General features: G+C 47.0%; 4 protein-coding genes across 9 annotated transcripts in view; 1 reads left to right on the top strand and 3 right to left on the bottom strand.

Moving 5' to 3' along the window:
* LOC125447420 (adenylate kinase isoenzyme 5-like) overlaps positions 1-16738 on the bottom strand; it is a 47999-nt gene extending 31261 nt beyond the window's left edge. The window contains exons 1-7 of one of the 3 annotated variants that reach the window (XM_059639915.1): positions 16462-16738; positions 9089-9275; positions 6884-7051; positions 4610-4782; positions 4002-4115; positions 1553-1741; positions 1-54 (exon numbers count right to left, since the gene is read on the bottom strand). The exon at positions 1-54 is cut by the window's left edge and continues 37 nt beyond it. In XM_059639915.1, coding sequence (XP_059495898.1) covers positions 1-54; positions 1553-1741; positions 4002-4115; positions 4610-4782; positions 6884-7051; positions 9089-9275; positions 16462-16515 — 939 coding nt within the window. In that variant the 5' untranslated portion in view covers positions 16516-16738. Of the gene's footprint in view, positions 55-1552; positions 1742-4001; positions 4116-4609; positions 4783-6883; positions 7052-9088; positions 9276-15936; positions 16432-16461 lie in introns of those variants that run through there. The other 2 variants (XM_059639916.1, XM_059639914.1) reach the window with 2 other exon arrangements.
* A 41479-nt stretch (positions 16739-58217) lies between these two features.
* LOC125447419 (alpha-N-acetylgalactosaminide alpha-2,6-sialyltransferase 3-like) lies at positions 58218-77870 on the bottom strand. Of its 4 annotated transcripts, none has more exons than XM_059640062.1 (5): positions 77763-77870; positions 68417-68617; positions 66265-66671; positions 65729-65836; positions 58218-58543 (listed from the first exon to the last, which is right to left on the bottom strand). In XM_059640062.1, the coding sequence occupies exons 3-5, from the start codon at positions 66618-66620 to the stop codon at positions 58354-58356; spliced, it is 654 nt and encodes a 217-aa protein (XP_059496045.1). In that variant the 5' UTR covers positions 66621-66671; positions 68417-68617; positions 77763-77870; the 3' UTR covers positions 58218-58353. The 4 variants fall into 4 exon arrangements, with proteins under 4 accessions (XP_059496045.1, XP_059496043.1, XP_059496042.1 ...); XM_059640060.1 differs by lacking the exon at positions 77763-77870 and adding an exon at positions 73935-74255 and having other exon boundaries at positions 65729-65812; XM_059640059.1 differs by lacking the exon at positions 77763-77870 and adding an exon at positions 73935-74252.
* A 3534-nt stretch (positions 77871-81404) lies between these two features.
* On the top strand, positions 81405-141895 carry LOC125447477 (ras-specific guanine nucleotide-releasing factor RalGPS2-like). Its single transcript, XM_048521862.2, has 21 exons — positions 81405-81482; positions 81896-81991; positions 82599-82657; positions 82826-82883; positions 84313-84363; positions 90423-90506; positions 91139-91228; positions 91475-91567; positions 93160-93286; positions 117977-118114; positions 119257-119347; positions 120059-120123; positions 126515-126620; positions 127366-127484; positions 128678-128735; positions 130052-130123; positions 131077-131164; positions 132452-132544; positions 134354-134456; positions 137749-137840; positions 139569-141895. The coding sequence occupies exons 1-21, from the start codon at positions 81405-81407 to the stop codon at positions 139596-139598; spliced, it is 1791 nt and encodes a 596-aa protein (XP_048377819.2). The 3' UTR covers positions 139599-141895.
* angptl6 (angiopoietin-like 6) lies at positions 93817-113437 on the bottom strand. The gene is made up of 6 exons (XM_048521861.2): positions 113138-113437; positions 102457-103130; positions 102009-102198; positions 98511-98704; positions 97715-97985; positions 93817-97625 (listed from the first exon to the last, which is right to left on the bottom strand). The coding sequence occupies exons 2-6, from the start codon at positions 103093-103095 to the stop codon at positions 97429-97431; spliced, it is 1491 nt and encodes a 496-aa protein (XP_048377818.1). The 5' UTR covers positions 103096-103130; positions 113138-113437; the 3' UTR covers positions 93817-97428.
* Positions 141896-144179: the final 2284 nt, after the last annotated feature.

Below are 144179 nucleotides of genomic sequence, written 5' to 3'. Positions count from 1 at the left end.
AACAGTCGCTCGGATTTCATCAAACACCTCACCCTCAGGCCTGTCACCATCGAACTACGAGAGAGAAAGAGAGAGAGAGACACACACACACACACACACACACAGTCACAGAGAGAGAGAGAGAGAGAGACACACACACACACAGACACACACACACACACACACAGTCACAGAGAGAGAGAGAGAGAGAGAGAGACACACACACACACACACACACACAGACACACAGACACACACAGTCACAGAGAGAGAGACACACACACAGACACACAGAGAGAGAGAGAGACACACACACACAGACACACACGCACACACACACACACATTCACACACACACACACGCGCGCGCACAGAGAGAGACACACACACACACACACACATATTCACACACACACACACACACGCACAGAGAGAGAGAGACACACACACACACACACACGCATTCACACACACACACACACACACGCACAGAGAGAGAGAGAGAGACACACACACACACACACACGCATTCACACACACACACACACACACACACACGCGCGCACAGAGAGAGAGAGACACACACACACACACACACACACACACACACACACACACAGAACAATCCCTCAGTAACTTCACTGACTGCGAACACAGATGCAGAAAACAAACCGAGATGTAAAACACAGCTCAGAAAACATGAGATTGGGAGTGTGGTAAAATATCTCGGATCTCCCATCAAGCACTCCCAGAGCAGGAAAAGCACGGGGTTAGATGCAGAGTAAAGCTCCCTCTACACTGTTTCCCATCAAGCAGTCTGGATTATTGACATCGCAGTCCCGTAATGCCCCTCGATGGCGACCCCACTCTGAACAGTGGAGTGAGGCTAGCCACTCATTTTGTATCAAGCACAGACTCGACGGGCTGAATGAGTTCCTGCACTGTACAATTTTTCCTGCGTTTTCTAAGTATTTTAAACATCTGGAGAGGAGGGAGGTGCATGATACAGGGAAGCCATAAGATACAGAGCAGAATTATGCCATTCGGCCCGTCAGGTCTGCAAGGGCAAGTGTAGTTCTGTACGCAAACGGCTCCCTCCGGAGGGTTAGCACAGGCACAATGTGTCGAAGGGCGGCCCTTCCAGCTTGGATGCAGAAGCTGGTATCATGTTCCCTGGACCATGGAGGGTTGAGGGGAGATTGAGCTGGAACAGTTCTGAAAGACAGGGGGTTGTGAAGGAAGGAGATTCGTTTCTGGTGACAGGGGAGAGGGTGAAAATAACCGGAGAGTGAAAGTAAACCCAGGAGGGCTGGGACGATACAGTTCCAGCCTCTTACAACATGAGGTGGAAGCAGCGTAGAAGGCTGAGATTTGAAAGGGGAAGTGGGTCCACACTGAAAGGTCAGCGAGAGACAGCACAGTGCAGTGGGGGGTTGGGGGTGGGGGGTGGTGTAGCAAGGGCTGGCTGGATGAGACAGAGAGTCTCCAGATGGTGTCACGCTGATGGACGGGATGTCCATCCCCCCTGTGCAGTTGGGTAGTGAGGCTTCCCAAGGAGCTGTACCCCGCTCACCGTCACAATGAGGTTCCTCTCCTGGTAATACTGCACAAGAGGCACGGTGTTTTGTTTGAAGGTGACCAGGCGACGCTGTATGGCTTTCGGGTTGTTATCAGGTCTGCCCTCCTCTGCCCGTTTCTCTAGGCGCTCCTTCAGGTGGCAGGTGGCACACGACAGATAGATCACCAGGTCTGGAACACAGATCTCAGGAGCACACACCACCAAAACATTAGAATCCACACTCTTACTCAGCATGAATAAAACACTCACTTCACACTCCAGTTCCACACGGTACTATTTCTCTCAGTTTACTGCCAGCTACACTTTGCAGTTTCACTGCAACCCCAACCAGCTACAGCCAACCTCCTGCTGTTACTCAGGGTCAGGTAGATCAGCATCAGGCTCCCACATTTTTACCTAAAATCAGTAAACTTCAGTTTAAAGGTCAATACTGAGTCAGAGCACAGCACTGAGGGAGTGGGCACTGTCGGAGGGTCAGTGCTGAGGGAGTGGGCACTGTCGGAGGGTCAGTGCTGAGAGAGTGGGCACTGTCGGAGGGTCAGTGCTGAGGGAGCGCTGCACTGTCGGAGGGTCAGTGCTGAGGGAGTGGGCACTGTCGGATGGTCAGTGCTGAGGGAGTGGGCACTGTCGGAGGGTCAGTGCTGAGAGAGTGGGCACTGTCGGAGGGTCAGTGCTGAGGGAGCGCTGCACTGTCGGAGGGTCAGTGCTGAGGGAGTGGGCACTGTTGGATGGTCAGTGCTGAGGGAGTGGGTACTGTCGGAGGGTCAATGCTGAGGGAGAGGTCACTGTGGGAGGGTCAGTGCTGACAGAGTGCCGCACTGTCGGAGGATCAGCGCTGATGGAGTGCTGCACTGTCAGAGGGTCAGCACTGAGGGAGTGGGCACTGTGGGATGGTCAGCGCTAAGGGAGTCGGCACTGTGGGAGGGTCAGTGCTGAGGGAGTCGGCACTGTGGGAGGGTCAGTGCGGAGGGAGTGGGCACTGTTTGGTGTGCTGTGTTTTTCCATGATATTAAACAGAGGTTCTCTGTGCCCCCAGATGCTGGTAACTCTCCCGAGATATTATTGATGAATTTGATGAAGATGACTCAGTCAAGCCACGCCATTCGACAGTTGATGATTTTAAATCTAATTGGAGCGCTGTCTGTGGGATCTTGCTGTGTGCCTATTAGTTGTCCCTTAACCACATCACACAGTGATTACATTGGACCAGTTTTCGATTGTCTGGGATAGGGTTCAAGATTGTCTGGGAATGGGCTTGGGATTGTCGGAAACGGGGTTGGGATTGTTAGGAATAGGGTTTGGGAACATTAGGGAATGGATTTTGGATTGTGGGGTCATTGTTTGGGAATGTCAAGGATGTGGTTTGGGATTTTCTGGGAAAGGGTTTGGGATTGTCGGGACCGGGTTTAGGATTCTCAGGGACGGGGTTTTGTTTTTCGGGGAATGCATTTGGAATTGCTGGGGAATGGGTTTGGGTATGTTAGGGAATGGATTTTGGATTGTGGGGACCAAGTTCGGGAATGTTGGGGACAGTATTTGGGATTATCAGGGACAGGGTTTGGGATTGTCGGGGAATGGGTTTGGGATTGTCAGGGACGGGGTTTGGGATTGTTGGGGAATGAGTTTGGGATTGCCAGGGACGGGGTTTGGGATTGTCAGGGACGGGGTTTGGGATTGCCAGGGATGGGGTTTGGGATTGTCGGGGAATGGTATTGGGATTGTTGGGGAATGGGTTTGGGAATGTTAGGGAATGGATTTTGGATTGTGGGGGCCAAGTTCGGGAATGTTGGGGATGGTATTTGGGATTATCAGGGACAGGGTTTGGGATTGCCAGGGACAGGGTTTGGGATTGTCGGGGAATGGGATTGGGATTGTCAGGGACGGGGTTTGGGATTGTTGGGGAATGAGTTTGGGATTGTCAGAGACAAGGTTTGGGATTGTCGGGGAATGGGTTTGGGATTGCCAGGGATGGGGTTTGGGATTGTCGGGGACGGGGTTTGGGATTGTCAGGGACGGGGTTTGGGATTGTCAGGGAATGGGTTTGGGATTGTCGGGGAATGTGTTTGGGAATGTTAGGGAATGGATTTTGGATTGTGGGGGCCATGTTCGGGAATGTCGGGGACGGTATTTGGGATTATCAGGGACGGGGTTTGGGATTGTTGGGGAATGGGTTGGGGATTGTCAGAGACAGGGTTTGGGATTGTTGGGGAATGGGTTTGGGATTGCCAGGGACGGGGTTTGGGATTGTCGGGGACGGGGTTTGGGATTGTCGGGGAATGGGTTTGGGATTGTCAGGGATGGGGTTTGGGATTGTCAGGGACGGGGTTTGGGATTGTCGGGGAATGGGTTTGGGATTGTCAGGGATGGGGTTTGGGATTGCTAGGGACGGGGTTTGGGATTGTCAGTAAGGACTTTGATCTGACTGACTGGGTAATGTGATCACCTGATCATCGAAGCAGATAGCCTGGGAGACCTCACGGGGGAATCCATCGATTACAAATCCCGGGGAATCCGGCTGCTGCATCAGCTTCTGCTTAATCTCCGTTATTGTAGTCTCCTGCCGGGGAACCAAAACAAACAGTGCTGACCGTGATAAATCTGGAAAGATTTCACCTGCAGAACCTGAGGTCTCTGAAGCACCGGTGAGTATTATCCTGATACTTGAGGCTGATGAGCCCCTAGTCCCTGGAAAACACGGACTGACAGACTCAGGGTTAATCTCTTCATGCACTGCTCACACCAACACAGCTTCAGATTCTCATAAATCCATGGGATCTAGGTGTCACTGGGCAAGACTGGCAGTCCCTAATTACCCTTGGTGCCTCTCTTGGCCATTTCAGAGGGTAGTCACATTGCTGTGTGTCTGGAGTCACATGGAGGCCAGATGGGCTAATGGTAATGGATTTCCTTCCCTAAAGGACAGGAGTGAACCAGGTTGGGGTTTAGAAGCCACACCAAGCCCACTCCTTACAGCCCTACCCCTCTCCCCCACCCACCCCACTCCCACCTTGTTTCCAGTGGGAGAACATGAGCTCTCCACCTCTCCATTACCTGAGGAGCTAGCTCTCCATTCATGATGATTTTCGCGATCAAGCCCCATTTCCGGTTGTTGCTGGCGTTATGAAGCATCTTGTCCCGCAGCAGCTCCCCCACAGAGATGTGGACAAACCCGTAACGCTCAGCTACTTTCATGCTCTGGGTTCCCTTGCCGCTAGCTGGCCCACCTTCAGATGGAGGGAATGAAACAGAGAGAGGGAGGGAGGGAGGGAGGAAAGGAGGAATCACTGATATCACAGACAGGGCTACACAGAGATCAATCTGTCCATCAGAAAAAACTGGGTTCTTGACATATCCCCCACGCCCCACTAAATCCAATGAACTCCCCATGTTGTACAGATTGTGAACATCCAGAACAACAGCCCCATTAGATCAACGCCCCATTCATTAAACCCACAAACGTCCATTCCCTCAGTGGCAGCAGTGTATAGTATCCGCAAGATACGCTGTAGAAAGGCATCAAAGATCCTCAGACAGCACCTTCCAAACCCACAAACACTTCCAGCTCAAAAAACGAGAGGCAGCGGATACATGGGAAAGCCACCCCCTGCAAGCTCCCCTCCATGCTGCACACCATCCTGATTTGGAAATATATCGCCCTTCCTTCTGGGTTGCTGGGTCAGAATCCTGGAATTCTCTCCCTTAGGGAATTGTGGGTCAGCCCACAGCAGGAGGAGTGCGGTGGGTGTTCCTCATCACCAGCTTCTCCGTGGGCAGTAGGTGCACACCCAGACAGCAATTAACTTGTCATTGCTGGTGGATCGGACAGTGGGGGGAGATTCAACCATGGTCCATCCAGACGTGGGTTCCCCCAGGGTCACTGGTCACTGAAAAAACTGTGCCAGTACCTCTCTCCATCCAGACCTAAGGCCTCGTTAAAATATATTCATCCAAAGAAAAAATGCTTGTTTCAGTTTGTCAGTCTGTGCATACACTAAGCATGGGAGAGTGTTCTCACTGCTTACAGAATTGTCTATATCTGTAATTATCCTTTCACACCTAGTGTAGCTTCATCATCATTGACACGTATTAACATCACAACTGGGCAATGAATCATGGAATCACAGCATGGTTACAGCACAGGGTGAGGACATTCAGCCTGTCGAGTCTGTTCTTGCTAAGTCCCAGTCTGCTTTCATCTACACACAGGAGTGGGAATTATGGAGCACTCTGTGCTCCCCATTCTGGAGAATCCTGATCAATTTCAACTGTCCTCAGGCAGATGCAGTTTCTGTGTAGTGTCCAAGCATATGTTATTGGAGTGAATGTGCTCCTTCTCTCGGTGATTAACAACAGGGGGAAATGCCAGGAGTTTTCCTGAAGCCTCTAGAAATGGTCATCAGGGAATGTCAATCCGATGAGAGCAGCGGCATCACTTGGAATAAGATGACAAGGAATGACTTGGTTCTGGGACCCCAAGCTGCCCTGGTGTGGATAGGTTGAGGGTTATGACAGGGATAAGGAGCTGGTGATGTTTTATCGAAGTGCAGTCACTGTCACAGCAGACAATTCGAACACAGCAAGATCCAACAGGCAGCGATGTGATTCTGGACAATCAGTGACAATGATTAAGGGATATGTTTTAGCCAGAAAACCAGGGAGAAATGCCTGGCCCTGGGATCTTCTCTATCCCAGCTGAAGGGACAGAGGCAGCTGAGGTTCAAATCCCATCTCCAACTAGGCAGCAGCCCCATGGCCCTGCTCCCTCCTTCTCAGTAACAAAGCCCAAACCCTGGAATCCCACATGAACCTCCGACTTGAAGGAGATGCTGTTACCCAGGGTCAGGAACACTCACCCTGTTGGGGGCTTTCCCTGGATATCAGCCCAGAAAGGGATTGGTGGGCTCAGTCATCTGACCTGCCCTGGGTGGCTAACCTGAGGAGGGAATGGAGGGAAGGATGATGATGGGTAGCCCCTTCCCCCCAACTTCAGTGACCTTACCGTGATCTCCCAGTGATCTCACTGATGACCCCCGGTGACCTTGCTGATAACCCCCGGTGACCTTACTGATAACACCTGCCCCAGTGACCTTGCTGATAACCCCCTGGTGACTTTAGTGATAACACCCCACCGGTGACCTTACCGATGACCCCCTTGTGACCTATCCAATAACCCTTTGGTGACCTTACCGATAACCCTTCGGTGACCTTACCAATAACCGCCCCTCCGTGACCCCCTCCCAGTGACCGTAACGATAACCCCCTAGTGACCTTACCAATAAAGCCCTGGTGACCGCGCCCCCCCACCCCCCACTCCAGTGTCCTTACCGATGACCAGGATGATCCTTGGCCGGGGTTTCGATGGGTCAAACACCATGTATTCCTCGATGAGCTCATCTGTCTCTGAGAGGTCGGTGTCGCTCTCAATGGAGAACTGGTGAATTGGAGGGAGGCGATCATATCGATAGTGACTGATGCTGCGGCTCTCTGAGAAAGCTGAGGGGGCAGGTGGGGAACCACCACAGGGAGATCAAACAGTGAAACACTGAGAAACTATCAAAACCCGTTTTAATCCCCTGGCTTTCCCCACCAGGGTCCCCATTCAAATCAAAGCAGCAGTCCTGTGCCAACCGTTACTGTGCTGCTCTGTACGCTCGCCGTAAGTGCACTGCTTTGCATCGATTTACAATGTGTTCTACTCCCACATGCCATCTCGAAGTTGCAATTTAAAACCACAGAATCACTTAAACCCCAAGCCTTTGTTTTCAATGCCATAGAATCACAGAGCACAGAATCCAGCATTACTTAGCTTGGCTTCATTTTAATAATGCAACCAAGATAATGTGTTGTAATGTTACCACTCTGTCCTCATCTATTGTAATGATTCAGAATCTCTCCCTAATGCACCTCTCTGTGTTCACGCAAGGTCACTGTTTCCAAATGCCTCTCTGCATTTACAGCACAAGCTTTGCAATATAACATATGCTGTGAATGGGACTATGACAGCTGTACCTGAGATCTAACTAGATCCCTTTCATTAAACCTTAGCACCAGATTTCAAATGATCCCCTGTTCAGGCAGAACAGCAAATCTGATTCATTTTAAGTAAAACAGATTTATATTGGAGCAAAATAGATAAATAGCTAACAGAAATACTGCACATAACTTGCAAATTCTAAATAATATGCTGCTCGTTTTTTAAATACCTTTCATAGTGTTTGGATCATTCTCAGTTGTAAGCAATCTCATTTGACAAGATTGTGTTTTACATATTCCTCGGCTGGCTATTCACCACAACTGGGGTCAACTCTTTCTCAATCCAACAGTCACAGAGTCATACAGCACAGAAATAGACCCTTTGGTCCAGCCAGTCCATGCAGACCATGTTCCCAAACTAAACTGGTCCCACCCGCCTGTGTTTAGCCCATATCCCTCCAAACCTTTTCCTTTCCTGTACTTATCCAAATGTCTTTTAAATGTTGTAACTGCACCTGCCTCCCCCACTTCCTCTGGCAGTTCATTCCACACACAGACCACGCTCTGTGTAGAAAAGTTGCCCCTCATGTTCTTTTAAAATCTTTCCCCCTCCCACCTTAAAAATATGCCCCCTACTTTTGAACTCCCCCACCCTAGGGAAATGACCCTTGCCATTCACCTTATTTACGTCACTCATGATTTTACAAACCTCTATAAGCTCCCCCCTCAGCCTCCCATGGTCCAGTGAAAAAAGTCCCAACCTATCCAGCCTATTTTTCCATCTCAAACCCCTCCATTCCCAGCAACATCTTGGGAAATCTTAATAATATCCATTCTATAGCAGAGAGACCAAAACTGTATACAGTGGTCATAGGCTCATCTCACACAGAGCCGAGCAGGAGTAGATTCAGTCTTTGAGAAAAAGAACTGAAACACCATGATATTTCAAATTTATAAGTTGTGTGGATTTTTTTTGTAAATTTCTTTGTGCAATTCGTCTCAGTATAAACCTAATTCTTGTAATAAATTGGATTTGCTGTTCTTCCTGTGCCATATGTTCAGACAGCGTCATGTCTTCCCCTCTATCTAAGAGGTTGCGATGGGTGTGTAGTGAGATGGGGTTAAGTAAGGTGCAAATTGTAACTCTCTTCTCCTTTATTTCCGGTCACTGTGACACTAATATGGCCTGGACTGCAGATGGAAACTGGGAACATCCCTAGTCCATACTTTGTGACCTTCCCCGACACCATCCCCGAGGTGCACTTTCTGCATTTCCAGGGGAGCGCCTCAGCTGGGCATTTTTGTTGAGATGGGTCGGTCAAATGCTGGTGGTGAGGCGAAACCAGCTTTCTCACAATCAGGAAATTCTCCTCAGCATCATAGGGTAGAGTAATGCAGAATATCTGTCAAACCCCTCCCACTAAGTGCCAAGGTTGTCCTGTGGAGAAACCTGCAGGCTATCTGACTGAATAACATGTGAGAATAGGCAGAGAGTTTTGTAAACTGTATCAGTATAGACAATGTAATACGTGTAAAGATTTGAGGGCAGCTCATTACCACTTCGATAAATCGTTCTCTTCCCCTGGCTCCCACCGACAGCTGGCAGTGCCCTCTTCTCCTGAACGATGAACATGTCCCACCGAACTTTCTCCAAGCCCCCAATCTCTCGGACTTTCTTTAGGCAGTTCTCCAGATACTCCAGGGGCTCCTCGGGCCGATGGTACATGAGGCCTGTCAACATACTCTGAGAAAAAAGTATGGGCTCACACTGACTCAATATGGAACCAATATCCAACAATAATCATAAGAACACCTACAGTGTGCAAAGATGTTACATAGCCCATCAAGTCTGCACTGACCCTCCGAATAGCATTCCACCTAGACCCACTCCCCCAGCCCTGCATTTCCTGTTGCTAACCCCCCCAGCCTGCACATCCCTGGGTACGACGAGGCAATCTAGCATAGCCAACCTACCCTAGCCTGTGGACTGTGGGAGCAAACAGGAGTACCCAGAGGAAACCCACGCAGACACGGGGAGAATGTGCAAACTCCACACAGACAGTCACCCGAGGCTGGAATCGAACTTGGGTCCCTGGTGCTATGAGGCAGCAGTGCTGACCACTGAGGCACCATGACATGTGATAAAGTCACATTTTAAATGCTTTTTTAAAAAAAGGCAATGTCATATTTTTAACACGTTGTTAATTCTTCAGTGATCAGATGACACAGCAATGAATCATTATCCACGATAGCCAGCTCCCTCTGGGTAGATACCAATCACATTGTTTTATACATACGCCTTGCGAACCTCTTACAGCACCTAGGAAACTCTTCACCTTTTGACTTCGCAGGAATCTGGCCCATCTTAACAACATATCCCATTAAAAATTCCTACACCTACAATGGGAACGGTCTATGTAAACATGTCATGCTGTAATTACATGCTCCTGCTGGCTGGTGGTGCTGTTGCACCTGGGTTTTGACTTCTTTCGCGAGAGTGTGCTGCAACCCAAATGTTTCGCTGCTATCTCGCTGCAGGCTTGGTGGCCAGGCTGTGAGTGGGATGTAGACACAGTGAGTGGGTGATGTTCAGGCCAGGCTGAGATACACAGATACTGCTGGATCCACTTAGGCCGAACCCATCAGCCCACTCCACATGGAGAGTACACTTCAGCCCACTGCAGCTCACCACCTCTTTCTGTTCCAAATTACGGTTAATGGAATATTTTGAAGAGAATGTTCAGTGAGCTCTAAGTAAATTCGATAATGAGTTGTTTGGAGGGTTGTTGACGTGCTGTAAGAATTCAAGATATCCAGGACTCTGCCTGAAGAGGAATATTGACCTCTCTCAATGGGACCGGAGCAGTAGCCCATGAAAGGCGAAGGGGAATGTTAACCCATCAGTTTGAAGCCTCACCTTGTGGACCTGCGCAACGTTGAAGAGTGTGTACATTGTCAGCTCCGGCCGGTTTCACTTTCCGACCTCCTTTACTGCACAGTGCTTCCGCTTTTGAGGATCATGCCCCGCGCGCTTTAATCTAGGCAGGAGGCTATTTAGCCACAAGGTTCATCACATCCACATGCATCCCTGCCCCATATCCGGGTGCTGACTTTCACAAGGGGGTGTTGCTGGATTCAATTGGAATAAGTTTCCCTTCACCTGCCCTGGAAATCAGCCAGGGGCTTCTTCCCATCTTCTACATGGCCCAGGTGCCGCCTTCCCTGGTTGAATAGTCAGCAGTACAGGCTGGAAGTGAATCTCACCCAGAGTGACAGCGCACAGTCAGAAACTCCACACTTCCAGATCATTTTCCAAACTTCCCAACAGGTTGCCACAGCCTGGTCATATTCCCGGACCCTCCCAACCTGCCACCCGTCATTAAACAAGAGCTCAGAGGCTCGGGGTGGGGTGGTAATGTCCCTATCTCTGGAGAAGAAGCTCTAGGATGAGGTATACCTTGGTAACGTTCATCCAGCCGAGTGTGGGCCCTGTGCAATGCAGCTTGTGCGCCTCCAAAGTCCTTTTAATCAGCCCTTTGGTTGCTGTGACCTGCCAGTACTGCTCATAAACAAAACTTTCCATTGTCTTTTGGCACACGTAACGATAAAGCGGGGGAGTGTACCGGTGGGTGTTACTGGTCACAGGGAGTGTACCTGTGGGTTCTTACTGGTCACGGGGAGTGTACCTGTGGGTTCTTAATGGTCATGGGGAGTGTACCTAAGCATTCTTACTGGTCATGGGGTGTGTACCGGTGGGTTCCTACTGGTCAGGAGAGTGTGTACTGGTGGGTTCCTACTGGTCACGGGGAGTGTACCTGTGGGTCTTACTGGTTACAGGGAGTGTACCTGTGGGTTCTTAATGGTCATGGGGAGTGTACCGGTCAGTCTTACTGGTCATGGGCAGTGTACCTGTGCATTCTTACTGGTCAGGAGAGTGTACCGGTGGGTCTTACTGGTCATGGGGAGTGTACCTGTGCATTCTTACTGGTCATGGAGTGTGTACCGGTGGGTTCCTACTGGTCATGGGGTGTGTACCGGTGGGTCTTACTGGTCACAGGGAGTGTACCTGTAGGTTCCTACTGGTTACAGGGAGTGTACTGTTGGGTTCTCACTGGTCATGGGGAGTGTACCGGTGGGTTCTTACAGGTCACGGGGAGGGGGTCTTACTGGTCACAGGGAGTGTATGGGTGGGTTCTTACTGGTCACGGGGAGTGTACCGGTGGGTTCCTACTGGTCATGGGGAGTGTACCGGTGGGTCTTACTGGTCACGGGGAGTGTAACTGTGGGTCTTACTGGTCACAGGGAGTGTACTGTTGGGTTCTTACAGGTCACGGGGAGGGGGTCTTACTGGTCACAGGGAGTGTGTGGGTGGGTTCTTACTGGTCACGGGGAGTGTACCGGTGGGTTCCTACTGTCACGGGGAGTGTACCTGTGGGTTCTTACTGGTCACGGGCAGTGTACCTGTGGGTTCTTATTGGTCAGGGGGAGTGTACCGGTGGGTCTTACCGGTCATGGGCAGTGTACCAGTGGGTCTTACTGGTCACGGGGAGAGTAACTGTGGGTCTTACTGGTCGCGGGGAGTGTACCTGTGGGTCTTACTGGTCACAGGGAGAGTACCGTTGGGTTCTTACAGGTCACGGGGAGTGTACCTGTGGGTCTTACTGGTCACAGGGGTGTATGGGTGGGTTCTTACTGGTCACGGGGTGTGTACCGGTGGGTCTTACTGATCACGGGCTGTGTACCGGTGGGTTCTTACTGGTCACAGGGAGCGTAGTGGTGGGTTCTTACTGGTTACGGGGAGTGTACCGGTGGGTTCCTACTGTCACGGGGAGTGTACCGGTGGAGCTTACTGGTCACGGGGAGTGTACCGGTGGGTCTTACTGGTCATGGGGAGTGTACCGGTAGGTCTTACTGGTCACGGGGAGTTTACCTGTGGGTTCTTACTGGTCATGGGGAGTGTACCGGTAGGTCTTACTGGTCATGGGGAGTGTACCTGTGGGTTCTTACTGGTCATGGGGAGTGTACCGATAGGTCTTACTGGTCACGGGGAGTGTATGGTGGGTCTTACTGGTCACGGAGAGTTTACCTGTGCATTCTTACTGGTCAGAGGGAGTGTACCTGTGGGTTCTTACTGGTCACAGGGAGTGTACCGGTGGGTCTTACTGGTCACGGGGAGTGTACTGGTGGGTTCTTACTGGTCACGGCGAGTGTACTGGTGGGTTTTACTGGTCATGGGGAGTGTACCTGTGGGTCTTACTGGTCACGGGGAGTGTACTTGTGGGTCTTACTGGTCACGGGGAGTGTACCTGTGGGTCTTACTGGTCACAGGGAGTGTAACTGTGGGTCTTACTGGTCATGGCATGTATGGGTGGATCTTACTGGTCACAGGAACTGTACCGGTGTGTCTTACTTGTCACGGGGACTGTACCGGTGGGTTCTTACTGGTCACGGGGAGTGTACCGGTGGGTTCCTACTGGTCACGGGGAGTTGTCCAATGGGTTCTTACTGGTCATGGGGAGTGTACCGGTGGGTCTTACTGGTCTCGGGGAGTGTACCGATGGGTTCTTCCTGGTCACGGGGAGTTTACCGATGGGTCTTACTGGTCACAGGGAGTGTACTGGTGGGTCTTACTGGTCATGGGGAGTGTAGCGGTGGGTCTCAGCAGGTTCATTTAAAACTACAGCTGATCTGAACGATTATAATCCACATCCTAACTCCGGAAGGCCCCTCGTTCCTATTTAATCGTCCACTTCTCCCTGTCTCTGCAATCTCCTACAGCCCTGTGACCTCGTCAATCTTTCCTCATGGTTAAGGCTGGGATCCCCTGGTCTCTCAGGGAATCAGGGAGAAGGGGAGGGAGTGGGACAGTGAAGTTGAAACACTAAATTAGCCATGATGCTGTTGCATGGGGTAGCAGGTCTGATGGGCTGAATGTCTTATTGTCCTCTAACTCTGGCAGCATTGTTGCTGTGCTATTGGCGGCCATTCGTTACCTACCTGTGCTCACACCCTCCTCTCCATCCCTCCCTCTCTCCTTCTCCCTGCCTCCCTCTCCCTCCCTCCATCCCCCACCTTCTCCCTCCCTCTGTCTCTACCTCCGTCCACACCTTCTCCCTCCCACTCCCTCCCTCCCTCCATCCCCCACCTTCTCCCTCCCACTGTCCCTCCTTCTATTTCCCTCCCACTCTGTCTCACTCCGTCTCCTACATCCTCCCTCCTTCCCTCCCCCTCTCCCATCCCCCACCCCAAACCCAGCTCAGGGTGGCTCGGTGTTAGCTTTTGTCTGATATACCATTTCCTTGCGATATTTTCCACAACTTAAGGCGCTTTATAATTGTGAGTGCGAGTTGGAAACACAGCTTCCCGGCGATCGCTCCAGTGACTGGATTGTCAGAGGTGGGGAGGGTTTGGCATTGGCAACTGGGTCTCTAACCCGAGGGGATCCAACAGCCCCCAGCCCTCCCAGCAGCTTCTCAGTAATACCAGCTCCCATCACTGCCCTTAGCTCTCACATTACCCAACAACAATGATACACCACGTTTAGGCCCAGTTAGAGCTGTCAGAGACAGTAGGAACTGCCGATGCTGGAATCTGAGATAACAAGGTGTGGAGCTGGAGGAACACAGCGGGCCCAGCAGCATCAGAGGAGCAGGACCCGAAACGTCAGCTTTCCTGTCCCTCTGCTGCTCCCTGGCCTATTGTGTTCCTCCAGCTCCACACTGTGTTATCTAGAACTGTCACTGGTCTGTTTGCAGTTTGAATCAAAGCAAATTAGCCAAATGACCCACAGTTAGAATGATTCACCACTGAGGCTCAGAGCTGCGCTTGAACCTCACAGAGAGTGATGTTTATTCCTCACTTTGCTGAGGACCCTCGCCATTTCTCACTGATGTGCCCTCTCTGAGTGTGGTTCCCTCAGACAGCTCACACTTGGATGGGAATCCAGTGAAATCGTACTGCTATAGCAGCCCGTCCTTGTGGGAAAAGCAGCTTTACACTAACTCCACAGCAGTGACGGACTGGCTGAGGGCACGGTCAGTCAGAAACACCACGATTTGAGCAGGTTTCAGTGAAAGCGCCTCGGCAGAGGCTGAATCCGGGGGTGATATTGAGAAAGTCAGTTCAAATCCTGGTGTGGCAATACAGTTCACCATGTATGGAAGGGAATGGAACGTATACCATTGGGCATGTCTCACATAGAAACGTATTGGGTTGTATCTGCAGTGCTGTATACACGGTAAAGCTGGGAGGGAGAATGTGTCTGCAGTGGGGTGGTGAGTATGGGGTGGGGTGGGCAGGCAGGTGACTGGAATCTCAGTGGTTTGAAGTACAGCCGCTTCCAGAAATGGTTCCGAACACATCCTGACACACACAGACTCTCACTCCCTCGTTCGTTCTCTCTCTCTCTCTCTCTCACACACACACACAGACTCACTCCCTCTTTCTCCCTCTCTCTCTCTCACACACAGACTCACTCCCTCTTTCTCTCTCTCACACACAGACTCACTCCCTCTTTCTCCCTCTCTCTCTCACACACACAGACTCACTCCCTCTTTCTCTCTCTCTCACACACAGACTCACTCCCTCTTTCTCTCTCTCACACACACACACACACACACACACAGACTCACTCCCTCTTTCTCCCTCTTTCTCCCTCTCTCTCTCTCTCTCACACACACAGACTCACTCCCTCTTTCTCCCTCTCCCTCTCTCACACACACAGACTCACTCCCTCTTTCTCCCTCTCTCTCTCTCACACACACACACAGACTCACTCCCTCTTTCTCTCTCACACACACAGACTCACTCCCTCTTTCTCTCTCTCACACACAGACTCAGTCCTTCTTTCTGTCTCTCTCACACACACAGATACACACACACACAGATTCTCTCACACACACAGACTCTCACACACACAGATACACACACACACACAGACACAGACAGATTCTCTAGCTCACACACACAGGCTCTCTCTTTCCGTGTCTCTCTCTCTCTCACACACACACACACACACTCTTTCCCCCATTCTCTCTCTCACTCTCTCTCTCTCTCTCTCTCTCTCTCACACACACACACACACAGATTCAGACACCAATACACGCAGGTACAGGCACATATAGAAACACTCATAGACAGGCACAGTGACACACACACAGTCTCCAATAACACTCCACGACAGCGCCTCGTTTCCCGGGAAGGGGGTAGTCGGAACTGAAAGTGGGTGTCCCTGACACTACACCCCCCCGCCAGCTGACACTGACCCTATTCCCCAGCCGCCCCCGGCTCGGATCTGAACGCACCCTGTACCTGAGCTCCAACTGGGAAATGTTGAACCGATAATCTTCAAAACCTCTCATACTGTTAATTTAAAGAAACAACATGAATGGATTTCAAATCCTTACCTCGAACAGCAGAGGGATTTGCTTTTTGGAAATGTAATCTTTAGCTTCGCTGTTACTCATCCCGAGGAATCCGTCCTGTCAGTGCTCCTGGTGCTGAGGCTGTGTGCGTGTCTCTTCTTAGCTTCCACCCTCTCGCTGTCTCTATTTCTACACACCCCCCCCCCCACAGCCACCACTCCCTCTCTTCCCCCTTCTCTCTCTCTCTAACTCTCTCTCTCCTACCCTCTGTTCCCTGTCTGTTTCTCTCTCCGTCTGCCTTTCTCTCCTCCTGTCCTGCTCCCTATCCCCTCGCTCCCCGACTCATTCACTCTCTCCCTCTCTCTGTTGTGGTCACACACTCCCTCTTCATCTGTCTCTCTATTTCTCTCCACCTCCTTTTCTCAGTCTCTCGCTCTGTCCTAGTGTCACTGTTATTCTCCCTCCTTCCCTCCCTCTCCCACGATGCGGTCCCTCACTGTCACATTCAGTGGAATGTTTTGCACAGACACATCTATTTATTTACAGGATTTCACTGACTAGTGTTACCTTGGTAATGCCGAGGGGCAGATTCAGATCCACACAGACGTAGCATATGAGCATTGATCGGATTTTTTTATGGTGATCCGATATTTTTTGGTAAACAATGGGTCAGTTTCCGGGCGTATTGCTGAATAACCATGGCATTCTCACCCTACAATTTTGAGAACAAACTCCAGCAAAAAGCTGGCGGCCAGAGACACGGACTTTCGGAAGCTTCAGGTTTTCAATGGAGCATTTGAAATTTTAACTCATGCTGCGTCCTTTCCCTGCTCTCAGCCCGATCCTTAGACGCTCTTTCTCACGTCCCCGTACACCCACTCCGCCCAACCCCGTCACCCCTCTCACACCCCACCATCAATCAAATCCCTGCTTCCCAATTCTCTGCCCTCTCCTCCCGCCCGCATCCCACCATCCGATTCTCCCTCTCCCTACCAACACCTCCTCCCTGCCACACTACAACCAGCCCTTCACCTCCTCCTCCATCATCCCTCCATCCGATTCTCCCTCTCCCTACCAACACCTCCTCGCTGCCACACTACAACCAGCCCTTCACCTCCTCCTCCATCATCCCTCCTATTCGACTCTTTATTCTGCCTCTTTTCCTCTTCCACTTCTTCCCCACCCATTACTCACACATCGCTCAAGGGTGACATCTTAGGCTGTTCCACGATCACTGTGACTCTAATAGCTAAAGAGGAACACTAGTGCTCACACTGAGTCTAATTGCTACAGAGGAACATTACAGCTCACACTGAGTCTAATAGCTATAGAGGAACACTGGTGCTCACACTGAGTCGATTTGCGAAAGAGGAACACTAGTGCTCACACTGAGTCTAATTGCTAGAGAGGAACACTAGTGCTGACACTGAGTCGAATAGCTATAGAGGAACACTAGAGCTCACACTGAGTCTAATAGCTATAGAGGAACACTACAGCTCACACTGAGTCTAATTGCTAGAGAGGAACACTACAGCTCACACTGAGTCTAATTGCGACAGAGGAACACTACAGCTCACACTGAGTCTAATAGCTATAGAGGAACACTAGTGCTCACACTGAGTCTAATTGCTATAGAGGAACACTAGTGCTGACACTGAGTCTAATAGCTATAGAGGAACACTAGTGCTGACACTGAGTCTAATAGCTATAGAGGAACACTAGTGCTCACACTGAGTCTAATTGCTATAGAGGAACACTAGTGCTCACACTGAGTCTAATTGCTATAGAGGAACACTAGTGCTGACACTGAGTCTAATAGCTATAGAGGAACACTAGTGCTCACACTGAGTCTAATTGCTATAGAGGAACACTAGTGCTGACACTGAGTCTAATTGCTATAGCGGAACACTAGTGCTCACACTGAGTCTAATTGCTATAGAGGAACACGAGTGCTGACACTGAGTCTAATAGCTATAGAGGAACACTAGTGCTGACACTGAGTCTAATAGCTATAGAGGAACACTAGTGCTCATACTGAGTCTAATTGCTATAGAGGAACACTAGTGCTCACACTGAGTCTAATTGCTATAGAGGAACACTAGTGCTGACACTGAGTCTAATAGCTATAGAGGAACACTAGTGCTCACACTGAGTCTAATTGCTATAGAGGAACACTAGTGCTGACACTGAGTCTAATAGCTATAGTGGAACACTAGTGCTCACACTGAGTCTAATAGCTATAGAGGAACACTAGTGCTCACAGTGAGTCTAATTGCTATAGAGGAACACTAGTGCTGACACTGAGTCTAATAGCTATAGAGGAACACTAGTGCTGACACTGAGTCTAATAGCTATAGAGGAACACTAGTGCTCATACTGAGTCTAATTGCTACAGAGGAACACTAGTGCTCACACTGAGTCTAATTGCTGGAAGGGAACACTAGTGCTCACACTGAGTCTAATTGCTACAGAGGAACACTACTGCTCACACTGACTCTAATTGCTATAGAGGAACACTATTGCTCACACTGAGACTAATTGCTACAGAGGAACACCAGTGCTCACACTGAGTCTAATTGCTATAGAGGAACACTATTGCTCACACTGAGACTAATTGCTACAGAGGAACACTAGTGCTCACGCTGAGACTAATAGCTATAAAGGAACACTAGTGCTCACACTGACTCTAATTGCTACAGAGGAACACTACATCTCACTCTGAGTCAATTGCAATAGAGGAACAATACAGCTCACATCTTATTGCTATTGAGGAACACTACAGCTCAATCTGAGTCTAATTGCAACCGAGGAACACTGGTGCTCACCCTGAGTCTAATTGCTACAGAGTAACAGTACTGCTCACTCTGAGGCTAACTGCTATAGAGGAACACTAGGGCTCATTGTGAGTCTAATTGCGATAGAGGACCACTACAGCTCAGCCTGTGTCCGATTGCTATAGAGTAACACTAGTGCTCACCCTGAGTTTAAATGCGTAAAGGAACACTAGAGCTCACACTGAGTCTAATTGCTAGAGAGGAACACTACAGCTCACACTGAGTCTAATTGCGACAGAGGAACACTACAGCTCACACTGAGTCTAATAGCTATAGAGGAACACTAGTGCTGACACTGAGTCTAATAGCTATAGAGGAACACTAGTGCTCATACTGAGTCTAATTGCTGGAAGGGAACACTAGTGCTCACACTGAGTCTAATTGCTACAGAGGAACACTACTGCTCACACTGACTCTAATTGCTATAGAGGAACACTATTGCTCACACTGAGACTAATTGCTACAGAGGAACACCAGTGCTCACACTGAGTCTAATTGCTATAGAGGAACACTATTGCTCACACTGAGACTATTTGCTACAGAGGAACACTAGTGCTCACGCTGAGACTAATAGATATAAAGGAACACTAGTGCTCACACTGACTCTAATTGCTACAGAGGAACACTACAGCTCACTCTGAGTCAATTGCAATAGAGGAACAATACAGCTCACATCTTATTGCTATTGAGGAACACTACAGCTCAATCTGAGTCTAATTGCAACCGAGGAACACTGGTGCTCACCCTGAGTCTAATTGCTACAGAATAACAGTACTGCTCACTCTGAGGCTAACTGCTATAGAGGAAGACTAGGGCTCATTGTGAGTCTAATTGCGATAGAGGACCACTACAGCTCAGCCTGTGTCCGATTGCTATAGAGTAACACTAGTGCTCACCCTGAGTTTAAATGCGTAAAGGAACACTAGAGCTCACACTGAGTCTAATTGCTAGAGAGGAACACTAGTGCTCACACTGAGACTAATAGCTATAGAGGAACACTACAGCTCACACTTAGGCTAATTGCTATAGAGGAATGCTGGAGCTCACACTGAGTCGAATTACTATGAGGAACACTAGTGCTCACACTGTGTGTAATTGCTAGAGAGAAACACTAGTGCTCACACTGCATCTAATTGCTATAGAGGAACACTAGTGCTGACACTGAGTCTAATTGCTATAGCAGAACACTAGTGCTCACACTGAGTCTAATTGCTATAGAGGAACACTAGTGCTGACACTGAGTCTAATAGCTATAGAGGAACACTAGTGCTGACACTGAGTCTAATAGCTATAGAGGAACACTAGTGCTCACACTGAGTCTAATTGCTATAGAGGAACACTAGTGCTGACACTGAGTCTAATAGCTATAGAGGAACACTAGTGCTCACACTGAGTCTAATTGCTACAGACGAACACTAGACCTCACACTGACACTAATTGTTACAGAGGAACACTAGTGCTCACACTGAGTCTAATTGCTATAGCAGAACACTAGTGCTCACACTGAGTCTAATTGCTACAGACGAACACTAGACCTCACACTGACTCTAATTGCTACAGAGGAACACGAGTGCTCACAATGAGTCTAATTGCTATAGCGGAACACTAGTGCTCACACTGTGTCTAATTGTTAGAGACAAACACTAGCGCTCACACTGAGTCTAATTGCTACAGAGGAACACTAGTGCTATTACTGAGTCTAATTGCTATAGAGGAACACTAGTGCTCACACTGAGCTAATTGCTATAGAAGAAAACTAGTGCTTACACTGAGTCTAATTGCTACAGAGGAACACTAGTGCTATTACTGAGTCTAATTGCTAGAGAGGAACACTAGTGCTCACACTGAGTCGATTTGCTATAGAGGAACACTCGTGCTCATACTGAGTCTAATTGCTAGAGAGGAACGCTAGTGCTCACACTGAGTCTATTTGCTACAGAGGAACACTAGAGCTCACACTGAGTCTAATTGCTAGAGAGGAACACTACAGCTCACACTGAGTCTAATTGCTATAGAGGAACAGTAGACTTCACAGTGAGTCGATTTGCGATAGAGGAACACTAGTGCTCACACTGAGTCTAATTGCTACAGAGGAACGCTAGTACTCACACTGTGTCTAATTGTCAGAGAGAAACACTCGTGCTCACACTGAGTGTAATTGCTATAGAGGAACACTAGACCTCACGCTGAGTCGATTTGCTATAGAGGAGCACTACAGCTCACACAGAGTCCAATTGCTCTCGAGGAACACTAGTGCTCACACTGAGTCTAATTGCTACAGAGGAGCACTACAGCTCACACAGAGTCCAATTGCTCTCGAGGAACACTAGTGCTCACACTGAGTCTAATTGCTATAGAGGAACACGAGAGCTCACACTGAGTCTAATTGCTATAGAGGAACACTGGACCTCACACTGAGTCGATTTGCAAGAGAGGAACACTAGTGCTCACACTGAGTCAAATTGCTACAGAGGAGCACTACAGCTCACAATGACTCTAATTGCTACAGAGGACACTAGTGCTCACACTGAGTCTAATTGCTATAGCGGAACACTAGAGCTCACACTATGTCTAATTGTTAGAGAGAAACACTAGTGCTCACACTGAGTCTAATTGCTACAGAGGAACACTAGTGCTCATACTGAGTCTAATGGCGATAGAGGAGCACGACAGCTCACACTGAGACTAATTGCTATAGAGGAACACTAGAGCTCACACTGAGTCGAATTGCTATCGAGGAACACGAGTGCTCACACTGAGTCTAATTGCTATAGAGGAACACTAGTGCTCATACTGAGTCTAATTGCTATAGAGGAAAACTAGTGCTCACACTGAGTCTAATTGCTATAGAGGAACACTAGTGCTCACACTGAGTCTAATTGCTAGAGAGGAATACGACAGCTCACACTGAGTCTAATTGCTATAGAGGACACGAGTGCTCACGCTGAGTCTAATTGCTATAGAGGAACACTAGATCTCACACTGAGTCTAATAGCTCTCGAGGAACACTGGTGCTCACACTGAGTCTATTTGCTATAGAGGAACACTAGAGCTCACACTGAGTCGAATTGCTATCGAGGGACACTAGTGCTCACACTGATTCTAATTGCTATAGAGGAACACTACAGCTCACACTGAGTCTTATTGCTAGAGAGGAATACTACAGCTCACACTGAGTCTAATTGCTATAGAGGAGCACTAGTGCTCACACTGAGTCTAATTGCTACAGAGGAGCACTACAGCTCACACTGATTCCAATTGCTCTCGAGGAACACTAGTGCTCACACTGAGTCTAATTGCTATAGAGGAACACTACAGCTCACAGTGAGTCTTATTGCTAGAGAGGAATACTACAGCTCACACTGAGTCTAATTGCTATAGAGGACACTAGTGCTCACACTGAGTCTAATTGTTACAGAGGAACACTACAGCTCGCAATGAGTCTAATTGCTACAGAGGAGCACTACAGCTCACACTGACTCTAATTGCTACAGAGGAACACTAGTGCTCACACTGAGTCTAATTGCTATAGCGGAACACTAGTGCACACACTGAGTCTAATTGTTAGAGAGAAACACTAGTGCTCACACTGAGTCTAACTGCTACAGAGGAACACTAGTGCTGATACTGAGTCTAATTGCTATAGAGGAACACTAGTGCTCACACTGAGTCGAATTGCTACAGAGGAACACTACAGCTCACACTGACTCTAATTGCGACAGAGGAACACTAGTGCTGATACTGAGTCTAATTGCAATAGAGAAACACTAGTGCTCACACTGAGTCTAATTGCTACAGAGGAACACTAGTGCTCACACTGTGTCTAATTGTTAGAGAGAAACACTAGTGCTCACACTGAGTCTAATTGCTACAGAGGAACACTAGTGCTCACACTGAGTCGAATTGCTACAGACGAACACTACAGCTCATACTGAGTCTAATTGCTATAGCGGAACACTAGTGCTCACACCGTGTCTAATTGTTAGAGAGAAACACTAGTGCTCACACTGAGTCTAATTGCTACAGAGGAACACTAGTGCCCATACTGAGTCTAATTGCTATAGAGGAACGCTAGAGCTCACACTGTGTCTTATTGCTGTAGAGCAACACTAGAGCTCACACTGACTCTAATTGCTACAGAGGAACACTAGTGCTCACACTGAGTCTAATTGCTATAGCGGAATGCTAGTGCTCACACGGTGTCTAATTGTTAGAGAGAAACACAAGTGCTCACACTGACTCTAATTGCTACAGAGGAACACGAGTGCTCACACTGAGTCTAATTGCTATAGCGGAACACTAGTGCTCATACTGTGTCTAATTGTTAGAGAGAAACACTAGTGCTCACACTGAGTCTAATTGCTACAGAGGAACACTAGTGCTATTACTGAGTCTAATAGCTATAGAGGAACACTAGTGCTCACACTGAGTCTAATAGCTATAGAGGAACACTAGTGCTCACACTGAGTCTAATTGCTACAGAGGAACACTACAGCTCACACCGAGACTAATTGCTACAGAGGAACACGACAGCTCACACTGAGTCGAATTGCTATAGAGGAACACTGGTGCTCACACTGAGTCTAATTGCTACAGAGGAACACTATAGCTCACACTGAGTCTAATTGCTAGAGAGGAATACTACAGCTCACACTGAGTCCAATTGCTATAGAGGAACACTAGTGCTCACACTGAGTCTAATTACGATAGCGGAACGCTAGTGCTCACACTGTGTCTAATTGTGAGAGAGAAACACTAGAGCTCACACTGAGTCTAATAGCTATAGAGGCGCACTAGAGCTCACACTGAGTCTAATTGCTATAGAGTAACACTAGACCTCACACTGAGTCTAATTGCTATAGAGGAACACTAGTGCTCACACTGAGTCTAATTGCGACAGAGGAACACTAGAGCTCACACTGAGTCTAATAGCTATAGAGGAACACTAATGCTCACACTGAGTCTAATTCCTACAGAGGACCACTAGTGCTCATACTGAGTCTAATTGCTGCAGAGGAGCACTACAGCTCACACTGAGTCTAATTGCTACAGAGGAGCACTACAGCTCACACTGACTCTAATTGCTATAGAGGACACTAGTGCTCACACTGAGTCTATTTGCGAAAGCGGAACACTTGTGCTCACACTGAGTCTAATTGTTAGAGAGAAACACGAGTGCTCACACGGAGTCTAATTGCTGCAGAGGAGCACTACAGCTCTCAATGACTCTAATTGCTACAGAGGAACACTAGTGCTCACACTGAGCCCAATTGTTATAGCGGAACACTAGAGCTCACACTATGTCTAATTGTTAGAGAGAAACACTAGTGCTCACACTGAGTCTAATGGCTACAGAGGAGCACTACAGCTCACACTGAGACTAATTGCTATAGAGGAACACTAGAGCTCACACTGAGCCGAATTGCTATCGAGGAACACTAGTGCTCACACTGATTCTAATTGCTATAGAGGAACACTACAGCTCACACTGAGTCTTATTGCTAGAGAGGAATACTACAGCTCACACTGACTCTAATTGCTACAGAGGAACACTAGTGCTCACACTGAGTCTAATTGATATAGAGGAGCACTAGTGCTATTACTGAGTCTAATTGCTATAGAGGCGCACTAGAGCTCACACTGAGTCTAATAGCTATAGAGGAACACTGGTGCTCACTCTGAGTCTAATTGTTAGATTGAAGCACTAGTGCTCACACTGAGTCTAATTGCTACAGAGGAACACTAGTGCTATTACTGAGTCTAATTGCGAGAGAGGCGCACTAGACCTCACACTGAGTCTAATAGCTATAGAGGAACACTGGTGCTCACACTGAGTCGATTTGCGAAAGAGGAACACTCGTGCTCATACTGAGTCTAATTGCTAGAGAGGAACACTAGTGCTGACACTGAGTCTAATAGCTATAGAGGAACACTAGAGCTCACACTGAGTCTAATTGCGACAGAGGAACACTACAGCTCACACTGAGTCTAATAGCTACAGAGGAACACTACAGCTCACACTGAGTCTAATTGCTATAGAGGAACACTAGTGCTGACACTGAGACTAATTGCTATAGAGGAACACTAGTGCTCACACTGAGTCTAATTGCTATAGAGGAACACTAGTGCTGACACTGAGTCTAATAGCTATAGAGGAACACTAGTGCTCACACTGAGTCTAATAGCTATAGAGGAACACTAGTGCTCACACTGAGTCTACTTGCTATAGAGGAACACTAGTGCTCATACTGAGTCTAATTGCTAGAGAGGAGCACTACAGCCCACACTGAGTCTAATTGCTATAGAGGAACACTAGTGCTCACACTGTGTCTAATTGTTAGAGAGAAACAGTAGAGCTCACACTGAGTCTAATTGCTAGAGAGGCGCACTAGAGCTCACACTCAGTCTAATAGCTATAGAGGAACACGAGTGCTCACACTGAGTCTACTTGCTATCGAGGAACACTAGTGCGCACACTGATTCTAATTGCTATAGAGGAACACTAGAGCTCACACTGAGTCTAATTGCTACGGAGGAACACTAGTCCTCACACTGACACTAATTGCTATAGAGGAACCCTAGTGCTTATACTGAGTCTAATTGTGATAGAGGAACACTAGTGTTCACACTGAGTCTAATTGCTACAGAGGAACACTAGTGCTATTACTGAGTCTATTTGCTATAGAGGCGCACTAGAGCTCACACTGAGTCTAATTGCTATAGAGGAACACTGGTGCTCACTCTGAGTCTAATAGCTATAGAGGAACACTGGTGCTCACACTGAGTCTCATAGCTATAGAGGAAAACTAGTGCTCACACTGAGTCTACTTGCTATAGAGGAAAACTAGTGCGCACACTGATTCTAATTGCTATAGAGGAACACTAGAGCTCACACTGAGTCTAATTGCTACGGAGGAACACTAGTCCTCACACTGACACTAATTGCTATAGAGGAACCCTAGTGCTTATACTGAGTCTAATTGTGATAGAGGAACACTAGTGTTCACACTGAGTCTAATTGCTACAGAGGAACACTAGTGCTATTACTGAGTCTATTTGCTATAGAGGCGCACTAGAGCTCACACTGAGTCTAATTGCTATAGAGGAACACTGGTGCTCACTCTGAGTCTAATAGCTATAGAGGAACACTGGTGCTCACACTGAGTCTCATAGCTATAGAGGAAAACTAGTGCTCACACTGAGTCTACTTGCTATAGAGGAAAACTAGTGCTCACACTGAGTCTACTTGCTATAGAGGAACACTAGTGTTCATACTGAGTCTAATTGCTAGAGAGGAGCACTACAGCCCACACTGAGTCTAATTGCTATAGAGGAACACTAGTGCTCACACTGTGTCTAATTGTTAGAGAGAAACAGTAGAGCTCACACTGAGTCTAATTGCTAGAGAGGCGCACTAGAGCTCACACTGAGTCTAATAGCTATAGAGGAACACGAGTGCTCACACTGAGTCTACTTGCTATCGAGGAACACTAGTGCGCACACTGATTCTAATTGCTATAGAGGAACACTAGAGCTCACACTGAGTCTAATTGCTACGGAGGAACACTAGTCCTCACACTGACACTAATTGCTATAGAGGAACCCTAGTGCTTATACTGAGTCTAATTGTGATAGAGGAACACTAGTGATCACACTGAGTCTAATTGCTACAGAGGAACACTAGTGCTATTACTGAGTCTAATTGCTATAGAGGCGCACTAGAGCTCACACTGAGTCTAATTGCTATAGAGGAACACTGGTGCTCACTCTGAGTCTAATAGCTATAGAGGAACACTGGTGCTCACACTGAGTCTCATAGCTATAGAGGAAAACTAGTGCTCACACTGAGTCTACTTGCTATAGAGGAAAACTAGTGCTCACACTGAGTCTACTTGCTATAGAGGAACACTAGTGCTCATACTGAGTCTAATTGCTAGAGAGGAGCACTACAGCCCACACTGAGTCTAATTGCTATAGAGGAACACTAGTGCTCACACAGTGTCTAATTATTAGAGAGAAACAGTAGAGCTCACACTGAGTCTAATTGCTATAGAGGCGCACTAGAGCTCACACTGAGTCGAATGGCTATAGAGGAACACTGGTGCTCACTCTGAGTCTAATTGCTATAGAGGAACACTGGAGCTCACACTGAGTCTAATGGCTATAGAGGAACACTGGTGCTCACTCTGAGTCTAATAGCTATAGAGGAACACTGGTGCTCACACTGAGTCTAATAGCTATAGAGTAACACTAGTGCTCACACTGAGTCTAATTGCTATAGAGGAACACTAGTGCTCATACTGAGTCTAATTGCTATACAGGAGCACTACAGCTCACACTGAGTCTAATTGCTATAGAGGAACACTAGAGCTCACACTGAGTCTAATTGCTAGATAGGAACACTAGTGCTCTTACTGTGTCTAATAGCTATAGAGGAACACTAGAGCTCACACTGAGTCTAATTGCTATAGCGGAACACTAGTGCACACACTGAGTCTAATTGTTAGAGAGAAACACTAGTGCTCACACTGAGTCTAACTGCTACAGAGGAACACTAGTGCTGATACTGAGTCTAATTGCTATAGAGGAACACTAGTGCTCACACTGAGTCGAATTGCTACAGAGGAACACTACAGCTCACACTGACTCTAATTGCGACAGAGGAACGCTAGTGCTGATACTGAGTCTAATTGCAATAGAGAAACACTAGTGCTCACACTGAGTCTAATTGCTACAGAGGAACACTAGTGCTCACACTGTGTCTAATTGTTAGAGAGAAACACTAGTGCTCACACTGAGTCTAATTGCTACAGAGGAACACTAGTGCTCACACTGAGTCGAATTGCTACAGAGGAACACTACAGCTCATACTGAGTCTAATTGCTATAGCGGAACACTAGTGCTCACACCGTGTCTAATTGTTAGAGAGAAACACTAGTGCTCACACTGAGTCTAATTGCTACAGAGGAACACTAGTGCCCATACTGAGTCTAATTGCTATAGAGGAACGCTAGAGCTCACACTGTGTCTTATTGCTGTAGAGCAACACTAGAGCTCACACTGACTCTAATTGCTACAGAGGAACACTAGTGCTCACACTGAGTCTAATTGCTATAGCGGAATGCTAGTGCTCACACTGTGTCTAATTGTTAGAGAGAAACACAAGTGCTCACACTGACTCTAATTGCTACAGAGGAACACGAGTGCTCACACTGAGTCTAATTGCTATAGCGGAACACTAGTGCTCATACTGTGTCTAATTGTTAGAGAGAAACACTAGTGCTCACACTGAGTCTAATTGCTACAGAGGAACACTAGTGCTATTACTGAGTCTAATAGCTATAGAGGAACACTAGTGCTCACACTGAGTCTAATAGCTATAGAGGAACACTAGTGCTCACACTGAGTCTAATTGCTACAGAGGAACACTACAGCTCACACCGAGACTAATTGCTACAGAGGAACACGACAGCTCACACTGAGTCGAATTGCTATAGAGGAACACTGGTGCTCACACTGAGTCTAATTGCTACAGAGGAACACTATAGCTCACACTGAGTCTAATTGCTAGAGAGGAATACTACAGCTCACACTGAGTCCAATTGCTATAGAGGAACACTAGTGCTCACACTGAGTCTAATTACGATAGCGGAACGCTAGTGCTCACACTGTGTCTAATTGTGAGAGAGAAACACTAGAGCTCACACTGAGTCTAATAGCTATAGAGGCGCACTAGAGCTCACACTGAGTCTAATTGCTATAGAGTAACACTAGACCTCACACTGAGTCTAATTGCTATAGAGGAACACTAGTGCTCACACTGAGTCTAATTGCGACAGAGGAACACTAGAGCTCACACTGAGTCTAATAGCTATAGAGGAACACTAATGCTCACACTGAGTCTAATTCCTACAGAGGACCACTAGTGCTCATATTGAGTCTAATTGCTACAGAGGAGCACTACAGCTCACACTGAGTCTAATTGCTACAGAGGAGCACTACAGCTCACACTGACTCTAATTGCTATAGAGGACACTAGTGCTCACACTGAGTCTATTTGCGAAAGCGGAACACTTGTGCTCACACTGAGTCTAATTGTTAGAGAGAAACACGAGTGCTCACACGGAGTCTAATTGCTGCAGAGGAGCACTACAGCTCTCAATGACTCTAATTGCTACAGAGGAACACTAGTGCTCACACTGAGCCCAATTGTTATAGCGGAACACTAGAGCTCACACTATGTCTAATTGTTAGAGAGAAACACTAGTGCTCACACTGAGTCTAATGGCTACAGAGGAGCACTACAGCTCACACTGAGACTAATTGCTATAGAGGAACACTAGAGCTCACACTGAGCCGAATTGCTATCGAGGAACACTAGTGCTCACACTGATTCTAATTGCTATAGAGGAACACTACAGCTCACACTGAGTCTTATTGCTAGAGAGGAATACTACAGCTCACACTGACTCTAATTGCTACAGAGGAACACTAGTGCTCACACTGAGTCTAATTGATATAGAGGAGCACTAGTGCTATTACTGAGTCTAATTGCTATAGAGGCGCACTAGAGCTCACACTGAGTCTAATAGCTATAGAGGAACACTGGTGCTCACTCTGAGTCTAATTGTTAGATTGAAGCACTAGTGCTCACACTGAGTCTAATTGCTACAGAGGAACACTAGTGCTATTACTGAGTCTAATTGCGAGAGAGGCGCACTAGACCTCACACTGAGTCTAATAGCTATAGAGGAACACTGGTGCTCACACTGAGTCGATTTGCGAAAGAGGAACACTCGTGCTCATACTGAGTCTAATTGCTAGAGAGGAACACTAGTGCTGACACTGAGTCTAATAGCTATAGAGGAACACTAGAGCTCACACTGAGTCTAATTGCGACAGAGGAACACTACAGCTCACACTGAGTCTAATAGCTACAGAGGAACACTACAGCTCACACTGAGTCTAATTGCTATAGAGGAACACTAGTGCTGACACTGAGACTAATTGCTATAGAGGAACACTAGTGCTCACACTGAGTCTAATTGCTATAGAGGAACACTAGTGCTGACACTGAGTCTAATAGCTATAGAGGAACACTAGTGCTCACACTGAGTCTAATAGCTATAGAGGAACACTAGTGCTCACACTGAGTCTACTTGCTATAGAGGAACACTAGTGCTCATACTGAGTCTAATTGCTAGAGAGGAGCACTACAGCCCACACTGAGTCTAATTGCTATAGAGGAACACTAGTGCTCACACTGTGTCTAATTGTTAGAGAGAAACAGTAGAGCTCACACTGAGTCTAATTGCTAGAGAGGCGCACTAGAGCTCACACTCAGTCTAATAGCTATAGAGGAACACGAGTGCTCACACTGAGTCTACTTGCTATCGAGGAACACTAGTGCGCACACTGATTCTAATTGCTATAGAGGAACACTAGAGCTCACACTGAGTCTAATTGCTACGGAGGAACACTAGTCCTCACACTGACACTAATTGCTATAGAGGAACCCTAGTGCTTATACTGAGTCTAATTGTGATAGAGGAACACTAGTGTTCACACTGAGTCTAATTGCTACAGAGGAACACTAGTGCTATTACTGAGTCTATTTGCTATAGAGGCGCACTAGAGCTCACACTGAGTCTAATTGCTATAGAGGAACACTGGTGCTCACTCTGAGTCTAATAGCTATAGAGGAACACTGGTGCTCACACTGAGTCTCATAGCTATAGAGGAAAACTAGTGCTCACACTGAGTCTACTTGCTATAGAGGAAAACTAGTGCTCACACTGAGTCTACTTGCTATAGAGGAACACTAGTGCTCATACTGAGTCTAATTGCTAGAGAGGAGCACTACAGCCCACACTGAGTCTAATTGCTATAGAGGAACACTAGTGCTCACACTGTGTCTAATTGTTAGAGAGAAACAGTAGAGCTCACACTGAGTCTAATTGCTATAGAGGCGCACTAGAGCTCACACTGAGTCGAATGGCTATAGAGGAACACTGGTGCTCACTCTGAGTCTAATTGCTATAGAGGAACACTAGAGCTCACACTGAGTCTAATGGCTATAGAGGAACACTGGTGCTCACTCTGAGTCTAATAGCTATAGAGGAACACTGGTGCTCACACTGAGTCTAATAGCTATAGAGTAACACTAGTGCTCACACTGAGTCTAATTGCTATAGAGGAACACTAGTGCTCATACTGAGTCTAATTGCTATACAGGAGCACTACAGCTCACACTGAGTCTAATTGCTATAGAGGAACACTAGAGCTCACACTGAGTCTAATTGCTAGATAGGAACACTAGTGCTCTTACTGTGTCTAATAGCTATAGAGGAACACTAGAGCTCACACTGAGTCTAATAGCTATAGAGGAGCACTACAGCTCACACTGAGTCTAATAACGAGAGACGAACACTGGTGCTCACACTATGTCTAATTGTTAGAGAGAAACACTGGTGCTCACACTGAGTCTAATTGCTACAGAGGAACACTAGTGCCCATACTGAGTCTAATGGCTACAGAGGAGCACTACAGCTCACACTGAGACTAATTGCTATAGAGGAACACTAGAGCTCACACTGAGTCGAATTGCTATCGAGGAACACTAGTGCTCACACTGATTCTAATTGCTATAGAGGAACACTACAGCTCACACTGAGTCTTATTGCTAGAGAGGAATACTACATCTCACACTGACTCTAATTGCTATAGAGGACACTAGTGCTCACACTGAGTCTAATTGCTACAGAGGAACACTACAGCTCACAATGAGTCTAATTGCTACAGAGGAGCACTACAGCTCACACTGACTCTAATTGCTACAGAGGAACACTAGTGCTGACACTGAGTCTAATAGCTATAGAGGAACACTAGTGCTCACACTGAGTCTAATTGCTATAGAGGAACACTAGTGCTCACACTGTGTCTAATTGTTAGATTGAAACACTAGTGCTGACACTGAGTCTAATAGCTATAGAGGAACACTAGTGCTATTACTGAGTCTAATTGCTATAGAGGCGCACTAGAGCTCACACTGAGTCTAATAGCTACAGAGGAACACTGGTGCTCACTCTGAGTCTAATTGTTAGATTGAAACACTAGTGCTCACACTGAGTCTAATTGCTACAGAGGAACACTAGTGCTATTACTGAGTCTAATTGCTATAGAGGCGCACTAGACCTCACACTGAGTCTAATAGCTATAGAGGAACACTGGCGCTCACTCTGAGTCTAATAGCTATAGAGGAACACTGGTGCTCACACTGAGTCTAATAGCTATAGAGGAAAACTAGTGCTCACACTGAGTCTACTTGCTATAGAGGAACACTAGTGCTCATACTGAGTCTAATTGCTAGAGAGGAGCACTACAGCCCACACTGAGTCTAATTGCTATAGAGGAACACTAGTGCTCACACTGTGTCTAATTGTTGGAGAGAAGCAGTAGAGCTCACACTGAGTCTAATTGCTATAGAGGCGCACTAGAGCTCACACTGAACCTAATAGCTATAGAGGAACACTGGTGCTCACACTCAGTCTAATTGCTATAGAGGAACACTAGAGCTCACACTGAGTCTAATAGCTATAGAGGAACACTGGTGCTCACACTGAGTCTAATTGCTGTAGAGGAACACTAGTGCTCACACCGCTTCTAATTGTTAGAGAGAAACACTAGTGCTGACACTGAGTCTAATTGCTATAGAGGAGCACTAGTGCTCACACTGAGTCTACTTGCTATCGAGGAACACTAGTGCGCACACTGAGTCTAATTGCTACAGAGGAACACTAGTGCTATTACTGAGTCTATTTGCTATAGAGGCGCACTAGAGCTCACACTGAGTCTAATTGCTATAGAGGAACACTGGTGCTCACTCTGAGTCTAATAGCTATCGAGGAACACTGGTGCTCACACTGAGTCTCATAGCTATAGAGGAAAACTAGTGCTCACACTGAGTCTACTTGCTATAGAGGAAAACTAGTGCTCACACTGAGTCTACTTGCTATAGAGGAACACTAGTGCTCATACTGAGTCTAATTGCTAGAGAGGAGCACTACAGCCCACACTGAGTCTAATTGCTATAGAGGAACACTAGTGCTCACACTGTGTCTAATTGTTAGAGAGAAACAGTAGAGCTCACACTGAGTCTAATTGCTATAGAGGCGCACTAGAGCTCACACTGAGTCGAATGGCTATAGAGGAACACTGGTGCTCACTCTGAGTCTAATTGCTATAGAGGAACACTAGAGCTCACACTGAGTCTAATGGCTATAGAGGAACACTGGTGCTCACTCTGAGTCTAATAGCTATAGAGGAACACTGGTGCTCACACTGAGTCTAATAGCTATAGAGTAACACTAGTGCTCACACTGAGTCTAATTGCTATAGAGGAACACTAGTGCTCATACTGAGTCTAATTGCTATACAGGAGCACTACAGCTCACACTGAGTCTAATTGCTATAGAGGAACACTAGAGCTCACACTGAGTCTAATTGCTAGATAGGAACACTAGTGCTCTTACTGTGTCTAATAGCTATAGAGGAACACTAGAGCTCACACTGAGTCTAATAGCTATAGAGGAGCACTACAGCTCACACTGAGTCTAATAACGAGAGACGAACACTGGTGCTCACACTATGTCTAATTGTTAGAGAGAAACACTGGTGCTCACACTGAGTCTAATTGCTACAGAGGAACACTAGTGCCCATACTGAGTCTAATGGCTACAGAGGAGCACTACAGCTCACACTGAGACTAATTGCTATAGAGGAACACTAGAGCTCACACTGAGTCGAATTGCTATCGAGGAACACTAGTGCTCACACTGATTCTAATTGCTATAGAGGAACACTACAGCTCACACTGAGTCTTCTTGCTAGAGAGGAATACTACATCTCACACTGACTCTAATTGCTATAGAGGACACTAGTGCTCACACTGAGTCTAATTGCTACAGAGGAACACTACAGCTCACAATGAGTCTAATTGCTACAGAGGAGCACTACAGCTCACACTGACTCTAATTGCTACAGAGGAACACTAGTGCTGACACTGAGTCTAATAGCTATAGAGGAACACTAGTGCTCACACTGAGTCTAATTGCTATAGAGGAACACTAGTGCTCACACTGTGTCTAATTGTTAGATTGAAACACTAGTGCTGACACTGAGTCTAATAGCTATAGAGGAACACTAGTGCTATTACTGAGTCTAATTGCTATAGAGGCGCACTAGAGCTCACACTGAGTCTAATAGCTACAGAGGAACACTGGTGCTCACTCTGAGTCTAATTGTTAGATTGAAACACTAGTGCTCACACTGAGTCTAATTGCTACAGAGGAACACTAGTGCTATTACTGAGTCTAATTGCTATAGAGGCGCACTAGACCTCACACTGAGTCTAATAGCTATAGAGGAACACTGGCGCTCACTCTGAGTCTAATAGCTATAGAGGAACACTGGTGCTCACACTGAGTCTAATAGCTATAGAGGAAAACTAGTGCTCACACTGAGTCTACTTGCTATAGAGGAACACTAGTGCTCATACTGAGTCTAATTGCTAGAGAGGAGCACTACAGCCCACACTGAGTCTAATTGCTATAGAGGAACACTAGTGCTCACACTGTGTCTAATTGTTGGAGAGAAGCAGTAGAGCTCACACTGAGTCTAATTGCTATAGAGGCGCACTAGAGCTCACACTGAACCTAATAGCTATAGAGGAACACTGGTGCTCACACTCAGTCTAATTGCTATAGAGGAACACTAGAGCTCACACTGAGTCTAATAGCTATAGAGGAACACTGGTGCTCACACTGAGTCTAATTGCTGTAGAGGAACACTAGTGCTCACACCGCTTCTAATTGTTAGAGAGAAACACTAGTGCTGACACTGAGTCTAATTGCTATAGAGGAGCACTAGTGCTCACACTGAGTCTACTTGCTATCGAGGAACACTAGTGCGCACACTGAGTCTAATTGCTATAGAGGAACACTAGTGTTCACACTGAGTCTAATTACTATAGAGGAACACTAGTGCTATTACTGAGTCTAATTGCTATAGAGGCGCACTAGAGCTCACACTGAGTCTAATTGCTATAGAGGAACACTGGTGCTCACACTGAGTCTAATAGCTATAGAGGAAAACTAGTGCTCACACTGAGTCTACTTGCTATAGAGGAACACTAGTGCTCATACTGAGTCTAATTGCTAGAGAGGAGCACTACAGCTCAGTGTGAGTCTAATTGCTAGAGAGGAACACTAGTGCTCACACTGTGTCTAATTGTTGGAGAGAAACAGTAGAGCTCACAATGAGTCTAATTGCTATAGAGGCGCACTAGAGCTCACACTGAGTCTAATTGCTACAGAGGAACACTAGTGCTCACACTGAGTCTAATAGCTATAGAGGAAAACTACAGCTCACACTGAGACTAATTGCTAGAGAGGAATACTACAGCTCACACTGAGTCTAATTGCTATAGAGGACACTAGTGCTCATACTGAGTCTAATTGCTACAGAGGAACACGAGAGCTCACACTGTGTCTTATTGCAATAGAGGAACACTACAGCTCACACTGTGACTAATTGCTATAGAGGAACACTGGAGCTCACACTGAGTCGAATTGCTGTAGAGGAACACTAGTGCTCACACTGATTCTAATTGCTACAGAGCAACACTACAGCTCACACTGAGTCTAATTGCTACAGAGGAACACTAGTGCTATTACTGAGTCTAATTGCTATAGAGGCGCACTAGACCTCACACTGAGTCTAATAGCTATAGAGGAACACTGGTGCTCACACTGAGTCGATTTGCGAAAGAGGAACACTCGTGCTCATACTGAGTCTAATTGCTAGAGAGGAACACTAGTGCTGACACTGAGTCTAATAGCTATAGAGGAACACTAGAGCTCACACTGAGTCTAATTGCTATAGAGGAACACTACAGCTCACACTGAGCCTAATAGCTATCGAGGAACACTACAGCTCACACTGAGTCTAATTGCTATAGAGGAACACTAGTGCAGACACTGAGACTAATTGCTATAGAGGAACACTAGTGCTCACACTGAGTCTAATTGCTATAGAGGAACACTAGTGCTCACACTGAGTCTAATTGCTATAGAGGAACACTAGTGCTGACACTGAGTCTAATTGCTATAGAGGAACACTAGTGCTGACACTGAGTCTAATAGCTATAGAGGAACACTAGTGCTCACACTGATTCTAATTGCTATAGAGGAACACTAGTGCTCACACTGAGTCTACTTGCTATAGAGGAACACTAGTGCTCATACTGAGTCTAATTGCTAGAGAGGAGCACTACAGCCCACACTGAGTCTAATTGCTATAGAGGAACACTAGTGCTCACACTGTTTCTAATTGTTAGAGAGAAACAGTAGAGCTCACACTGAGTCTAATTGTTAGAGAGGCGCACTAGAGCTCACACTCAGTCTAATAGCTATAGAGGAACACGAGTGCTCACACTGAGTCTACTTGCTATCGAGGAACACTAGTGCGCACACTGATTCTAATTGCTATAGAGGAACACTAGAGCTCACACTGAGTCTAATTGCTACGGAGGAACACTAGTCCTCACACTGACACTAATTGCTATAGAGGAACACTCGTGCTTATACTGAGTCTAATTGCGATAGAGGAACACTAGTGTTCACACTGAGTCTAATTGCTACAGAGGAACACTAGTGCTATTACTGAGTCTAATTGCTATAGAGGCGCACTAGAGCTCACACTGAGTCTAATTGCTATAGAGGAACACTGGTGCTCACTCTGAGTCTAATAGCTATAGAGGAACACTGGTGCTCACACTGAGTCTAATAGCAATAGAGGAAAACTAGTGCTCACACTGAGTCTACTTGCTATAGAGGAAAACTAGTGCTCACACTGAGTCTACTTGCTATAGAGGAACACTAGTGCTCATACTGAGTCTAATTGCTAGAGAGGAGCACTACAGCCCACACTGAGTCTAATTGCTATAGAGGAACACTAGTGCTCACACAGTGTCTAATTGTTAGAGAGAAACAGTAGAGCTCACACTGAGTCTAATTGCTATAGAGGCGCACTAGAGCTCACACTGAGTCTAATAGCTATAGAGGAACACTGGTGCTCACACTGAGTCTAATTGCTATAGAGGAACACTAGAGCTCACACTGAGTCTAATGGCTATAGAGGAACACTAGTGCTCACACTGAGTCTAATTGCTACAGAGGAACACTACAGCTCACACCGAGACTAATTGCTACAGAGGAACACGACAGCTCACACTGAGTCGAATTGCTATAGAGGAACACTGGTGCTCACACTGAGTCTAATTGCTACAGAGGAACACTATAGCTCACACTGAGTCTAATTGCTAGAGAGGAATACTACAGCTCACACTGAGTCCAATTGCTATAGAGGAACACTAGTGCTCACACTGAGTCTAATTGCTATAGAGGAACACTAGTGCTCACACTGAGTCTAATTGTGAGAGAGAAACACTAGAGCTCACACTGAGTCTAATAGCTATAGAGGCGCACTAGAGCTCACACTGAGTCTAATTGCTATAGAGTAACACTAGACCTCACACTGAGTCTAATTGCTATAGAGGAACACTAGTGCTCACACTGAGTCTAATTGCGACAGAGGAACACTAGAGCTCACACTGAGTCTAATAGCTATAGAGGAACACTAATGCTCACACTGAGTCTAATTCCTACAGAGGACCACTAGTGCTCATATTGAGTCTAATTGCTACAGAGGAGCACTACAGCTCACACTGAGTCTAATTGCTACAGAGGAGCACTACAGCTCACACTGACTCTAATTGCTATAGAGGACACTAGTGCTCACACTGAGTCTATTTGCGAAAGCGGAACACTTGTGCTCACACTGAGTCTAATTGTTAGAGAGAAACACGAGTGCTCACACGGAGTCTAATTGCTGCAGAGGAGCACTACAGCTCTCAATGACTCTAATTGCTACAGAGGAACACTAGTGCTCACACTGAGCCCAATTGTTATAGCGGAACACTAGAGCTCACACTATGTCTAATTGTTAGAGAGAAACACTAGTGCTCACACTGAGTCTAATGGCTACAGAGGAGCACTACAGCTCACACTGAGACTAATTGCTATAGAGGAACACTAGAGCTCACACTGAGCCGAATTGCTATCGAGGAACACTAGTGCTCACACTGATTCTAATTGCTATAGAGGAACACTACAGCTCACACTGAGTCTTATTGCTAGAGAGGAATACTACAGCTCACACTGACTCTAATTGCTACAGAGGAACACTAGTGCTCACACTGAGTCTAATTGATATAGAGGAGCACTAGTGCTATTACTGAGTCTAATTGCTATAGAGGCGCACTAGAGCTCACACTGAGTCTAATAGCTATAGAGGAACACTGGTGCTCACTCTGAGTCTAATTGTTAGATTGAAGCACTAGTGCTCACACTGAGTCTAATTGCTACAGAGGAACACTAGTGCTATTACTGAGTCTAATTGCGAGAGAGGCGCACTAGACCTCACACTGAGTCTAATAGCTATAGAGGAACACTGGTGCTCACACTGAGTCGATTTGCGAAAGAGGAACACTCGTGCTCATACTGAGTCTAATTGCTAGAGAGGAACACTAGTGCTGACACTGAGTCTAATAGCTATAGAGGAACACTAGAGCTCACACTGAGTCTAATTGCGACAGAGGAACACTACAGCTCACACTGAGTCTAATAGCTACAGAGGAACACTACAGCTCACACTGAGTCTAATTGCTATAGAGGAACACTAGTGCTGACACTGAGACTAATTGCTATAGAGGAACACTAGTGCTCACACTGAGTCTAATTGCTATAGAGGAACACTAGTGCTGACACTGAGTCTAATAGCTATAGAGGAACACTAGTGCTCACACTGAGTCTAATAGCTATAGAGGAACACTAGTGCTCACACTGAGTCTACTTGCTATAGAGGAACACTAGTGCTCATACTGAGTCTAATTGCTAGAGAGGAGCACTACAGCCCACACTGAGTCTAATTGCTATAGAGGAACACTAGTGCTCACACTGTGTCTAATTGTTAGAGAGAAACAGTAGAGCTCACACTGAGTCTAATTGCTAGAGAGGCGCACTAGAGCTCACACTCAGTCTAATAGCTATAGAGGAACACGAGTGCTCACACTGAGTCTACTTGCTATCGAGGAACACTAGTGCGCACACTGATTCTAATTGCTATAGAGGAACACTAGAGCTCACACTGAGTCTAATTGCTACGGAGGAACACTAGTCCTCACACTGACACTAATTGCTATAGAGGAACCCTAGTGCTTATACTGAGTCTAATTGTGATAGAGGAACACTAGTGTTCACACTGAGTCTAATTGCTACAGAGGAACACTAGTGCTATTACTGAGTCTATTTGCTATAGAGGCGCACTAGAGCTCACACTGAGTCTAATTGCTATAGAGGAACACTGGTGCTCACTCTGAGTCTAATAGCTATAGAGGAACACTGGTGCTCACACTGAGTCTCATAGCTATAGAGGAAAACTAGTGCTCACACTGAGTCTACTTGCTATAGAGGAAAACTAGTGCTCACACTGAGTCTACTTGCTATAGAGGAACACTAGTGCTCATACTGAGTCTAATTGCTAGAGAGGAGCACTACAGCCCACACTGAGTCTAATTGCTATAGAGGAACACTAGTGCTCACACTGTGTCTAATTGTTAGAGAGAAACAGTAGAGCTCACACTGAGTCTAATTGCTAGAGAGGCGCACTAGAGCTCACACTGAGTCTAATAGCTATAGAGGAACACGAGTGCTCACACTGAGTCTACTTGCTATCGAGGAACACTAGTGCGCACACTGATTCTAATTGCTATAGAGGAACACTAGAGCTCACACTGAGTCTAATTGCTACGGAGGAACACTAGTCCTCACACTGACACTAATTGCTATAGAGGAACCCTAGTGCTTATACTGAGTCTAATTGTGATAGAGGAACACTAGTGTTCACACTGAGTCTAATTGCTACAGAGGAACACTAGTGCTATTACTGAGTCTAATTGCTATAGAGGCGCACTAGAGCTCACACTGAGTCTAATTGCTATAGAGGAACACTGGTGCTCACTCTGAGTCTAATAGCTATAGAGGAACACTGGTGCTCACACTGAGTCTCATAGCTATAGAGGAAAACTAGTGCTCACACTGAGTCTACTTGCTATAGAGGAAAACTAGTGCTCACACTGAGTCTACTTGCTATAGAGGAACACTAGTGCTCATACTGAGTCTAATTGCTAGAGAGGAGCACTACAGCCCACACTGAGTCTAATTGCTATAGAGGAACACTAGTGCTCACACTGTGTCTAATTGTTAGAGAGAAACAGTAGAGCTCACACTGAGTCTAATTGCTATAGAGGCGCACTAGAGCTCACACTGAGTCGAATGGCTATAGAGGAACACTGGTGCTCACTCTGAGTCTAATTGCTATAGAGGAACACTAGAGCTCACACTGAGTCTAATGGCTATAGAGGAACACTGGTGCTCACTCTGAGTCTAATAGCTATAGAGGAACACTGGTGCTCACACTGAGTCTAATAGCTATAGAGTAACACTAGTGCTCACACTGAGTCTAATTGCTATAGAGGAACACTAGTGCTCATACTGAGTCTAATTGCTATACAGGAGCACTACAGCTCACACTGAGTCTAATTGCTATAGAGGAACACTAGAGCTCACACTGAGTCTAATTGCTAGATAGGAACACTAGTGCTCTTACTGTGTCTAATAGCTATAGAGGAACACTAGAGCTCACACTGAGTCTAATAGCTATAGAGGAGCACTACAGCTCACACTGAGTCTAATAACGAGAGACGAACACTGGTGCTCACACTATGTCTAATTGTTAGAGAGAAACACTGGTGCTCACACTGAGTCTAATTGCTACAGAGGAACACTAGTGCCCATACTGAGTCTAATGGCTACAGAGGAGCACTACAGCTCACACTGAGACTAATTGCTATAGAGGAACACTAGAGCTCACACTGAGTCGAATTGCTATCGAGGAACACTAGTGCTCACACTGATTCTAATTGCTATAGAGGAACACTACAGCTCACACTGAGTCTTATTGCTAGAGAGGAATACTACATCTCACACTGACTCTAATTGCTATAGAGGACACTAGTGCTCACACTGAGTCTAATTGCTACAGAGGAACACTACAGCTCACAATGAGTCTAATTGCTACAGAGGAGCACTACAGCTCACACTGACTCTAATTGCTACAGAGGAACACTAGTGCTGACACTGAGTCTAATAGCTATAGAGGAACACTAGTGCTCACACTGAGTCTAATTGCTATAGAGGAACACTAGTGCTCACACTGTGTCTAATTGTTAGATTGAAACACTAGTGCTGACACTGAGTCTAATAGCTATAGAGGAACACTAGTGCTATTACTGAGTCTAATTGCTATAGAGGCGCACTAGAGCTCACACTGAGTCTAATAGCTACAGAGGAACACTGGTGCTCACTCTGAGTCTAATTGTTAGATTGAAACACTAGTGCTCACACTGAGTCTAATTGCTACAGAGGAACACTAGTGCTATTACTGAGTCTAATTGCTATAGAGGCGCACTAGACCTCACACTGAGTCTAATAGCTATAGAGGAACACTGGCGCTCACTCTGAGTCTAATAGCTATAGAGGAACACTGGTGCTCACACTGAGTCTAATAGCTATAGAGGAAAACTAGTGCTCACACTGAGTCTACTTGCTATAGAGGAACACTAGTGCTCATACTGAGTCTAATTGCTAGAGAGGAGCACTACAGCCCACACTGAGTCTAATTGCTATAGAGGAACACTAGTGCTCACACTGTGTCTAATTGTTGGAGAGAAGCAGTAGAGCTCACACTGAGTCTAATTGCTATAGAGGCGCACTAGAGCTCACACTGAACCTAATAGCTATAGAGGAACACTGGTGCTCACACTCAGTCTAATTGCTATAGAGGAACACTAGAGCTCACACTGAGTCTAATAGCTATAGAGGAACACTGGTGCTCACACTGAGTCTAATTGCTGTAGAGGAACACTAGTGCTCACACCGCTTCTAATTGTTAGAGAGAAACACTAGTGCTGACACTGAGTCTAATTGCTATAGAGGAGCACTAGTGCTCACACTGAGTCTACTTGCTATCGAGGAACACTAGTGCGCACACTGAGTCTAATTGCTATAGAGGAACACTAGTGCTATTACTGAGTCTAATTACTATAGAGGAACACTAGTGCTATTACTGAGTCTAATTGCTATAGAGGCGCACTAGAGCTCACACTGAGTCTAATTGCTATAGAGGAACACTGGTGCTCACACTGAGTCTAATAGCTATAGAGGAAAACTAGTGCTCACACTGAGTCTACTTGCTATAGAGGAACACTAGTGCTCATACTGAGTCTAATTGCTAGAGAGGAGCACTACAGCTCAGTGTGAGTCTAATTGCTAGAGAGGAACACTAGTGCTCACACTGTGTCTAATTGTTGGAGAGAAACAGTAGAGCTCACAATGAGTCTAATTGCTATAGAGGCGCACTAGAGCTCACACTGAGTCTAATTGCTACAGAGGAACACTAGTGCTCACACTGAGTCTAATAGCTATAGAGGAAAACTACAGCTCACACTGAGACTAATTGCTAGAGAGGAATACTACAGCTCACACTGAGTCTAATTGCTATAGAGGACACTAGTGCTCATACTGAGTCTAATTGCTACAGAGGAACACGAGAGCTCACACTGTGTCTTATTGCAATAGAGGAACACTACAGCTCACACTGTGACTAATTGCTATAGAGGAACACTGGAGCTCACACTGAGTCGAATTGCTGTAGAGGAACACTAGTGCTCACACTGATTCTAATTGCTACAGAGCAACACTACAGCTCACACTGAGTCTAATTGCTACAGAGGAACACTAGTGCTATTACTGAGTCTAATTGCTATAGAGGCGCACTAGACCTCACACTGAGTCTAATAGCTATAGAGGAACACTGGTGCTCACACTGAGTCGATTTGCGAAAGAGGAACACTCGTGCTCATACTGAGTCTAATTGCTAGAGAGGAACACTAGTGCTGACACTGAGTCTAATAGCTATAGAGGAACACTAGAGCTCACACTGAGTCTAATTGCTATAGAGGAACACTACAGCTCACACTGAGCCTAATAGCTATCGAGGAACACTACAGCTCACACTGAGTCTAATTGCTATAGAGGAACACTAGTGCAGACACTGAGACTAATTGCTATAGAGGAACACTAGTGCTCACACTGAGTCTAATTGCTATAGAGGAACACTAGTGCTCACACTGAGTCTAATTGCTATAGAGGAACACTAGTGCTGACACTGAGTCTAATTGCTATAGAGGAACACTAGTGCTGACACTGAGTCTAATAGCTATAGAGGAACACTAGTGCTCACACTGATTCTAATTGCTATAGAGGAACACTAGTGCTCACACTGAGTCTACTTGCTATAGAGGAACACTAGTGCTCATACTGAGTCTAATTGCTAGAGAGGAGCACTACAGCCCACACTGAGTCTAATTGCTATAGAGGAACACTAGTGCTCACACTGTTTCTAATTGTTAGAGAGAAACAGTAGAGCTCACACTGAGTCTAATTGTTAGAGAGGCGCACTAGAGCTCACACTCAGTCTAATAGCTATAGAGGAACACGAGTGCTCACACTGAGTCTACTTGCTATCGAGGAACACTAGTGCGCACACTGATTCTAATTGCTATAGAGGAACACTAGAGCTCACACTGAGTCTAATTGCTACGGAGGAACACTAGTCCTCACACTGACACTAATTGCTATAGAGGAACACTCGTGCTTATACTGAGTCTAATTGCGATAGAGGAACACTAGTGTTCACACTGAGTCTAATTGCTACAGAGGAACACTAGTGCTATTACTGAGTCTAATTGCTATAGAGGCGCACTAGAGCTCACACTGAGTCTAATTGCTATAGAGGAACACTGGTGCTCACTCTGAGTCTAATAGCTATAGAGGAACACTGGTGCTCACACTGAGTCTAATAGCAATAGAGGAAAACTAGTGCTCACACTGAGTCTACTTGCTATAGAGGAAAACTAGTGCTCACACTGAGTCTACTTGCTATAGAGGAACACTAGTGCTCATACTGAGTCTAATTGCTAGAGAGGAGCACTACAGCCCACACTGAGTCTAATTGCTATAGAGGAACACTAGTGCTCACACAGTGTCTAATTGTTAGAGAGAAACAGTAGAGCTCACACTGAGTCTAATTGCTATAGAGGCGCACTAGAGCTCACACTGAGTCTAATAGCTATAGAGGAACACTGGTGCTCACACTGAGTCTAATTGCTATAGAGGAACACTAGAGCTCACACTGAGTCTAATGGCTATAGAGGAACACTGGTGCTCACTCTGAGTCTAATAGCTATAGAGGAACACTGGTGCTCACACTGAGTCTAATAGCTATAGAGGAGCACTACAGCTCAAACTGAGTCTAATAACGAGAGACGAACACTGGTGCTCACACTATGTCTAATTGTTAGAGAGAAACACTGGTGCTCACACTGAGTCTAATTGCTACAGAGGAACACTAGTGCTCATACTGAGTCTAATGGCTACAGAGGAGCACTACAGCTCACACTGAGACTAATTGCTATAGAGGAACACTAGAGCTCACACTGAGTCGAATTGCTATCGAGGAACACCAGTGCTCACACTGATTCTAATTGCTATAGAGGAACACTACAGCTCACACTGAGTCTTATTGCTAGAGAGGAATACTACAGCTCACACTGACTCTAATTGCTATAGAGGAACACTAGTGCTCACACTGTGTCTAATTGTTAGAGAGAAACAGTAGAGCCCACACTGAGTCTAATTGCTATAGAGGCGCACTAGAGCTCACACTGAGTCTAATAGCTATAGAGGAACACTGGTGCTCACACTGAGTCTAATAGCTATAGAGGAACACTGGTGCTCACACTGAGTCTAATAGCTATAGAGGAACACTAGTGCTCACACTGAGTCTACTTGCTATAGAGAAACACTAGTGCTCATACTGAGTCTAATTGCTAGAGAGGAGCACTACAGCCCACACTGAGTCTAATTGCTATAGAGGAACACTAGTGCTCACACTGTGTCTAATTGTTAGAGAGAAACAGTAGAGCTCACACTGAGTCTAATTGCTAGAGAGGCGCACTAGAGCTCACACTGAGTCTAATAGCTATAGAGGAACACGAGTGCTCACACTGAGTCTACTTGCTATCGAGGAACACTTAGTGCGCACACTGATTCTAATTGCTATAGAGGAACACTAGAGCTCACACTGAGTCTAATTGTGATAGAGGAACACTAGTCCTCACACTGACACTAATTGCTATAGAGGAACCCTAGTGCTTATACTGAGTCTAATTGTGATAGAGGAACACTAGTGTTCACACTGAGTCTAATTGCTACAGAGGAACACTAGTGCTATTACTGAGTCTAATTGCTATAGAGGCGCACTAGAGCTCACACTGAGTCTAATTGCTATAGAGGAACACTGGTGCTCACTCTGAGTCTAATAGCTATAGAGGAACACTGGTGCTCACACTGAGTCTCATAGCTATAGAGGAAAACTAGTGCTCACACTGAGTCTACTTGCTATAGAGGAAAACTAGTGCTCACACTGAGTCTACTTGCTATAGAGGAACACTAGTGCTCATACTGAGTCTAATTGCTAGAGAGGAGCACTACAGCCCACACTGAGTCTAATTGCTATAGAGGAACACTAGTGCTCACACTGTGTCTAATTGTTAGAGAGAAACAGTAGAGCTCACACTGAGTCTAATTGCTATAGAGGCGCACTAGAGCTCACACTGAGTCGAATGGCTATAGAGGAACACTGGTGCTCACTCTGAGTCTAATTGCTATAGAGGAACACTAGAGCTCACACTGAGTCTAATGGCTATAGAGGAACACTGGTGCTCACTCTGAGTCTAATAGCTATAGAGGAACACTGGTGCTCACACTGAGTCTAATAGCTATAGAGTAACACTAGTGCTCACACTGAGTCTAATTGCTATAGAGGAACACTAGTGCTCATACTGAGTCTAATTGCTATACAGGAGCACTACAGCTCACACTGAGTCTAATTGCTATAGAGGAACACTAGAGCTCACACTGAGTCTAATTGCTAGATAGGAACACTAGTGCTCTTACTGTGTCTAATAGCTATAGAGGAACACTAGAGCTCACACTGAGTCTAATAGCTATAGAGGAGCACTACAGCTCACACTGAGTCTAATAACGAGAGACGAACACTGGTGCTCACACTATGTCTAATTGTTAGAGAGAAACACTGGTGCTCACACTGAGTCTAATTGCTACAGAGGAACACTAGTGCCCATACTGAGTCTAATGGCTACAGAGGAGCACTACAGCTCACACTGAGACTAATTGCTATAGAGGAACACAAGAGCTCACACTGAGTCGAATTGCTATCGAGGAACACTAGTGCTCACACTGATTCTAATTGCTATAGAGGAACACTACAGCTCACACTGAGTCTTATTGCTAGAGAGGAATACTACATCTCACACTGACTCTAATTGCTATAGAGGACACTAGTGCTCACACTGAGTCTAATTGCTACAGAGGAACACTACAGCTCACAATGAGTCTAATTGCTACAGAGGAGCACTACAGCTCACACTGACTCTAATTGCTACAGAGGAACACTAGTGCTGACACTGAGTCTAATAGCTATAGAGGAACACTAGTGCTCACACTGAGTCTAATTGCTATAGAGGAACACTAGTGCTCACACTGTGTCTAATTGTTAGATTGAAACACTAGTGCTGACACTGAGTCTAATAGCTATAGAGGAACACTAGTGCTATTACTGAGTCTAATTGCTATAGAGGCGCACTAGAGCTCACACTGAGTCTAATAGCTACAGAGGAACACTGGTGCTCACTCTGAGTCTAATTGTTAGATTGAAACACTAGTGCTCACACTGAGTCTAATTGCTACAGAGGAACACTAGTGCTATTACTGAGTCTAATTGCTATAGAGGCGCACTAGACCTCACACTGAGTCTAATAGCTATAGAGGAACACTGGCGCTCACTCTGAGTCTAATAGCTATAGAGGAACACTGGTGCTCACACTGAGTCTAATAGCTATAGAGGAAAACTAGTGCTCACACTGAGTCTACTTGCTATAGAGGAACACTAGTGCTCATACTGAGTCTAATTGCTAGAGAGGAGCACTACAGCCCACACTGAGTCTAATTGCTATAGAGGAACACTAGTGCTCACACTGTGTCTAATTGTTGGAGAGAAGCAGTAGAGCTCACACTGAGTCTAATTGCTATAGAGGCGCACTAGAGCTCACACTGAACCTAATAGCTATAGAGGAACACTGGTGCTCACACTCAGTCTAATTGCTATAGAGGAACACTAGAGCTCACACTGAGTCTAATAGCTATAGAGGAACACTGGTGCTCACACTGAGTCTAATTGCTGTAGAGGAACACTAGTGCTCACACCGCTTCTAATTGTTAGAGAGAAACACTAGTGCTGACACTGAGTCTAATTGCTATAGAGGAGCACTAGTGCTCACACTGAGTCTACTTGCTATCGAGGAACACTAGTGCGCACACTGAGTCTAATTGCTATAGAGGAACACTAGTGTTCACACTGAGTCTAATTACTATAGAGGAACACTAGTGCTATTACTGAGTCTAATTGCTATAGAGGCGCACTAGAGCTCACACTGAGTCTAATTGCTATAGAGGAACACTGGTGCTCACACTGAGTCTAATAGCTATAGAGGAAAACTAGTGCTCACACTGAGTCTACTTGCTATAGAGGAACACTAGTGCTCATACTGAGTCTAATTGCTAGAGAGGAGCACTACAGCTCAGTGTGAGTCTAATTGCTAGAGAGGAACACTAGTGCTCACACTGTGTCTAATTGTTGGAGAGAAACAGTAGAGCTCACAATGAGTCTAATTGCTATAGAGGCGCACTAGAGCTCACACTGAGTCTAATTGCTACAGAGGAACACTAGTGCTCACACTGAGTCTAATAGCTATAGAGGAAAACTACAGCTCACACTGAGACTAATTGCTAGAGAGGAATACTACAGCTCACACTGAGTCTAATTGCTATAGAGGACACTAGTGCTCATACTGAGTCTAATTGCTACAGAGGAACACGAGAGCTCACACTGTGTCTTATTGCAATAGAGGAACACTACAGCTCACACTGTGACTAATTGCTATAGAGGAACACTGGAGCTCACACTGAGTCGAATTGCTGTAGAGGAACACTAGTGCTCACACTGATTCTAATTGCTACAGAGCAACACTACAGCTCACACTGAGTCTAATTGCTACAGAGGAACACTAGTGCTATTACTGAGTCTAATTGCTATAGAGGCGCACTAGACCTCACACTGAGTCTAATAGCTATAGAGGAACACTGGTGCTCACACTGAGTCGATTTGCGAAAGAGGAACACTCGTGCTCATACTGAGTCTAATTGCTAGAGAGGAACACTAGTGCTGACACTGAGTCTAATAGCTATAGAGGAACACTAGAGCTCACACTGAGTCTAATTGCTATAGAGGAACACTACAGCTCACACTGAGCCTAATAGCTATCGAGGAACACTACAGCTCACACTGAGTCTAATTGCTATAGAGGAACACTAGTGCAGACACTGAGACTAATTGCTATAGAGGAACACTAGTGCTCACACTGAGTCTAATTGCTATAGAGGAACACTAGTGCTCACACTGAGTCTAATTGCTATAGAGGAACACTAGTGCTGACACTGAGTCTAATTGCTATAGAGGAACACTAGTGCTGACACTGAGTCTAATAGCTATAGAGGAACACTAGTGCTCACACTGATTCTAATTGCTATAGAGGAACACTAGTGCTCACACTGAGTCTACTTGCTATAGAGGAACACTAGTGCTCATACTGAGTCTAATTGCTAGAGAGGAGCACTACAGCCCACACTGAGTCTAATTGCTATAGAGGAACACTAGTGCTCACACTGTTTCTAATTGTTAGAGAGAAACAGTAGAGCTCACACTGAGTCTAATTGTTAGAGAGGCGCACTAGAGCTCACACTCAGTCTAATAGCTATAGAGGAACACGAGTGCTCACACTGAGTCTACTTGCTATCGAGGAACACTAGTGCGCACACTGATTCTAATTGCTATAGAGGAACACTAGAGCTCACACTGAGTCTAATTGCTATGGAGGAACACTAGTCCTCACACTGACACTAATTGCTATAGAGGAACACTCGTGCTTATACTGAGTCTAATTGCGATAGAGGAACACTAGTGTTCACACTGAGTCTAATTGCTACAGAGGAACACTAGTGCTATTACTGAGTCTAATTGCTATAGAGGCGCACTAGAGCTCACACTGAGTCTAATTGCTATAGAGGAACACTGGTGCTCACTCTGAGTCTAATAGCTATAGAGGAACACTGGTGCTCACACTGAGTCTAATAGCAATAGAGGAAAACTAGTGCTCACACTGAGTCTACTTGCTATAGAGGAAAACTAGTGCTCACACTGAGTCTACTTGCTATAGAGGAACACTAGTGCTCATACTGAGTCTAATTGCTAGAGAGGAGCACTACAGCCCACACTGAGTCTAATTGCTATAGAGGAACACTAGTGCTCACACAGTGTCTAATTGTTAGAGAGAAACAGTAGAGCTCACACTGAGTCTAATTGCTATAGAGGCGCACTAGAGCTCACACTGAGTCTAATAGCTATAGAGGAACACTGGTGCTCACACTGAGTCTAATTGCTATAGAGGAACACTAGAGCTCACACTGAGTCTAATGGCTATAGAGGAACACTGGTGCTCACTCTGAGTCTAATAGCTATAGAGGAACACTGGTGCTCACACTGAGTCTAATAGCTATAGAGGAGCACTACAGCTCAAACTGAGTCTAATAACGAGAGACGAACACTGGTGCTCACACTATGTCTAATTGTTAGAGAGAAACACTGGTGCTCACACTGAGTCTAATTGCTACAGAGGAACACTAGTGCTCATACTGAGTCTAATGGCTACAGAGGAGCACTACAGCTCACACTGAGACTAATTGCTATAGAGGAACACTAGAGCTCACACTGAGTCGAATTGCTATCGAGGAACACCAGTGCTCACACTGATTCTAATTGCTATAGAGGAACACTACAGCTCACACTGAGTCTTATTGCTAGAGAGGAATACTACAGCTCACACTGACTCTAATTGCTATAGAGGAACACTAGTGCTCACACTGTGTCTAATTGTTAGAGAGAAACAGTAGAGCCCACACTGAGTCTAATTGCTATAGAGGCGCACTAGAGCTCACACTGAGTCTAATAGCTATAGAGGAACACTGGTGCTCACACTGAGTCTAATTGCTATAGAGGAACACTACAGCTCACACTGAGTCTTATTGCTAGAGAGGAATACTACAGCTCACACTGACTCTAATTGCTATAGAGGACACTAGTGCTCACACTGAGTCTAATTGCTACAGAGGAACACTACAGCTCACAATGAGTCTAATTGCTAGAGAGGAGCACTACAGCCCACACTGAATCTAATTGCTATAGAGGAACACTAGTGCTCACACTGTGTCTAATTGTTAGAGAGAAACAGTAGAGCTCACACTGAGTCTAATTGCTACAGAGGCGCACTACAGCTCACACTGAGTCTAATAGCTATAGAGGAACACTCGTGCTCACACTGAGTCTAATTGCTATAGAGGAACACTAGAACTCACACTGAGTCTAATAGCTATAGAGGAACACTGGTGCTCACACTGAGTCTAATTGCTGTAGAGGAACACTAGTGCTCACACCGCTTCTAATTGTTAGAGAGAAACACTAGTGCTGACACTGAGTCTAATTGCTATAGAGGAGCACTAGTGCTCACACTGAGTCTAATTGCTATAGAGGAGCACTAGTGCTCACACTGAGTCTACTTGCTATCGAGGAACACTAGTGTGCACACTGAGTCTAATTGCTATAGAGGAACACTAGTGTTCACACTGAGTCTAATTGCTGTAGAGGAACACTAGTGCTATTACTGAGTCTAATTGCTATAGAGGCGCACTAGAGCTCACACTGAGTCTAATTGCTATAGAGGAACACTGGTGCTCACACTGAGTCTAATAGCTATAGAGGAAAACTAGTGCTCACACTGAGTCTACCTGCTATAGAGGAACACTAGAGCTCATATTGAGTCTAATTGCTAGAGAGGAGCACTACAGCTCATACTGAGTCTAATTGCTATAGAGGAACACTAGAGCTCACACTGAGTCTAATTGCTAGAGAGGAACACTAGTGCTCACACTGTGTCTAATTGTTGGAGAGAAACAGTAGAGCTCACAATGAGTCTAATTGCTATAGAGGCGCACTAGAGCTCACACTGAGTCTAATTGCTACAGAGGAACACTAGTGCTCACACTGAGTCTAATAGCTATAGAGAAAAACTACAGCTCACACTGAGACTAATTGCTAGAGAGGAATACTACAGCTCACACTGAGTCTAATTGCTACAGAGGAACACTAGAGCTCACACTGTGTCTTATTGCAATAGAGGAACACTACAGCTCACACTGTGACTAATTGCTATAGAGGAACACTGGAGCTCACACTGAGTCGAATTGCTGTAGAGGAACACTAGTGCTCACACTGATTCTAATTGCTACAGAGCAACACTACAGCTCACACTGAGTCTAATTGCTACAGAGGAGCACTACAGCTCACACTGAGTCTAATTCCTTGAGAGGAATACTACAGCTCACACTGAGTCTAATTGCTATAGAGGACACTAGTGCTCATACTGAGTCTAATTGCTATAGAGGAACACTAGTGCTCACAATGAGTCTAATTGCTATAGCGGAACACTAGTGCTCACACTGTGTCTAATTGTTAGAGAGAAACACTAGTGCTCACACTGAGTCTAATTGCTACAGAGGAACACTAGTGCTCATACTGAGTCTAATTGCTATAGAGGAACACTAGAGCTCACACTGTGTCTTATTCCTATAGAGCAACACTATAGCTCACACTGACCCTAATTGCTACAGAGGAACACTAGTGCTCACACTGAGTCTAATTGCTATAGCGGAGAACACTATTGCTCACACTGTGTTTAATGGTTAGAGAGAAACACTAGTGCTCATACTGAGTCTAATTGCTATAGAGGAACTCTGCAGCTCACACTGAGTCTAATTGCTATAGAGGAACACTAGAGCTCACCCTCAGTCGAATTGCTATAGAGGAACACTAGTGCTCACACTGAGTCTAATTGCTACAGAGGAACACTACAGCTCACACTGAGTCTAATTGCTAGAGAGGAATACTACAGCTCACACTGAGTCTAATTGCTATAGAGGACACTAGTGCTCACACTGAGTCTAATTGCTATAGCGGAACGCTAGTGCTCACACTGTCTAATTGTTAGAGAGAAACACTAGTGCTCTCGCTGAGTCTAATTGCTACAGAGGAACACTAGTGCTCATACTGAGTCTAATTGCTATAGAGGAACACTTGTGCTCACACTGTGTCTAATTGTTAGAGAGAAACACTAGTGCTCCCACTGAGTCTAATTGCTGTAGAGGATCTCTGGAGCTGACACCGAGACTAATTGCTATAGAGGAACACTAGAGCTCACACTCAGTCGAATTGCTATAGAGGAACACTAGTGCTCACACTGAGTGTAATTGCTACAGAGGAACACTGCAGCTCACACTGAGTCTAATTGCTACAGAGGAACACTAGTGCTCACACTGCGTCTAATTGTTAGAGAGAAGCAGTAGAGCTCACACTGAGTCTAATAGCTATAGAGGCGCACTAAAGCTCACACTGAGTCTAATAGCTATAGAGGAACACTAGATCTCACACTGAGTCTAATAGCTATAGAGGCGCACTAGAGCTCACACTGAGTCTAATGGCTATAGAGGAACATTGGTGCTCATACTGAGTCTAATAGCTATAGAGGAACACTAGTGCTCACACTGAGTCTAATTGCTATAGAGGAACACTAGTGCTCATACTGAGTCTAATTGTTATAAAGGAGCACTACAGCTCACACTGAGTCTAATTGCTATAGAGGAACACTAGAGCTCACACTGAGTCTAATTGCTAGAGAGGAACAGTAGAGCTCATACTGTGTCTAATTGCTATAGAGGAACACTAGAGCTCACACTGAGTCTAATAGCTATAGAGGCGCACTACAGCTCACACTGAGTCTAATAACTATAGACGAACACTGGTGCTCACACTGAGTCTAATAGCTATAGAGGAACACTGGTGCTCACACTGAGTCTAATTGCTGTAGAGGAACACTAGTGCTCACACCGCTTCTAATTGCTAGAGAGAAACACTAGTGCTGACACTGAGTCTAATTGCTATAGAGGAGCACTAGTGCTCACACTGAGTCTAATTGCTACAGAGGAACACTAGTGCTCACACTGAGTCTAATTACTACAGAGGAACACTAGTGCTCACACTGAGTCTAATTGCTACAGAGGAACACTAGTGCTCACACTGCGTCTAATTGCTACAGAGGAACTCTACAGCTCACACTGAGTCTAATTGCTATCGAGGAACACTAGTGCGCACACTGATTCTAATTGCTATCGAGTAATACTACAGCTCACACTGAGTCTAACTTCTGTAGAGGAACACTAGTGCGCACACTGAGTCTAATTGCTATCGAGGAACACTAGTGCTCACACTGAGTCTAATTGCTATAGAGGAACACTAGTGCTCACACTGAGTCTAATTGCTATAGAGGAACACTACAGCTCACACTGAGTCTAATTGCTATAGAGGAACACTAGAGCTCACACTGAGTCTCATTGGTATAGAGGAACACTCATGCTCTCACTGAGTCTAATTGCTACAGAGGAACACTAGTGCTCCCATTGAGTCTAATTGCTACAGAGGAACACTAGTGCTCCCACTGAGTCTAATTGCTACAGAGGAACACTAGTGCTCCCACTGAGTCTAATTGCTACAGAGGGACACTAGTGCTCCCACTGAGTCTAATTGCTACAGAGGAACACTAGTGCTCACACTGAGTCTAATTGCTATAGAGGAACACTACAGCTCACACTGAGACTAATTGCTACAGAGGAACACTAGTGCTCCCACTGAGTCTAATTGCTACAGAGGAACACTAGTGCTCCCACTGAGTCTAATTGCTACAGAGGAACACTAGTGCTCCCACTGAGTCTAATTGCTACAGAGGAACACTAGTGCTCCCACTGAGTCTAATTGCTACAGAGGGACACTAGTGCTCCCACTGAGTCTAATTGCTACAGAGGAACACTAGTGCTCCCACTGAGTCTAATTGCTGTGCTTTGGGGATGTTTGGCGAGTGGCAGCAGGGTATGAATTTTCTGCCACTGATTGATGAATTGCTTGTGTCTTCATTTTAAAGTTATCCGCTGTGGGCTAAATGGAAACTTCATCATCACTTTACCGTTACAGCGTCCTTCAAAAGCAGAGGTTTCTTTTTGAGGAATGTCAGTGAGGCCACTTGGTTTGGGTACTGACCTGTCACACCCAGTTAGACCTGACCGCTGTCTGCTCAGCTGGACATGAGTGGGCCCAGGGCCCTATTCAAACACGAGTCACTCAGGTAACATTCCCACAGTATCGACAGCACAACGAAGCATTGATCATGCAGTCACCTCTGTGCTATTGTGGTCTGTGTTTGTCACCATAAGCACAGTCATATTCTCCACAACTGGTGATAAAGGGGAGAGTGGAGAAGGTTATCTCAGATTACAAAGAGATCTTGATCAATTGGGTCAATGGGCTGACTTGTGGCAGATAGAGTTCAATCTGGATAAATGTGAGGCATTGCATTTTGGTGCAAAAAACAAAGGCAGGGCTTATAGAGTTAACAGTAGGGTCCAGGGTAGTGTTGTAGAACAGAGAGACTTAACGGCTCAGGTCCATAATTCTTTGGAAGTTGCATCACAGGTAGACAGAGTACTTAAGAAGGCATTTAGCACACTTTCCTTCATTGCTCAGAACTTTGAGATTGGGATGCCATGACATTGGTGAGACCCCTTCCAGAGTCGTGCGTCCAGTTCTAGTTGCCCTATACAGAAAGGATATTATTAAACTGGAGTAGGCCCAGAAAAGATTTGCCAGGATGTTGCTGGGAATGGAGGGTTTGAAATATAAAAATAGACTGGAAAGACTGGGACTTTTTTCACTGGAGCATAGAAGATTGAAGGGTGACTTCATTGAGATTTATGTAAAATTATGAGATCCATGGATAAGATGAATGACAAGGGTCTTTTCCCTTGGGTGGGGAGTTCAAAACCAGGAGTCACATTTCTAAGGTGTGAGGAAACACTTAAGAAGGACAGCATTTTCACACAGACAGTGGTTTGCGTGTGGAATGAACTTCAGAGGAAGTGATGGACGCAGGTACAGTTAAAGCATTTATAAGATTTTTAGATATGAATAGAAAAAGTTTGGAGGCATATGGGCCAATCACAGGCAGGTGAGACTAGTTTAGTTTGGGAATATGGTGGACTGGTTGGACCAAAGGGTTTGTTTCTGCACTGTGTGACTCTATGATCCTATAATATCCTTCAAACTGAATCTATCCAATAAAACATTGACAGCATATAAGACGTGTGTAAGAAAATGCATTTTGCCTAGTTTCTTGCTGTTAACAGGGACTAAATTATTCTCACTGCCTAAACCAAAATGGTAACAGATGAAGGGTCATTAGATCATTCGGAATATGACTGGTTCTCTCCCTGCAGCTTCTCAATCCAGCTTCTGCGCTGGGCCTCTTAGGGCCTGTTGATTTAATTTCAGTGACCAGCTCCTGACTCAGTGATAATAAAATGTGAGGCTGGATGAACACAGCAGGCAAAGCAGCATCTCAGGAGCACAAAAGCTGACGTTTCGGGCCTAGACCCTTCATCTGATGAAGGGTCTAGGCCCGAAACGTCAGCTTTTCTGCTCCTGAGATGCTGCTTGGCCTGCTGTGTTCATCCAGCCTCACATTTTATTATCTTGGAATTCTCCAGCATCTGCAGTTCCCATTATCTCAGCTCCTGACTCAGTGTTTATTTCAGGTCCTAGAGCCTTCAGTCAAGGGGAGGGCATAGTGTACATGTTCCTCAACAACCTCCCTTTTCTCACACACACACACACACACACACACACACACACACACACACACACACACACTACAATGCTGATGCTCCCTGGCATGAACGCTAACACACTGACACACACAGACACTCAATGCAAATAATTATACTCACTCTCTGACACACACACACACTATATGAATAAGTACAGTTTGACTCCCACACACAGTATGATAATTCTACACTCTCACTCTCTGACACACACAGACAATCATTTTAACAGTATCTATGTCTATTTTGAATGTGAAGCATTAAAGGGCCCTGAATGAAATATTATAGGAACAGATGTAATACAACCACGGCCCTTGCCTGCTGTCCTGTTCCATTAGAGTCTGGTGAACCTGTCTCCCTCTCCATGTATTTGGATCTGTGGGCCTCCCTACCCAACACACCTATATAAATCTGAATCTGCACAGCTCCAATAGGAAAGCAAATGGAATGTTTGGCTTTTTATCCAAAGGTAATAGAGTATAGAATTAGGGAGGTCTTGATTGTACAAGGCACTGATTTGACTAATCGGGAATTTTGTGTATAGTTTTGGTCCCCTCATTCTGAAACAGTCAGGAGAAGGTTCACTTGGCTGATCCTGGGACTGGAGGGATTTCCAATGAGAGGTTAGACAGGTTGGGCATGGACTCATTGGAGTTTAGAAGGATGAGAGTTGATCCCAGCGAAACACAAAATTCTTAAGGGAATTAACTGGGTTTAGGTAAAGTGTTGAAAACCTGAGAGCATAATTTCAGAGAAATTATGGCAGAGATGAGGAGGGGAGAGAATCTGTGGAATTCTTCACCACAGAGGGCTGTTGAGGATGGGTCATTAACTAAATTCATGGCCGAGAGGCAGATTTTTCATCAGGGAATCAATGTTTACGGGTTACAAGTGTGGAGTGGAGGATTATCAGATCAGCCATGATCAATGGCCCACTCCTGCTCCTATATCTTATGGTTTCAATCTGTGAAAACATAAAGTCTGACTAAAACCAAGAGGGGAAACGAGTGTGAGAAAAAGATTGCCAGAAATCTAAAAACAGATAGTAAGAGTTTCTACCAATATTTGAAGAGTAAAAGTTTACACTGTGTGTTGGCCCTATAGAAATACAGAATGGCTAAGGGAAAATAAGGAGATGCAGATGAATTGAACTGGTATTTTGTATTGGTCTTAATTGTGGAAGGTTTGAGTTATCCCCTGAAGCAGTGATACATCTGGGAGTGGGAAGGAGCACAGAGCTGAGGGAAATCAGAACCGTCAGGGAAGTGGTCCCAAGTAAATGGCTGGAGCTGCCCTGACAAATGCCCAATTTCTCATGGACTTCACTGCAGGGTCTACAAATAGCAAGTGAGATTATTGGTGCGGTTTTAAATTTCCAAACTCCTTGGGTTTTGGCATTGTTCCAATAGATTGGAGATTAGCGAATGTACCTTCTTTATTCAGAGACAGACAGTGAGACAGCACATGATAACGTGAGAGAGGGAGCAGAGAGAGTGAGAACGCACATGCGTGAGGGGGAGAGAGAGAGAGAGAGAGGAAAATAACAGGAAATGACAGGCCATAAACAAATCCAGCAATTGCTGGAAAAACTCAGCAAGTCAGGCAGCATCTTTAAGAGAGAAAACAGACTTAATGTTTTGGATTCAGTGAGCCTTCTTTAGAACTGATGGTAGCTAGAAAAAGGATGACTTTTATACAGAAGATAGGGTGGGGGGAAGAGTAGATGGTAGGTGGAGATAGAGTCTGAAGAGAGAGATAAAACAGTGGGACAAAGAAATGAGTGGTTAAAGGTCAGCCTAGGTGAATGTATAGCTGCTAATGGGGGCCATTAGTGACTGACAGTGGGTAGTGGGTAGTAGCAGCCCATGTGATGATAAGGCCTCATGTGTGAGGGTCGGGCTGTGGACATGGACTTAAAATTGTTCAATTCAATATTACATCCTGAAGGCTGCAGAATTCCCAAGCAGAAAATGAGGTGCTGTTCTTTGCTGCAGGAAGCCTCAGGAACAGCTCCTTTGACAGAGTGCTGGCTGACAAAATGGCGACACATTAGTTTTGGTAGCATTCCCAGTTGGGACAGTCAGGGATGAACTGAATTATTCTCAATGTTTCTCCTGACCATGTGTCAGGTTTACAACCAGTTCACTCACCTTCACTACAACGCTCTCTAACAAACACAGCAGCTTCTGTCCACCTGAAAGCACAGGGGGACAGCAAAAAAATGTGCCAGGCACAGGGATAACATGGTCCTTTATTGAGGACATGTAGAAGCATAGAGACATCATTGTCTGGTTGTGTTGGTGCTGTCGATAGGGATTTGAGGGAGAAGCTGCAGTCCCACCATTGAAGGTGACTCTGTTCGATGTGTGTTAGGAGATCTGCCAGGTGGGGTTGAAGAATTTGATCTTCCTTTCTTTCGCCCATTTTGCAAAGACGCCTTTCTCTGTAATGAACCGATGCCCCCCGTACTGTGCGTTCTCGTGTAGATAATACTCGGCACATTCCTCCTGCCCGCTGGGCTCATAGTAATGATATGGCACGTTCCTGTGCCCCTCGGTGCTGTTGACGGAAAAGACACCACGTCATTCTCTTAAAGAATGTTAGAGAGACCAACAATTCCTAAATGACTCTGAGAATCCTGGCTGCCTCACCATTGCAGCACAGGGAGATAGCAGCCCTGCCTGAATGAGCTGTGTTTCTGAAAGAAATATTAATCTATCTCCTCCGGGAGATTGAAACAATGGTGTAGCACTTTTTCTGCAGAACGACATGGAGTTTCCCCTGGCCAATACATATCCTCCGTTAACATCACAATAAACAGATGATGTAGTATTGCTGGGAATTTAATGAACTTGCCATGTTGTCTCCACACTGCGTAAGGACCTACAAATATTACTCTTTATTTGTTTTGTGGGATGTGGGTGCAACTGGTAAGGCCCGAATTTGTTGCCCAGCCCTAAATGCCCTTGAATAGTGAGGCTTGAGAGACCATTTCAGGGGGTAGACAAGAGTCAGCCACATTACCAAGGGTCGAGAGTCACATGTAGGCTAGACCCAATAAGGACGGCAGATTTCCTTCCCTAGTGGACATCAGTGAACTAGGCAGGTTTTTTTTAAGACAATCAATGATAGTTGTCATGGTCACCATCACTGAAATGGTTTATTTATTTCAGATTTCTTGTCCCCCGGATTAATAAACCGGTGAGAGTACCATTCCATCATCAACTACCCACATGAACTGTAACAGACTGTAATTCACTTTGGGATGGTCTGAGCACTTGAAAGGTGTTAAAGAAGTGCAAATTCTTTTCTTCTGACGTCTTCCCTTAGAATTTAGTCGCACTGTTTTCTCAATGAAACTGATGTGAAACTGGGATTTCTCCTCATGGTGCTAGAATGACAATCTGAAAACTCAAACCTGATACAGAGAATGTTAATAATAAACACTTCCCATTGTGTGACCTTCCTGGTGATACTGATGATGATGCTGTGCTCCATGTGAGTTTCTCTGTTCACTGTACTTTGGCTCATTCTACATTCAGCCTCCACATTAACACAACCAGTCAGTTACTTCATACCACCAGTGTCCAACCAACCAGCAACAACTTTCTCTTGTCTTTGACTGTCCACAAGTGATGCCTGGGCTTCACCACATTCTGAATCCTGGCTAATCCTTCCTACAACACTTCCAAATGACTCAAAAGGCAGTAGAGAATACTTAAGAGGGGAATCAGGAGAGGAAAAAGGGGACATGAGATGGCTTTGGCGAATAGTGTTAAGGAGAATACAGAGGGATTCTCCAAATGCCTTAAGGACAAAAGGGTAACAAGGGAGAGAATAGGGCCCCTTAAAGATCAGCAAGGCCACCTACATGTGGAAACGCAGAAGGTGGGGCAAGATACTAAATGTGTATTTTGCATCAGTGTTTACTGTGGAGAAGGATATGCAGGATGGAGAATGTGAGGAACTAAATAGCGATATCTTGAAAAATGTCCACATTACAGAGGAGGAGGTGCTGGATGGCTTAAAACTCTAAGGTGGATAAATCCCCGGATTCTGTTCAAATGTACCCAAGAACTGTCTGGGAAACTAGGGAAGTGATTGCTGGGCACCTAGCCGAGATATCGGTAGCCACAGGTAAGGTGCCAGAAGACTGGAGTTTGGCCAACGTGATGCCACTATTTAAGAAAGATGGTAAGGAAAAGCCAGGGAACTATAGACCAGTGAGCCTGACATCGGTGGTGAGCATGTTGTTGGAGAGAATCCTGAGGGACTGGATTTACATGTATTTGGAAAGGCAGGGACTGATTACGGGAAGTCAACATGGCTTTGTGCATGGGAAATCACTGTGCTAAATGGGACAGAGTTTTACACAGATCTCGCAACTCCAGACTGGGCATTCATGAGGCAGTGTGGGTCACCAGCAGCAGAACTGTATTCCAGCTCTATCTGTAACCTCATGACCCAGCATATCCCCAACACAACCACTACCATCAAGCCAGGGGGTCCACCTGGTTCAATGGGGGAGCAGCCAGGAACAGCACCAGGCATACCTGAGGATGAGATAGAACTGTCAAAGCTGGAGTTAGAGATAATGCAGGGTGGAGCTGGAGGAACACAGTGGGCAGGCAGCATCAGACAAGCAGGAAAGCTGACGTTTTGGGTTGGGACCCTCCTTCAGCTCTGTCTGTCTTTCATAGGTACTGCTCACTCTGCGACTCCCTTGTCTGCTCCACACTCCCATATAGCCTCACTACTCCCGGCACCTTTCCCTGCAACCGCAGGAGGTGCTACCCTGCCCCCTCGCCCTCATCCAAGGAAACAAACAAACCTTTCACGTCAGGCAGAGGGTCACCTGCACATCTGCCAATGTAGTCTACAGCATCCGCTGCTCCCAATGTAGCCTCCTCTATTTTGCCGAGACCAAGAGGAGGCTCGGAAACCATTTTGTAGAGCATCTGTGCTCTGTACGTGACAAACGACAACACCTTCCAGTCACCAACCACTTCAACCGCCCCTCCCAGTCCCTGGGTGACATGTCCGTCATGGGCCTCCTTCAGTGTCACAATAACACCACCCACAAGCTGGAGGAGCAGCACCTCATATTATGCCTTGGAAGCCTGCAGCCCAATAAACACTCCCAAGTCTCAATATGGACTTTACTAGTTTCAAAATCTCCCCACCCCCAGCCTCATCCCCTGACTAACCCTCCCTCTCACCCTCTTCTCCTTGACCTGACATAACCTGTCCATCTTCTCTCCCACCTATCTGCCCCACTCCCCTCACTGGCCAATCCCCACCATGGCCTACCTGCACTCACCTATCACCATCCTGCCTGCATTCCCCAGCCCTACCCCTCTTCTGCCTCTTTATTTCTGAGCTCCCTTCCCCCTCCCCCATTTCTGAAGAAGGGTCTTGACCCAAAATGTCAGTTTTCCTGCTCCTCTGATGCTGCCTGGCCCACTGTGCTCCTCCAGCTCCACATTGTGTTTTCCCTGAAGATGAGGCATCAATATAGTGAAGCCACCAAACAGGACTACCTGCACACCAAAACAGCATAAGTAACGAGTGACAGACAGAGCTAAGCGATCCCACAACCAACAGATCAGATCTAAGCTCTGCAACCTGCCACATCTAGTTGTGAATGGTGGTGGACAATTAAACAAATCACTGGAGAAGGAGGTTCCACAAATATCCCCATCCTCGATGATGGAAGCGCCCAGCACATCAGTGCTAAAGACAAGGCTGAAGCATTTGCACCAATCTTCAACCGGAAGTGCTGAGTGGATGATCCATCTCGGCGTCCTCCAGTGGTCCCCAGCATTACAGATACCGGTCTTTAGTCAATTTGATTCACTCCATGTGATATCAAGAAATGGATGGAGACACTGGATACTGCAAAGGCTACGGGCCCTGACAACACTGCGGCAATAGTACCGAAGACGTGTAATCCAGAACTTGCTGCTCCCTTAGCCGAGCTGTTCCAGTACAGTTACAGCACTTGAATCTACCCGACAATGTGGAAAATTGCCAAGTATGTCCTGTACACGCAAAGCAGGACAAATCCAACCCGGCTCATTACCACCCTGTCAGCCATCAATAAAATGATGGAAGATGTCATCACCAGGGTTATGAAGCAGCACCTGCTCAATGATGCCCAGTTTGGGTTCTGCCCGGGCCACTCAGCTCCTGACCTCATTACAGCCTTGATTCAAACATGGACATAAGAATTCCAGAGGTGAGGTGAGAGTGACAACCCTTGATATCAAGGCTGCATTCAACTGAGTGTGGCATCAAGGAACCTTAGCAAAACTGGAATCAGTGGGTATCTGGGGCAAACTCATCAATGGTTGGAGTCTTACCTGATACATAGGAAGATGGTCGTGGCTGTGGGAGGTCAGCCATCTCAGCTGCGGACATCTCTGCAGGATAGTGTTAGGGTAGTGTCCTAGGCCCAATCATCTTCAGCTGCTTCATCAATGACCTTCCCTCCACTATAATGTCAGAAGTGGGGATGTTCTCCGATTTATTGCACAATGTTCAGCACCATTCGTGACTCCTCAAATACTGAGGCAGCCCATGGTCAAAAGCAACAAGATCTGGACAATATCCAGGCTTGGGCTGACAAGTGGCAAGTGACATTCACGTCACACAAATGCCAGGCTATGAGCATCACCAGTAAAAGACAATCTCACCACCGTCATTTGACATTCAATGGTGTTACCATCACTGAATCCTCCACTATCAACATCCTGGGGGTTACTGTTGACCGGAAACTCAACTGGACTCACCACATTAACACAGTGGCTACAAGAGCAGGTCAGAAGCTGGGAATACTGTGGCAAGTAACTCATCTCCTGACTCCTCAAAGCCTGTCCACCATCTACAAGGCATAAGTCAGGAGTGTGATGGGATACTCCCCACTTGCCTGGATGAGTGCAGCCCCAACAACACTCAAGAAGCTTAACACCATCCAGGACAAAGGAGCCGCTTGATTGGCACCACATCCACAAGCATCCACTCCCTCCACCAACAATGCTCAGTACATACTGCTGCTACTATCTACAAGATGCGCTGCAGAAATTCACCAAAGGTCCCCAGACAGCACCTTCCAAACCCACGGCAACTTCCATCCAGAAGGACAAGGGCAGCAGATATATGGGAACACCACCTACATATTTCCCCTTCAAGTCACTCACCAACCTGACTTGGAAATATATCGCCGTTCCTTCACTGTCGCTGGGTTAGAATCCTGGAATTCCCTCCCTAAGGGCATTGTGGGTCAACCCACAGCAGGTGGACTGCAGCGGTTCAAGAAGGCAGCTCACCCCCACCTTCTCCAGGGCAACGAGGGATGGGCAAGAAATGGTGGCCAGCCAGCAACGCCCATATCCCACAAATAAATTAAAAAAACATGTCTCACTAATTTGGTTGAGTTTTTTGAAGATGTTCCGAAGGGGATTTATGCAGGCTCTGCAGTGGATGTGATTGTATGGACTTCAGTAAGGCCCTTGACAAGATTTCTCATGGTAGACTGATTAACAAGGTTAGATCACATGGAATACAGGGAGAACTAATCATTCAGATACAGAACTGGCTCGGAGGTAGGAGACAGAGGGTGGAGGTGGAGGGCAGCTTTTTAGTCTGAAGGTCTGTGACTAACGGTGTGCCACTAGGATTAGTGCTGGGTCCACTGCTTTTCCTCGTTTATATAAATGATGTGGATGTGAATATAGGAGGTTAGTAAGTTTGCAGATGACATGAAAAAGGTGGTGTAATGGACATTGACGAAGGGTACCTCAGAGTCCAACTGTATCTTGATCAGATGGGTCAATGGACCAAGGAGTGGCAGATGGAGTTTAATTTAAATAAATGAGAGGCACTGCATTTTGGAAAGGAACATCAGGGCAGGACTTATACACTTACTGGTTAGGTCCTGGGGGGTGTTACTGAATAAAGAGACCTTGGAGTGCTGGTTCATAGTTCCTTGAAAGTAGAGTTGCAGGTAAACAGGATAGTGAAGAAGGCAACCAGCCCAGTTCGTCCCCTCCCCCCACTGCACCACACAACCAGCCCAGCTCTTCCCCTCCACCTACTGCATCCCAAAACCAGTCCAACCTGTCTCTGCCTCCCTAACCTGTTCTTCCTCTCACCCATCCCTTCCTCCCACCCCAAGCCGCACCTCCATCTCCTACCTACTAACCTCATCCCACCTCCTTGACCTGTTCGTCTTCCCTGGACTGACCTATCCCCTCCCTACCTCCCCACCTATACTCTCTCCACCTATCTTCTTTTCTCTCCATCTTCGGTCCGCCTCCCCCTCTCTCCCTATTAAATCCAGAAACCTCACCCCATCCCCCTCTCTTATGAAGGGTCTAGGCCCGAAACGTCAGCTTTTGTGCTCCTGAGATGCTGCTGGGCCTGCTGTGTTCATCCAGCCTCACATTTTATTATCCTGGTATGCTTGCCTTTATTGGTCAGTGCATTGGATATAGGAGTTGGGAGGACATGTTGTAGCTGTACAGGACGTCGGTTAGGCCACTTTTGGAATACTGTATGTAATTCTGGTCCCCGTGCTACAGGATTGATGTTGTGAAATGTGAAAGGGTTCAGAAAAGATTTACAAGGATGTCGCCAGGTTTGGAGGATTTGAGCTATAGGGAGAGGCTGAATGGGCTGGGGCTATTTCCCTGGAGCATCAGAGGCTGAGGGGTGACCTTATAGAGGTTTATTAGGTCAGGAGGGTTATGGATAGGGTAAATAGACAACTTCTTTTCCTGCAGTGGAGGATTCCAAAAAGAGAGGGCAAAGGTTGAAGGTGAAGGGGAAAGAGTAGAACAGGACCTAAGGGGCAACATTTTCATGCAGAGGGTGGTGCGTGTATGGAGTGAGCTGCCAGAGGTAGTGGTGGAGGCTGGTTCAATTACATTTAAAAGGCACCTGGATGGGTATATGAATAGGAAGGGATTAGAGGGAAGTGGGCCAAACGCTGGCAAATGGGACTAGATTTATTTGGGAAATCTGGTCAGCATGGATGGTTTGGAGCGAAGGGTCTGTTTCTGTATGGTACATCTTCCTGCCTCTAAACAAAGAGGACCCGAAACTCTCTCCCCTTTCTGTGTGGGTTGTCTCTTCTCCCTTATCCATCCTCCCCCTGTCACCCACTCCTCCCTCTCTCCCCTCTGCCTTCCCTCCATTCTCCCTCTCACCCCCTCTGCCTTCCCTCTCCCCGATCTCTTTCCCCTGCCCTCCCCACCCACCTCCCCCCCTCTCTCTCTGTCCTCCTCCTCTCCCCTGCTCTAACTGCCTCCCACCCTTACCCCTGTGTATGGAGTCTCTCTCTCTCTCTCTCCCCCCTCTCACTCTCTTTCGGGTCTCTCCTACCACACCCCTCCACCCACCCCCGTGGGGTCTCTTTCTGTCTCTCTCCCTGCTGTGTGGGTATCCCATGGGGTAACTGTGCTGTGAACACATCCTGCCCAGAGTCCCTCCCTGATCTCTGCAATATTTCTCTGTCCAATCACTGCAGGAGAACCCAGTGAATGAGAGTGTGATGCCTTTCCTTGTTGATAAGCAAACTTCCTTTCTGGCCCATGTGTTAACAAACTCAACCACTGCCCCCAGGCTGGGGGTTGGTGTTGGTGACACAAACGGGGGGGGCCTGTGTGGAGTCTTGGTGGTGTTGGGGGTGGGGGGGTGCAGGGGCGTGTCTGATGTTTTGGGGTGGGAGAGCCGGTCCCGTACCTGCAGAAAGACGCGTTAATCATCCCAAAGACGTGAATGGATCGACAAGCTTCCATCGCCACGATAAACGTAAACCAACCTGTACTGAGGTAGGAGCCCGACAGCACCCTGGGGGGGGGGGGGGGGCAGAGAGGTGGGGGGGAAAGAGAGGGGTTTGGAGGAGAGGGTGCAAAAGTGGGGGGGGGGGGAGGGAGAGAGTTTGGGCGGGATGGGTGGGAGGAGGCAGGAAAGAAGAGAGTCGGGGGGAAAGGGAGAAAGTTTGGGGGGGAAGGGAGAGAGTGGGGAGAGGGGGTAGAGAGCGGAGATGGAGAGATTTGAGGGGAAATGGGCAAGGAGGAGGGTGGAAAGTGGGAGATGGGGGAATGGAGGGAAGAGAGGTGGAGAGAGGGAGAGGAGATTGGGGGGGGCGGGAAGAGAGGTAGAGGAGATGGGGGGGAGGGGTGGGGAAGAAAGAGTTAGCAACAATGCCTTTCACGTAGTATGGGAAAACCCTCCTGGGAAATGCCAGCCCAGTCCAAGACACTTGTATTCCTCACCTGTCCTTCCCAGTCTCCTTTTTAAAAGCCATGTCACAATATCTCATCTGTTCCTCTGTCACAGTGTAGAGTTTGGCCGATGGGAAGCGGTTCTGAACAGTTCTCAGCATGTTATAGACCATCCCCTTGCCATCACGCCTCATGTTCCTGTGAGGACCCCAGAAAATGTAGATGGAGTTGTTGAGGTGGGATCTGAAGGTGTTCTGCCGGAGGAGCCATGGTGTGCTGGTGTGAGACACCACTCTCACGGTCGTTACGCTGCCCACATCTGCCTCATAGCCCTCCGTCGGAGCATTGTTCATTCTCCAGACACATTCCGAGCTGTCAATGTCAGGGCCCAGGCCCTTCCCCAGCATCTGGCCAGAGCTGGACACAATGCTGCACTGGTCACAGCTCAGAGTCAATGGCTACAGGAAGGAACAAAACACACTCAGTCCCTGCCAACAGGCACAACAGTGCCCTCCCAGCCCCTGCGCTGACCCCCACCCCACACACCTGCACATCACTACCCCCGCCAGAGCGCATGCACACACACACACACATACACACACACACACACACACACACACACTCAGTCCCTGACAAGTGTCCTTCCCCACCCCCACAGCTCCTCACCACGCACATCCCACCAAGACACCCCCACTCATACACACTCACACAAACCCCACCCCATCTCAGACACACAAATACACAGACACACACAACCACACATACCCCGCACCACCCCACCACCACCATACACACAAACAAAACCATATTACCTCCAATCTCAGTGTCCAGCTTCACTAGGCATGTGGGCAGTGAGGGTACACCAGCTATTCTACCAGGGGGTGCAGCATTCCCAACATGATAGCAAGGGGGGGGGGGGGGGGCGCCATGCCATCAGAGGGTCAGCACTGAAGGGGCCCCGCACTGTCGGAGGGTCAGTGCTGAGGGAGCGCCGCACTGTTGGAGGGTCAGTGCTGAGGGAGTGGGCACTGTCGGAAGGTCAGTGCTGAGGGAGCGCCACACTGTCAGATGGTCAGTGCTGAGGGAGTGGGCACTTTCAGAGGGTCAGTGGTGAGGGAGTGGGCACTGTCGGAGGGTCAGTGCTGAGGGAGTGCCGCACTGTCGAAGGGTCAGTGCTGAAGGAGTGCCGCACTGTCGAAGGGTCATTACTGAGGGAGCGCCGCACTGTCGGAGGGTCAGTGCTGAGGGAGCGCCGCACTGTCGAAAGGTCAGTGCTGAGGGAGTGGGCACTGTTGGACGGTCAGTGCTGAGGGAGTGCCGCACTGTCGAAGGGTCAGTACTGAGGGAGTGCCGCACTGTCGGAGGGTCAGTGCTGAAGGAGTGCCGCACTGTCGGAGGGTCAGTGCTGAGGGAGTGCCCCACTGTTGGAGGGTCAGTGCTGGGGGAGTGCCCCACTGTTGGAGGGTCAGTGCTGGGGGAGTGCCCCACTGTTGGAGGGTCAGTGCTGAGGGAGTGCCCCACTGTTGGAGGGTCAGTGCTGGGGGAGTGCCGCACTGTCGGAGGGTCACTGTTGAGGGAGCGCTGCACTGTCGGACGGTCAGTGCTGAGGGGGTCCCGCACTGTCGAAGGGTCAGTACTGAGGGAGCGCTGCACTGTTGGAGGGTCAGCGCTGGGGGAGCGCCGCACTATCGGAGGGTCAGTGCTGAGGGAGTGCTGCACTGTCGGAGGGTCAGTGCTGAGGGAGCGCCGCACTGTCGGAGGGTGATTGCCGCACTGTCGGAGGGTCAGCGCCGAGGGAGCGCCGCACTGTCGGAGGGTCAGCGCCGAGGGAGCACTGCGCCGGAGGGGTGGACCCAGTCACCTTGATGGAATGTGCCGTTGCCACTTTGGAGTATATGTTAGGTCCCATGGCTTAATTTTTACAAGGACAGACATTATCCTGTCTGACATTTAATTCCTCAACCGAGATCACAAGATAGACTAATTGATTATTACTGATTTGCAGTTTGTGGGGATTTGCTACTGCATTCCGTTTGTTACAGGAAAGACCTGCATTTCAGCTGTACTGCAGTGGCTTCAGTAGGCTGAAGAACACCACAAGGATGTGCGTGGTACTCTCGGAATGCAAGTCTCCAATGTGCAGTGTAAATATGAATAGTTGACAGAAATATTGTGATGTTTGCGGATTTCCCGTCGTACTTACCTGTTGCTCTCTGAGGCTAACGTAACCGTGCAACACCTTAGCATCCTGTGCATAAACACCAATCAGATGGTTCTGTCTGCTGCCCAGCTCCCCAGCCAAAGGGGACAGTATTATGGGATAAGGAGACTGATGGATATAGTGCACCACGGCAATTATAAAGGTTAATCCTCCAATCAGAGCCACTGCCACCAGGATGTTGAGCTGGATACAAAGATAAATGAAATAAAGGTCAGACTGGGCTGTCTCAGGCTGGTGGTCACTTTGGAAAGAACACAGCACTAACTCACCAGAAAACCAGCCAGGAACATCACCAGTGGAGCGGCAAAACCGAGGGAATGCCTTGGAGTTAGAGGGGCCAGAGGGGGTGACAGAGATAGGGAGGGGGTGTAGGGGCCAGAGGGGGTGACAGAGATAGGGAGGGGGTGTAGGGGCCAAAAGGGGTGACAGAGATAGGGAGTGGGTGTAGGGGCCAGAGGGGGTGACAGAGATAGGGAGGGTGTGTAGGGGCCAGAGGGGGTGACAGAGATGGGGAGGGGGTGTAGGGGCCGGAGGGGGTGACAGAGATAGGGAGGGGTGTAGAGGCCAGAGGGGGTGACAGAGATAGGGAGGGGGTGACAGAGATAGGGAGGGGGTGTAGGGGCTGGAGAGGGTGACAGAGATAGGGAGGGGGTGACAGAGGTAGGGAGGGGGTGACAGAGATAGGGAGGGGGTGACAGAGATAGGGAGGGGGTGTAGGGGCTGGAGAGGGTGACAGAGGTAGAGAGGGGGTGACAGAGGTAGGGAGGGGGTGTAGGGGACAGAGGGGGTGACAGAGATAGGGTGGGGGTGTAGGGGACGGAGGGGTTGACGGGGCCGGAGGGGGTGACAGAGAGAGGGAGGGTGAAGTGGGAGAAGGAGATGTGAGACGGATGTGAACTGTAGACTGCAGGTTTGGCTGGAACAGTGTTAGTGCCGGGATGATGATTACTGTGAGGTGGTGGATGTGAATGTTTGCTCTGCTCCCTTGTTAGATTCACACAGACACATGTTCCATTCTGATAAAATACCTTCACATTTACTGCACTCCGTCTGTTTACCAACAGACTGGGGGACAGGGCACGGGGGGACAGGGCACGGGGGGACAGGGCACGGGGGGGACAGGGCACGGGGGGGACAGGGCACGGGGGGACAGGGCACGGGGGGACAGGGCACGGGGGGTGGTGGTGCAACAAAGGGCACATGGTAAGGAGGGTGGGATTGGGACACTGAGGGGCACGGGAAAAGGGGGTTAAGACCATAAGACATAGGAGTGGAAGTAAGGCCATTCGGCCCATCAAGTCCACTCCGCCATTTAATCATGGCTGATGGGCATTTCAACATCACTTAGCCCTTAATTCCTTGCGAGATCACAAATTTATCGACCTCTGCCTTGAAGACATTTAACGTCCCAGCCTCCACTGCACTCTGCGGCAATGAATTCCACAAGCCCAGCACTCTCTGGCTGAAGAAATGTCGTCTCATTTCAGTTTTAAATTTACCCCCTCTAATTTTAAGGCTGTGCCCACGGGTCCTAGTCTCCCTGCCTAATGGAAACAACTTCCTAGCGTCCACCCCTTCTAAGCCATGCATTATCTTGTAAGTTTCTATTAGATCTCCCCTCAACCTTCTAAGCTCTAATGAGTACAATCCCAGGATCCTTAGCCGTTCATCATACATTAAACCTACCATTCCAGGGATCATCCGTGTGAATCTCCGCTGGACACGCTCCAGCGCTAGTATGTCCTTCCTGAGGTGTGGGGCCCAAAATTGGACACAGTATTCTATATGGGGCCTAACTAGAGCCTTATAAAGTCTCAGAAGCACATCACTGCTTTTATATTCCAACCCTCATGAGATAAACAACAACATTACATTCGCTTTCTTAATCACGGACTCTACCTGCAAGTTAACTTTTACAGAATCCTGGACCAACACTCCCAGATCCCTTTGCACTTCTGATTTATGAATTTTCTCACCATTTAGAAAATAGTCCATGCCTGTATTCTTTTTCCCAAAGTGCATAACCTCTCATTTACTCATATTGAATTTCATCAGCCATTTCCTGGACCACTCTCCTAAACTGTCTAAATCTTTCTGCAGCTTCCCTACCTCCTCAGTACTACCTGCCTGTCCACCTATCTTCGTATCATTGGCAAACTTCACCAGAATGCCCCCAGTCCCTTCATCCAGATCACTAATATATAAGGTGAACAGCTGCGGCCCTAACACTGAACCCTGCGGGACACCACTTGTCACCAGTTGCCGTTCCGAAAAACAGCCTTTTATCCCAACTCTCTGCCTTCTGTCAGACAGCCAATCCTCAATCCAAGCCTGTAGCTCACCTCGAACACCATAGGCCCTCACTTTACTCAGCAGCCTCCCGTGAGGGACCTTATCAAAGGCCTTTTGGAAGTCTAAATAAATAACATCCACTGGGTTTCCCTGGTCTAACCTACTTGTTACGTCTTCAAAGAATTCTCACAGTTTGTCAGGCACGACCTCCCATTACTAAATCCATGCTGACTTGTTCTCGTCCGACTCTGCACTTCTCGGAATTTAGAAATCTCATCCTTAACAATGGATTCTAGAATTTTACCAACAACCAACGTTAGGCTAATCGGCCTATAATTTTCCATCTTTTGTTTTGATCCTTTCTTAAACAAGGGGATTGCAACAGCAATTTTCCAATCATGGAAAGATTCTTGGTAGTGTGGATGTGCAGAGGGATCTTGGTGTCCATGTACACAGATCCCTGAAAGTTGCCACCCAGGTTGATAGTGCTGTTAAGAAGGCTTACAGTGTTTTAGGTTTTATTTGGGGAGGGATTGAGTTCCGGAGCCGTGATGTCATGCTGCAACTGTACAAAACGCTAGTGCGGCCTCATTTGGAATATTGTATGCAGTTCTGGTCGCCCCATTACAGGAAGGATGTGGAAGCATTGGAAGAGGTGCAGAGGAGACTTACCAGGATGTTGCCTGGTCTGGAGGGCAGGCCCTATGAAGAAAGGCTGAGGGACTTGGGTCTGTTCTCATTCGAGAGAGGGAGGCTAAGAGGGAATTTAACAGAGACATACAAGATGATCAGAGGATTAGATAGGGTGTACAGTGAGAGTCTTTTTCTGAGGATGATGACTTCAGCTTGTACAAGGGGGCATAGCTACAGATTGAGGGGTGATAGATTTAAGACAGGTGTCAGAGGCAGGTTCTTTACTCAGATAGTGGTAAGGGTGTGGAACGCCCTGCCTGCCAATGTAATTAACTCAGCCACATTAGGGGCATTTAAACAGTCCTTGGATAAGCATATGGATAATGATGGGATAGTGTAGGGGGAGGGGCTTAGATTAGTTCACAGGTCGGCGCAACATCGAGGGCCGAAGGGCCTGTTCTGCACTGTATTGTTCTATGTTCTATGTTCTATGTTCTGTCTGGGACTTTCCCTGACTCCAGTGACTTTTGAAAGATCACGACCAAAGCCTCCGCTATTTCCTCAGCCACCTCCCTCAGAACTCTAGGATGTGGCCCATCTGGGCCAGGAGATTTATCAATTTTTAGACCTTTCAGCTTTTCCAGCACTTTCTCTTTTGTAATGTCTACCGTACTCAACTCTGCCCCCTGACTCTCTTTAATTGTTGGAATATTACTCATGTCTTCCACTGTGAAGACTGACACAAAGTACTTATTAAGTTCTTCAGCTATTTCCTTATCTCCCATCACTAGCCTTCCAGCGTCAATTTGGAGCGGCCCAATGTCTACTTTTGCCTCTCATTTGTTTCTTATGTATTGAAAGAAGCTTTTACTATCATTTCTAATATTACTAGCTAGCCTACCTTCATATATGATCCTCTCCTTCCTTATTTCTCTCTTTGTTATCCTCTGTTTGTTTTTGTAGCCTTCCCAATCTTCTGATTTCCCAGTGCTCTTGGCCACTTTATAGGCTGTCCCTTTTTCTTTGTTATATTTCCTGACTTCCTTTGTCAGCCATGGCTGCCTGATCCCCCCCTGCACCACGGATAATCTTTCTTTTCTTTGGGATGAACCTCTTTACTGTGTCCTCAATTACACCCAGAAACTCCTGCCATCGTTGCTCTACTGTCTTCCCCACTAGGCTCTGCTTCCAGTCGATTTTCGTCAATTCCTCTCTCATGCCCCTGTAATTACCTTTATTTAACTGTAACACCATTACATCCGATTTTGCCTTCTCTCTTTCCAGCTGCAGACTGAACTCTCCCATATTATGATCGCTGCCTCCTAAGTGTTCCCTTACTTTAAGATCTTTTATAAAGTCAGGCTCATTACATAGCACTAAATCCAGAATAGCCTGCTCTCTTGTGGGCTCCATCACAAGCTTTTCCAAAAAGCCATCCTGCAAACATTCCATGAATTCCCTTTCTTTGGATCCACCAGCAACATTATTCACCCAATCCACCTGCATACTGAAGTCCCCCATGATCACCGTCACCTTGCCTTTCTGACATGCCCTATCTATTTCTCGGTGCATCTTGTTCCCCTGGTCCTGATCACTGTTAGGAGGTCTGCACATAACTCCCATTATAGTTTTTTTGCCTTTGTGGTTCCTCAATTCCACCCACACAGACTCCACATCATCTGACCCTATGTCATTCAGTGCCGTAGATTTAATTTCATTCCTAACTAACAAGGCAACCCCACCACCTCTGCCCACCTCCCTGTCTTTTCGATAAGTTGTGAATCCTTGGATGTTTAACTGCCAGTCCTGAGCTCCCTGCAACCATGTCTCTGTGATACCTAAATCACATCGGGATTGGGACACTGAGGGGCACGGGGACAGGGGTTGGGATTGGGACACCGAGGAGCATGGGGGCAGGGGTTGGGATTGGGACACTGAGGGGCCGGGGGGGGGGGGGGATTGGGACACTGAGGGACACCGAGGGGCCGGTGGGGGGGGATTGGGACACTGAGGGACACCGAGGGGCCGGGGGGTGGGATTGGGACACTGAGGAGCACGGGGCCGGGGGGTGGGATTGGGACACTGAGGGGCACGGGGCCAGGGGGGTGGGATTGGGACACTGAGGGGCACGGGGCATGGGGGTGATTGGGACACCGAGGGGCAAGGGGCCGGGGGGTGGGATTGGGACACTGAGGGGCACGGGGCATGGGGGTGATTGGGACACCGAGGGGCACGGGGCCGGGGGGTGGGATTGGGACACTGAGGGGCACGGGGCATGGGGGTGATTGGGACACCGAGGGGCACGGGGTCAGGGGCGTGGGATTGGGACACCGAGGGGCACGGGGCCAGGGGCGTGGGATTGGGACACTGAGGGACACGGGGCCAGGGGCGTGGGATTGGGACACTGAGGGACACGGGGCCAGGCAGCTGAATAGAAATCTGCATCAAACAGAAGGAGCTGTTAATCTTGTCACTGGACAGGACGGTGAGTCGCTGATTGAAGATTATTGGGTAGCGTTTGCCTCCTTCGCTCTCACCCCGATTACAAAAAGCAGGAAAGAAAAGATGTGTTTACCTTCTTTTGTGCATACACCATGGTCAGTCCACGAGGGTCACCGCGTGTGGAGAGAGATGGGGAGAAGGGAATGGAGCAGTGAGGCTCTCTCACCGACACAGTCAGCCATCGAAGACAGCCAAAGGCACCATTCCAGCAGTGAGAGTAGCTCTGGCTGTATCTGTGTCTCTCTCCCCTTCCTCCACACCCCTCCCCACACCATCACATGACAGACAGAGGCCAGTTACATTGGATTGCCTCTGTCTGGGGGCTGTGCAACCTGAGAAAGGAGCTGGTTCCCTGTGCTGCCTGACTGGGTGTTCATGCTGTATATAGCAGGTTGTACTGATCTTAAAGGGACCCTACCGCCTCCCAGTCTCCATGGCTGGGTTCGATTTTACAGCCGCAGTCTCTGCTATAACGAACTCTGTCTCAGCTGGGGCTGTATCTGGGAAATTGTTAATCATTACAGTCAGCTTCTCTTAATATAAACCAACACAGCTTGACAGCACTAATTATAGAAACCAAAATGCAAATGGGATTGAGTGGGGAGGGGAGTTTGAAAGGACAGACTCAGTGGCTCTGGAAAGAGCGCTTTGGAAACCCCCCCGAGGCGAAAGGTACTCTATATTTTCCAGGGTACTTTCTCATCACATTTACTTTTAAAAAGTATTTTGGGGTCTGTCACCTCCCCATCTTCTATGGTCGGCTGTGACACTGCTCTTGATACAACGAGACAGGGTTAATGACTTCTGACTGAAGGGGCCCCAGGTAGCAGCAACGATAACGAGACTGATATTTTTCATTTTTGAATTCAAATTCCACCATCTGCCAAAGCAGGATTCAAATCTGGGTGTCCAGAAAAATCACCTACTTTCTGAATTAAGAGCTTAGCAATAATACCACTAGGCCATCGCCTCCCTATCCTAAGATTGAATTTTACTTTCATTTTGAGGGATAGTGAAATGGTTAAGTCGGTTATGAGGACATGAAAGCAGAGAAGCTAAAATGAATTAGCAAACTAGATTAGAAGATAGGTCAGTACAGATGTGGTGCCAGGCAATTAAAGGGGAATATTTCAGAACACACAATAAATACATTGCAGTGAGAAAGAAAAGTTCCAAAGGATGGTTTCACTCTGTGTATTAACTAGAAACATTAAAGATAGTATCAAACTGAAAGAAATAAAACACATAATTGTGTAAAGACAACAGGCAGGTCAGAACATTGGACGGAAAATAAAAACAGCAAAAAATGACCCAAACATTAATAATGATGGAAAACTATCATGAGAGAAAGCGAGCCATAAATCTAAAACAAATTCCATAAACATTTCAAAGAGAAAAGTTAACAAAATGGAGTATTTGTACTGCAGAAAGGGAGGCTAGAGAATTCAGAATGGGAAATAAGAGGATGGCTGATGAATTAAACAGGTATCGTGCAAATATCTTCACTTCTGGAGGTCACCTAGGGACAGGTAATAAATGCTGACCTAACCTAGCGATTCCCACATCCTACAAGCTAAAGAAAAAACTATAGGGATTCCCAGAGAGAAACAAAACGTTGGGAAATGGATGAGTTGGAGGAACTCAGGGAAATCACAATCACCAGGGAAGTGGTACTGAGTAAATTGTTGTAGCTGGCCCTCACAAGGGCCCTGACTGTAATGGACTTCATTCTAGGGTCTCACAGAGCAGCTAGTGAGATCACTTCTGACTTTAATTTTTATGGATTTGGGGAAGATCCTATTAAATTGCAAGATTGTGAATGTATCTAAATTATTCAAAAGACAGAGGGAACCAGAAAGCAGGGAATTACAGGACGGTTAGCTTACCATTAGTCGCAGGGGAAATATTAAAGGCTATTATTAATGGTGCTATGTAAATTCACTTCAATACATTCAAGGTAATCAGGTAGAGTTAACGTGATTTTGTGAAAGTGAAATGAGGTTTGACCAGTCCGTTAGAGTCTTTTTTGTAGAAGTAACACGCGCGGTGGGATTAAAAACAAAGCTCATTGGGAGGGCTGGTATAGACAAGATGAGCAGAAAGGCCTCCTCCTAGGCTAAAACCAGGCTCTGATTCTGTGATTGTACAGAGCAGCTTGACCCAGAGCCCTGGTCTGTTTAGTAATCCTCCTTCCTTTACAAAAACCGAAATCTGGGAAGCATCTGGGAAGAAAAAAGTCCAAGTTAACGTAAGTCTCTGGAGGCAAAACGTTAGCTCGGGACATTTTTTTCTTCACAGATGCCGCCAGATCTGCTGAGCATTTCCAGCAACTTCTGTTTTTGTCCCTCCTCCCACTGGAAAAGCGCATTCCCCATGTCCCGGGGCCCATGTGCAAATGCACATTCACCGTGTCCCCGGGACCGTGTGTAAATGCACGTTCACCGTGTCACTGGGCCTGTGTGTAAAACACAGTCCCCATGTCCCCAGGCCCGTGTGCAAATGCACGTTCACCGTGTCCCTGGCCCGCGTGTAAAAACAGTCACCGTGTCCCCGGCCCGCGTGTAAAAACACAGTCGCTGTGTCCCCAGTCACACGTGTAAAAACCGTCCCCGGGCCCGCGTGTAAAACAGTCCCTGTGTCCGCGTGTAAAAACACATTCCCCGTGCCTGCGTGTAAAAACACAGCCCCCGTGTCCCCAGGCCCACGTGTAAAAACACAGTCCCCGTGTCCCCGGGCCCGCATGTAAAAACACAGTCCCCATGTCCACGTGTAAAAACACAGTCCCCGTGTCCCCGGGCCCACGTGTAAAAACACAGTCCCTGTGTCCCCAGGCCCGCGTGTAAAAACACAGTCCCCGGGTCCCCGGGCCCGCGTGTAAAAACACAGTCCCCGTGTCCCCGGCCCGCATGTAAAAACACAGTCCCCGTGCCCCCGGGCCCGTGTGTAAAAACACAGTTGCTGTGTCCCCAGGCCCACGTGTAAAAACAGTCCCAGTGTCCTCATGTAAAAACACAGTCCCTGTGTCTCCGGCCCGCGTGTAAAAACACAGTTGCTGTGTCCCCGTGTCCCCGCGCCCACGTGTAAAAACAGTCCGCATGTAAAAACACAGTCCCCGTGTCCCCGGGCCCGCGTGTAAAAACACAGTCCCCGGGCCCGCGTGTAAAAACAGACCCCGTGTCCGCGTGTAAAAACACAGTCCCCATGTCCCCGGCCCGCGTGTAAAAACACAGTTGCTGTGTCCCTATGCCCGCGTGTAAAAACAGTCCCCGTGTCCGCGTGTAAAAACACTGTCCCCGTGTCCCCGGACCCGCGTGTAAAAACACAGTCCCCATGTCCCCAGGCCCGCGTGTAAAAACACAGCCCCCATGTCCACGTGTAAAAACACAGTCCCCGTGTCCCCGGGCCAACGTGTAAAAACACAGTCCCCGTGTCCCCGGGCCCGCGTGTAAAAACACAGTCCCCGTGTCCCGTGTAAAAACACAGTCCCCGTGCCCCGTGTAAAAACACAGTCCCCGTGCCCCGTGTAAAAACACAGTCCCCGTGCCCCCAGGCCCACGTGTAAAAACACAGTCCCCGTGCCCCTGGGCCCGCGTGTAAAAACGCAGTCCCCGTGTCCCGTGTAAAAACATAGTCCCCGTGCCCATGTGTAAAAACACAGTCCCCGTGTCCCGTGTAAAAACACAGTCCCCGTGTCCCGTGTAAAAACATAGTCCCCGTGCCCATGTGTAAAAACACAGTCCCCGTGTCCCCGGGCCAACGTGTAAAAACAGTCCCCATGTCCCGTGTAAAAACACAGTCCCCGTGCCCCCAGGCCCGCGTGTAAAAACACAGTCTCCACCCCCCCAGGGAATGGCCCGGGGGGGTGGGGGATCTTCAGCCTAGATCTCTTACGGGTGCGCACCTGCAATTGCTCCCCTGAGGCGCGGCCCCGACAGGAGCGCGTGCGCGGGCAGTTCCCGTCCCGTCCTGTCCCGGAGACTGAAGCGGGTCTGGGTGCCGAGGGTTTCACTCCGTGCGTTACTCTGCTGAAAGCCTGTCTCAGTAACTGTGTGTCTGCGTGCTGCAGATGCTGCGCTCCGCTCTCTGGTTGGTATGACAGCTTCTTGCAGATCCTCACATTTACTTACCTCGTCCACAGGCCATGGGAACGAGATTCTACAGCTTGAAATAGTTTTCATTAAGTGAGATTTCTGGACGGATGGTGCTCGTTTGGGGAAGTCATTTACTTTTGGAATACCTGTTAACCAAGTTGTATAGAACCCCACAATGTAAATGTGGATTGTACATTTAAGAGTGGAGCTCGCAGAGGTGTACTAAAGGGGAATGTGGTGAATTATAATGTCAGTGCATGTTTAGGAATAGGGTGAACAATTATTCAGTACCATTGCATTAGCCAGGTGTGAGATGTGCTTTGCTCTCCCTATCTCCGGAACCTTCCATGATCTTCTGCCTCTCTCTAATTCCATTGCCCTTCTGTCACTGGCCATGGATTTTAGCTGCAGAAGCTCTGAACTCTGGCTTCACCTCATCATCTCTCTACCTCTCTTTCTTCCTTTGAGTTCACCTTAAACATTTATCCTTTTATTTTTATCTGGCTCAATGCCATGCCATGTCATGCTGCTGTAAGATGTCTTGGGATGTTTGGCTCTAATGATTTTGCATGTATATAAGTTGTTTTATTTTTTATGTAATAACTGGTATTTGGCAGGAGTGAGGATGAAGGGAAAATGATTAGAATAGGATTGTCAGGTTCCTGTCTGCAACCTTTATCTCTTGCACAGTTACTTTATTGGAAGGATTCTATCAAATGAGCCAATCTCCAAAGGTGAAACGTGAAACTCATTATTTCCACTTCATCTTTTACAGAATTTGAGCCCCTTAAAGAATCTGGGTGACCCAAGGTTGAAGAACTACCAGCTGTTGCTATGGAAATGACTGAAGACACTCACAGTGACATTGAGTCAGATCGTGGCCTTGAGGTAGGAGTGTGCTGTGTCCCAGCCTCAGTCTGTTGTTGTAGCCTCTGGTCACGTACCCGAATACAGAGAGAATATCACGAGGTATATTGACACACTGACACGGCAGGATGTGAATGTCATTTTGAAGTAGAATTTTAATTTTAGCTGAAATCATTTCAGAGTCAATGCAGTTAATGAGTTCTCCTTCCAGCTTTCTGTGTTCAGGCTGTGCTGGGACCTGCAGGTGAAGAGCTTGCATTTAACTAGCACCTCCATATGCGCTGCAACACCTCTTAAAATGTTCACCGCAGGAATTCTGAGAAATGCAGCAGTCACTTTATGCACAGCAAGATCCCACAGGCTGTACAGTTAAGTCATTTCATGACTTATTTGTTGGAATATGTGAGGGTGAATATAGACTTGAGAATGTCTCCACAGCACTGCTTGCCCCCCCCCCCGCCCTTTTACAAAACAAAGTGCCCCTGTTTCTTTTTGAATGTTACCACAGGACCCTTAATAACCTCACATCTGGAACACAACATTGATATTGCACTAATCACTCATAGTGTGTGTGTGTGTGTGTGTGTGTGTGTGTGTGTGTGTGCGCGCGCGCGCGCGCGCCCTGTGGTGAAGCTTGAACCCATGATCTGGCTGAGATGAGAGTTTTACTGACCCCAGATGGGAAATACAGCCTGGGAAGGCCTTTTTATCCTTATCTCCCGGTAGAGAGCTAAGACCAGGCCTCTGGGATGTTCATGATGGTGCTTCCTGCGACTGGGATTAAAGGCTAGAGAATGCCCTGCTGGGTAGCTGTGTAGTTGCTGTATTATGTGGGTACCAAGAAAGGGTCAGATTGTGTTTCTTTTACAGTTTAGGAAGGGTAAGGGCCGGAGGTGATAGCAAGGAGGGACAATGCTGATTTGTATCGCAGTCTGTATTTGCTCTGTGATTCTGTTTAAGTGAGCTGTGTGATTAAAGTATGAAGGTGTGACAATATTGTTTGTCTCTTTAACAAAAGATTTGGAGGAGAGGAGTTTAAATAATTACATGGGATTAAAGCTTTCACTATTTGTGGTTAATGTTAAACTTGTGATGTTAATTCAGTTTTTCTCATGTTGAGATTTAAGTTTGAGGTGGGGGGGGTGGGCAGATCAGACCCTGGTTTTTGAGGGCCTCTGGATTTCATGAAGAGCCTGATTTAGTGAAATTTCTCCAGCATTTATATCCAGAGGATCATTAGCTGCCATTTTCATCACCTCCAGCAAGATGGATACAGATCCTCCTCCCCTCTCTTGTCAGACCTCTGGAAGGACCATTCCCTCCAGGACATCCCAATTCACACCTCCTTCACTCCCAACATGTCCCTACAGCCTCATGGCAGAATCCCCTGCAATCACAGGAGGTGTAATACCAGCCTATCTTCCCTTCTCACCATCCACGGCCACGACACACCTTCCAGGTGAAGTAGTGCTTTGCCTGCACTTCACTCAATCTAGTCTAATGTATTTGCTGCTCACAATTTGGTTTCCTCTACATTGGGAAAACAAAGTGCAGACTGGGTAAGTGCTTCACAGAACACCTATGTTCTTTCTGCAAAAAAGACCCTGCACATCCAGTTGCTTGCCACTTCAACACACCACACTGCTCCCTGGCCAACATCTCGCCTCAGTCTTGCAGCAGAGCTCCAGCGAAGCTCAGTGCAAACTGGAAGAACAGCACCTCATTTTCTGCTTGGGAACCCTGCAGCCTTCTGGACTCACATCGAGTTCAACAATTTTAGGGCTCAATCAACTTTCCCTTTGCTTTCCCCCACACCCACACACCAGGCCTTGTCATCACATGGGTTGCTATCACACACAACCCACTGTCAGCTATTGAAGATTCCGTTAGCAGTTTCTCATTCCCCCAGACTGACCTTCAATCACTCCTTTGTTCAAACATTTCTCTCTCTCTCTCTTTGGGCTCTATCTCCACCTTTCGTTGACTCTACCCCTGCTACCCCACCCCATCTTCTGTATAAAAACCATCAGTTCTGAAGAAGAGCCACTGGACCCTGAGATATTAATTCTGATTTCCCTCCACAGATGCTGCCAGAAATTGCTGGAAAATCTCAGCAGGTTCTGTTTTTGTTTCAGATTTCCAGCATCTGCTGTTCTTTCAGTTTTTTTTAGTTTTACCTGGTGAAATTCCTATGTTGGACAGAGGGTGGTAGCAGAACACACTCCTCTGTGCTGATAGACAAATGAAGAACCTTCCTAAAGAGGCTGCTATAAACTTAAGAAACCCTGGGATAGATTGAAGGACTTGTGTCACCAAGGAGAGTTACCAGTACTTAAGGCCTGAGAAGAGGGTGGAAGGATCAAGGTGAAGAAGGGTCAGGGAAGGTTAATAAGTGAGCACCTTCTGGATGTTTTTCCCAAGTTTTGACAGAAGAAGTGAATCTGTTACCCATTGAGGGTCAATGACCAAAACTGCTGGATTCCAAGTGGTTGGTGATAGATCTTCAGAGGAATTGTGTTTTTGCTAGGAGTTGGGATTGGGAATGCTGCAAGTGGAGGAAAGGGATTTGAACATGTGCTTCTGACATGGTGAAATCGGAGCAGGGATTTGGAGACAATAACTCCAGCAGAGGTACCATGGACTCTGTGGCCTACACCTGGGATGTAAGCCTCTAATTCCCTGTCTGAGGTTCTGAGCAGGTTCGTTTCAAATGAGCGAGAAGGTACTTGAGAAGGAGTTACTGTGCAACTCTCAGGCCTAAGCAGCGGAGAAGAACAAGGCCAGTGTGAGAGAGGTGGGTCCAGAGCCGTGTGTGGGTAGTCCCCAGTATCCTGGCTAAGGATCCCTCCAGCAACATCTGAAAACACTGTGGGATCTTGCTTTGCATTAATGGCTGCATATCCTACACTTTTGAAAACAGTGACTAATGTCCATTAGAAGTTCAGGGAAGTTGAAAAGCCCGGGTGTGTGAGTGAACTGAGCTGCACTTAGTGTCCAAGCCATCAATGTCACTGACCAAAATATCCGTGCTGAGCCACAGTCTGTTTCTGAGCTGAGATTTTACCTCTTTCTGCAGAATCTAGCTGCTACCTCCTTGCAGAGAGGGTCCTGTGACCTGCACTTTGATGCTGCTGTATTTGACATTCTCACGGTGACTCCAGAAGAATTTGCGGTGAGTAGAACATGAGGAAGGAAGAAGAATGGAGGTGGGACGGGTAGAGGTCAGTAAATTGAGGGCCTTGATTTTATAATGGAGCTCTGAGCCTGGAGCCGTGAGCTGTGAGATGGTCAAATTGCAAAGAATGAATTTGAAGCTTGGTGTCTCCGTTTCCCCCAGAGGTTGTGTTGACTGTTGTAGGGGCAGTAGATAGGTAATTTTATTCTGAATCTGTGCTCTGGGTCGGCGGTAGCTCATTTCAAATGAACTTTGCCATCTGATCAGGAGGGAAAAGTGCCCAACGTCCAGCGAGCTCCGTGGACATTCCTGTGGGTCAGGATCACATGAGTGAGTTCCACCCCCGCAGGCACAAAGCTCACAGGGTGTCCACCAAACTCTCACTAACAAGATGCAAAAGAGTAGGCAGGAGCCAACACAGGACAGTTGAAGGGAGGTGGCGGGATTGGGGAAACTTTTCCTGACTGAAGGGGTCTGTTGTACAAAGTGGGTGAAGAAAAATGGCTTCAGATCCCCACTGGGGAAAGCCACCCCCAGTGTTTTGGATGACGGTTTTTTTCAAATGTTTAACTTTGTCATTGAGTTTTAGTTTGGATTTCTGTAGCACCTTCCACAGCTTCAGGGTGTATTGACTGCCATTGAAGATGGTCGTGGTTGTTGGAGGTCAGTCATCGCAGCTCCAAGAGATCTCTGCAGGAGTTCCTCAGGGTAGTGTCCTCAGCCCAACCTCCTCCAGCTGCTTCATCAATGACCTTCCCTCCATCATAAGGTCAGAAATGAGGATGTTCCCCGATGATTGCACAAGGTTCAGCACCATTCGCAACTTCTTAGGTACTCCATGTTAGATGGAGCCCATGAGAAAATGCAGCAAGACCTGGACAATACACAGGTTTGGGCTGACACGTGGAAAGTGACATTCGCACAGTGCCAGGCACCATCTATTATAAAGCGGTGAGAGTCCCCCCAATTCACACAGTTTCCAGACAAGATACCCCCCCCCCCCCCGCCATAGTTAAATCCCAGGTGAGGAGGGTTGAGCTGTTCCCCTTTTTAATTAGAGACAGTAGGAACTGCAGATGCTGGAGAATCTGGGATAACAAGGTGTCGAGCTGGATGAACACAGCAGGCCAAGCAGCATCAGAGGAGCAGGAAAGCTGCCGTTTTGGGCCTAGACCCTTCTTCAGGAAAAAAAACTTCTACTTTTCTGTCCAATCATTGCAAAAAGGTTAATGTTTAATAGAACCCCTTCCCTTGTGGATACCTTTTGTTCAAGTCCAAATACCATTTATAATTTGAAAGGTGCCAAATAAGAGTGAGTGAGTTTATTGGCTACTGTGCAGCAGTCCCTCAGTACTGCATCAGATCGCCTGCCTGTGTCACGTAGTCCATTCACACATCCATCGTTTCTATAGGTTAGCTCAATCCTGCAGGGAGGGAAGGGAAGGAAAATCTTTAGTTTCTGAGCACCATGCATTGAATTTGAGTGAATTCTTCGGTCAGTTCTACGTTGATATCAGTCTTAAACATCTCCACAATTGTTGGGCCCTGCCTTAGCCATCTTTCAAAACCATTAGCAGCTGCTGACGCTGTGTGCACGCAGGGGAGAAAGTTAATGATTTGTGATTTTTAGCTTGAAAAACCTCAGACAGTTTGGTGACAGAAACTTGTTCATGGTGACATGTCATTGCCAGCTTGTAACTCAGATCAGTGCGATTTTTCATTTTAAGACTAACGTTTTTTTAAATCTCTGGCTCTGGTTACACTTGCTGTGGTCTTCTCAGTATTTATTAGCAGGTGCATAAACCCAATGGTCCCAGCATAGCTTCATAAAATAGTGCAACACTCAGGCAGGCTATTTGACCCATCAGTTCTGTGCTGGCACTTCTGAAGGGCCATCAAGTTGGTCTCAACTGCTTGCCCTTCCTATTCCTGTAGAGGGATAGTCTAGCTCAGCGGGCTGAATGGCTGGTTTGTAAAGCAGTGTGACGCCAACTGCCTTGCCCCTCTCTCTCCCGATTGGTCCCCAGCTCCAGCCAATGCTGCCAATCCGACTGCACATTCCCAGTATGCCCTGGGAAATCTGACGAAGCAATCAAAGAAATGTTGGCCAAAGGCTCTGAAAACCGAGAGGTTCTGGCCTGAGGCAGGAAGCCAGAGTTAGAGACAGCTGGTTACGAGGTGGGAATTGGGAATTTGTGTTTGATTGGCAGAATGATCTGAGGAGCAGGATGTGAAATGAGCCATCTCTGTCAGTGACGGTGATTCTGTCCCCACTTCACATCCTTGCCTTTTGACCGATCCTGAACGTTCCTTTTCAGAGTCAACTCACCCAACTTGACATTCCGATCTTCAGAGCCATTCGATGCCAGGTAGGACCTGGGCTGCAGGAGTCGGAAAGGGGGTGAAGGAGCAGGGATGGGGTGTAGGGGAGAGGAGGGGTTGGGGGATTGGGGAGAGAGACGAGGGGAGGGGTGTGGCTGTGGATGGGGTAAATGCTTCCGGCCTGGGAGGGGTTGAGAAGAGGGATGGGAAAGGGGCCTGGTTGCAGGGAGTGGGAGCGTGGGACCTTGTTATCTTGGTCAGGGCGGAGACCGGGCCGTGGGAGAGTCAGTGATAATAAAGTGTGGAGCTGGATGAACGCAGCAGGCCAAGCAGCATCTTAGGAGCACAAAGGCTGACGTTTTGGGCCTGGACCCTTCATCAGAAATGGGGGAGGGGTAGAGGGTTCTGAAATAAATAGGGCTGTACACCTTATTACCTCAGATTCTCCAACATCCACAGTTCCCATTATCTCTGATACAATTTTAACCACTGTGAAGCCTCTTCTAAGGATGCCTAACCTGAGGAAGTTACCCTCCTCCCTGCGGACAAACCTCATGGAATCTCTCTCCCACTGCAACCCCTCCCTGCCTCCCCACATACACCCACGTCTACTCGCACCGCCCCTGCCTCTCTGACTTGTCTGTCTCCTCTCCACCTGTCTTCTCCTCTATCCATCTTCAATACGCCTCCCCCTCTCTCCCCCTATTTATTTCAGAACCCTCTTTCCCCCTCCCCCATTTCTGATGAAGAGTCTAGGCCCGAAACATCAGCTTTCCTGCTTCTCTGATGCTGCTTGGCCTGTTGTGTTCATCCAGCTCTACACCTTGTGATCTCGGATTCTCCAGCATCTGCAGTTCCTGTTATCTCTGATGGGAGAGTCAGTATTGAGGGACATTGATGTCCTGAAGGACTAGCTAGCCATGTGTTGAAGTGATACAAAGTTGGGGCTAATTTCATGTCAACTACAGAACAATCTTGGAAGAAGACTCGAATGGGTTATAAATATGGTTGACAGGCCAGCACTGAATGTTCACTGTTCAGTTCCCCTGGAGAAGACCATAAGGTGGAGGAACAGAAGTAGGCTATTCAGCCCATCGACTCTCTGATTTAATGAGATCTCAGCTGATCTTGGTCATTCTCGACTCCACTTTCCTGCTGTTTCCCCATAACCCTTGATTCCCTTACAGATTTTAAAATCTATCAATTTCCACCTTCAATATATTTAATAGCTCAGCGTCGACAGCCCCCTGCAGTGCAAAAAAAGCTGTAGATTCACTCCTCTCAGGGAAGAAGTTTCTCCTCATCTTTTATCTTAAATATGCGACTCCTTACTCTGAGATTATTCTCTCTGATCCTAGAGCCCCCCCTACCCCGGGCAACTAAAGAGCCCCTATCCGACCAACCCCCTCCCTAACAATATTTATAGGTTTCAATAAGGTCATCTCCTATTTTCCTAAACTCCAGTGAGTACAGGCCCAGCCTTCTCAACTTGCCATCAGGAAATCTGTCCCTCCATGCCTGGCATCAGCTGAATGAGCCTTCCCTAGACTGTCCCTTAGATAAGGGGCTCCAAACTGTTCAGTGTTCCGATTGCGGCCTTGTATAAATTTGGAAAACCTCCCTTTAAAATAAAGGTTAACATTATTTGTTTTCCCGATTAGCTGCTTGGACACTGTAATAATTTTTTTGTGGTGATTTGAAGGTGGTGAACTGCCTTCTTGCACCTCTGCAGTCCCCCATGTGCTGTTGATAGGCCTGTAATGCCCTTGGGTAGGGTGTTCCAGGATTTTGATCCAGTGACAGTGAAGGAGCAGCGATTATATTTTCTGTTCAGGATGGGAGGGGACTCGGTTGTGGGGGGGAACACTTGCAGAGGATGGCGTTCCCGTACACCTTTGGCCCTTAACCACCACCATCTGGAAGGACGTGGGTTTGGAAGGTGCTCCCTAAGGAGCCTGGTGAACGTGTCAATGGTGCACACTGCTGCAGCTGACTGCTGATATCTGTGTCAGCACAGATTGGTGCTGTGAGCTGGCAGAGCCCCCTCAATGTTGGATAATGCCTGGAATTGGATGTACCTGTTGCTGAGTGATATGGAGGACAGTCAGTGTCCCTCCTTACTCTTTAACCAAGGGGGCTGGTGTAATCGGTTTGGAGATTGTGATGATCCCACCCAGAGACTGTGTGTCGGTGTCGGAGTTGCTGCTGGTGTTTCTGTTCCTATTGCGATGCATTACCGCATTAACCGGCTGGTTCTGGCAAGCGGAAATGTGAATAGTGGATTCTGCTGTCCTGGAAAATTACTGATTTATTGTTTCTCACTTCTGTTTTATTTTTCTTCTCTCTCACTTTAATGTGATATTATTATTCTGTTTTGGTGGCTGTTAGCTCCTGGATTTTAATATCTTTGAGATATTGAGATAAAGGCTTATTCTTCAGGTAGTAACCGTGACAACCGCTCAGTCATCAGTCTCTGAAATCACCCTCATGGTGCTGCTGTTGGTTTAACTACATATTTGCGTGTATCTGTAGTAACCTGAATTAATTAGACTTTACTGGCTAACCAGGTTCACACCAAGTGGGATGGTTTTAGTACAACTTCTCCGCGTCATGTGAATAAAGTCATTTCCAGCTCTCATCCCATGATGTTGGTGCCACCACATTCTGCATTTGTACAGCCTCCAATTCCAACCGGCTTCACAAAACCTATTTCCTTCGGCCCTGGCAGCTGTACTGCCAAATTCCAGAACCATAAGCTTGGTAATTCCCTCCCTGAGTCTGTTTGTCTCTCTCATTATAAACTGCTTCTTCAAACCCACTGTTCGGGCTAAGTTATAGGTTACCTGTCCATAATATCTCCTCCTTTGACAATCCTTCTGTGAAGCATCTTTAGGACTTCTCATTATGGTGCCACATAAATGCAGGTGGTGGTTGTCTGAGTTAAGCTGACAGTGTGAGAGTGAGGGTCATGTGCAGAGGAGGGGTGGCTGAGCGCTCCCACCCTGCTGCAACCCCTCCCAAGTATCCTGCCACACTCCCCCCATCACTAACCCCTCCTTCTGCAGAACCTTCTTTGATCTATCCTCCCCGACAGCCCAGATACCGAGTCCCAATTTTCCGGTCTGTGCATGTTCCCCTGTGTTTGTACAGAAAGTAATTCTCGATTAACTTCACTGTTTTTTAATCTCCCTGTTATCCCCACATCATTAAGAACAGGGTTCCCTTGGATTCTGTGTTCAGCTCCCCCTGCCTGTCTCTGTCAGTCAGACTGACTGAGTCAGTATAAAGAGACAGATCCTTACAATCGGGTAGCCCTTACCTACTCCTGGATCCAGCCGACAAATTTGTTTGAATGTCCACTGCAGCAACTAGATCTCCTTGTTTCAGCATCTGTTTCTGTTCATAATGTATTTCTTTTTGTCTAGATTTAATTGTTGGTGTTGCTTGTTTAACAGCTTTTAAAATAAGGTGTAGTTGTTTGAAGTGATAGGGAGAGGCTGTGATGTAGTTAGCATTCCAGATTTTGATGTTTAATATCCTGCTGCTTCAGAACTTAAAGCTAAACAACAAACAACATGAAATTAGTGATAACCAAACTTAAAAATTGAAAATTCCCAGACTGAGAGAACCTGAATTTTGAACACAGGTTTTTCTTTGGGTGGGACTGAAGCTGGGTGTTGCTGTCTCTGCCTTTCCAGTGAGGGGGGAGCAGGAGATGAAATCATACACCACAACAATCCTGTTATTTTCACATCTTTCCAGAATCTGATTACATATCTTTTCCTATTCCTGAGCTCTACCCTTAATGCCATGCTGCAAGATTCCCTCTAGGATGTCCTCCTCCCGCAGAGCTGTGACCTGCTCCCTAACCAGCAATGCAATTCCTCCATCTCTCGCTTCCTCCTCTGTCTCTTCTAAAACATCAATATCCTGGATCCTGTCTCTGTGATAGGGACAGCATAATTGCACTCATTAACCCTGGCTCTGAGTTCGTCCGTCATACCTGTTATACTTCTTACGTTGCAGCAAATACAGTCCCAACCTCTGGTTCTGCAGAGCTGAGCAACCTCTCCCTGACTGCACTATCTTTTAGCTATTATTGGTCTGAGACTCCAGCTCTTCCCGAGTCTCTGTACTTAATGACCTACTACTCTGGTTCCCACCCCCGTCTTAAACCTCTTGAGTGGCACTATCAAACCTCCCTGGCAGGATATTGGTGCCTCTCCAGTTTAGGTGAAACCTGACCTTCTTTTACAGGCCCCACCTTCCCTGGAAGGGATCCCAATGATTCACATACCTGAAGTCCTCCCTCCTACACCAGCTCTTTTTAGCCACATGATCAATCGTACTGTCTCTCTCTGTCCCGGGCATCAGTAACATGTAGCACAGGGTATAACCCTCAGATTACTACCCTTGAGGTCCTGTTTTTTCAGTTTACACCCTAACTTCCTGATTGTTGTTACAGGGTCTCCAATCTGTGTGTTCCTGGCATCTTGTGCATCCTTCATTTAATTCTCTTCGCAATTGAGGGGCAGGGGGGATCATGTCTGTAGCTGGCGAAGACCTCAGCTTTGGGGTTGTCTTGTACCCCATCCATCCCCTCGTCTTGTCAAAGAACTGTTTGACTGAGCTTTAAACGGCTGAGGGGGTCCTATCTCCTTCAATGGCACTGGTAACTGTGGTGAAGCACTGGAATGCTTTCCTATGAAAGATGCTATTTGAATGCAGCATATTGTTTGTTGACTCAGTGCCAGTTGTTTGAGTTGTGAGTTGAGGTTTGATGGCAGTTTGTTTGGGATGATCCACTTCATTACAGCTGGGAGCCTGGCTGCTGGAAGTGAGGGATTCTGATCTTCAATTGTGTGCCATCGGCTTAAAACACAGACTGCATTCCAAAGGTTGGAGGGGGGTACAGCTCCAACCTCTGGCTGAGACGTTTACTCCATTTCACTTTGTTCAGCACCTTCCTCCTCCCAACCCCTTGGTCTTTCTTTCTTTCTCTTCAAATTAAAATAATCTTGATTTAACTTTTTAATAAAATCATTTTATGACCAACTCATGTTGTTTTCCAAAGAACAAAGTTGTGTAATTAAAATTCAAGAGTCTGGAAAAACATCTGTGTTCAATTTTGGAATTTATTTGATGAAACATTTCGTTTCCAGTGTGCCTGCTCACGCTCCTCTCTCTCCTCCCCTGCACCCCCCCTTCTCAAACTTGGAATGGGTCAGCAGTTTATTTTAGGCCTTCTTAAACTCTCAATATTAGAAATAGCCTCTCACATGTAATCTACAGAAGATTATCATTTGGAGATGGTGGTTAGTTGAAGAGTGATTCAGATCATTGGTCACTGTCTGTCTTTGGTTTTAGTTCATTCAAACCACATTGAGTTTCAATGTACACTAGGCTGATCATAAGACGTATGTTGTACCATCGAGTGCACGTTTTACTGGGTCGACAGAGCTTACAATGGGTTTGCAATCAAGCACCAAACTGGACTTGCTCAGCATCCTCCTCCAAACTTTGGGAGCTTACGCCAACTTCTTTCGCACAAGCATGTAATCAAATTTGGAAAAGTCTCCACATTTGACAAGTTCAGAGCACTTTGATGTAGCCAGTGATGCACTGGTGTAGTGTGGTCGCTGCTGTGATGTAGGGGGCTTGGCAGCCTATGTGCACACAGCAAGATCCCATTAATGGTGATGAAATAAGTATCAAGTCATGGGTTTTGAGACAGATATTTTCCCAGACTCCCAGAGAAAACTCTCCTCCTCCTCTTTGAATAACTGCTGTGGGATTTTTACTTTTATGACAGAGGGCATAAAACCTATCAGTGCGGCGCTGACCCCCGGGCAGTGTGGCGCGCCCTCAGTATTGCACTGGTAGGGTCGGCCCGATGAAGCAGTGGCTGATTTAAACCCCTGGGCACTTTGGCAAGCAGCTTGAACAAAAGCACAGATTTAAAAAGAGGAAGAGCTGTGTCCTGTAGCAGGGAAGTAATATTTGGATTAGAAGGGTGAATTTCAAATTGGGATCTGGAATGATAATTTATTCAGTTTTCATTGGGTGAGGAATTAAATCTTCTGTGTTTGTTTTCTTTACCAAACAGGAATTGTCTGATTGCCGTTGGAACAAGAAACAAAAACACGCTTTGGCTCCCAATGTGGGTGCTTTTACCCGGAGATTTAACCAGGTAGAATGTGGAAGCAGGCACGATCTGGTAACTAACCAGACGGACTGAAATGCTCAAACTAATGTGGTCCTTTTAATTTCCGCATCGTCGAGCAGCCGTAGCCCTGGTAATCTGTCCATGCTCAGTGCCATTTGACTGTCCCACCTCATGCCTGAGGTCTATTTCTCACTCATGCTGTAGGAATTTCAATTAAATGTCCCCCTCAAACAGTCTGCAGATATTTAATTGCTAAAACGATTTGGCAGGAGAATGAAAAATGAAATCTTAAACTTGTGATAAGCTGCTTGTTAATGGGATCTATGGGAGATGGAGAGTTCTAAAGTTTTTAAACTTTTTGATGCAATAAATTCAAGTAAAGAAATATTACTTATAACATTCTTGGCTAAAATCTGTTGGTATCCGAGACCGTAAGACCGTACGATATAGAGCAGAGTTTAGTCCATCATGTCTTCTCCACCATTCAGTTGTGCTGATGTGTTTCTCAACCCTATTCTCGCCCTAAACCTTGACCCCCTGAGTAATCAACAACCCATCTATCGCTGCATTAAACACACCCAGTGACTTGGCCTCCAGAGCACTCTGAGACATGGTAATGTGATGGGGAAATGAAGGATTCTCGCTTTTTTTTCCAGGTCAGTTTCTGGGTCATCCAGGAGATTCTCACCAAACAGACACTGAAACGAAGAGTGGAAGTTGTTGGGCATTTTATCAAAATTGCCAAGGTGAGTTTCTGTGGATTTTGAGCAGATCTGTGCAGCACCCTGAAGGTTTGCCCAGTTCCCCCAAGTATATGATTGCTGAGAGTTTTCTACAGGCCATGAAGGTGGTGCATATCGCACCTGCTTAGCTTGGATAGCCTTTGGTAACAAGAACTCGGCAAGAAATGATGAGATGAGGTCTTTCCTCCTGCCATTTCATTGAGGTCAGGGAAAGGATTCCTCTTAAAAACTAGTTTCTTTCTTTTGCAGAAACTTCAGGGTCTCCATAATCTTCATGGGTTGATGGCAGTCGTTTCAGCATTACAGAGCACTCCAGTGTTCAGATTGTCAAAAACGTGGGCGGTAGGTCGATGCCTGTTTCTGGGTGACTTTATAATTGTTGGTGGTATTGAACATTATACCAGGTGGAAGATGCTGGAGGAGACTCCAGCATATTCTCGCTCTCGCTCTTGCTCTCTCTACACAGATAATAGATGTTGAGTTTCACTATTTTGCTTTTTTTAAATCAGAAAGTTCTGATCTATTCAGGCAGTGCAGGAATTTGATGAATTGGTCAAGTAGTGGGATTATGGTGAGATTTGAATATTTGTGTCGGTTGTGCAACAGAAATTCAGATGGAAAACAAAACAATCCACGAGCATTATGATTGGCAATCTCCTGCCTATTCCCTGTACTCTTCCACACTATTTCTACCTAAATAATTATCCAATGCTCTCTTCAAGGCCTCAGTTGAACTTATCTCTGCCATAGATAAGTTTTCTGTTGAAAAGCACAGTTAATGTTTTGTTGGCTGGGTAACCTTGATTTGATTCGTTTGCATGCCTATTTATTACAAACCCAGTGAAAAGTGTTGTTCAGTGTTCCCACTTTCCAGCACCAAGCTAAAGCACAAAATAAACCAAAACACAAATCCAAATAAGTAAAACACTCAAGTTTACCTTATAGCCCTATCTCAATGATCTTGTTTTCAGCAATAAGGGTCTGATTACGTCAATTCATTCAGCCCACACACTCTATTAGAGTTTATTCAGTGATGAGGGTTGATTAGAAAAGGTTAGGACCATTCTTGGAGAGACGGTGACTGATAGAGATCTGATTAGAGGTTTTGCAAATCATTTGCAGGTTGCACAAACTAGATTGGGAATAGCTGTCCCCTCTTGTCAAAAGACCAAGAACCACAAGACAGTGTGGAATGCACTGCTAGGAACTGTGGCAGAGATAAGTTCAACTGAGGCCTTGAAGAGAGCATTGGATAATTATTTAGGTAGAAATAGTGTGGAAGAGTACAGGGAATAGGCAGGAGATTGCCAATCATAATGCTCGTGGATTGTTTTGTTTTCCATCTGAATTTCTGTGTGTGTGTGTGTGTGTGTGTGTATTAATTTTCATCAATTTCAGCCATACAAGTACAGTGTGAATCTCTGTACCTCCCACAAAACTGATACCAGAACAGATCACTTCACAAGATATTTAGCCTCTCTCCCTTTTGATGTGCTCAGGCAGGAAGCAGGCAGAGTTGGGATTGATACAGGGCTATGGGGAAAGAGCAGCAGTGAATAATATTTACAATATGGCCTAATGGTATTATTGCTGAACTGGTGGTTAATTTAACCTGAGGGTCACCACATCTTGGGTGAGGTTGAGAAGGTACGGCCTTCATGGTAAATCTGTTGGTGAGGTTCTCCATCGCAGAACAACTGTCCACCCAACTGAGTGAGACTGAGACGGGGCAGTTGGGAGTGGCGCTGTGTGGTCAGTTTGGGACTGAGATGGGGCAGTTGGGAGCAGCGCTGTGGGGTCAGTTTGGGACTGAGACGGGGCAGTTGGGACCAGTTGAGTACTGTCAGCTGTTGCAGTTCACTATGATCCAAGAGAGATCTGTTTACATGAGAGGAATGTGGTCGTTAAATTTATTTTTGTTCTTTTAATTGTAGCTGTTGAGCAGGAAAGATAAGGCTGTGTTTGAAAAGCTGCAGACTCTGATGTCCAGCGACAACAACTATAAAGAGCTCCGAGATTACATCAACTGTTTGAAGGAAACTCCGTGTGTTCCATATTTAGGTGAGTTGAATCTCCTCCTATCTTTTGCAGGGAGGCTGGGTGCTCAGCAACTGCTATCATCACACGTTTCAGTATTGTTGCCTACAATCCCATCTTTTGACCCCAGGGAATGAGGGGTCTCACCCCACTTTGATCTGATGCCCATGCATTGTTTTTTACCTTTTGCTGCAGGATTCTAACATGAACTCTGGGGTCACTAGGAAATAGTGAAATCAGCTCTGAAATAGCAGTGGTGCGAATCCTGCTTTGTTGGGATTGTGCTTGGTGTGTTAGAAACTTTTTTTTTAAAAAAACTTCTGTTTTGAGGCAGGAGGATGTGCAGGTGATCCACCTATGAAACAACATCGCTGAGATTTCTTTAGAAGCGAAGGGTGTCTGATTTTTCAAGTTGACCCTCTCTGCCTCAGTGATACACAACTGCAGTGATCCATCTCTAATGTTGCACACAGGAGAGTTGTCTGAGGGAAACTGCAATTGTTATGAGCGTGTTATGCGTCAGAAACCTTGGAGTTAAAACAGAGGGACAGAACACTGGTGAACAGTTTTAATTTGGAGATGGTATTTTATCTAAACTTCGTTACATCAATTTTACTGATGTGTGAAAGTCTTCAATGAGTCAAAGAAATGACCAGCTTTGAAACTCTTAGTGGGAGGTTCCTAATAACTAACAATCTTCTCATCCACAATTAGTTAGTTTATTATTTCCACATTGTAATGTTGGCCATACGGTTTAGTTTAAGATCTGTGGAGAAATGATGGGAATAAGGTGGAGCAGTCACATTTCCTGCTGTGAGGGTCTTCCAGTTCATGGACAACATTGACCACCCCTTCACCCTGGCTGCAATCAGCAGCATGGCATCTTCCAGATTCTGATACAGAATGGTGCGAGGGACATCAATAAAAGTTTAAAACTCCACATTGTCTTTGAAGGAGGATTCATGCCAATCGACAGAGAGGCATCACGTAATTCACAAGCGCAGAGAGAACTGATGATAGGGATTTGGCTGACGGTGGACGGTGGACGGTGCATATAAAGTGGTGACTGTCTCAGTCTGCTCCTGCATCTTTTATATTTATTTGCACATCTCCTCCCAAAACCCAGCGCTTTTTTCTGCTCTTTAATTCCCGCTATCCTGAGATTGAATGAAAATCCAACCCGCTCTTTCCAATGATGAGCAATTGGGTGTGACAGTGAGCAGTGACTGGAAGCTGTTTCTCTCTCCATGTAGTTCTGATTTTACCCAAAATGGACTCTGTGTTGATTTGGACGCTGTGGTCAACACATACACTAAGACTATCCAATATCTCACTGATCCACAATGGAACTATAGTATATTACAGCAGAAAGTGGTTTATTTATTCTGATATTTACAGTGGTTTTTCTAGCGCTCAGAAGTGTAAGCAAAAACATAGAGTTAATGGATTCATATCTACGATGAGAATGCATCTAGTTCAGGGTCAGTTTTCTAGGAAATAGCAGGGCCATGTTTAGTTTAAAGAAAATGATCTAACCTAGGGAATTTGATTGTTCTGATGGGTTCCCACACAGAATGATGGTCTCGGTGAATTTCATTACTCATGAGAAGAGGGACGGGTTGGAAATGATGAACCACTGCAAGCTGAATTGTGATCGCCTCCTGCTGGCCTGTTCAGGAGGTACAAGAGCCAGCGTTGCTGTCTGTTTGAGCCAGGTCAGGCTGAGGAGTGTACAGTGGGAAAAGTGTGAAGTGGAGGAATGCAGGGAGTGCAGAGAGTACCATGTGCAGTTCTGGTTGTCATTTTTATAAAGTGTACGTAGAGGCACTGGAGAGGGTGCCCTGGATGTTTCTAAGCATGAAACCAGAAACATGAGTGAGTACATCAGGAAACGATTGACAGCGGCCAATTCTCTCCTTGAAAACAGAAGGTGACCTAATGAAGGTCCTTAAAAATCATTAAAGGTTTTAAAACATAAAATATTCCTCTTGTGGGAAAGAACAGAATTGGAGGAAGTCGGTATGATATTCGCCAAGAAGTCCACTTGGACAGAGGTGAGAATGTGGAACCTACTCCCATAGGGAGAGATTGGAGTGAATAACACTGATTTATTTAATGGAACTAAAGGAATGTTTGAGGGAGAGGCGGGTAGAGAGTTACACTGAGATTTGGAGCAGGGTTGAGGAGATCATCAGTGCCAGCCTTCAGTGGTTGGGCTGAATGGCCTGTATGTGTTGTATATACCCTGTGAAGCCCTAGATTGTGGATTGTAAGTACCAGGATTCTGAATACAGACACTAATGGTTAACTGACTGAAGTCATACTGGAGATATTTTAAAAAAAAGTTAAAATTGAAGATAAATGATATGGACTTGGACATGTATCTCCTGAGCATAGAAGATGAAGAGGTGGTGTAGTTAAAGTGTTTAATAGCATTCAAAGATCTGATCGGGTCAGGATAGAAATGACCTCCTCCTGAGGCTGTGTTGTGGTGGGGGTGGGGGTGGGCTGGAGCAGGACAGGGGACAGAATTTTAAAATTCAAGCCTGCATAATTAACTGGTGATGACAGGAAGCACTGCCTGACACACAGGCAGTATAAATCTCGAGCTGTCCTTCACAGAAAGCTGCTGAGGCTGTAGTCTCAAGTCAAAACTCAGACTGATGAAGGTTGCTTTGGGGAGGGCCTTGAGGGGCGTGTGGAATTTGGGTTATCCATCAGCTACAATCTCATTGGACACAAGAACAGGTCGCAGGCCTGAATGGCTTCCCACTATTCCTGTGTTGCTAATTTTTTCTAATTCACTCTGGGGGACGTGGGCATCACTGGCTGAGCCAGCACGTATTGCCTGTCCCTAGTTGCCCCTTGAAAAGGCAGTCCGTGTGCTGTGGGATGACCCACAATGCTGTTAGGGAGGGATTCCACAATTTTGACCCAGCAACACAAGGAACGGTGATATATTTCCAAGTCAGGATGGTGAGTGCCTCGGAGGGGAACTTGCAGGGGGTGGTGTTCCTGTGTGTCTGCTGCCCCTGGTCCTTCTAGATGGAAGCAGGTATGGGTTTGGAAGGTGCTGCCTGAGGATCTTTGGTGAATTTCTACTGTGCACCATGTAGATAGTAACCGCAGTGTGCACTGAGCATCGGTAGTGGATGCTTGTGGATGTGATGCCAATATTTAATTTCAGATAATTGTCCCCACTGACATCCCACAGAGGTTATGGGTTTGAAATCAGCCCCATGTGTTGGTTGTAGATGTTTACCGTAATGTTCTGTTCATCTGTCCTGGGGACTTGTCTTTTGGTGTTTGAGGCGTGGGATGCTGGCCCAGAGAACAAGACCCGTTCTGTCATTGCACACCCAGTCTCCACATCAGACACATGGAGGGAGGTGTAGCAAATCTGTCTACAGGGTAAAACCACCAATCATATAAACCCCTCACCCCCTGCCAACCCACAGAGGGTGCCCCTCCATGTACCACTCTCACCTCACACCTCAGTGACCCCAGTCAGTGTGGGACTGGGGAGCAGTCCTCTGCTTTGGCAGCTGTGTTCACTTTAACCTGCATGAAGACCATCCAATTTGCTTCTTGCACCCTGACAGTGTGTGCATAGTTCTGTCTGTCTCTGTGAACCAGGAAATAAGGCATTTTAGTTTCTCATTATCCTGACATTTCTAAGATAGCTGCTGCTTTTCATGAAATTTTAATTTCTACAATTCACTGAAAAGACACAGCAGCTATTTTTTAAACACCTGGGATGCACTGAACTGTTGTATTAAATTGAGTGATATTAGAATAGTTTGGTTTGTTTCTTGTCTAGAGTAACTTCTACGAGGATCCCTGCAGGAGGGAGGGAGGGGAGGGGGGAGGCGACACGAGAGGCTGGAATGGGATCTGGTGAATATTATGAGCTCTGTCCCTTAACCAACATCATTATTGTCCTCAGGACCATTCAGTCTGAACTACAGAACAGAAGAAACAGCTTTGGGTCTGCTTTAAGCCCATCAAGCCATATTATACTCTAAGTAGGTAGTTCTGTTGTCTGAAACTTTGCTTATACAATAGTGATTGTGTAACACGATATGTGAAATTGTGATTAAAAGATGGCTGATGCTAACATGTGGGAAATGTGACACGAGTTCTGGTTGTAAAGCAGAGAGTATAGATTACAGCAGTATCTGGTTTGGACATATCATCATCACCACTCTCTTCAAAGAGTAGGCCCCACCGCGGAATTCTGCCCAGTAAACACCATCCTGGTACTTGCTGCGGTAGTGACCTCCTTTATACCACACTCCATTCAGATTTGAGTGGGCGCAGGTGTAATACCACCAGCCTCCTTTCTGGTAGTGGGCACAGTTACCTTGGAAGGAAACACACTGACAGTAATGAGGAAAACCCTTCATTAACCCGATTGACCATTGCAGGGTAACGCCGAGGAAACAGTCCTACCTGAGTACAGATCCCGATCCCTGTCCAGGGTGGTGAACTGCTTGCCGTTGTGCCAGGAGAAGGAATCTCCGGCATTCCCGTGGTAATGGCCTAACCGCAACCTGTAGAAGTCTCCCTCTGCTTCCACACGGAAATCGTCGTACTCTGCAAACACTCTCCTGCCTTGCCAATCATCCATTAGGATTCGCAGCTTGTAGTTATCCTGATTGGTCAGCCAGTAGATGTTCTCCAAACCCAGCCAGTATTCACCATCAATGTTCCCAAAACCTTGCTGCAGATAAGAATCCAGGCAACATTTACTCTGTGTGTCTGTGTGTCAGCGAATAGTCATTGAAAAGCAAGTACATTGAAACCGAAACAAGTATTGGAGAAACTCAGCAGATCTGGCAGCATCGGTGCAGTGAGAAACAGTTAATATTGTGAATCCAATAACTTGGTTCCAAAGAAGGTCATTCTGGGCTTGAAATATTAACCTTTTTTCTGTCTCTCTCTCTCTGTCTCTCTCTCTCTGTCTCTCTCTCTCTGTCTCTCTCTCTCTGTCTCTCTCTCTCTGTCTCTCTCTCTCTGTCTCTCCTCCCCACCCCCATACCTGCTGAGTTTCTCCAGTATCTCCTATGGTGTGAACAGGGCCTGGGAGAGAGGTTGGGTATATAGTGCCCAGTAAGTTGACGGTGCCCCCTGTACACTAGGCCCTGGGCTGATATGGGAATAGGTGAGGGGAGTGGAGACAGATGGACCAAAAGTGAACTTGAGGGTGGAGTGTTAGCCAGCTGATGCACTGACTTCACATACTCACCTTGTAACTCTCCCAGCTCCTGAAGAAATTGACCGAGCCATCTTGTCGTCTCTGGATGACAGTCCAGCCACCTGGACCTTCCTCATGTTCACACCAGACCTGCATCAGCCGGCTAATAGTGGTTGGTTTGATTAAGTAGATCCCATTGGATTGATGACCATCTTCCAAAGCCTGGAGACAATCTTTCCAGGGACCTGGTCAAAAAAAAATCACACGGTAACCCCATGGGCCCCTTCCCTCCCAGCCGGCCCTGTGCGTTTGTTATTCTGATGCTCAGTCCCAGGATATTGCTGCTGAGAATAAAACCATTTCTGTCCCTGACCCCAGTACACCCATCAGAGGGAGCAAGCTGATGCCAGGCCTTTGATTTGACAAAACGTGAAAATAAACCTCCCTCTGTAAACAAGATTTACTGGGTTAGAAATGGAGTTAGTGACGGTTTGCAGTTGTTTGCCCTTGTGGGGCAGAGCACAACCTGGGAGTTTCCCATCCGAGATAGATGTGGAGGAATTTCTTCTTCTCCGAGGGGAGTGAGTCTGGAATTCTTTACTGCAGGAGGCTGTCGAGGTTGAGATAGTGAGATTTTTAATGAGTAAAGCAATCAAAGAAAGAGACAGGAATGTCTACCTGATGATTATCAGATCAGCCATTGAATAGCAGTGCATACAATGGGCTGAATGGCCTACTGCTGCTCCTACAGTCTTACGGGTGGATGCCGTCATTTCACGCAGAGCATGATCCCAGGAGTGTCAATGGTAGGGATCAATAGTTATTCAGTGTTTGGTGACCGACAGAAGGATATTAACTAGAACCTGGTGTTCCTAGTCCCTGATCTTTCACTTCCAGCTCAACATGAAGCAGCCTTTCAATGGAAATGCAGCCCTTCTGACAGTGCTGCATTCCTTTTGTCCTTCACTGGGCTCTCATAGCTCAGGACCAGAGTGGGTACTGCTGTAGGCTCAGCTAATCTGACCCAGGCCAAGCTGACACCCTGTCCTGGACTAACCAGTGCTGATGTGGGCTCTATTTCACCATTGTGTGACCTGTGCTTGAGCTTGAGTGGTCACACTCAATCAGAGAAGATAAGGATCAAGAAGATCATAGCCAATCTGTTTGTGGCAGTCTCTATCTGAGGGTGGTGGAATGAGCTGCCAGAGGAAGTGGTGGAGGCTGGTACAATTACAACATTTAAAAGCTGTCTGGATGGGTGCATGAATAGGAAGGGTTTACAGGGTCTAGGCCCGAAACGTCAGCTTTTGTGCTCCTGAGATGCTGCTTGGCCTGCTGTGTTCATCCAGCCTCACATTTTATTATCAGGGTTTAGAGGGATGTGGGCCAAATGCTGGCAAATGGAACTCGATTTATTTAGGCTATCTGGTTGGACTGAAGGGTCTATTCCTGTGCTGTACAGCTCGATGGCTTTGCCTTAAATGGGAGGGAGACTTTTTCTCGATAAACTGTGCTCCAGTTCATGTGTTTATTGTCAGTGGTTGCTATGTTATTAAAGCTGTGGGCACGGCTTTGTTGTATTGACCTCTTTTTTTTAAAAGACCATCACTGCAAGACACTATTATCACAGAAAATGAGTCTATTCGCTGCTGGCAGGAACTTGCTTTTATCTGAGATGAGTGGCAATTATCGAAAGGTCAGAGAATGCTCCCAGCCCCACAGGACAGTCCTGCCCCTTCTTTTAACTCCTGCCTTCTTTTGCAACACATTTCAATCTTTCATCTGATCTTCAGACATTTGTTTGAACTTTACCTTTGAAATAAACCTGCCCCTTGAATGGCTGCGGGATGGTGTCTGAGTAAGGCTGGGAGGGGGGCTTAGAGTTTAAGTTGGCCCTGGTTCTACCCGTCTCCCTGTTACTGGATGTGGTTCCACTGGGTTCTCTGTATCGGATGCTCATCATTTCCCAGCAGTCTTTGTGATCGCTGTGCTAAATCCAGGTTTGATGAAACTGGATTAAGATTCAGTGTAGCAGTGTTGGGGTTCACCATCCCCATTGGGGAACTGGACCTGTGCCTTTCAGACTGTGTGTGAAATAGGAGCCGAGAGAGGAAAGTGGCAGGATGTGGGAGGTGGGGTTTGGGGTAAGGGAGATGACCTTCACTGGCCAGAGATGACAGGAGGTGTGTCTGTGTCTCCCTGGCTGTTACAGCGGCCACTTTCCTTGCTTGTATCTATCATGTCTCTTTGTTCTTGTATCCCTTGGGAAATGGGAATTCTCGATGGATTCAGACCAGCCTTAGGCTGCAGTGGCCCTGGGAGCACATAACCTCATAAGAGCGTTATTGACCAATCTGTATCAATGAGCCTGCATCAGAACCATACATGAGGTGAGGGCCCCCAACCCGTTGCTATACAATTTTTGTGTTTTTCCCTCCCCTTCACCCTCCTTCAGCTACAGAATCATAGCCATACAGCACAGGAACAAACCCTTCAATCCAACTCGTCTGCACCAAGCAGACATCCCAATCTGACGACCTCCCATTTGCTTGTGCTTGGCCCATATCCCTCTTAAACACCCACCTATTCATCTATCCATCCAGCTGTCTTTTTAGATGTTGTAAACCACCTCCACTCCCTCACGAACCACCCTCTGTGTGTGGAAAATGTTGCCCCTCGGGACTGTTTTAAATCTCTCTCCTCTCTCCTTGAAATCTGTCCCACCTTTGCCATTCAATCTGCGGCCCCCGTTTGGTGTTTGGAATCCCAGCAGTTGTGGCTCAGAGTAAGTTTGAATGGATGGTTGCTACATGGCTGAAGACAAGACAGTCTCTCTCTCTCTCTCTCTCTCTCTCTCTCTCTCTCTCTCTCTCTCTCTCTCTCTCTCTCTCTCTCTCTCTCTCTCTCTCTCTCTCTCTCTCTCTCTCTCTCCCCCCCCCCCCCCCCCCAGGGCGAAGGGATGGACACAAGTGTAACCATGAGATCTCACTGACCTCTGTCACAGCCAAGACACCGACTTGGCAGAAAGGATAGTGTCATTGTGAAGGAAGAATGGAGATACTTCAAAGTTCAAAGGTAGAATTTGTATCTCCAATAGAAATGTAGAATGTGATTTCACTGTTTTTAAAAAAAAATAAACTGTGGAAACAGACAACAGACACACAGTCTGGAGTTGGACACATCCAAGTTATTTAGTGATTTTTTTTACCCCCACCTGCACCTCGAGGCCAGTTCGGGATGGGCTTAGCCGGTAATGGCCACGTCCCATAAAAGAATATGAAAAGTCTTTTCGCCAATTACTGGAGGCAAAATATGTGAGTTAGTTGGATAATGTTGGGGTTAGATGTTGAATGACCTTGGGGCCTGTGACATTAGAGAGCTTGCCAAAGATGTTTCTTCTCTTCACCACCCCCCACTGTCTCCCATTGGTCAGCAGGAAATGGTAGGTCCACAGGGTCAGGTGGTGGTGCTGAACTAGGAAATGTATCTCTCACAGTGGTCACCGCAAGGTTAGAGGTGAGACTTTTTTTGAGTCGACTGTTCACTCACCAGCTGTTTTGGTTGTCACCATTGGGATTGTAGTGGGTGGAGGCTGCTCTGTTCTCTTCAGCCTGTCCTGTGCCATACTGTAGACCTGATCCTTCAGTATTTCATTGCCAGAGACCAAGCTCTTGCTCCTGTTGTTGCTGCTATTCAGGCTGTTGGGTATCACAGCCACGAGTGGTGGCTCTCCTGGTGCCTGTTGATAAACACACAAACCCCAGGGCGATCATTGTACGTAAGATTGTTGCACCCCTAACCTAGAAATATTTATTTATTAGTTAGCTCTTGCCTGTCCCATAGTGTGACTGGGTTCAGCATCTACAGGCTAGTGGATAAAGTCCTGAGCTGAGTTCTTGCTCAGTGGCAGCAAGGGTGGCTGGTGAATATCTCGGGTATATGCTGTACCGTCCTTCCCCATGGAGAGGAGAATGAGTAAGGGCAGCATTAGTTTTACCTGTTTGAGCTGCTGCTGGTGTCCCAGACAGTGCACTGTGCACAGTTGCTCCAGCTCGCTGAGAGTGTGGCTCTGGTTGTTCAGGATCAAGCTGAGGGCTGTGTACTTGCGCTCCAGCTCCTTGTACTTGCTCGATAGCCTCAGCACCTGGGCTGTGACATTCAGCACCTTGTTCTCCAGTTGGGAAAACTCTAGGGAGTTATCCTTCTTCTGAATGATCTCGTGCAGTAACTGGGTATAGAGTTGAGACACTCTGGAGTTCATGTTGTGGTTTTCCTTCCGCAGGATCTTCACCTCATTGAGCACACTCCCGTCTACTTCCACCATTTGCCTCAGGTCCTCAATTTGTTGCTGCTGTTCCCTCATCTCCTGGTGCATGACCTGCAGCTCGCTCTGGTTGATGCTGTTGTGGGACACTGGGCTCCTGGTGTTGAGGCAGATGGGACCTGTCAGGTGTTGCTGTGGGACAATGAAGGTGTAGGTACAGCCGCTGGTCCCTGGACCCTCTGGGGAGGGCTTGGCCCGTTGACTGGGCCCCCCTCTCTTGGCATGTGGGCTGGTGCTTGGTTTTGGAGAAGCTGCTTCAGCTGCTGCGAAACTGGCCAGGACCAGGAGGCTGGTGATGAATTTCAGCATCATTCCTGTTGGGCTGTAGGAGCCTGACGGCTCAAAATCTGCAAGAAATAACAAAAAACCAAAATATTGAAACATGGAAATATAGAAACCAGGAGCAGGAGCAGGAGTAGGCCATTCAGCCATTTTGAGCCTGCTGCACCATTCCATACCATCATACCTGATCCTCTATTTCAACACCATACCCCTGCTTTCTCCCCGTACCCCTTAATACTTTTAAACTTTAAAACAACAACAAAATATATCTGTCTGTTTGCTGAATATCTTCAGTGACTTGGCCTCCACATTTCTGTGATAGAGAATTCCACAATCTTTGAAAACGGGTTTTAAGGCTGACACTGTGCTGTGTTTGTTAGCCGTTGGTCCCACCACCCCTCAGCAAACACCTTCCTGGAGTCCGTTCTGGAGGAAAACTGATGTGTGAGGAATTAATCCAGTGACGCAGCTAATGGTTTTAAGAAGGAGGAGTGAGGGGAAATAGTTAAAGATTTCATAAGGGTCATCCTTGGTTTCAAATTCCTCCAGACTGTGCCCCTCTCTACCTGGTAGTCTGTCCAAGTGTGACCTCTTCGACATACCGCCACGCCCCCCCCCGACCCCCAGCCGAGCTGTGCACTGTTCTCTCTCTCGCTCTCTTCCCCCTCCCCCTCCCCCCTCTCACAGTTTCCAACAGGCCTTGGTGACCAAGCCCCTACAGGTAATTGGGCCATGAACTTTTTAATGTTCTCTTGCTGCTTTCGCATTCCAAACTACCACTGACTGAGCTGTCTTCAGATAAGAGAGTGATACACGGTGAGCGGCGCGGTGGCTCAGCGGTTAGCACTGCAGCCTCACAGTGCCAGGGACCTGGGTTCAATTCCAGTCTCAGGCAACAGTCTGTGTGGAGTTTGCACATTCTCCCCGTGTCTGCGTGGGTTTCCTTTCGGTGCTCTAGTTTCCTCCCAGGTTAGGGTGGCTCAGCTGTGGAGAGTGCAGAGTTACAGTGGGATACTCTTTGGAGGGTCGGTGCAGACTCGATTGGCTGAATGGCTTCTCTACCTGCGCTATAGGGAATTCTGTGAGCCTAAGTGCCTCATTGTTGAGCTTGTCAGTTCTTTTCTCCTGTTTGAGGGCTTTTTGGCCATTTTATTTTGTTCAATGCGCCCTGTATTTGAGTGAAAGTGTGTTGAAAGATCACTTGTCTTGATGGCTGTTTCCACGTCCATTCCCCAACAGCATTGGGCGGGGGAGAAGAGAAAGCAAATTTGTTTGTTCATGTCTCCATCTGTTAACAATGTCAATTTGAGGAGGAAGGAGGTGGGGGAGGGGAGGAAGACCCTCACTGCAGGCAGAATCCCCATTCGTTCCCAGACGTTATTGCTGTATCACCTGGTCAAACCCAGCCAGGGTGAGGTCTGCTTCCAGCAAAACGGATGTGTGGAAATACTGGTGTTCTGGAAAAGTCCTGGCTGCAGTTGAGGATGGGAGTTGTCCTGGAAGAGGTCTGTCCTGTGAATCTGTTTCTGATGTTGAGCAGAGTGCTTGTGTTCACATCTTTCTAAGCGTGGTTTATAAACCATAGAGAATCGAAACACCTTTTATCTCGGGCACAGTGACTTCCCAGAATCACTGAACTGTGACTGTGCAAAAGAGGTTCCGTTCGGCCCATCCTGTTTGTGGCTGCCGAGTGTCATTCTCCTCCTGCCTTCTCACTGGAACCACCACCCTTTGCAGATGGTGATCTCCTTCCCTTTTGAAAAACGTTGATTCAATCTGCCAAAAGAAATGAAACCTGTACAAATTGCACACTGCCTGTTCCAGACGGGTGCAAAGCTGACTGGTGTTTTATTGGACTGCACTTTAGTCACTCGGGTGAGACAGAACGGTCACTGAAAACATTGTGTACTAATTCCATCTGCACTGCTGTTGGTTTAACTTATTTTTCTATTTTGTCTCAGTCTCATTTCTTTAAAAACAAAATTACAAAATGTCGAGAGGTTAGCAAAGGTTGGTAATCTGACATTGCGTAGAGTGAAATACCTTGTTTTTATTCCTGATTGCTATTGGGGAAGAACGGAGAGCTGACAAAGTGACAAATCTGTGACTTTCTTGGCTTTTTACAAAGCATAGCTTCAATTAAGGGTGTTTCTCCAGAATGATGTCGCTTCATGTGCTTGTGCTTCACATGTTGCCCCAGCGCGGTGTGATCGTAGGATTGTGTGACCCTTGTGCTCAGGGCTGGTGGAAACCGCCTCTTTGAAGTTTCAATGTATTTGACTTGACATGGGCTCGTGAAGAACCAGTTGGTGGATTTTGTGAAGTGCTGCCGGGTGACCTGATTGATTGTTGCGTAAGTTTATAGAACGAAGGATAAGTTCTAGGACTCTACATGAAAACCGAAAGAACTGCAGATGCTGTAAGTCAGAGACGTAAACAGAAGTTGCTGGAAAAGCTCAGCAGGTCTGGCAGCATCTGTGGAGAGAGATCAGAGTTAGCGTTTTGGGTTGAGTGACCCTTCCTCAGAACTTCAAACGCTAACTCCGATCTCTCTGCACAGATGCTGCCAGCCCTGAGCTTTCTCAGCAACTTTGGTTTTTGTCTCGGGCCCAACACTTTGGAGATCACGTGGCAATGTCAGTCCGGATTCTCAACCCTGATCTCTGTTGTTGGTGGATTGGATGAGAATCATGAAATGTCTATCCATAACATCTGTGTTTTCCTGTGATATTTGTAGCGATGTCCTTGAGCAATTGAAGTGTTTGACAAAAAATTACTGAATAACTAAAGACCCAGCAATTGGTCACGGTGGGGATAGTGACAGTGAGGTCCTGAGGTAAGTACTGGGCGCACCATCATGAGTATCTAGGAAAAATCTGGAAGAAAAATGCTTCCACGGGAAGTTTGCAAATGGCTGGGACATTGTGGCTGAGCACTTCCTCCTGCTGCTGACCGTGCCCACCCCCCCCCCCCCCCACAACAAATGTCTCTAGCCCTGCACCCCCCCCCCGCAACCCCCAACCAAAACCTGCAGGCATTTAAATTCCTGAATGAGGCAAAAGAGAGAGAGTAAAGGCCTGGCCAAGAAATACTCTTAAGTATTGCCCTCAAATCCCAACAAGCAATCGGGACCAGTCTGGGGGATCTCTCCCACCAGGCTTGTGTTTATCAGGTTATCCCCCTGATCCTCCCCAGCCTCTGAATAGATCTCACAATCCAAACATGTTTGTACTTCTACAAACCTGCCAGGATCTGGTTTGTCCCAGAGTGAGTCCCAAACTAGGCATTTTTCAGAGTAAATACCACGGTGTGAGTCCCTGTTAGCAGCTTTCCCTGTGCTAGCTACATAGAAAACGAGCCTGATGCAAACACTGAGTATTCTCAACTCTCCAACTCAGGAAGCAATTAAAATGCCAAGATGCGTACTGATTATATCGCAGGGTTTAGTCTGTGTGGCAGCCAGTGCTAATTGTAACCTCCCTGTCAGTCTGTGTTTAAACTTTTGTCTGTCATCTGTAATGGACAGCTGCTGTTTCACCTCCTGAACTGCGGGAACTCGCTCATTAATCCACTCCACCCCCCCCCCCCACCCATGTCTCTCCCTCACCAGATTCCCACAGCTCCTTTTTTAAATTATTTATATTCCAGTGTCTCGATTCCCTCTGCTCCGACCTCTCTCACTCGCCTAGTGCCTGAGGCAGAGAAGCATTTTATGATGACTGTGGTCATTTTGAAAATAAAGTTTACTGCCCCCTGTACGTCTGAACAGTTCACCATATTTTCCATTTTGCCAATCTCTACAGCAAAAATATTAATTTACCACATGCCTAGATGCTTTTGTTATTAAAGTGGAGGTTAAGCCGTTCCCACAATAGCCCCCTTTTGTACCCACAACCTCAACCTCCCGAAAGGATCCAGTGAGCAGATACATGGCCGTTCCCCTCTGAGCCGTACACCATCCTAAGTTGGAAATATGTTGCTGTTTCTTCAATGTCGTTGGGACAAAATCCTGGAACTCACTCCCTAACAGCATTGTGGATGTCTCCACCCTACAAAGTGGTTTAAGGAGCTAGTTTACTACCATCTTTCCAGGGTGGTTATGGATGGGGGGGATCAAACACAAGCTGAACCAGCAGCACCCACGTTCTGTGAACTCTCAAAATCTGCCAAGAAATTATTCTCCTACCGCTAGTGAGCTGTCCACATGCCGAAAAGCCATATGCAGACTTTAAACGCATGTTGCCATGGGTTGTAGGATTCCTGGTTGTTGATAGTGACAGACCCAGGCAATGGTGATTTAGGATTTATCCAAGTGGGACAGAATCTCCTGGCTCAGACTCTGGTCTCTGGTTGGCCCTGTGTTTGGTCCCAGGCTGCCTGTTGTGAGTGCAGTTCTGAATGGCTCAAGAACCATTCCCAGAAGCTCAGAATGGGAACCTCTAGAATCCCATGGCAGGCAGAATAATGTTCTGTCATGTGGCAGTGAGCAGTTTTGTGTATCTAAGGTTTGTCTCAGGATGGATGTGTTGGCCTTGGAAAGAGTCCAGAGGAGTTTACAAGAATATTCCTGGGGATGAAGGGCTTGTATGAGGTACGGTTGAGGGATCTAGGTCTGTACTCCATGGAGTTTACAAGGATGAGGGAGGGGTCTGATTGACTCTATCCAGGCCTCTCAGTATTCTGTAAGTTTCAATGGGGAAAAGATATTTCCGTGAGTAGGAGAGACTAGGACCTGATGGCACAGCCTCAGAGTGAAGGGATAACCCTTTAGAAATGAGATAAGGAGGAATTTCTTTAACCGGAGGGTGGTGAATCTGTGGAACTCTTGCTGCAGAGGGATGTAGAGGCCTAGTTATTGAGTGTGGCTAAGACAGAGACAGGTCCTTGATTAGTAAGGGAATCAATGGTTACAGGGAGAAGGCAGGAGAATGGGATTGAGAAACGTATCCGCTATGATCAAATAGTAGAGCAGACTCGATGGACTGAATGGCCTAATTCTGCCCCTGTAATCTATGGTGTAGATGGTGGGCATTATGCCTGTTGACTGTCAGTTAAATGTTTTAAACAGCACAGTGTTCAAGCTGGAAATGCCAACCCTGGATGTATTCAGAGAGGGTTAACCGCATGATCTCCATTATCTCCTGCCATTGTTCAGCCAATCAGGAAGCCAACAGACTCTGTCAACTCATAGATGGGAAGTAATTCAATCAAATATTTTACCCCATCTCCAGTACTTAGTTATTTTTTAAAATAATTCACTGTCCTTCAGGAAATGAATATTTAATTTTGGGAGCCTCTAGGGTAATTCTGCAGTGTTGGTAACCCTTATTATAAACTGATAATTGCCACCGTTATTCATCCCAGTCCTCTGGGATAGTTTCTCCAATTTCTTCCACAGAAAGAAAACAAATTGAGAGAGTTCGACTGAAATGAAGCCAGTGTCTAGTCAGCTGGCCACTTAGTTTTCAAAAGTAAGTGATTTGAATATAACCCTTCCTTTAGCAGATTAATTATGATAAAATCATAGCTGAGATACAAGGCTCGTGTTTGTGTGTGTCTCTCTCTGTCTCTCTCTGTCTCTCTCTGTCTCTCTCTGTCTCTCTCTGTGTGTCTGTCCCTCTCTTCCTCTCTTCCTGTCTGTGTCTCTCTCTCTCTCTGTGTCTCTCTCTCTCTCTCTGTCTCTGTGTGCCTGTCACACTCTTCCTGTGTCTGTGTCTCTCTCTGTCTGTCTCTCTCTCTCTCTCTCTGTCTGTCTCTCTCTCACTGTCTCTGTGTGTCTGTCTCTCTCTTCCTCTCTGTGTCTCTCTCTCTCTCTCTCTCTCTCTCTCTCTCTCTCTCTCTCTGTCTCTGTGTGCCTGTCTCTCTCTTCCTCTGTCTCTCTCTCCCTCTCTCTCTCTGTCTCTCTCTCTCTCTCTCTCTCTCTCTGTCTCTCTCTCTCTGTCTCTCTCTCTCTGTCTCTCTCTCTCTGTCTCTGTCTCTCTGTCTCTGTCTCTCTGTCTCTCTCTCTCTGTCTCTCTCTCACTGTCTCTCTCTCACTGTCTCTGTGTGTCTGTCTCTCTCTTCCTCTCTTCCTCTCTGTGTGTGTGTGTGTGTGTCTCTCTCTCTCTGTCTCTGTGTATCTGTCTCTCTCTTCCTGTGTCTCTGTGTCTCTCTGTGTCTGAGTCAGCCACTGACCTCCTGTGTGTTTCCAACAATTTTATTTTTAGCCAGCAGCTCTGTTCTCCATTAAATCTGCTGTTTCATTACAGTCTGGAGAAAAATCACTTTTCTAACAGCTGTTATTTTAGTAGTGCCTTTTCAGACAAAAAAAAGTCCTTCTCAGGTATCAGATTCCTTCTAAATATACAGTAGCTACATTATTTCTTTTTAGTCAGTGGATTTTTACTCTTCCAGATTTCCAAAAAGGTCTGCAAAATTTTCTTCATTAAACTTGATGAATAGGACAAGGAATGTACCCAAAACTTCCGAGTGTAATGCCTGTGGGGAACACGGTCACTCCTTATTCCCATGTAGAATTCCCCACAGCTTTTGATTTGCTACCAGATTTTGCTTCCTCTGTACCATCAGGTAATAAATTCAATTGTAAATTTCATAATTTCAATTATAAATAAATACATTTCAATCAGTGGCTTCATTCTTAAATTTTACAGCATTGAAAACAGAAGTTCAAAACAGGCAAAGAAACAAGCAAGTTTTGCCTAAATTTTTCTGCAGATGAATTGTTGGTAACATTAATTTTGCTGATGTTAAAACAAAAGATGTGTTGAAACATAAGCGCAATACTTCAGTGTCTGTTTCCTTGGGAACACACTAATTCCTGTAATCATTACATCCACCTTCCTATTCTTGCCAAAAGGGTCATGGATCAGACCAAAACCCCTCAAAATATATTAAGGAGCTAGCCTGACCCTAACTTTTTCTTATTTAAAAGTTAAGTGTAAGGTGTTGCATTCCAGATGCAATTCGAATGGTCAAACTATTCACCTTAAGCAAAACACACTTGTATTTTAATTTTAGTGTAAAATCAAAACAAAATAGAAAGAAATGAAATGAATTGGCTTAATGTAACTATCAAAATGCTTAACAAAATAATATGTGTTATCTACTGCTAATTAATTGCTCCAATATAGTAACATTCCACAAACACACCCTTGACAAAGGCCAATTCAGTAAACTAGATTATCTGACATGCAATTCCAACAGCAGGAAGAGAGCTCCAGCTTTTAGCTGTACGAGAGGACCAACAGCTTCTGCATCCAGCTTCAAGATCCCAGCAATTGCAGAAAGCTAAAACTAAAAGTCCTGGTTCTGTGAGAGCTTGACCCCACTCATTCAGGCTGCTTCTATTGTTCCAACTTAAAAAGGCCTCACAAGCCGTTTACTGTTTTGGCTTTGTGCAGTCTGCTCGGTCCCTCTGTGTCTACTTTTCTTCATTTAGAAAAGAAACCAGGATAGATACATCTCTTAAAGCCTTATATCATCATGAAACAAACAAAATTGTGAACAGACTGCCGTATGATAAAGTTGTTTCCTAAGCTGATAGCTGTATAACCAAACCATCCCCTCCTCTCTAACTAGTTCAAGAGGTTTGTAATAATTAACTCCAACTACAAAAGTCATCATCTCCAGAATTCATACTCTCTTTAACCATTTTAAACTTGCAAAGGTGTTGTGTTGACTACAATTTTCGTGGAATGATGTCACTGATTTAATGTAAACATTCATGTCGGTGACATAAGTTACAAAAATATAGGTTTCAAGATTAACAATTTGGAAGTTAATGCCAATCTACTACTGAAGGCCAGTCCGTACTTAGCGATTGAATTTTTTTTCTTGGTGTTCAGGACGAGTGATTCTCAGAAAGAAACAGTTAAAGTAATTCCATGCCATGTTATTGAAATGTACAGTAATAGTTTAGCTGAAAAATATTGCAGCCTTTCTTTACTGGTCACAACAACTCTGCCTTTAGATACTACCTTTAACTCAGTTAAACATCCTGAGGTGTTTCACAGTACAGTTTCTTTTTTGAACAGTGTTTTGACACTGAGCCACACACAGCTTCCAAAAACAAGGGAACGGAAAGCTGCAGTTGTGAAGAGATAACACGGTGTGAAGCTGGATGAACACGGCAGGCCAAGCAGCATCAGATGAGCAGGAAAGTTTGACGTTTCGGGTTGAGACCCTTCCTCAGAAACTTACTGCTCTCTGATGCTGCTTGGCCTGCTGTGTTCATCCAGCTTCACACCATGTTGTCTCAGACTCTCCAGCATCTGCAGTTCCTACTATCTCTAACAGTTATGAAGAGTTGTCATGTTGAACTCGAAATCTTGACTCTCTGTATCTCTCTCCACAGATGCTGCTAGACCTGCTGAGTTTCTCCCGTGCTTTCTGTCTTTATTCCAGATCTCCAGCATCTGTGGTACTTTGCTCATCAATTTGAGGCCTGTGAACTTAGGTTTGTCATCAGGAAAATGTTAGAAGCTATTATTGTGACAGAAGTTACAGCAGGTACCTGGAAGGGTTCAAGGTGATCATGCAGAGTCACCATGGTTTTATCCGCAGGAAATATTGTTTAACTAATCTATTGGAGTTCTTTTGAGGAAGTGACATGCTGTGGATGAAGCGAAATCAGTGAATGTAGCACCACTTAGATTTCCAGAAGACATTTGATTAAAGTGCCACACGAAAAATAACAGCTTGTGTCTCGCGGTAATGTATTGGTAAGGATGGAGGATTGATTGGCTAACAGCAAGCAGGCATCAAAATGTTGTTCTTAGGCAGGCAGAATGTCACAGGGGCCAGTGCTGGGAACGCAACTGCTCACGTTTTATACGAATGATTTGGCTGAAGGGACGGAAGGTGTGGTAACACATTTGTTGTTGCATAAAGTTGTGAAGAGGATATAAAGAAGCTATGGAGGGATATAGATGGTCATGTGGCAAATGGAATACAGGCAGTCCCAGTTTGCACATGGGTTCTGTTCACAGGTCAATTTGAACAAAACTCAATTGAAAATAGCCATTCATACGTACAGAAAATGTTCATTTGTGGGATCTGTATAATTACACCCTTGCACGGGATTGCGTTTGTAACTACGTGTTCACAAATCAGGAGCCCCATCTAATGTGGGAAATGTGAAATTGCCTATTTTGGAAGAATGAAAGAAAAGAAATGCATGTTTCCTAAACACTGAGGGGATGCAGAAGTATCTGGGTGTCAGCATTCATGATTTGCAAAAGGTTAATATTCAGGTGCAGCAAGTAATTCAAAAGCTGATAGAATATTGCTTATTATGAGGGAAATTGAAGACATAAGCTTATGCTTCACTTATACTGTGAGATCACATCTTGAGTACTGTGAGCTGTCTCGGTCTCCTTTTAGCTAAGGAAGGATGTTGGGAGTAGTTCAGAGATGGTTAACCAGACTAAGACCTGCAATGGGCATTTTGTTTTATGGGGAAAGGCCTGGCCTAATCTTGAGTTTGGTAGAATTCAAGCTGACTGGATTGAAACATATTAGAGCCCAATGGGTCTTGACCAAGTCGAGAGGATTTTTTTCAATCTGTTGGAGAATCTCAGACTAGGGGTCACGGTTTGAGTCACCGACTTAAAGCAGAGGTGAGAAGAATTTTTGTTTATTCCTCACCAGGTGAATCATTGGAATGTGGAGTAATCAGATCATGGTCTGAGTGAACAGGGTCTGACAGGCCCTTCTGTTGGTGCTGATTTATGTCTTTGTGTGTGATTGCTGCTGGAATTCTCACAATTGATGAGACAAGGGGTTTGTCTGTCATTGTTTTTCCAGCTGAGGGAGGAATATTTGCTGAGGAGCCTGACATGGGAATCATGAACAATTTCTGGAGAACTGGGATATGAGTCCACCTGAATATCTTTTTTACTTGTCTGATTTTGTAAGAAATGTTAGTACATCTCTGGCTCTCTGTGGCTTGGTGCAGTACATCGACTCTTCAGAGAAAACACTGTTAACTCTCTCTTTGCAAAACCTTAGAAATTCCAATTTAAAAAAACAATGTGCTTCACTGGAGCGTTGTAAGATACTAATAAGTCCTTACCTGTGAGCAGACTTTAGCTGACCAATAGCTGGATACCTGACTGCTTTTAACATTCTCCAACTACAAGGGAATCGTTCAGTGAGAAACATACTCCTGTATGTTTAATTCCAATGGATCAGTTAACTACGATTCCCTCTGTGATCCTGTCCAGCAGCTTGGGTTCAAAATCTTCACTGGGTCAGGGTTATCATCATCATCTCAGTCAGAGGATCCACTGTTGGTCGTTCCACACTGCGCTGCAGTCTGTGTGTGTGTGTACGGTTCAGCACTGCCCAATCTCCCTCCCTCCCTCTCGCGCTCTCTCTCTCCCTCCCTCCCTCTCGCGCTCTCTCTCTCTCTCTCTCTCTCTCTCTCCCTTGCTCTCGCTCTCTCTCTCTCTCTCTCTCTCTCTCTCTCTCTCTCTCTCTCTCTCTCTCTCTCTCTCTCTCTCTCTCGCACTTATCTGAATCAGCAGCTGGGCTGTTTCAGCCTGTTAGACTGATAACTGATGTTGTTTTACCACCCTCCAGAAAGCTACAGAGGTTCCTCCCAAACAGAGTAAACTGCTGATCAGCATTGACTTGGGAATGATACCGCCATCTCCCAGCTTCTTCTCTCAACTCAATTTTATTTTTTTCATTCAAACTGGGCTTTCCTTGAACTATGAGTTGAGATCTGTATCTTGTGTGAAACCAGCTTAAATCTAAAGGTAAATAAAAAAAAAAACTGCAAATGCTGTAAATCAGGAATGCTCTGAGGAACGGTCATAGAACCCAAAACGTTAACTCTGATTTTCATCATAGATGCTGCCCAACCTGTTTGAGCTTTTCCAGCAACTTCGGTTTATGTTCCTGCCTTTTAAAACTAAAGGTGCTGCATGTTTGTGTGTTTTTACAGTGAATGAATTGGGGCTGGGGAGGTGTAGCAGGAAAACAGTCATGTAAATAAAATGCTCCAAAATCACCCCACTTCATCATTTCAGAAATAATTGCCAGCCCATGTGGGAGATGGTGGAGTGACGAGATGACCAGAATCTATTCCCTCTCCCGATTTCTCTTTCACAGTACGTGGTACCAGCTGCTAGACTGATTATTTTAATTTCCCCCCTCCCCTTTCACTGCTGTTTTAATGCTTGGGAGTTTGTGTTATTGCAGGCTGCCACAAACTGATGATAATGATGACGATGAAGGGTCTAGGCCCGAAATGTCAGCTTTTGTGCTCCTGGGATGCTGCTTGGCCTGCTGTGTTCATCCAGCTTCACACTTTATTATCTTGGATTCTCCAGCATCTGCAGTTCCCATTATCTCTGATGTTTTTTGTGATGTTGATTGAGGGATAAATGTTGACCAGGTCTCTGGGAGGAACTTTGCTATTCGTTTTAAATTGTTCAATGGAAACCTTTTCATTAACCTGAAAACCCAGACAGGGTTTCGGTTTGATGGCTTGATGGAAAGTCTTCACCTCAACCAGTGTGGCACTCCCCCACCACCACCACCTTTGCCAATGTTGGCCTGGATTTTGTGTCCCAGTTCCTGGAGTGAGTGTTGACCCTGCTTGAAGCAGGACCGACTTACACCAAGTGGTTGAGGAAGTGAGAAAGCAGTTTAAAATATCCAAAGCATGGTGCTGACTGTCACACCAACACACAGTCGCTGAGTGAGGATCCACTGCTGTGCAATACTGCCAAAGCAAAACTGCTGACCTTCCCCTGTTCTTTCAGTGGCTGAGCCAGCGCGATTATTCTCTGGGCTGAGATTTTAGCCTGACTGGGCTAATGTGTTAAAACTGGCCTGAACTATCCTGAGCTGAGACACTGAAAAGATTAGCCTGCATTCCCGTAGCGTGTCTCTGTGTGTCCGCTCTATTAAGCCAGTACCTTCAGGAGAGGGAAGCAGTGGGAACTGGGAAAGCAAAAGGCATTTACAGGACAAGAGAGGTTACTTCACTTTACAAACAAATCTGCAACTATTTGTCAACCATGACCAAAATGGATGTGAGAGTGGATTGTAAAGTATACATTCGGGTCAGTGGCCTCAATGTTTAAACAATAGCTCACTAAATTGTGTTGTTTTGAAGCAGTTATCTCGGGTTTATTTACTGAACTGAGGGATTTACAGATAGTGAGTGCGTCCAGAGCTGTTGGTGAGCTTTCAGGAGGGCCTCAAACTGCCCAGGAACCGGCAGGAATGTTCTGTAAAAATCCCAGTTCAATGTGTTGCTTTATAATGCGCTCTGGCCTGGGTATTAAGCTCTGGTGTTGCTTTTCTAAACCCCTCGGTCACTTTCCTCCTTTCAGACACTTGTAAAACCTTCCTATTGGCCCAAGATTTTGGTCACCTGGCCTAATATCTCCTTGGATGGCTTGGTGTTGCACCTTGTTTTATAACATTCTTGGGAAGTTTCATCACCTTTTAAAGGCAGTCTACAGATATCAGTTGTTTTTCATTGTTAACCATATAATCCATTTGAAATTGAGACTTTGAGTTTATTCGACTGTGGAGAATTGCTGATCTCTACCATTTCCCCGCATCATATTTGGCCCAGGGTTCACAACACACTCGTAATTGCTCTCACGCCCTCACTTTTACACATTCTTGCATGAGCTCACTCACCCTTGCGCTCGCTCACCCATACACATTTATTTACTCACCTGCACACATACACTTATATGTGGACACTCTCGTTCATGCCAGCACATCTGTACACCCACATGTACACACTCTCACGATCTCGCACACATTCTTGCACACATTCACACACCTGCAGACACACTTTCTCACTCTCGGTCCACTCCAACTTGAGTTCCTGCCTTGGCTCGAAACCTGCACCACCCTCCGTTACCATCGGGTGAGGGATGGGGTGACTCCGTTTACGGTTGCTGTCCAGGTCCAGCAGCCTCCGGGTGCAGTGTCCGGCCAGGCCAGGCTGAGGGACTGCCCATTGTCCATCCCTGATAACAGTCAGTTTGAGGTGATCAGGTTAGGCCCTGGAATGTGCATCACTTCCTTCACATCACTTACTTGGGTGATATTGTTGGGAATCGCTGATCTGGGTGTCCACCTTAGTATCATGTTGGGTGACTAGCTCCTAAAGTACTTCAATACAGTATATTGGGATGTCTTGAGGTTGTGAATGGTGCTACATAAATCCAATCATTTAATCATTTGACAAAGGCCAGCAAGCCCCCACCTCCCCCAGTACACAGCAGGCTGCAGTGTTGTTTAGAGTTTGAGCAGATGGGTTATGTTCAGAAGAGGGGGAGGGAGGTTGGGCAGGGACAGGAAGGAAGTGATATGGCACTGGTCGACAGCCAGGGTGAGCTGATTGCTACCTCCCCTGGTGAATGTTTGCAGAACTGGAACATTCCCCCCAGAGAAGTGGTGGGAAATATTTAACAGTATTTACCCAGAGTTGCTCTCATTTTAGTTCAAGGATGCACTGCTGAGCTGCCTGCTTATGTCACTCTGACCTGGAGTTTTGCAGGAGATTCAGAAACTGTCTGAATTCACTTTTGATCTCGTGCCTTCAAAAAGTTCAGAATTGTCATGTTTCCAAGTTTAATACAATTGTGGTAAGGTAGCACTTATTACTTGGTTAGTAGTCCAGAGGCTCAAAACTACTGCGCTAGAGAGAGGAGTTCAAACTAGGGAAATTTCAAATGAATGGGTAAACCTGAAATAGTGTTAATCCTATTCATAGTAATGAAACTGCCAAATTTTACACAACTCTACATTCAGTGAGCCTGTCTTGGTAGAAACTTGCCACTTGTGGCCTGCCCAATGTCAATCACTATACACAACAATGTGGTTAACTCTTAAATGTTTTCGGAAATCGCTGAGCGAGTCACCCTGTTCTATCCCACTGTTACAGAACAAAGTTTTGAAGCTGTACCTGCGCACAGGCTCACCAAAATCTTCCCAAGGGCAAATGAGGATAGATAATAAATGCTAACATCTCAGAAATGAATTTTAAAAGATCTCTGTAGTTTTCAGGTTGAGGATTCAGTTCTCACTGTTAGTGTAGTAACCCCACCCTGCCCTTTCAGAGGGGTGGGGTGTGTTCCCGAATTAAAATGTTCAAATGTGGATCCAGCTCCCTGTGGGATTTTATTTTTTAATCATCCAGGGTGTCACTGGCTAGTCCAGCATTTAATCCCCCATCCCTAATTGCCCAGAAGGGGGCAGTTATGAGTCAACCCACACTGCTGTGGGCCTGGAGTCACATGTTGACCAGACTAGGTAAGGATGGCAGATTTCCTCCCTAAAGGACATTAGTGAACCAGATGGTCGTCGTTAAACTTCTAATTCCAGATTTTTATTGAACTCAAAACCCATCTGCCCTGGCAGGACTTGAACCCTGGTCTCTGGGGGGTAGGGTCCCTAGATTAACAGCCCAGCAACAATACCACTGTGCAGCAAACCGAAGGAGGGTGTCAGTTGGGGAGGAGCTGCCTTTCTGAAGCGAGTGTATATTTCCCAGAAAGACCAAAAAAGTTTTACTGAGTGACAGGATGACTTGTGCTGGACCAGACACTGCCTGTGTGAAATGAAGGAAAGTACGAAGAAATATTTCTGTAACGTCTTCCATAACCTCTGGATTGCCTTGAGATGAAGTTAGCTTTAAGAAGAGTTATCTTTGTATACTAACATTGACAGCTCCCAATTTGTGCACAACAAGATCCCACATACAAAGAGTCAATGACCTGGTTAATGTACCAGTGATGCTGGTTAAGGAAACATTTGTGATGCAACAGCTTACCATCCCTCACTTTGTGAAATTTAATAACCATCAAAAGACTTGTATTTCAGAAAGAGCCCTCGAGTTTGGTATCTCTGACACTGGGCTCCTTGTCCCTTCCAGGGATTTATTTGTCCGACCTCACCTACATTGATGCTGCATTTCCACAGTCGACAGGAACCTTGGAGAAGAAGCATCGCTGTGATCTGATCAATAATGTTTTACGTGTCATCTTTGACTTTCAGCAGTTCTGTGAATACGGTAATCGTCTCTGACCATCATCTGTTGTTGAGGAGATGCTGGTGTTGGACTGGGGTGGACAAGGTCAGAAAGTCACACAACACAAGGTTCTAGTCTAACAGGTTTACCTGAAGTCACAGCTTGCTCCTGATGAAGGAGCGGCGCTCCAAAAGCTTGTGATTTCAAATAAACCTGTTGGATTATTACCTGGTGTCATGTGACTTCTGATTTTGTTGTCTTTTGGGTGAAATGAGACTGTGGGCTGCTTTAACTTTTTGCGTCTTTCTCAGTAAAGTCCACCTGCTGGCCCAGAAGAGATACTTGCATAGAATGGAGCCCATTTAAATCAGGAGAGGCAGCTGACGTATTTGACACCCAGCACTGGCAGCTGGTTACAATACCCAGCAGTGACCGTAGACTTAGGAGCAGAAAGTAGGCCATTCAGCCCATTGATAATGCCCTCTAGTTCTGGGATCACAGCTGATTTGATCATCCTCATTTTCCTGCCTTTTTCCCTGTAACCCCTGATTCCCGCGCTGATTAAGAATATCTATCTCAGCCTTGCATATAGTTAGTGACCCAGCCTCTACAGCTCTCTACAGCAAAGAATTCCCCAGATTCACTTGTCACTGAGACAAGCAAAGTCCTCTCCATCTCCACTGTAACTCTTTACTCTGAGATTATTCCCACTGGCCAAGGACTCCATCGTAGGGGGAAATCTACCCTTTCAAGCTGCTGAGAATCTTGTATGTTTTAATCAAGTTTCTGGCGAGTAAAAGCTTCGTATTAGCGAACCAAAGTGTTTCTTCTCTCTGTTTTCCCTGAGGTGAGCTTGCAATTCTGGATTCATTAATGGAGTTTAAATTGCGCCCTGCTGGGAACTGAACTCAAGCCCTCTGAGTTACTCACCATTGACATTAGCTCTGCTTCATGACAGACCATCTGTTTTTAATGGGTCTGGTGGCACTGATGAGGAGTGAGCTCATTGCAACTTTAGACGCTGTCACTAATCACACTGTGTTGTGATTAAATTGTTGGCAATGTCTGATGGATTCATTGATACTTCGAGTGAGGGTGGGAGTCTGTTAACATTCTTGCCTGTCTCCGCCTCTCCTGCTGTCTCTCATATTTTCTCCTCACGGTCTGACTTGGATGATTTGCAGACCTTCCGACGTTGCCTCACGTGCAGAAATACCTGAATTCCCAGAGATACATCGAGGAACTGCAGGGATTCTTGGAGCAGGACAACTACAGGTTAGTTCTGCACTTGGCTGTGCTTTCAGTGAGGAAATTATCCAAAAGGTCAGCTTTTACTACTTCCCCAACCAGGAGAGGAATGAAACTTTACTGATGGGAATGCTGGCTGTGTTTCAGAACGCACCATCACCCAAACGGAATTAGGGAGAGGACTGGGATATGGATTATGTTCACAAAAATAGAACATGAGGTGGCACGGTGCCTCTCAGCGCCAGGGACCCGGGTTCAATTCCAGCCTCAGGTGAATGTCAGTGTGGAGTTTGCACATTTTCCCTGTGTCTGTGTGCATTCCCTCCGGGTGCTCCAGTTTCCTCCCACAGTCCAAAGATTGGGTGGATTGGCCGTGGGAAATGCAGGGATAGGGTTGCCGTGTGTGATGCTGTTTGGAGGGTCAGTGCAGACCCTATGGGCCAAATGGCGTGTTTCCACACAATGGATTCTGTGATTCTGAGATGATGTGGGAGAGGCAGGGTGAGGATGCCAGTAACTGGAGAGAGTGAATGTGTTAAATTGAGGAATTTGGAATTGATCAAATGGGCTTCATCCTGTGTCTAACTGAACACTGAGGCTATGAGTATTTCAGATGGGAAGTGTTCCATTTGTATCCACCTGGTCACAGTGACTTAGAGTGAATAATTTCCAGGTTAGTGCATTGTTTGAACTGTTTATGGAGCCCTAAAAGTTTTGTGTTTTGGTATCTTTCTACAGGCGATCTCTGATGATCCAGCCTGCAACATGTGCTCAGCATCCGGATTCCACACGAGACTCTCGAGGTGAGACTATTCTTCAAATCCTGCCATAAACCCTGTAAACAAACTGGCAATTCTCAGAGGCTGAAGTTGATTGATCGAGAAACAGTGTGTATTGTTTCTGACTGTGGACTAGTTATCCAGACACAGGCTCATGTTCTGGGAACACCCAGTGGAATCTAAATTCAGTTCAAAAATCTGGGCTAGTCTTCATGATGGTGACTGTGCTAACCACCATTATTGAATTTGATTTATTATTGTCACATATACTGGGGTACAGTGAAAAGCATTGTTTCCCATGCTAACCAGACAAATAATTCCTCACATCAGTACATCGTGGTAATAGAACAGAATGCAGAAAATAGTGTTAGTTAGAACTGCAGATGCTGGAGTCTGAGATAACACAGTGTCGAGCTGGAGGAACACAGCAGGCCAGGCAGCATCTCAGGAGCACAAAAGCTGACGTTTCGGGCCTAGACCCTTCTTCAGAGAGGGGGATGGAGAGGGCTCCAGAATAAATAGGGAGAGAGGGAGAGGAGGACCGAAGATGGAGAGAAAAGAAGATAGGTGGAGAGGAGAGTATAGGTGGGGAGGTAGGGAGGGGATAGGTCAGTCCAGAGAAGACGGACAGGTCAAGGAGGTGGGATGAGGTTAGAAGGTAGGAAAAGGAGGTGCGGCTTGAGATGGGAGGAAGGGATGGGTGAGAGGAAGAACAGGTTAGGGAGGCAGAGACAGGCTGGGCTGGTTTTGGGATGCAGTGGGGGGAGGGGATGAACTGGGCTGGTTTTGGGATGCGGTGGGGGAAGGGGAGATATTGAAGCTGGTGAAGTCCACATTGATACCATTGGGCTGCAGGGTTTCCAAGCGGAATATGAGTTGCTGTTCCTGCAACCGTCAGGTGGCATCCTTGTGGCACTGCAGGAGGCCCATGATGGACATGTCATCTAAAGAATGGGAGGGGGAGTTAAAATGGTTCGCAACTGGGAGGTGCAGTTATTTATTGCGAACCAAGCGGAGGTGTTCTGCAAAGCGGTCCCCAAGCCTCTGCTTGGTTTCCTCAATGTAGAGGAAGCCACACTGGCTACAATGGATACAGTATACCACATTGGCAGATGTGCAGGTGAACCTCTGCTTAATGTGGAAAGTCATCTTGGGGCCTGGGATAGGGGTGAGGGAGGTGGTGTGGGGGCAAGTGTAGCATTTCCTGTGGTTGCAGGGGAAGGTGCCGGGTGTGGTGGGGTTGGAGGGGAGCGTGGAGCGAACAAGGGAGTCACGGAGAGAGTGGTCTCTCCGGAAAGCAGACAGGGGTGGGGATGGAAAAATGTCTTACGTGGTGGGGATTGTAGATGGTGGAAGTGTCGGAGGATGATGCGTTGTATCCGGAGGTTGGTGGGATGGTATGTGAGAACGAGGGGGATCCTCTTTGGGTGGCTGTGGCGGGGGTGGGGTGTGAGGGATGTGTTGCGGGAAATGCGGGAGACGCGTCAAGGGCATTCTCGACCACTGCGGGGGGGGAAAAGTTGCGGTCCTTGAAGAACTTGGACATCTGGGATGTGCGGGAGTGGAATGCCTCATCGTGGGAGCAGATGTGGCGGAGGTGGAGGAATTGGGAATAGGGGATGGAATTTTTGCAGGAGGGTGGGTGGGAGGAGGTGTATTCTAGGTAGCTGTTGGAGTCGGTGGGCTTGAAATGGACATCAGTAACTAGCTGGTTGCCTGAGATGGAGACTGAGAGGCCCAGGAAGGTGAGGGATGTGTTGGAGATGGCCCAGGTGAACTTGAGGTTGGGGTGGAAGGTGTTGGTGAAGTGGATGAACTGTTCGAGCTCCTCTGGGGAGCAAGAGGTGGTGCCAATACAGTCATCAATGTAACGGAGGAAGAGGTGGGGTTTGGGGCCTGTGTAGGTGCGGAAGAGGGACTGTTCCACGTAACCTACAAAGAGGCAGGCATAGCTTGGGCCCATGCGGGTGCCCATGGCCACCCCCTTTGTCTGTAGGAAGTGGGAGGAATCGAAAGAGAAGTTGTTGAGGGTGAGAACGAGTTCGGTTAGGCGGATGAGGGTGTCGGTGGAGGGGGACTGGTCGAGCCTGCGGGACAGGAAGAAGCGGAGGGCCTTGAGGCCATCTGCATGAGGAATACAGGTGTATTGGGACTGGACATCCATGGTGAAAATGAGGTGTTGGGGGCCAGGGAATTGGAAGTCCTGGAGGAGGTGGAGGGCGTGGGTAGTGTGACGGACGTAGGTAGGGAGTTCCTGGACCAAAGGAGAGAAAATGGAGTCCAGATAGGTGGAGTTGAGTTCGGTGGGGGCAAGAACAGGCTGAGACGATGGGTCGACCAGGGCAGGCAAGTTTGTGGATTTTGGGAAGGAGATAGAAATGGGCCGTGCGGGGTTGGGGAACAATGAGGTTGGAGGCTGTGGGTGGGAGGTCCCCTGAGGTGATGAGGTCATGAATGGTGTTGGAGATGATGGTTTGGTGCTCGGGGGTGGGGTCATGATCAAGGGGGCGGTAGGAGGAGGTGTCGGAGAGTTGGCGTTTGGCCTCGGCGATGTGGAGGTCAGTGCGCCATACTACCACTGCGCCACCCTTGTCTGCGGGTTTGATGGTGAGGTTGGGGTTGGAGTGGAGGGCTGCCCGTTCTGCGGGGGAGAGGTTGGAACCTCCATTTCCTACCTAACCTCATCCCACCTCCTTGACCTGTCCGTCTTCCCTGGACTGACCTATCCCCTCCCTACCTCCCCACCTATACTCTCCTCTCCACCTATCTTCTTTTCTCTCCATCTTCGGTCCGCCTCCCCCTCTCTCCCTATTTATTCCAGAACCCTCTCCCCATCCCCGTCTCTGATGAAAGGTCTAGGCCCGAAACGTCAGGTTTCGGGTCGGGTCCCTGTTACAGCTATAGAGCAGGTGCAGAGAAAAGTCAACTCTAATATGAGAGGTCCATTCATAAGTCTGATAACAGCGGGGAAGAAATGGTTCTCAAGTCTGGTATGTGTTTTCATGTGTTTGTATCTGCTGCTCAGTGGAAAAGTGGTAGAGAAGACTCTCAGTGGGGTGGGAGGGGTCTTTGGTTGCTTTCCTAAGGCAGTGGGAAGTACAGAGAGAGTCAATGGAAGGGAAGGCTGGGGTTTGTGATGGACTGGGATGTGTTCACAACTCTCTGTAGTTTCTTGCAGTCTTGGGCAGAGTCATTACCAACCCACACTGTGATACGTCCAGATAGGGTCTTTCTCTGAGATAGTAGGAACTGCCGATGCTAGAGAATCGGAGATAACACGGTGTGGAGCTGGATGAACACAGCAGGCCAAGCAGCATCTGAGGAGCAGGAAAGCTGACATTTTGGGTCTGGACCCTTCCTCAGAAATGGCGGAGAGGAAGGGGGCTCTGAAATAAGTTGTGGGGGGAGGCAGATGGAAGATGGCTAAAGGAGCAGGTAGGTGAAGAGGAGATTGACTGACAGACCAAGAAGGCAGGGATGGAGCCAGTAAAGGTGAGTGTAGGTGGGGGTCAAGGCGGGATGGGGGTAGGGGTTGGTCAGTGAGGTGGGAGGAGCGGGCAGGTGGAGAAACGATGGACAGGTCAAGGAGGCGGGGATGAGCTGGGCTGGTTTTGATCAGGGTTGGGGAGATTTTGAAGCTTGTGAAGTCCACATTGATACCATTGGGCTGCAGGGTTCCCAGGTGGAATATGAGTTGCTGTTCCTGCAGCCTTCGGGTGGCATCATTGTGGCACTGCAGGAGGCCCATGATGGACATGTCATCTAAAGAATGGGAGGGGGAGTGGAAATGGTTCGTGACTGGGAGGTGCAGTTGTTTATTGCAAACTGAGCAGAGGTGTTCTGCAAAGCGGTCCCCAAGTCTCCGCTTGGTTTCCCCAATGTAGAGGAAGCCACACCGGGTACATTGGCAGATGTGCAGGTGAACCTCTGCTTAATATGGAAAGTCATCTTGGGGCCTGGGGTGGGGGTGAGGGAGGAGGTGTGGGGACAAGTGTAGCATTTCCTGCGGTTGCAGGGGAAGGTGCTGGGTGTGGTGGGGTTGGAGGGGAGTTTGGAGCGAACAAGGGAGTGACAGAGAGGGAGAGACCAGCATCATCCCCACCTCCCTTGACCTGTCTGTCTTTCCTTGACTGACCAACCCCTATCCTGACTCCCCACTTACACTCACCTTTCCTGACTCCATTCCGGCCTCCTTGACCTGTCTGTCTCCTCTCCACCTACCTTCTCCTTTACCCACCTATCATTGCCTGCCCCCACCTCTTTATTTCAGAATCGCCTTCCCCTCCCTCCATTTCTGAAGAAGGGCCCAGACCCAAAACGTCATCTTTCTTGCTGTGTTCATCCAGCTGTACACCTTGTTATCTCAGAGTGCTTTCTGTGGTGCATCTATAAAAGTTGGTAAGAGTCATCGTGGACATGCTAAATTTCCTTAGCCTCCTGAGGAAGCCGTGGCATTGGGGTGGGCTTTCCTAACTGTACTGTAAACATGGGTGAACCAGGATAGATTGGTGATATTTCCTCCTTGACACATGAACCTCTCAACCACGCTAGCACAGCTGCTTCAGAATGCCAGGGATCCAGGTTCATTCCAGCCTCGGGTGACCGTGCAAACTCCACACAGACGCTTCCCTGCATCTGCACGGGTTTCCTCCGGATGCTCCAGTTTCTTCCCACAGTCCAAGGATATGCAGGTTAGGGTGGATTAGCCATGGGAAATGAAGGACTATAGGGATAAGGAAGGCGCAGTGGTGAGTCGAGGCGGATGCTCTTTGGAGGGTTGGTGTGGACTTATTGGGCCGAATGGCCTGTTTCTACAGTGTAGGGATTCTATGAACCCCTCCCTCTTGGCACCATTGATACAGACAGGGCTATGTCCACTACTCCTCCTCCTGAAGATGACAAACTCCTTCATTTTACTGACATTGAGGGAGAGATTATGGGTCTTTACACTATGCTACTAAGCTGCCTATCTCTTGCCTGTACTCTACTGTTTGAGATCCTATCCACCACAGCGGCATCAACAGCAAATTTATAAATGGAGTTAGAGCTGAATTTGGCTTGAGTCGTGAGCCAATAGGGGCTATCATAAAGGGCTGAGTATGTAGCCTTGCGGGGCACCGATGTTGAGGATTATCGTTGAGGTATTCTCACCTATCCTTAGATTGCGGTCTGTGAGTCAGAGTCAAGAATCCACTTGCACAGCAGGGAGCAGAGTCCTAGGTCTTGGAGTCTGAAGGTGACTTGTTGGAATTATGGTGTTGAAGGCATAGCTAAAGTCAATAAATAAGAGTCTGTCGTAGATCATCAAGGTTCTAAAAGAAGAGAGCGTTTGAAAATCGGTGCGAGAGTCAACTTTCATCTGCCAAGAGAACAGCTGTTGGCTGTAGAAGAAAGAATCACTGACTCTCAAGGAATTCTCTAAGCTCTCAGAAAACCATCGTCTGAACTGAAGGTATAATGGTACTCTTAGCGAATATTCCATGGAGAAAGGCATTCCTGACTGAGGATCGGTGGTAAGGGCGGGCAGCATTCTGGAAGACTTAGTCAGGCTGTAATTTTGAGAGATTAAGTTTGAATTTTTTTTATTAAGTTGGGTTATAAATGTGGGATTTATACCAATTGGAACAGCATACCATTAGAATTTTGTTTTATTTTGAAATATTTAATAGTTAAGGGAAAATTCTTTGGTTTGCTTGTAGTTCTGTTAATTTGTTTAGCATTAGATGAATGCATTATTACTTGTTGATTATAAAGTGAGTATCCGAATCTCTCTCATTTAACCATTCCTTTATAACAGGTTGGTGGGGGGTGTGGGGAGAAATGTTGAGAGGCAGGTTAAACCACTTTTTGCACTCTGTTTAATGGATTGCAAGGCGAGCTTCTCTGGACTTGTTTCAGTCTCACCTATGGGTTACAGTGTCTCCCCCATTTCCTGGTAAGGTGTCTGCTTCTTCTCAGGCTGGGGAGTCTGGGTGGGTGGTCTGCCATTCCAGAAGCTAAGTGGGTGCGTCTGCTGGGGTCCTGGGCACTGGTCGTGACCTTGGGCATTCTTGGAGGGTGGGGGATAGTGTTCCTTGTTCTCCATCTGGTCTCATCTCCATGTTGTGTAGGACATTGGGTGTTACCTATAAAACCGGGAGGGGTAGCTGATGTCCTTTCAGGGAAGAAGGCACATTGCCCTTACCTGGTCTGAGCTACATGTGACTCCTGGCCAGCATCAAGGTGATTGACTCTTACCTGCCCTCTAGGCAATAAATGCTGGCCTTCCAAGTGATGCCCAGCAGGTAGGAGAAATGTTGGTTTGTGTTGTGAAGTATTTTGTTTTGAAATTCTGCGAGTATATTCAGCTGACATCCAGCCCAGGCTTTAATCGTGGACCAGACTGTAAAGGGTTCTGTGTCTTCCTTTTCCTCAGGCTCCCTCTCCCCCAGTGAGGAAACGGAACGTTGTCATGGTGATGCCTCGGTCACATGTCTGTCTTTGACGCGGGGGCACCGAAGATGGCGGAGTGTCGATTACAAGTGAGTGATGGTCCCTATGGGGTATCTCTGAGAGGATGGACAGGGCTGTGGGATGTTAGAGGAGGGTGACACACGCTGTTGCTCTGCGACCAATACAGCCCAACCAATTCTCCCAGCAACAAAACCAGCGCCGAGCCCGGATTCCCTTCGAACGTGCCAGTCTGTCTCTGGGCAAGAGAGACACAAACCCTCCACTTTAATGATGGTGTGTTGTGGTAACGCTTTGGGGACCTGTTTCTGTTTGCATCGTTGGGAGATAGTGAACAGATACCAATAGCATCATGTCCCAGTTGCCTTCCCCAGCCTGGGCAGTGTGAAGGGGGGTGTGCGCTGGGAGTTGGGGTCATGTGGTGGGCACAGAGAGACCCTCCCTGTTTCTTGGGAAGAGAATGTGGGGAGAGACCATGTGTGTGGGTGGAATTGGGGGTTACTGGAGTGAGCCCTCTGCGTGTCTTCCTGTGGTCCGTCTCTGTGACATTTGGGAAGCCCCAGTTGAAAATCAGGGTTGGTATGTGCTGCCCTCGAACGCTCTGAGAGAGTGCTTATTGTTTTGCCTGTAGCTGAGTGTCTCTGGGGTCGGAGGGAGTGTTGCTGTGTAAAGAGACCCATGGATTTGGATCAGTGCGGTTGGTGGAAGGGGTTGGTTTTACTTACAGCTGCAGATTAAATGCCTTCGCTGTTTCTCTCTGTTTTTACCCCCAAACCCACCCCACGCGCTGTCTTGCCCATGATTGTATATTGACAGAGCTGGACAGACAAACACGAGCAATCACAGAAGTGCCACGTTTCCTGGCTCTTGGCCTCGGTATCTCCTCGATGACAGTGAGATGGAAAGTGATGCATCGTGGGTGATGCAGGCGAGGGGTGAGTCCGCCCACGAGTGCTGTCCAGGTCAAACACCACCCACTGGCACACATGGCACCATTTACCACCCAACCAGACCTCGGCTTCTTTCTGATGCCTGGGGTTTCCCGAAGAGAGGGTGTTATTGGAGACCCCCAGTTGTGGGAGGTGGGGACGCTATGGTGGTGGGCATGGAAATTTGAGAGCTTCTGCTGTGGAGCCCTGACACAGCGCCAACACTGTGTGGCCTTCCCCCTGCTCACTGGTTTTGCTCTGGTGGTAGGTGTGCAGCTTGTTGGGTGGATCTGAGGCTGTGAAGAGATTTATTTTAAGAGTCCCGGGGGTTTGAAGACCTTGCGACATGCTCAGCAGAACACTTCTGAGGTTCTTGGGTCTCTAGGTCTGTGATGTTGAGATGGGGTCACGCCGGGGCGGAGGGGGGCAGTGGGGGGTGAGTTTAGGAAATCCTGTTTAGACCTGAACAAACTCTCAACGTCCCACAGCATTTCACAGCCGATGAGGTTCAGGCCCTGTTGTAGGTATGGAAGCCAGCAGCCAGTGTGCGCACAGCAAGATCCCAAGTAGAGAACCTACTCAAATGACGTTGGTTTCACAACTAAATGTTACGCAGGACCCTACGGTGACCTCTCCTCTCCTGATCCTGTTGGGCCAGGGACCGTGGCCTTGGGGGGGTTTTAAAAGTCTCACCCGAAGGATCGTACCCCTGATCCTCCCCCCTCCACCCCCCCCCACCCCCCCCCCCCCCCACCCTGACCTCGCCGAGCTGCACCAGCGGCAGGGAGGGGCTCCATTCAGCTAATGAGCTGCAGGCTTCGGAACTTGTTTTTGTAACCTCCTGATGCGGGGTGGGGGTCAGTTGGGTGGTTTTTAAAAAATTTTTGTTTGGTTATTGGCCATCATCACTTTCAGCCGATCTTGGACATTATCACATTGCTGCTTGTTGGAGCTTGCTGTGCACAATCTCACCCACCACCTTGTGGAATAGGGCCAGTGCCTTCAGTGGTGTTCTGTGTCCGTCACAAAGGTCCATTGCTATTTGTCACCCCCACAGCAACAGAGCACTTACATCTCACATGCTCTTACAGTTTTACTGTCTCTTCCCTGCCCCAGCCCTTGCTGAACCTACCCAACCTGTGCCCGGGTTCCGGGTAGTGTGAGGGGATCACCAATTCATTTTAGTTTCTTGTTCACAGCCTCCCAGGAAGAAAGCTCTGATGTTGGAGAGAGAAAACCTTGTTCATCTTTTGAACGGTGAGATGGAAAGACAACTTAGAGCTGGTTGAAACTCTCTTTTAAGCAGAGCGAAGTGAATATTTGGACTCCTGCTCTGACCCCCCCCCCCGTGCATTATGAGATTAACATAAACTGTATTCACAATGCCAATTGTGCAGGAGCTGAGGGGGTCATTTCACAGCTGGCTGTTTTATGATGCAGAATGAGGTCGGTCTGCCGATCTGGTCTGTGCCAACTCTCCGAATAAGTATCTTATGTAGTGCCATCTTCCTGCTCCCTCCCTCTAAACCTGTTGTTATACAAATAACCACCTAATTCCCCTCTGAGTACCTCAATCGAACCTGCCTTGGGCTACACGTTCTAGAACCAATCCTCTTGCTGAGTGGCAAGGTCTTTTTTTAGTCACATCATTTTCTAAAATCTCTCGTTCTCAATCTTTACAAGAGTGGGTCCAGTGTCTTCCTAGCTGCTCTATCCAGCGCACTCGTGCTTTTGAAAATCTCTGTAACATTTCTGATCAACCACCTTCTGTCCCAGGACAATTGTCATGACTTCTCTAACCCCGTCGCTGAAGTTTCTCGTCCCTGGAACTCTCTCCTGTCCGTTCATGCGCGCGCTCTCTCTCACTCCCATGGTTTTGCATCCTTTCTGGGCATCATGTACATAATACCCCAGCTGAGATCTAACATGCCTTGTACAAGGTCAACGTCACCTCCCTGCTCTTGTACTCTCTGTGCTTCTCATGAACCAAGGACCCGAAACACTTCAGACTTACTGCTGTCCTCCTTGACCCCATCCTGCCACCTTCAGTGACCTACACCCAGCTCAGACCACCCCTGAACCATCTCAGGATTGACTGAGAGTCTGTTAGGATTTTGGAAAGAATTGACAGGGTAAATCAAAAGATTTCTCCACTGGTGAAGGGTTAGGATAAGGGGGAGGCTAATCAAAAATGGGCTGATGGGAGCAAAAGTGAGGAAACAGTCAGACAGAAAGGAAATCGGGAACAAAAACCGAAGTTGCTGGAGAAGCTCAGCAGGTCTGGTAGCATCTGTGAGGGGGAGAAACAGTTACCGTTTCAGGTCAGGTGACCTTTTTTTTAAGAAAGGAAATCAACGCTAAATCAATCATTTAGAAGTTTTTAAATGCTCGTGTTCTACTCTCTGTGCAGCTGTAGGGTTCATGGAGCCACAGTCACTGGCTGCAAATAACTGACAATGTTATTGAAAAGTCAGAACAGGCTGGAGGGGTTGAATGGCCTCCTCCTCTTACTGTGACTCCCATCCCCACTGCACGGGTGTTAATTGGGATCCTGTTTTACTTTACTTCCACAGCAACAGTGGGTTCTCCTGCTCCCTGGGCCGTGTGACGAGGTCAGTGTGGAGCGCTGTGAGGAGCCCGAGCGGGTATGTACACCATCCCACGCCATCAGACAGTCAGCGCCCGCCACACCCCGCACTGTCAGATGGTGAACACCAGCACCGTCGGTTACTCGGTGCCCACCCCGGGGTAGCATAGGGCATTCTGGTGTCCCACTCTCCTATTGCAGCACCCGGGTGACGCTGAGAGCTCCTGTGTGTGTCCCAGCTCAGACTGTCCTCCAGCTGCTCAGAACAGGGGGTGTAGGTGTCAGATATAGGACGGAGTCGGGGTGGGGCATGAGGCTGACAGGTGAAGCCTCTCGTGGTTGAATAGCCTGTTAGCAATTCGCTGGAATAGTGACAAAAACATTACCATCATGTTCTGTAATATCTGGGAGAGGAAGGGGTTTAGAAACAAATATCGTTGTCTGGTGAGATTAAGATTATTACAGAGATCGTAGGAATGGCCAGTGTTGGAGAAAAGTCAGCCTTCCTGCTGTGTTCATCCAACCCCACACTGTGTTATCTCACTGTCTGGTGATCCTTGTTAGGAAGTGTTTGTATATACAGGTGGGGTTGAATCATAGAAGAGGTCATTCATCCCATCAGGTCTGCACTGACTCTCCAAAGAGCATCCCTTCCAATTTGGGTGAGCCCACATTTCCCATGACCAATCCCACTAACACTGCACGTCTTTGGGAGGAAACTGGAGCCTCGTCTCCTGTGACTGAGCACAGTGAGACTTGCATACCCTCCCATCAGGGCAAGGCATGGGACACTGGCACAGCTGTGGGATTGTATCCTGGTCTTGGAAAAAGAGCTGGGAGGGAATCCTCAGTTCCCTTTCTATCCCCACGTCCGTAACGGGGGGGGCCAGAAATGGAGGAGCTCCCTCATCACACAAACAGTAACTAATGGAGTGTTTGAACACGGAGAGTGATGAGGGGTTGTGGAATTCTCAGTATTGGAAAAATTGATCCCAACTTTACTCAACCTAGAGCCACGCTGCATCCTGATGGAGAGGCAACAGCTATGGAAAGTGTGCTGAGAAGGAAAACTGTCCTGAAAGGCAGCAGGAAGCCAACGGTAAGGGGAGCAATGAGATATTTATGTTCTGCTTGGTTTCTGACCTTGTTTCCTGATGTTAACTGAAACCGTGTCAGTTGGTTATAAATTCTGTAACAGAGCCATTGGTACTAATCAGTGTTCGATTCTTGGTAGCTCCCAGCTTCTGTTGGATAATGTTCTTGTAATGTTATTTTTGTGCTGGGATTGAAATACCTTTATCAGGATGACCATCTACCACACGCTAAACATTGCACCCTCCAGCTAACCTAACTCTACCATCATAAGGAAACAGCCACAAGAACTGCATTTCTGTAGTGCCTGTCACCATGTCAAGGTGCCCCCTCCCCCCGCATTTCACTGCCAGTGAGGTGGCTGTGGATGTGTGACCACAGCTGAAGGAAGTGCTGATGTCAATCTGTGCACAGCAAGCTCCCGGAACCAGTAAGGTGGCAATGACCAGACCTGAGTGACCGGCTGGGGGAGTTGTCAGGGGAGAGCAGGGAAGATGTTGCCTAGAAACCTTGCGTGAGCTTGCTGGTACTTCCTTGGGCCGTGGTGATACGATTCCCCAGAGGGCAGGTAGTATAACCCCACCCTCGGTGCTATAGTTGGAGATCAGCCTCATGTTGTCCTGAAGGTCCTGGGGTAAGGTTTCAATGGGCAATGATCCAGAGCACAGAGAACTCTAAAGCAATATTCCTAATTTAGCCCCTTCTATTCAGTGTTTCTGTTTCCAGACTAAGTGTTTGTGGTTGCGGGGGGGTGGGGTGTGTGCTGCTGATGGAGTTAGGTGGCTCCTTGGGTGTAGAGTAAGTGAACATTAGGAAGCTGCTGTGCCCACAGCTCATTCAGGGTCAGTTGATCAGACAGGCTAACCTCCTGAGAATCTGTGCAGGGAGCAAGGACCATAGCTCCTGCCCCTGCTCCCACCTGGTCAACCTGGACTTGACGATGCCCCTGTAGTTCAATAGCTTGCAGTGTAGTTACACACAGGAAGGAAAGGTACTTGGAGTCAAGGGACGAGTGACATCAGTGGGAAACTGGTGGGTCAAACCTCTGTGGGTAGCCATGCCCTCCACCCACAGCTCCGATACGCACACACGCACACACACCCCACCCCGTAATGTGTCCGTGCACCCTCTCAGTACAACCCTGAACCAAGGAACTGCAGTACCACCCTCTCGCTCATTAGCAAGGAGCGGTCAGTGTGTGTCAGGACCCAGTGAGATTGTGAAGCTGAATGGCCCATGATGGTGGGGAAGAAATGCTTAAACTGGAGACTGTGTGCTGTCTGTCTGTCCCCAGGTCTCCCTGTGGACGGCCTATTGGGTTGTACTTCGTGAAAGCCAGCTGTTTTATTATGGAGCCAAGTCAGTGACATCTGCTGAAAGGAACCAGGTCAGTACTGTATAAAGACAGTGTCTGGAAAGAGGTTGATTTATTTGACCACGGTATGTGGTTGTCACTGGCTGGCCTGGTATTTGCTCCTCCTTTTCTGAACATCACTGGGCCATTTCAGAGTCAGCCTCATTGGTGTGGCTCTGAGACACGTGTAGAGTGGTAAAGAATGCACCCCTTTAAAGGACATTAGTGAACCAGATGGGCTTTTAACCACAATTGACATTGGTTACATGGCAACCATTAAACCAGCTTTTAATTCCTGATTCTTCTGTTGAATTCAAGTTTCACCATTGGCCTGGAGGCCTGTAACCAGCAGTGTCCCTCAGTGATCAGCACGGCCTGGGCCCATTGCGCTTTGTCGTTTATGTCAATGATTTGGATGTGAACATATACAGCATGGTTAGTAAGTTTGCAAATGACGCTAAAATTGGAGGTGGAGTGGACAGCGAAGGAGGTTATCTCAGAGTACAACAGGACCTCGATCAAATGGGCCAATGGGCTGAGGACTGGCGGATGGAGTTTAATTCAGATAAGTGTGAGGTGCAGCATTTTGGTAAGGCAAGTCAGGGCAGGACTCAGACACTTAATGGTCAGGTCCTGGACGGTGTTGCTGAACAAAGAGAGCACAAAGTGCAGGTTCATAGTTCCTTGAAAGTGGAGTACCAGGTAGACAGGATAGTGGAGAAGGTGTTTGGTATGCTGGCCTGTATTGGTCAGTGCATTGGGTATAGGTGTTGGGAGGGCCATGTTTATAAACTTCATGAAGGGCATGGACAGCGTTAATAGACAACGTCCTTATCCCAGAGTGGGGGGAGTCCAAAGTTCGAGGGCATAGATTTCAGCTGAGAGAGGAAAGATTTTAAAAAGGGACCCAACAAGCAACTTCTTCTCACGGAGGGTGGTGCGTGTATGGAATGAGCTGCCAGAGGAAGTGGTGGAGGCTGGTACAGTTACAGTATTTAATAGGCATCTGGATGGGTACATGAATAGGAAGGGTTTAGAGGGATATGGGCCAAATACTGGCAAATGGGTCCAGATTTATCTAGGATATCTGCTTGGCATGGACACGTTGGACTGAACAATGTTTTGACTCTCTGCTGTGGTGCGATTTTGAACCCGTGAGCCATGAACATTAGCATGAGCTTCAGGAACACTGGTCCATTGACAATTCCATCACGTCACGGCCCTCTCTCCCTCCTGACCAAATACGTGTTGAATTATTGGGCCATGAGGTTCCTTCGGCCTCTCCTGCAAGTCACCATCATGTGACATGTAAAACCATTCAGCCCCTCAAGCCTAGCCCACCATGCACTTTGATCCAGTGCCAGAAATCACGGGCCCAAACCACCCCCCCCCCCCAACTCCCCAGCCCAAGGGGAGACCCTACATCCGCCTCCATCTTGAACCCTTCATCGACCCAGGACTGACTCCACCCATCACATTTATTCCTGATGCTCTTGCCTGCTGGCCTTAGCATCACGAATCCCAGTAACTCCCACAATCCTGAAGCTGTTCGGGAGGGAATTCCATATTCTCTGTCACTCCCCTCAGTGTGGGGAAAGTGTTCCCCGCTGAGGTCCAATAGCAGGAACATCTTTTACTGTCCTGATGCTTTAAATCAAACATCGGGTCACCCCCTCGACCTTGTAAACTCGAGGGGGATAGGAGTCAACGTGACCTGGTTGCTTAACCCTTTCAGTGCTGGGTATTCTGGCGAAACTGTGCTCCCCGTGTCCCCCCCTCCTTTTGGGCTAAATAGCTCATGGCTGTTGAAGATAATGATTTGTGGAGTTTGTTTTTGAGCAGTTTAAGTCGAGTTGGTGTAAGAGAGTGTCTGTTGTTGGTTGGGTGCCTTTTCTGATGGATGATCCAGATGTCGACGTTTTCCAACTCTCCGACTCTGAACACGGTGAGTTTATACTGTCCTTACCACTCCGGACCTGCCTTTGTAGTTACCAAACCTGGGAAGGTGTAAAAGAGAATTCTGTTTGCCAAGTATCGAGGGACTATTTCTCTCAATGGGGTTGATTAAAGAAATTGTTCGCATTTATGATCACAATCTCAGTTTTAAGTGAATAATTGAATGCAATGGGAATCAATATTAAAGCCGGAGTAGGGTCAATGCAGAAGTTTCTCTACCGGAAAAAAGCAAAATAAAATTGGGAAAACCTCTCCTACAACACTGAGCATTCCTGGGTGGAATAACTCAGATTTAGCACTATTGATAACTAACAGAAATATACAGTCCAATACTGTAAGGAATATAAGATAATAAAATGTGAGGCTGGATGAACACAGCAGGCCAAGCAGCACCTCAGGAGCACAAAAGCTGACGTTTCGGGCCTAGACCCTTCATCAGAGAGGGGGATGGGGAGAGGGAACTGGAATAAATAGGGAGAGAGGGGGAGGCTGACCGAAGATGGAGAGAAAAGAAGACAGGTGGAGAGAGTATAGGTGTGGAGGTAGGGAGGGGATAGGTCAGTCCAGGGAAGACGGACAAGTCAAGGAGGTCGGATGAGGTTAGTAGGTAGATGGGGGTGCGGCTTGGGGTGGGAGGAAGGGATGGGTGAGAGGAAGAACCGGTTAGGGAGGCAGAGACAGGTTGGACTGGTTTTGGGATGCAGTGGGTGGGGGGGAAGAGCTGGGCTGGTTGTGTGGTGCAGTGGGGGGAGGGGACGAACTGGGCTGGTTTAGGGATGCAGTTGGGGAAGGGGAGATTTTGAAGCTGGTGAAGTCCACATTGATACCATTGGGCTGCAGGGTTCCCAGGCGGAATATGAGTTGCTGTTCCTGCAACCTTTGGGTGGCATCATTGTGGCAGTGCAGGAGGCCCATGATGGACATGTCATCTAGAGAATGGGAGGGGGAGTAGAAATGGTTTGCGACTGGGAGGTGCAGTTGTTTGTTGCGAACTGAGCGGAGGTGTTCTGCAAAGCGGTCCCCAAGCCTCCGCTTGGTTTCCCCAATGTAGAGGAAGCCGCACCGGGTACAGTGGATGCAGTATGCCACATTGGCAGATGCGCAGGTGAACCTCTGCTTAATGTGGAATGTCATCTTGGGGCCTGGGATAGGGGTGAGGGAGGAGGTGCGGGGACAAGTGTAGCATTTCCTGTGGTTGCAGGGGGAGGTGCCGGGTGTGGTGGGGTTGGAGGGCAGTGTGGAGCGAACAAGGGAGTCACGGAGAGAGTGGTCTCTCCGGAAAGCAGACAGGGGTGGGGATGGAAAAATGTCTTGGGTGGTGGGGTCGGATTGTAAATGGCGGAAGTGTCGGAGGATGATGCGTTGTATCCGGAGTTTGGTGGGGTGGTGTGTGAGAACGAAGGGGATCCTCTTGGGGCGGTTGTGGTGGGGGCGGGGTGTGAGGGATGTGTTGCGGGAAATACGGGAGACGCGGTCAAGGGCGTTCTCGATCACTGTGGGGGGATAGTTGCAGTCCTTAAAGAACTTGGACATCTGGGATGTGCGGGAGTGGAATGTCTTATCGTGGGAGCAGATGCGGCGGAGGCGGAGGAATTGGGAATAGGGGATGGAATTTTTGCAGGAGGGTGGTATACTGTATCCACTGTACCCGGTGCGGCTTCCTCTACATTGGGGAAACCAAGCGGAGGCTTGGGGACTGCTTTGCAGAACACCTCCGCTCAGTTCGCAACAAACAACTGCACCTCCCAGTCGCAAACCATTTCCACTCCCCCTCCCATTCTTTAGATGACATGTCCATCATGGGCCTCCTGCACTGCTACAATGATGCCACCCAAAGGTTGCACGAACAGCAACTCATATTCCGCCTGGGAACCCTGCAGCCTAATGGTATCAATGTGGACTTCACCAGTTTCAAAATCTCCCCTTCCCCAACTGCATCCCTAAACCAGCCCAGTTCGTCCCCTCCCCCCACTGCACCACACAACCAGCCCAGCTCTTCCCCCCCACCCACTGCATCCCAAAACTAGTCCAACCTGTCTCTGCCTCCCTAACCGGTTCTTCCTCTCACCCATCCCTTCCTCCCACCCCAAGCCGCACCCCCATCTACCTACTAACCTCATCCCACCTCCTTGACCTGTCCGTCTTCCCTGGACTGACCTATCCCCTCCCTATCTCCCCACCTATACTCTCTCCACCTATCTTCTTTACTCTCCATCTTCGGTCCGCCTCCCCCTCTCTTCCTATTTATTCCAGTTCCCTCTCCCCATCCCCCTCTCTGATGAAGGGTCTAGGCCCGAAACGTCAGCTTTTGTGCTCCTGAGATGCTGCTTGGCCTGCTGTGTTCATCCAGCCTCACATTTTGTTATCTTGGAATTCTCCAGCATCTGCAGTTCCCATTATCTCTGTAAGGAATATATTTGCCTGTGCAGTCCCATTAGGTTGTACAGGCTCCATCTAATGGCAGAGTTGAGGCATTGCAGCAAGTTGCTGAAGTTCCAGGACACCCTGCAACAACAAGCTGCCACCACCAGAGGGAGCCCAGAGCTACAGTGTGAGATCAGGGGAGAGACACCATAGACCCTGGGGAGGGGGTCCTGGGGGTGTCGGTGGAGGGGTTTGTGTGGGGCGGATGGGACTAGGGGGTGTCAGCAAAGGGGTTGGTAGTGGCAGTGGCTAAAAGGAGAATAGGGAGACGGAGGTGTGGTCAAGCTGTGTGGGGGATTGGGGGTGGAGGAGGTGAGGACGGGCCATACCAGAGGTGGGAGGGAGTGGAGGGGGTGATGGAGATGATGGGGAAGGAGGACTGAGAGCAGGAGCAATGCAGGAAAGGTCAGGCAGACTACAGAACATTGCAGGAACTGGTAATATTGAATGGGTTTTGAGAGACGGCTTTTTTAAACAATGTTCTTTACAATTCCTCACAACACCGTTAACTTAATGTGCCTTTTGGTGTTTCCCAGGACCTGGGTAATTCCTGAGGGGGAAAACAGTTAATGAGCACCTTTTCATACCGCACCATTTCCCTCATGCACCCCAAAGGAACATGGTTAGCTTCCCAATTATTTTCGTCACTTGTGCACCTCCTTTACCAAGAGAGCTCTCTTGTGCCCTATTCCTTGGACAGGACTGATGGCCCCAGAGTGGATGGGTTGGGTTTATGGAGAGCCATAGGATTGAAGTTGTATGTGAGCCTGGTTTGTGAGAGGTCTGGGCTGTCTGATCCCCGGTCTGTGTGAGGACAACGTGTTAGTCTGGCCGTTTCTCCCTCTGTCTTTTTTCAGGTCATTGCTATCGATTCCACGCAGGAAGCAGACTAAATGCAATGCTGTGGGTCAAACATCTCAGCAGGGCATGTGAGAGAAACAGGAACCAGGTAAGCGTTACCCCATAAAGAACAAATTGATTTGAAAGCAAGTGTGTGTTTCTCTGAAGGAGCGTTCGGTTTGTCAGGTCCTCTGCAGTGAGGACTCCTGCACCTCGAGTCGTTAACAGGGGAAAAGTTGATCAGATTAGTGTCAATTTTTTCTCTCTCCACCTGTCATGGCTGACCCTCTGTCAGTGTGATGCTCTCTCTGTGCTGACTCTCCATTTGGGTTCCCCCAGGGCCACTCAGCTTCTGACCTCATCACAGCCTTGGTTCAAACATGGACAAAATATTTGCATCCAGGGTGAGGCAAGCGTGACAGCCCTTGATATCAACACTGCATTTGACCGAGTGTGGCATCAAGGAGCCCGAGCAAACCTGGAATCAGTGCGTAACAGGGAGCAAATGCTCCGGTGGTTGGAGTCAAACTGACCCATATGAAGATGGTCGTGGCTGTGGGAGGTCAGTCGTCTCACTCCAGGACACCTCTGCAGGAGTTCCTCAGGGTAGTGTCCTCGGCCCAACCATCTTCAGCTGCTTCATCAATGACCTTCCCTCCCTCATAAGGTCAGAAATGGGGATGTTCTCCATTTATTGCACAACATTCGGGCCCATTCGCGACTCCTCAGGTACTGAAGCAGTCCGTGTTCAAATGCAGCAAGGTTTCGAAAATACCCAAGCTTGGGCTGACCAGTGGCAAGTAACATTCGCGCCACATAAACAGGTCAGAAGCTAGGAATCCTGCAGCGACTAACTTGTTTAATGACTCCCCAGAGTCTGTTCATCTACAAGGCACAAGTCAGGAGCATGATGGAATACTCCCCATTTTCCTGGATAAGTCCAACCACAACAACACTCAAGAAGCTCATCATCATCCAGGATAAAGCAGCCCATTTGATTGGCATTAGATCCAGAAATATCTGCTCCATCCACCCGCGACGCTCATTAGCAGCAGTGTGTACCATCTCCAAGGTGCACTGCAGAAATTTACCAAATGTCCTCAGGCAGCACTTTCCAAACTCGCAACAACTTCCATCTGGAAGGACAAGGGCAGCAGACACATGGGAACACTCCCCCCCACACCCCCCCCCCCCCCGCCCCCTTTCAAGTTTCCTCCAAGCCACTCACCGTCCTGACTTGGAAATATATCCCAGTTCCTTCAATGTCATTGGGTTAAAATCCTGGAATTTCTTCCCTAACAAGTAATTGCAGTTGTATCCATGTGACATGGACTGCAGCGGCTCAAGGAGTTAGCTCACCGCCACTCAAGGAGAAACTAGAGATTAAACGCTGGCCCAGCCAGTGATAACTGCATCTCATGTTAATAAAGACTGACCCTGCAACAGTGTGGTGCTCCATCTGTTGCTATGGTGAGGCTTGTGTAACTGCAGTTTGTCTCCGTAGTTGGTCCGGTATCTGTTAGAAGCGGGATACTAGCTGGAAGGAATATTACCCCAGGGTCATACAGCAGTCTCCCTGTCGAGCTTCCTCACATTCATCCAATTTCAGATCAAGTTCTTATCTAGAAAGCAGCAGCATTTACAACCTTCAGGTAGCTGATGGAGTAACATCCTGAATGAACCCAGCCTCTCCTTCCTCCCCCAGCGCCCCCTCCCCATCCTTCCTTCCTCCCCCAGCGCCCCCTCCCCCTCCACTTTCGGGTTGCTTTCTCTCATTGACCTGGTGCCTGATTCCGAACTCGATTTTTGTTTTGCACTAATGTTGTTTTTGTTGCAGCCTCCCCTGAATTTGATGTCTTTCGAATGAGTGAGGATGCTGTGAAGATTTATAAAATGTTTTTGGGAACCCCAGCGGACTGCCGGGTCAAGCTTCTGGACTTTGGGATGTGACTGAAATGATATAAACTCCTGCCAGTGTCAGCCTCTGATTTGGAACCTCTGGGCGCCTTTCGTTGTTTCGAACCAGCTCTGGAGACTCCTGTTAAACCCAGGAGCAGAGTGTGGCTGCTGTGCTAGAAATGAGCAGTTTACAGATTCTGCTGGTCACAGGGCAGATAGTGATCAGTGACTTTGGTATTCTTTCAAACACCAGTCACTCAGATTGTCACAAGGATGTTGTCAGAGGGGCAAATCTTTTGTTTATGATCTTGTGTGGACCTTTACTGCACATCGTTTTCAGGTGGGGGTTGGGGTAAAGTCACGGACTCGTTTGCCCACTGGTGGAAATGGCTCTGGAATTCTGAATCAACGATTGTTTACCACTTCCTGGTCCTTCTGGCATCCAATGAAATGTTTGAAGTTTTGCCAGAGTAAATTATTCAACTCCTGTTTGTTACTCTGACCGATATCACTGTCATTGCCTTGTCACCTGCACCTTTTATCCAAATCCGTGTGTGTTTGCACTCCTCCTCCTGACTGTCTGCTGGAGAACGAGCAGCATTCCCTCTGTCTACGCAGTGCACTGTCTCTGGGCTATTGGGCTTTAGTTGATGGGTCTGCTCTGTATTTTACTAGCGCCTGATATTCCTGTCCATTGAAACCCAGTGGGGAGGAATGGAAAACAGGATACGCAGGCTGCTGCCTGGCAGAGACTTCAGGTATGGATCATTCCAATATCAAACCCGGCAAATAATTGCTGAATAAATCATGTCAAAACCCTGGAGAGGAATTCTGTGTTCGGTCCTCTGAGCTCATTGTGGCAATTGGAAACCATTTCACTAGCTCTTGGTTGCTTTGCTGTAAACCATTTGAGGGGTTTCGTTTAAAGCAGGGGTGTGAATAAATCACGTGACAGCTGGGAATGTTAGCGAGAGGAAGGTCCTGTTCTGCACAATTGTTTGGTCTTGTTCATGACTTGCACATTCAGGTTTCAGTCACCAACGGTACTGGGATGTTTTCCTGGAGATTTCATCTCCAGTTTCCCTCTTTCTAAATTCCTCAAAAGCTGCCACGATTGGTCTCCTGGCACGTTCACCCTCACATTGTCTCTCTAACACACCAGCCGTGCTCCTCCGCCCTGCCCTGCTGATCACAAAGCTCAGGCATTGTTCCAGCTTCATGTCACCAGCCACCCTGGCCATGAGAATGTTTGGTGTCTCCATGTCCTTCCTGCTACTGTCATTGCTTCAGCCTCATCTTTTATCGTTCTTCACCGTTCACTTTGCTCCGCTGTGAGCTGAGAACTCCCTCTCACTGTTTCTGATAAGGAGCTAGTCTTCCTGAATGAGCTTCATATTCCTCATTGAGGAATACAGACCCAGCTCCTGTCTTGCCATTGAGTCTGTTCTATAGCACACTCCTCTCTTTTATGTTAAATCCTACCAGTCTCTCTGGCAGTATGTGTAAATGAGGTAAAGCTCTCGCGCTCCCTTCCAGCCCCCACCCCCAACCCGACTCGCTAGTTGCCTGTTCCCACTGTCTGCCGATTACGACACACTTTGGTTTGACTTGTGCCCAGTGTAATCTTTATCATTTAATTCACTCTGTCCCTAAAGGAGGATGAGACACCTCTGGGAAACTGACGCTGATCTTTCATTGACGTGCACAACCCCAAAAACTTCCACAAGGCAACCAGAACCTGATTCCCTGCCCCTTCACAAAGTCTGAGAGATAACCATGGGAAGCCCTGTTGGTGCGAATCTACCTAGCACTTCCTTCTCTAAGTACCTTTAACAAGATTCATGCATTCAGGACAAAATAGAATATATAAATACATGTAAATATTAATTTGACTGTAACACCCAGAGCCCTGAGGATGTTTGCAGAGTGTAACTGAGGCTGATGAGAGTCCATGACAAAGCTGCTGCAGTGTTGACAGACCTGGAGTGAGCCCAGAGGAAAGGTGACATTTGCTGGTCTGTGTGAACCATAGAAACAGATTCTCCAGTGACAGCAGGATCTCTGGCTTGCGTGGGCTGGGTTTTTCTCTGCTCTGCTTTCATATGCTGCATAAAGATGGAATGTTGTTTTTAATAAGATTGATTCCTCAATCCTGAGCCGACTGTGTTTTAAGGAAATTGTCAGAGGATCTTCACTTCTTACTAATGTACCACATCTACCCTTGGTGGGTTTTTACAATAAAATAAATATTTGGTCTAACTCTGATCTTGGCTGTATAATCATTACTCTCCTTAAAATGTTCTTTTTGTATTTTTATTTCAAAATTTATAATTTAATCACAAAAATATTCCTAGTCACTAAAACAGTTCAGTTCTGTGCAGCAGCATATCAACAAGGAAACAAACATTTGGGGTTTGACTATGCAAATAAACCAAAAGCATTTCTCACTTGTACAAGATTTATATTTCAATGGATTTGAGGGACTGGGAGAACAAACTGCTAATGGAAGAGTAAAATGCTAGCTTTCTCAGAAATCTTTAAGCTCTCTGATTAAGCACCATCTAAAAGGTACCACAGCACTCTTAATATTCCTGACACAAGGATTCAACAAAGAAAATTCCTGACTGAAGAATAGTGGAAAAGGCATGGAACATTCTGGAAGACACATCCTGATTGTAGTTTTGAGAGTCTGAGTTTTAATTTATTTTTCTTATTACTGAGGTTTATATACGTGGGATTTGTTTTTACAGGAACAGTATGCCATTAGAATTTTGTTCTGTTCAGGAATAGTGAGTAGTTAGGAATTGGTCAGTTTGTTAGGTCTGTTAATTTGTTCACTGTTAGAGTTAGATAAATTGTTACTTGTTGCTTAATGAGTGAGATTTAAAAAGAGGTAACTGTAGGCTAATTTGCTTAACATATGTTTTGGGAAGATGATAGAGTCTGCTTTTAAGGATGTAGTTGCAGGGTGTTTAGAATTACAGAATAGAATCAAGTTCAGTCAATATTTCTGCCTAAAGGGGAAGTCAGGCCTGACACACTTAGAATGCTTTGCCAGAGAGCGGTGGGCTTGTGGAATTCAGTGCCACAGAGTGCAGTGGAGACCGGGACGTTGGATGCCTTCAAGGCAGAGATCGACAAATTCTTGATATCAGAAGGAATCAAGGCCTACGGGGAGAGTGCAGGGAAGTGATGTTGAAATGCCCATCAGCCATGATTTAAATGGCGGAGTGGACTTGATGGGCCGAATGGCCTTACTTCCACTCCTACGTCTTATGGATGTATCAAACAATGTAGATTTAGGGGAAACAGTAGATATGAAATTTCGGATTCCCTAAAGGAGTTCTGCACAGTAGGCTACTCAATTTACATAAGAGACCATGATGTTGAAGGTAGAATGTGAGCATGGAGAGAGGATAGGCTGAACTAATAGAAAATAGAGTTTTGAAGAAGTTGTAACAGTCAGCCAGGTGGACCTGATAGAATATGAGTTCCCTGATTGGGGCCGTTAATCTGGTCCAATCAGGGAGTCCTGGCTCACAAGTAGAAACGAGTGTCAGGAGTTCAGCTCACTCTGAGCTGGGTCAGTGTCAAGTCTTTACACGTGTAAATAAAGCGTAACTTGGTGATGGGATTCTGGTGTCCATGGAATAATTTCAAGGGGCATTTTGGGTGGCAACCTGTAATGAGTGAACTGTCACAGGGACTAGTGCTGTGGACACAATTATTTGCAACTTGTGTGAATGACTTAAATAAAGGAAGTGAATACATTATAGTCAAATTTGCAGATGACACGGAAATAGGTGGGATGACAAATGGCGAGGAAACACTGAGTCTACAGTCGGGTATAGATAACTGCACGGGCAGGAACTTTGCAGGTGGGACACAAGTTGGAAAAAACTGCAAGTCACACAGCACAGTGCCACTGAAACTGAAACATTAACTCTGATTTCTGTCCACAGGTTCTGCCAGATCTGCTAAGGCTTTCCAGCAATTTCTGCTTTTGTTAATAAAAAAAGAGATATGTTTCTAAAACTGTACAAGGCGCTAGTTTGTGTACAGCTGGAATACTGTGAACAGTTTTGGTCCCTTTATTTAAGGAAAAATATGCTGGAATTAGAGTCAATCCAGAGAAGGTTCACAAGGCTGACCATGGGTATGGAAGAACTTTCTTATGAGGGGAGGTTGATGGGGAAATCCGGATGGGTCAGTCCCGGCATCATCTCTATTTCTCCCCCCGTGCTTCCCCCCCCCCCCCCCGATATGTCTTCCCTCCATCCCTATATTTGTTGGAGTTTAGAAGAATTTGCAAATACTCAAGAGATTTGACAGGATAGGTTCTGTGAGATTGTTTCCCTTAAGGGATAGTCAAGAAACACTGAATAATTTCAGGATGAAGTGTTATACATTTCAGACTGAGATTTGGAGGAATTTCTGTCAGAGACTGATGAATCTGTGGAATTCTTAATCGCAGAGCTTGGGTTATTGAGTGTATTCAAGGCTAAGAGGTTTTTGTTAATCAGTGAAGGAATTAAGGGTCATGGGGAAG

Source organism: Stegostoma tigrinum, chromosome 35 (genome assembly GCF_030684315.1).
Source record: "Stegostoma tigrinum isolate sSteTig4 chromosome 35, sSteTig4.hap1, whole genome shotgun sequence".
NCBI lineage: Eukaryota > Metazoa > Chordata > Chondrichthyes > Orectolobiformes > Stegostomatidae > Stegostoma > Stegostoma tigrinum.
The sequence above is the reverse complement of the archived record's forward strand: the minus strand, read 5'-3'. Positions and strand labels throughout refer to the sequence as shown.

Bases quoted from the DNA above. Each gene is read 5' to 3' on its own strand.
- angptl6 (XM_048521861.2), bottom strand. From the start codon at position 103,095: ATGATGCTGAAATTCATCACCAGCCTCCTGGTCCTGGCCAGTTTCGCA. The intron at 98,705-102,008 runs GTGAGTGAACAG...TTTTTTGACCAG, and splicing joins GGTGACAACCAAAACAGCTG to GTCCCTGGAAAGATTGTCTC. The intron at 97,986-98,510 runs GTGAGTATGTGA...TCTTATCTGCAG, and splicing joins GGAGCTGGGAGAGTTACAAG to CAAGGTTTTGGGAACATTGA.
- LOC125447419 (XM_059640059.1), bottom strand. From the start codon at position 73,955: ATGGTGTATGCACAAAAGAAG. The intron at 65,837-66,264 runs GTGAGGAATACA...CCCCCCCCCCAG, and splicing joins AAGGAGACTGGGAAGGACAG to GGTGCTGTCGGGCTCCTACC. The intron at 58,544-65,728 runs GTACGGGACCGG...TTCCGTCAACAG, and splicing joins ATTAACGCGTCTTTCTGCAG to CACCGAGGGGCACAGGAACG.
- LOC125447477 (XM_048521862.2), top strand. From the start codon at position 81,405: ATGGTGAAATCGGAGCAGGGATTTGGAGACAATAACTCCAGCAGAGGT. The intron at 130,124-131,076 runs GTATGTACACCA...TACTCAACCTAG, and splicing joins GCTGTGAGGAGCCCGAGCGG to AGCCACGCTGCATCCTGATG. The intron at 134,457-137,748 runs GTGAGTTTATAC...GTCTTTTTTCAG, and splicing joins ACTCTCCGACTCTGAACACG to GTCATTGCTATCGATTCCAC.